Source organism: Phycodurus eques, chromosome 4, assembly GCF_024500275.1.
Source record: "Phycodurus eques isolate BA_2022a chromosome 4, UOR_Pequ_1.1, whole genome shotgun sequence".
NCBI classification, from domain to species: Eukaryota; Metazoa; Chordata; class Actinopteri; order Syngnathiformes; family Syngnathidae; genus Phycodurus; species Phycodurus eques.
Window position 1 is genome coordinate 17,326,321 of NC_084528.1, and position 144,179 is coordinate 17,470,499.

The 144,179-nt window shown below is 42.0% G+C and overlaps 2 protein-coding genes across 3 annotated transcripts; one reads left to right on the top strand and one right to left on the bottom strand.

The window, feature by feature from the left end:
• Positions 1–1,593: 1,593 nt before the first annotated feature.
• LOC133401932 (carcinoembryonic antigen-related cell adhesion molecule 5) lies at positions 1,594–11,806 on the top strand. The gene is given in 9 exon segments (XM_061675462.1): positions 1,594–1,645; positions 1,721–1,906; positions 2,962–3,189; positions 5,457–5,789; positions 9,099–9,359; positions 9,751–9,987; positions 10,168–10,443; positions 10,508–10,762; positions 11,733–11,806. Coding segments are annotated over 9 exon segments (1,830 nt in total). The 3' UTR covers positions 11,735–11,806.
• Positions 11,807–32,024: 20,218 nt separating this feature from the next.
• grik5 (glutamate receptor, ionotropic, kainate 5) lies at positions 32,025–110,788 on the bottom strand. 2 transcript variants are annotated; one of them, XM_061674328.1, is made up of 19 exons: positions 110,630–110,788; positions 106,094–106,258; positions 98,445–98,542; positions 93,444–93,609; positions 83,605–83,783; positions 82,213–82,266; positions 77,943–78,101; positions 76,817–76,969; positions 71,223–71,327; positions 66,545–66,652; positions 57,192–57,395; positions 53,904–54,017; positions 51,590–51,699; positions 51,307–51,480; positions 49,161–49,326; positions 46,196–46,421; positions 41,120–41,248; positions 39,254–39,375; positions 32,025–33,073 (listed from the first exon to the last, which is right to left on the bottom strand). In XM_061674328.1, exons 1-19 carry the CDS (start codon positions 110,742–110,744, stop codon positions 32,453–32,455), a joined length of 3,168 nt encoding a protein of 1,055 aa, XP_061530312.1. In that variant the 5' UTR covers positions 110,745–110,788; the 3' UTR covers positions 32,025–32,452. The 2 variants fall into 2 exon arrangements, with proteins under 2 accessions (XP_061530312.1, XP_061530311.1); XM_061674327.1 differs by having other exon boundaries at positions 39,209–39,375.
• Positions 110,789–144,179: the final 33,391 nt, after the last annotated feature.

A 144,179-nucleotide genomic window follows, 5' to 3' on the forward strand; every position in this document is an offset into this window, starting at 1 on the left:
GAAGAGAGTCCAACCCCTCTCGAGAGGACTAGTACCAGAGCTCAAGCTGTGTGTGGAGGCGAGTCCGACTATATCTAGTCGGAACTTCTCGACCTCACACACCAGCTCAGGCTCCTTCCCTGCCACAGAGGTGACATTACACGTCCCTAGAGCCAGCTTCTGTAGCCGGGGATCGGATCGCCAAGGTCCCCACCTTCGGCCACCGCCCAGCTCACACTGCACCCGACCCCTATGGCCCTTCCCACAGGTGGTGAGCCCATGGGAAGGGGGACCCACGTTACCCTTTCGGGCTGTGGCCGGCCGGGCCCCATGGGTGCAGGCCCGGCCACCAGGCGCTCGCCTTCGTGCCCCACCACCAGGCCTGGCTCCAGTGGGGGGCCCCGGTGACCCGCGTCCGGGCAAGGGAAAACGAAATCCATTGTTTGTCGTCATCATTAGGGGTCTTTGAGCCGTGCTTTGTCTGGTCCCTCACCTAGGACCTGTTTGTCATGGGTGACCCTGCCAGGGGCATAAAGCCCCAGACAACTTAGCTCCTCGGATCACTGGGACACACAAACCCCTCCACCACGACAAGGTGACTGCTCAAGGAGGGGTATGTATATATATGTATATATATATATATATATATATATATATATATATATATAATTTTTTTTAATGAAGCTTTTTTTTTTTAAAGCATCCCCTGAATATCCTCTTCGCAATTGCAGCCCACTTGCATTACGTCCAAGTGGGACAGCGAGCCACCAGATCCAGAAGATGGAGCTGTGTTGAAAAAAAGCTTTCTGTATGTGGCTGTTGGCACACACTTTGTCATACCAACAAATGTCTATTAAAAATCAACCTGGATCAATACTTTCGCAACATAATTTCCATCCATCAAAACTACGCACCAAAATTTTCAGAAATTATATTAATTGTCCAAAATTAATAAAGGACCAGGTTTTGGATCTAGAGCAGATAAAAGGTGGATTTTGGTGACACAGATAATAGACACAACATTTTATTGAAATGTTAAAGTTAACTTTTGAATTGTAATTATTAGGAGTGGAAAGGAACAGCACACATGGCATGATTCTTTTTTTCTTCTTCTTCAGAATTACATGTTAAGGATCCTTGTAGTTTATTTTGTTTCATATTCTGAAGTACAACATGTGTTTTTAAAGGAGACATCAAAATGTAAATAAAATGGTAGAATTTTAGCATGTTCGACATTGGAGGTTCCACGATAATGTATTGTAATTGCAGTGAATTGCTTTCGGTAAAAATACCACCAAATTCTTGACAAACTACCTGTGAATTGTCTGTGGAAACTAGAGATAATGCCAATGGTTCTTTAACATTTTATACACAGTGCATCTATTAAATAATATTCTATTCTAGTCAGACATTGGGCTACACTATTAATCATATTTTACCTTATGTAACTTTGATGGTGTTAGTGGAGGTAATAATTAAGCATGCTGAGTATCGAACTTCCTGATAGCGTGTCTTCTTTATTGCAGATAATCTGCAAGGCACTCTTTCCATTGCAGCTCAAACAGAGCAGACTCCAAAGATGCAATAGAAGAGGAGCAGAAAGAGTAATACACGATGACGTTCAATATGTTTTGCCGGCTAACCATCTTTGTGCTGCTGTCTTCAGGTATAAGTGACGGTTTAAAACTAATTCGACAGGTTGTGACGTGCGGGTGCGGTAACTGTGCTGATATTTTTGCAGGTCTTTGTCACGGTGCTGGGGTAATCCCGGTCGACTCACTGCGTGGGACACCTGGACAGAGCGTGACCTTCGCCACGTCTCTGACGCCGACATCCGAACCCTTTCTGGCACTAACTTGGAGCTTTAACACGACCACCAGTGTGATAACCTCGAGCAGCGTGGACGTAGTGGGAGAAGGCTACGAGGGCAGGATCACCCACCCTGGATAAAAGCACGGGATCTCTGGTACTCGGAAATTTGACAGAGGAAGACAGCGGAGAATATGAGCTAATCATCATCCCACATGCTGCCCAGCCGATTCAAGGATATGTTAAATTGGAGGTGCTAAGTGAGTAAAATGAGCTGACATAACTGGAATCGTTAAACATGGGGCATTTGACTAAATGAATACATTTTTTAAATCATATTTGTAATCGTATGGTATCTAGATGCTCTGAACTTCTGTTTTTGATAGCAGTGTTGTATTGCCCAGGATAATGTAGCCTGGAAAAGTTGTGCATTTTGTCTCAATTTCTTCAAAACACAATTACTAATCGTCAGTCAATTCCATAGAAACAAATTGCTAACAGTCAGATAACCGTTTCTAGAGCGCATCCACATTAATTACCTCCACCAAGCAGGGATTATAGTATGTGAAGGCGAGTTGGTATTTGGTTGCACATAGACCCAGAAACAAGCAACTTGATTTTGGTGTGACGCAAGGAAATGGTTATCACTCTTCACGTTGAAGTCGGCTGAAAAGGGCACGCAAGTCCCCGCAAAGACAGCGTAGACGGTACTTTCACTTGTAGTGGGAACACGTAGACTTGTCAATGAGTGTGCAAATTTGTGTATGTGGCGCATGCAGCGGACAGATGACCATAGAAAAATACTCCCCGCCGTGAGCACGTCGACAACAATGACGCATGTAACACAGAAATTAAGAAAGACTGTTAGTTAACATTAGTCAGCTCTGCTTATATTGGAAATGTGCCACAATTCGCCCAGCTCAGCTGCCAAGTGATGGGCGCAGAAACTTGTTGTAGGGGCGGTAAGATGTAAATGTTTCCAAATGTGACCTCCCAGTTAGACAAAATTCAAAACAATGTGCTTATAGACACGGGTTGTTTAATTTCACACTGGATGGATCTGCAGGAACGCCAAAGACCAAACTTTACGTATAAAAGCAATTTTCAAAGTCAATTTTCCATTATTTTCCCTTGAAAGTATCCCATCGTTGTTTTATTCCTTTTTGTGCACAGGTGTAGTATCCATACCTGTTATGGCCTGTCCCGCAGAAAACCTGATTGAAGGCAAAACCTCCCTCAACTTGACCTGCGACGCTGACGGTGTCGTGACGAACAGGGCGTGGATGAGGAAAGGCAAACCGCGGCTCCCCGGGGACAGATTCGTGTTTTCCGACGGCGGGCGAGTGTTGTCCGTCAGCCCCGTACACAGGCAGGACACTGGAGTGTTTCTCTGTAACGTCAGTAACGCCATCAGCTTTGATACAGCCAAATGCAAGCTGAAAATCTTTTCTAAGCGCTCCCCTCTACCTTAAATTACAGTACAGCCATACAGTCACCTATAGCTATGTTTCCAGTATGCAGTTGTAAAAGTTATTGTTCTGTATATGGAGTTCGTGATTACAGGTAATGTCTTTTAGGTAATTTAACAAGTGACCAACAACCAAAACAAATATCGTGAGTGGTCAGTCTGCCTTCTTTGGGGGAATGGCTTAGTGAAAGGTGAATGGGTAATATGAATATGTGCAAATGGAAACAGAGTAACTTGTTTCTCTTCCTATCCAGACTCCTGCGTTCCCTTCGGTGCGTCTGTGGTGGTTTGCACTGTCTTGACGTCTCTGGGACTCATGTTGACCTGAAAGACTGCGCTTTACTGTGATGTGTTCATTGTCAACGTATCTTCATATAAGGCTCGTCTTTTCGCCCTTGCTGCTCCTACAGTGTTACACGCACATTAGCTAAAGTGCTGTTCGACATTGTAATACAGACGACATCAGGAGCTGTGACATTCTGCGTAATATTTAATGACTTACAGCTTTTAATTTCACTTAATTTCAACAGCGGTTAATGCTAATTTAGACCAGTGTCCCTTTCTTATTCACCGCCTTTAAACGCATCAATCGCAAACTCCTTTGACCTTTCTGGTGTCCTATAATACTTCACTTTGTTCTTTTAGTGTCCATCATCTATTCAAAGTGTTATGATACGATCCCTATTCTGATGGGTTTTTGATAACGTCTTATCGGGATGGTCACATTCATAAACATTTATCTAGACTCATATAGCGTATCAAGATTTGTTGTTGTTGCATGTGTTAATCACTAAGCACTAATACAGCACAGGTTCTGTATGCCTCAACGTTCCTTGCATGAATAATTAACAGCTGGGACATTAAATAAGGAATACATTAAAATAAATGGCAATGACAGTGGGATATGAATACTTTGTACTGTTTACGAAGCACTAAAAACAAATAAATACATAAATAAATGTTACTGGTTACAGACCACTGTATTTTTTTATTGAGCACACAAATATTTGTATTATATTTAATAATAAATATAGTGTATCGCAATAAATTTTAATATTGTGGAAAACTTCAGTATTTCAATTCAAATAAGAAACTCATGCATTATATACTCACCAGATTCACCACACCCAGAGAATGAAATACTGTTTGTCGTGTTTTCATTTTTTCCCCCAAATAATAATTGTAATAATAATTACAGTTAAACGACAGCCTCAAATTCCCCATCTTAATAAATGTATTCAATATAATAAAAAATAATCTTTAATATAGAAATTAGACATAGACATTTTTACTACACATAGGAAGTAAAAAAATTACACATAAGAAGTAAAAAAAAAAATATATATATAATAATAATAATAATGAAATGTGTAAAACACCAATATTGTATGTATAGTATATATATGTATATAATATTGTGTGTGCTATACCTCACGTTTTATGTTAATCTAAAATTTTATTTCATAAACTTGAACTCATTACAATATTTAAATACTATTAATACATTACATAATTTCTTAGTAAAAAATAAATAAAATTGTGGTATCGAGATGAATAATGTATCATCTACTGTATATCAAGTATCAATTTAAAATGTCAATTATTCGTATGAAATTATTACATATTCTAATACTGTTAATACACATTTGTGTTGTTTATGTTCATTTAAAAAAAAAAGTAATATATTTGTGTTGTCATGAGATGAATTTTCTGTCGGTGACTGTATTGTGCTTTTTAATCAAATGTAAAATGTTAATTCAATAATACATTTCAATAAAATATTATAGTCTAATATTTTCAAGCATTATTATTTTGTTCTTTTTATATGATCTGCAATAACATTATTAATGGACTGTGTTTCACATTTGTGATATCACTTTAACATATGAATAAAATATTAAATGATGAATATATTTGAATGTTTTTAGGCCACATTTTTAAATAGATTGTAATCATTATATTTATTAGGATTTTACATATTGGTTGTAATTGGTATTCCACATGAAAATCAACAGATCATGAGAATTATTATTATGATAAGTTATTAGTGCATTTTACAGCATTATATGGTTAGAAAAATATCTTTATATATTTTATTTGAATTAAAATGTAAAAAGGCTTTTGTTGGAATTCATGTATTCCCATATTGATGAAAAATATGAATATTCTATGAATCAATTCCATGCCTTCAACTCTTCAGGCTTAAGCCGTGGAATTGGGGTGCTGCCCGACAGCCTGGTCGCAATACCTGGAGAAACGGTGACATTCGCCACAACAGTGACTCCACCAACCGCACCGTTCCTGGTTATCACCTGGAGTGTTATGGATATCCACGGCGCCATCACGCATATAATAACCTCCAGTAGTTTGAATGTGACGCTGCCCGAGTACCAAGACAGGATCACCCTCTTCCGCAACACAGGATCTCTGGAGCCGAGGAACGTGACAATGAGAGACGCTGGAGATTACAGAGTCACCATCATACCTGCTGGTGGATCTCAGCAGAGAGGGAACTGTAAACCCGACGTACAGGGTATGTTTAAGTCATTTTATTACCATTTATCGATACAATTCGAGTTAGTGTTTCGTTTTGTTCAGTGAAACTAATGTAGATTTCGTCCCATGAATGAATGCCGCCTATCTGCAAGGCGCTAACTCCTGTAAGAATGTTTCTAATAAATAATATGTTAAAAAAGAATCCCAAATATTAACACAACATTTTGATATCAGATGAAGCACATATTGTCTTCTCGCTGTGCATATATTTAACAGCTGAGACGTTAAGATTTGTACAACCAGGCCAGGGTGTACCCTGTCTCTCGCCCAAAGTCAGCCGGGAAAGAAAATAAACAGTAGACAATGTGGTTGCACAAGTGTGCACACCCCCTTATGCCTGGGGATGTGGCTTTGTTCCGAATTAACTGATAAATTCACATTCAAACTCATGTTAAACGGGAGTCAGCACACAACTACGGCCTAATGTATGATTAACCCCAAATAAGCTTGGAAGTACAACAATTAGTCGACAACCAATCGATTATCAAATTAATTGATAATTAATCCTCTAGAGACCTTGTTTAATTTCAAATTGTCCAAATCCTCAGAATTTCAGCCGCTCAACAGTAAATCTTCTCAGATTTCTGTAGTCGTCCATGAAAGCAGACTGATTATTATGTTTGATGAGAATAACACATTTCCAAACATCTGCTTTTATTGTGAACAACAAAGATTTCACGATTTGCCAGAGATCACAGTCTGCCAGAACTGATTAGTCTGCAATCACAGTTTGCAATGACAGCCAGTCTCTCAGCCAAAGTCAGCCGTCAACATCGCTCAAGGAATCCCAGTCTGCCAGCCACATTGAGCTCGACCCCCCTACTTAAGGTTTTATTTATGACTTAATCATTGTCAGATTGTTTGATCAGCCATCCGTGCAAGACGCTGTCAAGCCTACAACAACAAAACACTGAAAGCTAAAACTCAGCGCTCAGCTATAACTATCATGGGTATGTATACGATAAAAAAGTATAGTGTAGTATAGTGATGACCAGAGGTGGGAGTAAGTTACGTATGTGCAAGTCTTAAGTAAGCTTCAATGAAACCATTGAGAAGTAACTCAATTTTTGCCATTTTTAAGTTAAGTGCAGAAATGAATGGAGAAGATCCATCTCTTTCAGTCAAGGATTAGTTCCACATTTGAGTCTATGTTTGCACTCAACACTTCTCCTGATTCATCAGTGCAACACGAGGCCAAATTCTATTTCCAAAATGGCCCATGAAAACAGGCTTCACCTCTCACAAAAACGTCCCAGAAAGTGAAGTTCCGTGTTTTATGGAAGACTCAGTGTCGGAGAGTATGTTGTGCTTTAGCTTGGGTGCCAGTCAACTGCATGTTACTCGAAGTAAACTTAATCTATCTTTCAGAATCAGAATCATCTTTATTTGCCAAGTATGTCCAAAGCACACAAGGAATTTGTCTCCGGTAGTTGGAGCCGCTCTAGTACAACAGACAGTCAATTTACAGAACACTTTGGGGACATCAAGACATTGACAAAAAACAATTGACATTGATGACATTGACAAAAAACAAAAAGATGCAGTGTCCTCAGCGCTCAGCTGAGGACACTGAAAAAGAAAAAAAAAAAAAAAAAAAGATGCAGTGTCCTCTAGCACTTAGAGCAGTTCGAATGACTAATATTGCAATAGTCCGGTGCAATGACCATTGTGCAAAGGGCGCTGAGACTTCAAGGAGTGTATGCGGTTTAAAGTGACGAGTAGTGCGATCATCTGGGACAATGTCGGTTGTGCAAATGTTACAGATACTCCTCAATCAGTGTGCAAATGGAGCAGATGCTACTCTGGCATGAGTGGCCAGTATATGCAAATAGTGCAGCCTGGCGAGACAACTACAGTGAGTGCACGAGTAATACATAATTGGCCCCACAGAAATGTGACAACGAACTCAAGTCAAAAAATTGCCAGCTTATTGAAATGGAATTATAGGTTAGGTGTTTAAGAAGTTGATGGCAAGAGGGAAGAAGCTGTTGGAATGTCTACTAGTTCTAGTTTGCATTGATCGGTAGCGCCTACCTGAGGGAAGGAGCTGGAAGAGCTGGTGACCGGGGTGCGGAGGGTCCGATAGGATTTTGCACGCCCTTGTCTTAGTTCTGGCAGCGGGCAAAGTCCTCAATGGTGGGTAGGGGGGTACCGACAATCCTTTCAGCAGTTTTGATTGTCCGTTGCAGTCGGAGTTTGTCCTTTTTTGTAGCAGCACCAAACCAGACTGTGATGGAAGAACACAGGACCGATTCGATGACCGCCGCTGTGTAGAACTGTCTCAGCAGCTCCGGTGGCAGGTCGCGCTTTCTCAGAAGCCGCAGGAAGTACATCCTCTGCTGGGCCTTTTTGAGGGCGGAGTTGATGTTGTTCGCCCACTTCAGGTCCTGAGAGATTGTAATTCCCAGGAATTTGAAGGTCTCGACGGTTGAAACATGAAATATTGAGATTTGATGAATGTTTGGACTTGGACTATTTCCCAAACCTTTTTTAATCAATCTAGTTATTAAACATATATATTCAAATATTATGATGTATAAATATTGTTACATTTATAGTAATTGATTATTTATTTAATTTTATCAAACTAATTAAATATTTTTTTTATTTGGCAAAATCTGAGGAAAAGCACGTAATCGTTGCCATATAAATCACCAAGCTATAAATCACCCAGTTTTAATTGTAACCATAAAACTGACAAAAATTACGTTGAGTCGGCTCAAATCAAATCAATCAAATTACGGTGGCAAAGGTCAATCCAATTATGTAGAGTCCCTAAAAATTTCAAGCAAGTGGAGTCAAGACGTAGCATGGAGCATTAACATATCTGTACTTGCTTTAGTTAGCTGTACTAACTAAAGAGGCTACAGTGAACTCCCACAATTCATGTGGATAAGGACCGAGCCCTGCCACGAATAGTGAAAAAGTAATTGCCACTCTTCCTAAAAGCTTTTTTACTCCACTGTAATTGCCTATAGATACCACAAGATGCTGACAAAGGACTACTTTTATCCAAATGAAGCTTCTCAACTCACTTCACCAGTTCCTTGATACCAAGATTCCACCAGATGCCGGAGCAATACTGTTATCGCCTGTTGTCGCCGAAGCACAAAAACAGCAAATTTGTGAATGCCAGATAGCGAATATGTGGGGGTTCACTATATTTGCATCGATGCATATTGTCGTCACCGTCGTCATCTAGAAAAGCTTATTTTTGTAGTTTTTCGGATTTAAAAAAAAAACCTCTTCGAATTATAATCTCTTTTGTTACTGTTTTTGTTCACAGCACCAGTTTCCAGAGTGGAGGTCAGGACTAACACCACAGACATTTTTGAATTCAGTGGTCCTGTCAGTCTGTCCTGCTCCTCCACTGGGTCCTCACCATCCTTCCGCTGGACGAACGGCAGCTCTGAGGTTCAGATCACCAACGGAGGCTCCATGCTCACCGTCGTCAACGTGACCCGCTACGATCTGGGACCCTTTCGGTGTCACGTCTTCAACCTGATCAGCAATGGCACCAGCGATCCGGTGGTCTTGTCTGTTCACTGTGAGTCACAAACTTTGCTGTCATCATTGGACTTTTACGGATGTTGTTGTGGCCGTTGTTCTCTCGTTCTTCCCTCAGTCGCTCAACCGCTCGGCCCCGTTTTCTCTCTCGATCTACCCTGTCCGTCTGTCACTCCATCTTAACACAACTGTGATAGATGGTTGGGTTCAAGATTGCTTCCTGAAAGGCAGTTTTTCCCTTGCCTCCATCGCCAAGTGCTAGCTTAGCTCATGTGGGATTCAGTTGATTTTCCTATAGAAATATATGTAATGTTTGAGGATTGTGCTTGACCTTCTCGAAGTGTAAAGTGCCTTGAAATAACAAATTGGTGCTATATAAATAAAATTAACTTGACTGCTCTATAACATTGCTCATCAGTGATGATCTTTTCCGTCCCAAGAATACTACGACGAAGGTTCGGACGTCGGCCTCACGTGCTCGGTGGCCTCGGGCCCTCCACCGCAATTCCGGTGGCTCCGAAACAGAGACCTTTTGTCACACGCTGGACCGGAGCTCAGGCTGATGAACATGCAGTTGCATCAGAGCGGAAACTACAGCTGTCAGGCCTTTAATAACAAAACGCTGAGGAATCAAACATCAGAGCTTGTCGCTATTTCAGTGACAAGATGTAAGTTTGATCAAATTACGCCATTATTCATGTCTTTATTTATTTATTTTTGGGCCAACCGCCTGCCACAATCCGAAGTGTGGAATAGTGAGTAGAGCTCACAGAAAAGGTTACTAGTTCCCAAAGTAATGACGCTGATTTCCTTCCTCACGTGCTTTTTTTTTTTTACATTTTTAGCAGAAATTTCCAACGTGGTGATCATTCCCAGCAGCACGGACGTGGTAGAGCTCACCACATCGGTCAGTCTCTCCTGCTCCTCCGCCGGATCGTTCCCCACGTTTGTCTGGCGGAACGGCAGCTCCGAGTTGGCGGCCGGCGGCCGAGTCGAGATCGACAGCAAAGGCGCTGTCGTCACCATCCTTAACGTGACCCGCTACGACGAGGGGCCCTTCACGTGTCACGTCTCCAACAACTTCAGCAACGCATCCAGCATCCCGGTGAAACTCTCCATCAGCTGTGAGTCACCTAAAGTTTTTGACACAGTGATTGACATGTTTAATGTTTTTGTATTTTTCCACAGATGGACCAGAGAGCGTTGATTTACAACTATTTCCATCATGGGAATACTTTGAGAGAGGATCCAACATCAGCCTGTCTTGCTCAGCTGCATCCGGACCTCCTGCCCTGTTTCAATGGTTCCTCAACGGAGACATGATGTCCCATACTGGACCGGCGCTCAAAGTGGTGAACGTTCAGGAGAACTGCAGCTGCCGGGCCTTTAACAACAAAACTGTGAAATCTCAAACAACAAAGGCATCAGCCAGCTTCATACAGTGTAAGTCAGGATATACTGTACATCAGGCGGGCGTGCTCAACTGGGCTCAACCTGGATGAATGAAGTGTTGTTTTATCATTACAGGGTGCAAAACTCCCTTTTTTAATTATGTAGCCTTGGCGCTCTTCTACAAAATTACAAGCACCCAGTGCAACCTGGCTGCTCGCAGATTTACGCCAAGCGCAGCGCTGGATATGCGCTAGTCCCGAAAATAGAGCCCTGAGAGTTGGCAGGGGCTTGTCATGGTTCTGCCTTAATACACAGAATGCTTACACAGAATCGTGTCCTAGAGTATCACGATTTTTTAAGAAAAGTATAGTTCAAAAACTTGAGATCAGTTTTGGGTTACGCACCCAAAAATGTGTTCCAAACAGCTGTCAGACTTAACTCAACAAAAATTGTGTTCCCCAGTGTTATAGTTTACAGCTAAAGAAACCCCAATAATTCGCCATCTCAAGAAATGTGAATGTTACAAAAACATCCAAATTATTATAAAAATATAAATTATGTAAGAATTGGCCTGTTTTTAATGAATCTTCATATTTGACTTTTTTAATTGAACGACTGAAGTAAACGAACTTTCTTGCAGTGCTGTGGCCCCACCTTGCACGCCACTGCCTTTGCACGTTCTTATTCAGTGATTCCCAAAGTGTCGTAGAAGTACTACAAGTGCTAAGTGTGCTCCCTCTAGTGGTATGCAAAAGAATCAATACATTAAATGTTCCAACTTTTTTTTTTTTTTTTTTTTTAAATCAATTACAGTGCATTTGTTTAGTACATTTCAACTATATTAAACATTTAAGTACAATATATTTGCATTTGCTGGTGGTACTGGAGAGTCAATTATTTACTTGGTTGGTACAGTTCTAATTCATTCCGATACACCTATTTGTTATGTTGGGTTAAAGAGAAAATTCTCCTTTTGAAAAATGCGATTAATTGTGAAGAACAAACATTCCTATTTTTCCAGAAATCCCCGACTGCGACGACTCGAAGGCCGTTGCAATTGCTGCCGCCATCACAGGCGGGTGCTGTATTCTCATCGCCGTAGTGATCGGATTGATTGCATGCGTTCTCAGAAGAAGGAAAAGGTGACTCTTCTCATATTAAAAGGAGAGGACTAGATACAGGCAACAATGTGGGCAGTGACCTTACTTATTGCTATGTTGAAGTTATTTTAAAAGCATTTTAACCTAATTTTACCTCAGACTCAGCAGCGGATATCCAACGCTCAAAAGAGGTTAGTATTCATGACTTATTTTGGAAAATGTTGTTTTGTTTTTTTTTGTTTTTAAATGGACACGCCATCAATTAATTAACTTGTCTGCTTTCCTAGAGAGAAAGAGTGTGAGGGTGAAGCACTCGGACATGTATAAGATCTCAGGTAGAACTCACAGTGACCATTAGGCTGCTTCGTTCACGGTGAGAGTGAGAACTTTGTCGGCATCTGATTGCAAATAATTAATGTACATTTCTTTTATGACATTTTTTTTTCCTGCAGAGGAAAAGGAATGATCAAGCACAACTAAGAAGTCCTCCACATCAAAACTTCAGTCTTGTTTTTATTTATTAATACACAACAACTCAATTCCTTTTATTTGATTTTTTTACTGTGATTTTAGTTGTATTGTTCTAGTGGCACCACGGTGGACGAGTGTCACAGTTCAGTTCTGAGGTTCTGGGTTCTATTCCCATCGATGGCGTAGCTGCTGTCAAGCGTAAAAACGAGCGTATCTTGATTTTTGCGCAACCGCAAGATCGTTGCACGTTTTTACCAATTTGGCAGACCGGTCTGCACCAAGCTGAGCGTGTCGGTGCAGCGAGGGTGTGCCCTTGGAGATGCGCTTAGCGGAGTGAGATTTTGTTGTCAGAAAGCCCGTCTACACTTACGCCTGCCGGGACCACGTCTAAGTTTTGGCACAGGTGATCGAACGTGATTTTGGTCTGTCTTATATTGCCCACAGGTGGCCAAGGCGCACACACCAGAATGAGCAGCACAATGTGCAACAGGCTCGTTTATTCAATAATGTCCGTGTGTGAAAAATAGCGATAATTACACGAAAGTGTAATGGAAATAGGCATTTATTTACTCATTTACTAAGTGAGGGGTGGCCACTATTTTGAGGGATGTGATCAAATAAAATTATTTTTGCAAGAGTGTGTACCTCTGTTTTGTACTTACTGTATTTGTGAATATATTAAACACGTATTACCTGCATGTTATTTTATTTTGGTAATCTTATCCATCATGACCAGCTGACAATAAAATGATAATCAATGCAATGGGTCTTCATGTTGAGATGTGGGTGCATGTTGTGTGTGTCTGCTTGAATGTGTTTACATAGTGCATTATAGTTGGGACAGGTTATTACTTAGACTTTAGCTTCATCACAATTGTCCTACCTGATTCAAGGTAATTGCAGTACGTGACTCACGTTTTAATCAATCAGTTGTCTTCAATCTAAGAAAAGCGGAGCATAAAAGCTTTATATTTCACATTAAATCTGTTCTTATCTTCACAGTGCATATATCAGGTGAGAAGAGTGCGATATAAAAGAGATGATCATTTTTCCATGGAAAATTCTGTTAGTTTGCAATTTTTTTTAGTTAGGATTAAAAAGTAGCGGAAAATTCTCATTTTGCTTTTATCAATACAATTTTACAGCATAAACTATTCACAGGTTTTTCAGATGAATAATATGCACAGCGGTGTCACTGAGGTCAGAATTTCAAATATTTTTATGAGGCCTCTTGTGTGGAAATAAATGGTCTTTGTCTGTGATTACAGACAGCCATCCTGCAACTCTTCTTATCTTGCTACCGCATCAGTCGACGATATTAACCAAAGGATACTCGGACCTGTAGTCAGGTGAGACCTTATCTCCTATTTTATCAATATTAAACTGAAATTGCAACATGAATCAATAATTAAACCGCAGACAACACCAAGGCCAAGGTAAATGTGTATTTTCGCCAAGGCAGGAGTTGTAATCCTTCCAAATTACATATATTCATTGTACCATGGAATTGAGGAGCTCTTCGAAGTATTCTCCCCACCGACTCACAACGTCCCGAGTCGAGGTCAGCAGCGCCCCATCCCCACTATACACAGTGTTGGCGGTGCACTGCTTTTCTCTCCTGAGACGTCGGATGGTGGACCAGAATTTCCTCGAAGCCGTCCGGAAGTCTTTCTCCGTGGCCTCAGCGAACTCCTCCCATACCCGAGTATTTTCTTCAGCGACCACCAGAGCTGCATTCCGCTTGGCCAGCCGGTACCCATCAGCTGCCTCAGGAGTCCCACAGGCCAAAAAGGCCCAATAGGACTCCTTGTTCAGCTTGACGGCATCCCTCACCGTCGGTGTCCACCAACGGGTTTGGGGATTGCCGCCACGACAGGCACCGACCACCTTACGGCCACAGCTCCGGTCGTTCGCCTCAGCAGTGGAGGCGCGGAACATGGTCCGCTCGGACTCGATGTCCCCCGCCTCCCCCGGAACATGAGCAAAGTTCTGTCGGAGGTGGGAGTTGAAACTCCTTCTGACAGGGGATTCTGCCAGACGTTCCCAGCAGACCCTCACAATACGTTTGCGCCAGCCACGTCGGACCGGCATCTTCCCCCACCATCGGAGCCAACTCACCACCAGGTGGTGATCAGTTGACAGCTACGCCCCTCTCTTCACCCGAGTGTCCAAGACATGCGGCCGCAAGTCCGATGACACGACCACAAAGTCGATCATCGAACTGCGACCTAGGGTGTCCTGGTGCCAAGTGCACGTGTGGACACCCTTATGCTTGAACATGGTGTTCGTTATGGACAAGCCGTGATGAGCACAGAAGTCCAATAACAGAATAACAGCTCGGGTTTTGATCAGGGGCCGTTCCTCCCAATCACGCCAATCCAGGTCTCACTGTCATTGCCCACGTGGGCATTGAAGTCCCCCAACAGAACGATGGAGTCCCCAGCAGGAGCGCTCTCCAGCACCCCCTCCAAGGACTCCAAAAAGGGTGGGTACTCTGAACTGCTGTTTGGTGCAATGCACAAACAACAGTCAGGACCCGTCGCCCCACCTGAAGGCGGAGGGAGGGTACCCTCTCGTCCACCAGCCGGGGGGCAATAAGTATACCCACACCTGCTCGCCGACTCTCACCGTGGGCAACTCCATAGTGGAAGAGAGTCCAAGCCCTCTCGAGAGGACTGGTACCAGAGCACAAGCTGTGTGTGGAGGCGAGTCCGACTATATCTAGTCGGGAACTTCTCGACCTCACACACCAGCTCGGGCTCCTTCCCTGCCAGAGAGGTGGCATTCCACGTCCCTAGAGCCAGCTTCTGTAGCCGGGGATCGGATCGCCAAGGTCCCCCGCCTTCGGCCACCGCCCAGCTCGCACTGCACCCGACCCCTATGGCCCCTCCCACAGGTGGTGAGCCCATGGGAAGGGGGACCCACGTTACCCTTTCGGGTTGTACCCGGCCACCAGGCGCTCGCCTTCGAGCCCCACCACCAGGCCTGGCTCCAGTGGGGGGCCCCGGTGACCCGCGTCCGGGCAAGGGAAAACGAAGTCCATTGTTTGTTGCCATCATTAGGGGTCTTTGAGCCGTGCTTTGTCTGGTCCCTCACCTAGGACCCGTTTGTCATGGGTGACCCTGCCAGGGACATAAAGCCCTAGACAACTTAGCTCCTAGGATCACTGGGACACACAAACCCTCCACCACGACAAGGTGACGGCTCAAGGAGGGGTACATATATTCAGTCAAATAATTGCAAATAATTTCCAGTATGCCTGGCAAGAACAACAGCCACCGTAAAGGTGTGAATACATCTGCATTCATTTTAAATATGAACCAAAAAGAAAAAGCAAACATTGTACCTAAATATACGTTGGAAAACAAACCGTTCTAAAACATTAAATGTGACGCATATTGTACTTAAAAATTCAATACAACTGAACTTTACTTAACTGAACTGTACTTTGAACAACATTATGCACAGTTTAAGCATTTAATCCAGTGATTCTTTATCTTACCAGTAGAGGGATCCTGTGGACCACTAGTAGTACACATACCACATTTGGAGAATCTCTGTCCTAGTAGGAAGTCCTGGAATCTGCCCAAAATGGCTGAGTTTCTGTTCAATTTTGGGCATGGGTCCTTGAGATGTTTTTTGTGCATCCCGCCATGATAGAGATGCCCACTGACTTTCCTGTTGAAAATGGTGCCACGAGGCACGATTATACTGAGTGAGTTTTGGGGGTCGGCACCAATAAAACGCGTACATTTCGACCAAGATACAAGCACCTGCCAAAATTGCTGAGTTTACAGCCATGATTAGAGCCCTATGTTTTCCATGTTTTCAACTATGTTTTCCATCCCTGCTGTACTCCTCGTGTCAATTATTGGGTTTCTCCAAGATAACAGGTTGAATCACTTCCTATTTGCGCTCGTGTGTCACTCAAAGAGGCACATTGTTACCAAGAGTCCACCTGTTGTAAAAAGCCTTCGTGTCAGGTCTGACCGCAGTCCCCCCCCCACACACACACATTCACGTGGCTCCATTTACGACACTCGGTGCGTCATCATTTCATGCGATGACCCCAAATTACATCCATTAAACAAACAAAGACTCGGGAATTTGACCAAATGAGCTGTGATTGAGGCGATTCAAACCAACTTTGCACTTTCGATCAATCTAGAAACTTTTCTCTCACAATACACCAGCTCCAAAAGTGCATTATGAGTAGCTAGTCATTTTTCATTTTGTTTTTGTTAAGCAGACATTTTGGGCACAATCCACGGCTTGTAGTCGAATGGCAATATCTAATTAGAAAATCCGGCTAAATTGGAAGCGGTTATCCTATCACGAACTTGCCGAGCTTTTTTTGCCTAGTCTAATGTGTTGCATTCATGTTTTTGCTATGAAAAAGAGGGTGTGAGGGGCTTGTGTTCATGGAGGAAGGTTGCGTGTCTCCGTCGGGTCTTTGATCGTCCTCCTCGTCAAGGAACGAAACGGCTGACTGCTGCTGCTCAAACACTACTCCCCGAAAGCACTCACTTAAGAGCTTGTAAAAGGGGACGAGCAAACACTCGCAAACCCCCGTAACGTGACTCCGTCTTCGTCCTCACGTATTCATTGACTAATATAGTTGGAAAAACAACGCGACTCGTGGGTCAGGCACACGTGCTTTCCTTGCATGCCCGCATGGTCAAAATCGTCGGTACAAGCAAAGAAAAAGAACTTGAAACTCCATCCATTTTCTAAGCCACTTTGTCCTCATTAGAGTCGCTACGTCTTTAGACGAGAGACGGGGTACACCCTGGACTGGTTGGCGGTCAATCGCAGGGCACATATAGATGATCAACATCCATTCACACTTTTCATGTGTGGAGTCTATCCCAGGTGTCTTTTTTGGCGAGAGAAGCGGGCACACATACACAAACAATGTATGTGCGGGCACACATACACAAACAAGAATTCACATTCACATATTCAGAATATTAATGAACCTAACGTGCACGTTTTTGCAACGTGAGAGCAACGTTAACTCCACACCGGAATGCCGAGACTTGAATCGGACCCTCAAAACTGTGAGGCAGTTGTGCTAACCACCAGTTTCGCCTGTACTTCAACATTTTACAATTTCATGTGGGTTTTTATTCCGTTTTCTGGATGATCCGTTTGACCAATCAAATGAGTCGGTCAAGCAGAACCTTTTAACTCGAGGCGTGCTGGTGAACGTATCCAATGGTGTGTGTGAGTAAGTCGGGTTGGGTGGAAGATGTTTGACATGGAGCACGTTTACACTCCCCCTAAATTCTGCAAGATGTCATTTGCAGAGGTTTTGGGAGAAGGGGGGAGCTTGTTGACCATAAAAGAGCAGGATGAAACTGGACTCTCCTTGTTTCTTGACTTGACGACGAGTCACCATGGACACCAGGCTGCTCAGGATCGCAATCGTGTTGCTTCTACCAGGTAAGCTTCAGTCGTTGCTCTCGTTCAGCTGCTCCTTACATCTTCCTACTTTTTTGCACTTTTGGAAGTAACAAATTATGAATGTTTTATTACTGTACTTACGTACTTTTTATTACTGTGCTTATGTACTTTTTTTTTTAGATATTTGTAATTGAGTATTTATTTTCAGATGAGTTTTTACATTTAGTCTCTATATTTGAAAACAGATATCTATTCTGTCAACATCTTACTTTGTCAAAATAGGCTTGTGACTTGTTTCAATTTCCGCAGATGACGCCACAACATGGAGACGTAAATAGAGAGATGTAAAGTCAACAACAGCTGAGATTTGGATTGATTGATTGAGATCTTAGAGATTTAAAAGGCTGCAGGGGGGCAGGGGGAGGTGGATGAAAACAAACGGCATGGGGGAACGTGAACCAGAGAGAATTACTTACGAATTAATTGTGTCTCATGGCATCCTAAAAACCGACCAATCCGGCATTCAACAATTCTCCGTCTAATCTGGGATCAATAGGGACCGAGTCCTGCTGCGAATAGCCAGAAAAAATAACAGGACTTATTGATACCCCTCACAAAATGCCGCAAATATGGCACCAAAGCACTTTACCTTCTCTGTGTGGCGTGCACAGTACTCACGACCGACAACAAGGCGCTCTAAAGTGGCCACGCCAGCCCGACGTACCGTTCCACATGCTGGCTTTCAGGTCAGACTAATCTTTTTTTTTTTTTTTTTCTCCCTCGCTCTTCCGCCTTCTCTGCATGATGTGCGCACACTCGTGGTCAACAACGAGGTGCTCTAAAGTGGCCACGCCAGCAGACTATCTGAAAAGAAGATGCATTTTCAGGGTGTGGGCATTCCTAGCGAGTGAGCTGCACATCGCAATTGCGCCACATAACCGAGTTTTCATATAGTGGGGGAGGGGCCACTCAGGCCCACAAAGTGCATCAAGACCAAAAAAATCTGGAAAACAGTTTAACGCTATAGCTCCACAATTGAGTACTACATAGTTTGCGGTCTTTGGACAAGTTTGTAGCAACTATCTTCAAACGTGTAATGTACAGTATTTGCTTTTTTTCTGCTTGTCTGGTTCTGTCAGGCACGTGCACGTCCCAGAATGCGCTCCCCCCGGGCCCCTTGAGCGGCGCCGTGTCCGGCAGCGTCACCTTCACCACCACCCTGCCACCTACCGAGCGTCCCTTCTCCTCTGTTAGTTGGACCTTCAAAGGCGCCAACGTCGTCACCTCTATCGACGAAGACCTGCCCGGGGAGGGTTACGGCAACAGGATCACCCTGGACCGATCCACCGGGAGTCTGGAGCTCAGGAGGCTGACCACGGCCGACAGCGGGGAGTACGTGGTCACCATAATACCGCAGGGGGAGGGTCAGAAACAGGCGAAGATCACTCTCAATGTTTATGGTAGGTTTGATGCCGAAAGAAAATTTAAGATCACTTTATTGTCCAAATGCTGAGGAAAAGGTCGGAAAAGGGCGGAGGGCCCTCTCCAGGTCAGGGAGGAGATCCTGCCCCAAGTGGACGAGTTCAAGAATCTCAGGGTCTTGTTCGCGAGACAGGAAAGAATGGAGGAGGAGATCGATGGGCGGATCGGTGCAGCGTCTACACTGATGCGGACTCTGTATTGGTCTATCGTGGTGAAGAAGGAGCTGAGCTGGAAGGCAAAGCTCCGGATTTACCGATCAATCTTCGTTCCTCACGAGTTGTGGGTGACGGGAGGGCCGTCCCGAGCCAATGTGGCACACTAGGCAAGATTTTATATGGCACCCCCCTCCTTCGGCGATTTACTACTTAATTTTATTTTAGCATTCAGTAGTTTGACAGTTCAAGGAGTTTCAATCCTTAAATTTGTCTCGCAATGAGGTGCTTTAAGTGCAATTGCATTTGAATTGGATTTGGGATTTTCATAAAGAATTACGAAAATAATACGAGAAAATATGTTAGTGTAAGTAGGAAGAGAGAAACATAATACCCAAATTTCAAGCTCTAGCCTTAGTCTTAGTCTGAGTCTTCTCCATCAGCGTGGGCCAGACAGGCAAACAACAAAGAGATCCCAAGTCCATAAAGAGATCCTTGTGCCATTTGCTTAACTCAGTGCTCAAAAAGAGGCGAGAGTTGTGGCAGCTTCACCATGTCAACGCGCCTGCGCACAAAATCCTGAGCGTCTGACACTTCCTGCCGTGCTGCAGCAACCTCCCTCCTGACTGCATCAGATTTTTTCTTCCTACCCAAGCTCAAGGCGGTCATCGAGGGGACCCGTTTTGAAGACGTGGACGACGTCAAGATGGCGGTGACGACCAAGCTGTGGAGGATCCAGGAAGAATCCTTCATGTAGTGCATAAAGGGACGGGAAAGTGCGTTCAACTCCAAGGGGATTACTTTCAAGGAGAAAACCAGTAGTCTGTAGCAGAGGTTAGTTGACGAGTTGATGATCAATGACGTCATCGATGAATCGACTTGACTCGACTTTCAGGCTATTGTAGTCGGCTACAAAGAAGCTTTAGTCGTTCAACCCCTAGTTTGTGGTCTGGGTTTGAAATAGATCTCTTGTGACACCAATTCTGGAACTTTTCCGAGACACCTAATCATAATATGACTTTGTCTTGGAAAAATATAACTTTATTCTCACGAGATTACGAGTTTTTTTCTCAACAAAATAAATTGTGGCTCTTGTAAAGATGACAACTTTGTCACAACATTACACATTTTCTTTCACTTTAAATATGAATCTGTTATCGCAACATTATGACTTTTGTTTAAAATATAGTCTATGACATTTTGGAGTAGACATGCTAGTTATATTTGATTAGCTTTTGGATTATCAAGTGGTTCTCCTTGGTAAAGTTTCTCTGGGCCCAAAAGGTTAAAAAAAAAAACCACCTTGCGTGTCAGCCACCCCTTTAACAGGACCATTTTCTGTGTTGCGACAGTGCCGGTCTCCAGAGTCACCATCCAAGGGCCCACTACCCCCCTGATCGAAGACCAAAGCTCGGCCACCATCACATGCGAGGCCTCCGGCTCCGTCAGCAGCCGAGTGTGGACCAAGGACGGCCACCCTCTCCTTCCCGGTCCCGCCGTCAGCTTCTCTTCGGACAACGCGATTGTGTCCATTCGATCCGTTCGCAGCTCCGATCATGGCGTCTACCGCTGTCGGGTCAGCAACCCCGTCAGCGCCGAGACCATGGCCTTTAACCTCACCGTAAACTGTGAGTACTGCAGACCTCCTCCGAGGTCTCTACAAAATTAAATCCTGGTTCACCCACATTAACCAACTGACTATTCAGTAACCCATCGCTACTACTGCAAACATCCACCTAGCATGTCTTAATTTTACTACGCTACAGCTTTTTTTTCTTCCGACTCGGGGCTGTTTGAGAAAAAAGTATCTGCTTGCCTAGTCGCAACGCCCTGACTCCAGTCCCAGTCGTCATGGTAACAAAATCCCTTCGGCCCTGTAGGAATTTTTAAAGCCTTTTTTTGTTTTGCTACGTGCACGTCACTGGCATAGCTACAGTAGATGTACAAAATACATGTTTTTCCCTTTTTAAAATTTCTTGCAGTATTCTTCTTCGGTCTCGGATCATTTAAAAAAAAAAAATTCTCATAACATTTCGACTTGATTCCCGTCAACCGAGCTGTTGTTTTTTGTCATAATATCACAACTTTGTAAAAATAATTTCTCGTAATATTATGACGACTTCCTTTTATGTATAATTAAGTCACATGAAATTTTGACGACATTCCAACTTTCGGAATACAACTGGTCTTATTTTTGATAAATATTTAGGCCTAGTATGTGCCTGTATTTTAATGTTGGCCATTATGGTGGTACTTGGAGAGCCAATTATCTTTTGGGTGGCACTTGGTATAAAATGTTTGAGGACCACTGGTATCGACCGTTTAGGCTGAGTCCTCTTTAGGGTCGACGTTGTGATGGTTCAGACAGCTGCCTTACAACAACTTGACAGAAAATGAATGTCTGTTCTGACTTTGCGCAGTCGGACCGCATAACGTATCAATCGCGGGACCCTCGGCGGCGCCGCCCGGCCGCAGGGTGATGCTACAGTGCTCGGCGCGATCTTTCCCGCCGGCCAAGTTCACCTGGGAGCTCAACGGCAACGGTACCGGCGTCAACGGCTCCTCGTACGTTGTCGAGCGCCTGGATGAGGAAAGCGAGGGCAACTACACGTGCACGGCCAGAAATGCAATAACCCAGCGGGAAAATTCCACCGTTCTTTACCTTGGAGGTACCAATTCATTTGTAGCAACTCTTCATTTAGAATTCCGGTACCTGATGTTTCGAATTGTCTCGCTGTCTTTCTGATGTGGCGAAGCGTCCGGCGGCGCTCCCCGCTGGTCGATTTCAGCCTTGGTGATTAGTGCAACGGGCCTGACGTGGGTCCTGTAGCGTAATAGAAGACAACCGGGTGAGTTGTGACACTGGATTTTAATACCAACACTATCATACTATAATAATAATCTATTATACAGTGCAGTGGGACTTTGACTTACGAGTTGAATTTGTTTCTGCGACCACGCTCAAGTCTCAAATCGTCTTTTCCAGTTGAAATGAATGGAAACTCCAGTATTCTGTTCCAGCCCCGCATAAAACAATAATGAACATTTTTGGAACATGATTTAAAAAAAAATAAAAACCACTAGCGAAAAACCACTGTGTTAAATCAGCGGACAGGGAGTCAATGTGTTCTTTTTTTGCTTGTAGCTAAGGTTGATTGACTAATGTAAGGCGCTGCAAACTGTATATAATTATTGCCACATTCATATCTTAAAATATAGTAATATAATATTGAGCCCAGATTGAACCGGTGTGTAATTTTCCCTCAAATTGCTCTTCAATTTGGCTTCCTTAAACTTGCACAGAATCGCAGTAAAGACCTGTATGTCTGAAAATAATGAATAATGATTAATAAAAAAGAAATAATGTTTGTTGCTTTTTGTTTTTTTTCTCCCCACTCCTAGAATCACAGAGTACTATGTAAATGTCGAAATTCTCTTCCTTGATGTGCTGGCTTCTGACGAGGACCCCTAATTAAAAAGGGTCACCATGGAGGCGCAATTAAAGGAACTGCATTCGATGAATATAGAAACATTGCATTTGACTCGAGGATTCATATCCCCCATTATGAATATCAGTTGCAATAGCTGTGCTTATGAACCCTATTTCTTACTTTCTCAACTTTCACAGAAATAAATGTGGTTATTATACACTTTAAAAGACATATGTTCTCGGAATCTTTGTGAAAGTAATTCCCTTACATTTTGCCATTATTAAATGCCTGTAACTAGTTTTGTGCCCGAGATCACACTATCCGAGACCAACACTTGCCCAAGACCAGAACTCACTGAGACCAAGAGTTTTGGGAGATGAGATCGAGTCAAGACCAAGACCGAGACAAGCTGAGACTGTGACAAGACCAAGATCATCAAAAATGTATTTGAAAAAACATGACAGGATTGAACCGTTGAAGAGCATTCTCTTATTCTGATTTCCTTCTCAATACATTTGAAAGCCCAAAAAAAAAAATATATATATATATATATATATATATATATTTTTTTTTTCTTTATGCCCTTTATCAACTCCGAGGCAGGGACTGTTAATACTTTGAAGTTTCGATTTTTTATTGAAGGACATTCTTATTTTTTTGGGGTTGTTTTGTTGTTGGCCTTTGAAAAAAGATTTACATCCAAATATTTCAATACAAAACAACAAACAAATACCACCGATGTCTTTTATCGCAAATTTGATTTCTCCTGTTTAGAATATTAAAGTTGGTTTCTTCCAGATTCCGTGTTTACGCAAAGTTTGTTGTCATATGATAAACTTTAACGCTACATTTCTGGAGAGAAGGGAAAGATGCACGTCACAGTGATTTTTCATTCAATATTGAGTTTGGCCCGCGACGTTGTCCCAATGTTTTATTTTGGCCCGCCGTGAATTTGAGTTTGACACCCCCTGTCCTCAGGGAAGACAACCATTACTGTATCCCATTTGCATAAAGTCAGGTTCAAATGTGCTTTTAAAACACATTACTTATTTAGTGCCCCCCTCCCACTGTGCCAAATGCCCCATGAGTTTGTTATTCACGTCATGCCTTTTTACACCAGCGATTTACATGCGGGGCAACAAGCTGATTGGAAGCAAATGAAAAGCTTTGCATCACTGACCTGATTAGCTCACTCGACACCTGCGGCTCATTTTGCCAGGCAGATAATTATTTAGCAGTGCTTTTCCCTCAGGGGGAAGGAAGCTTAACGGCAGGCCACTGGTGAGAAGAGGCTTTAAATAAAAGTGCAGCACTACTACTTTAGCAGCTGTCTTCAGAGAACTCCGAATAGCTGGCCATCAAAGTGGGGGAATAATGCAATTGGATGTTTGGTGTCATGAAATTGACATCTCCTTCTGTTATCAACAGGGGCAGTCTTATTCAGAAAAGCGGCAACTGTCGAAGTCGCTGAGATTTCCACAGGCCCCCCCAAATGTCTTATGAAAACGGATTAAATAACGTTTTCTTTGGTTCAAAGCAAATCGTATCTTCATTCACGCACTTAAAAAAACACACCACAACGATTTATCGATCATGATCGATCTAAGTGCTCTTCCGTTCCTTCCCGTGCAATGGACTAATCCATTTTACCGTGCACGACGTCATTCGGGAAGAGGGTAGCAAAACAACCGATCTAAGCAAAATGAAGCAGTGGAGCGGAAAAGAGGAGAAAGCCAGAGAAAACAAAGACTTTTTTTTTTTTTTTAACTAAAACGACTGAAGGTTTCAAGCTTTCCACGGTGATTGTGCGTAACTGACAACTGCAGCAGTGAGACACTCTTGCATGTTGCAGTAGCACTGCTGTCAGCGTCAGCAGAGATGAGGTGGAGTGCGACAAGTGACACTGTTCATCACGAAGACGTGAGTGTCAAACTATGCTTCAATGTTGATTCTTGTTCTTATCAATAACAGCAAAAGCGTTATTAACTTGTTAATGATCCTCAAGAAAGATTTTAAGGACTCCATCTTTCTCAAGAAATAGGACAATGTTCTCAAATTCGAACTTTTTAGATGATGATAAACATTCATATTCTAAATCTATGCAGTACACTGATGTGGGAGGGGCGCGCCATGACAGACTTTGCTTTAAGCCCCCAAATGACGACATACGCCCCTGGTTATTGATTGGTTGTGCAGTACAAAAATATTCAAAAGGAGGATATGATATTTTACTTTTGATTTTTTTTTTTTTTTTACAAATACGGAGGTATCTTGGTTTACCAGTTCAATTTGTTCCCTGACCAAGCTCGAATTTACTCATACTGTATATCAAATCAATTTCCCACGTTGAAGTGAATACAAATGCCATTCATCCAAAAGCCACCACAATTGTTTTATTACACATAAAAACTTGCACTGCTGTATAGCGTATAAGCATTCTATAAAATAGGAAAATAATGTCGAGAAATACACGACCTATCCATCCATCCTAATAGAATCTAATCTGGCCGTGCAAGTGTACCTAATGAAATGTCCCGTAAACGGCTCCCTCGCCACCAGTGTGCGTGACTCGCGGCCATCGAGTTCTCCTGTTGACCGCACGGCGTCGCTGTTGCACAATTGCAAATTGCCAGCACGCGTGCGCCTCGACGTCACTCAACACGTGTGTGACTTCCAGTTTTTCATTTGAATTTTGTTGCTCTAACCCCAAGAAAACACCCCACTCAAAAGTCAAAACATATCACAAAGAATGATTTCTTGACGTTATTATTAAATACATATATAAAGTATATCACTTTTTTCTGTTGCCTTTACTGGACGTCACCGTAATTTCATTCCACCTGCACCCTCTGCAACAACGAGGGGCAAGTCCAGCCCCGCAATTCTGTGGCTCCTTTGCATCGTCACCCGAGGTGTTTTTTTGTTTGTTTTTGTTTTGTTTCAAGCTGTCCAAAGTTTCAACTCCACAAAAACCTTGTGACCGGGTCATTTAAGGTCACTTCCTGTTATGTCTTTTATACTCAAATGTCGTCGTGTTCAAGCGTGTGTCAATGCGGAATCATGTCCCCGACAGCCCATCTTCCAGTATATTTCAGTGAATTTGTCTCCGCCACCCCCCGTTTGTCGGCAAGCTTGTACGTGGGCCAAGACGTGGCCCCGGCTTGCTCTGTACCCTCACCGCCCAGACCTGGCGCCCGTCGTTAGGCTCCGAAAGGCAGACAGAGTAGAATCTCCCGTTGTTTTAGCACACGGAGACTTTCGGCTGTGTTGCTCTGAGCGGGCGGTCGGAGTTGACCGTGAAAGGATGGGTCACCAAGGGAGCGAGAATGTCTGATGACATCTGCGCCGCAACTGGACCGATCGCCAAAAGACGTTTGAGGAGAACCGCCGAGCTTGTTGTCCGCGGTGAGTACTCATGGTTGCGGCTGAGCTGGTGGCAATCCTTGCTGACTTTTAGTTGAGAGGCGGGGTACACCCTGGACTGGTTGCCGGTCGATTACAGGACATATCCGGACAAACAACCATCAATCTCATCATTTTCTATAGCACTTATCCTGATTACGACTCGGGGTGGACTAGAGCATATTCCTGCTGAATTTGGGGTGAGAGGCAGTCTTTAATGGACCGAACGCTCATGACTTCGGGAAGTGGGAGAGTCCAGAGTCAACTTTGACTTAAATGTCCAATCGGGACTCCTTTCTCAATGAAACCAATCCCGTAATGCCTCGGATTATTGCTCCGGGGGGGTCTTCCCGCTCATCATCGCGGTCACGGTGGCCACCTCAGAAGAAGGTCGCATGTTAAAAAGCGTAATGTTTGCAGGGCCCAACAAGTCGCAATATGGAGAGTTAAAGGAGCAGAAGCGACAAGTGTCTTTTGTTCCCCCTTTTTCTCAGGCACGGCACATTCAAGGTCAAATGCAGCGTCGGCACAAGTGGCAACTCACACATTTGCTCCTGCTTCCGCTATTTCGCCAAATGCGAATTGAAAAAGAATTGGCCTTCTTCCACTGACAGACGTTGCGGTGTACGTGAACGCTGATTGACAGTTGAGTCGGAAGAGCGACGAGGCGGCCGCATCTTGTATTCGGTCGTCGAGTGCGAATCAAAAATACAGTGCGAGGAAAAAAGTATGTGAACCCTTTGGAATTGGTGATAGCAAGTTGCCAAGGCCCTCGGGGAAGGATGCACGCCCCTACCATGATGCGCCCTCCGCCATGCTTCATAGTTGGGCTAAGATTTTGATGTTGATGTGCTGTGCCATTTTTCCTCCACACACGGCGTTGTGTGTTCCTCTCAAGCAATTCAACTTTGGTTTCATCTGTCCACAGACTATATTGCCAGTAGCGGTGTTGAACATCCAAGTGCTTTTTAGCAAACAACAAATATGCAGCAATGTGGTTTTTTTTTTAGAAAGCAACTGCTTCCTCCTCGGAGTTCTCCCAGGAACCCTATTTATTTTTTATTTTTTTGTATGTTGGATTTATGAACAGAGATGTTGGCATGTGCCAGTGATTTTTGTAAGTTCATTTTTTCTTTTTTTTTTACCTCAGTGAGCATTCTGTGCTGTGCTCTGGCAGTCATATTCACCGGACGGCCACTCCTTGGAAGCGAAGCAACGATGCTGAACTTTCCATTCAAACACAATTTGTCTAACCGTTGACTGATGAACATCAAGACATTTTAGAGACACTTTTGTAACCTTTTCCAGCTTTATACATAAAGTCACGACCTCAACCCAATTGAGATGCTATTGCATGACTTAAAGAGAGCTATTCACACATCCCAACGATCTTGCTGAACATGCATGTGCTACAAAAACCATAAAATGTCACAAGTGCAAAAATGTACGACGGTGGCTTCTGTTTTAATGATTTTATTCCAAAACAAGTTTTATCTGTCTATGAGTTTTGCACAACAGGGTGAATGTGGTCCCTCCTGGCCCCATCACCACACTCAACAATAAAGATCCTCTAGTTCAGCAACAGGAATATCAACAATGCAATCAGAATATTCGTGACTCTGTTTCAATAATCCATTTAGCACTAATATAGAAATACGAAAAATTATAAATCCAAAAGAACATAATCAAAAGAGCCCCCCCCCCTTTTTTTTTTTTTTTTTTGCATGAGACATCCTATTTGTTTTGTGACCCTCCCTTCCCCTTGATTTTTATACTGAGTTGACATATGTTTGCTTTTCTTCTTGCCAGTCTCATAATTGTGTTGATTTGAAGCTGGCATAGAAAATGGAAAGCGGAAAAAAAATATTTATCAAACATACACAAAGAAGACATTTTGTACAAAATGCTTTTGGACAACAGGCTTGATTGCAGACGGCTGTGAGTTCCAGTAATGGTTTGTTTTGTTGCTTTTTTTTAACATCACCTCTGCGCTTGAAATGGAAGCGTAATGAAGCTCGGATGGAGTCTACTGTTAAAGCCGGGGGTACACACATACAGATTGTTAACCTCTTGATGATTTTTAAAATGTGAGAGACCCCACACATCCGACCCCACACATTTCTGTCCGCTTAAAACGGTTTTGTTGTGTGGTGTACTCACACAAATAGTGATGGTTGTCGTAGTACCAAGACTGACCTGCAATAGGCAGCCCGGTGTCATAGGGGAACCAAAATGACAGAAAATATATGGAAGAGTCGTTCTTGAAAAGTAGCAGCAATAGTAAAAGAAGAAGAACAGAAGAAGCTCGGCTCACTATTACCATAGCACAATCACAGAGTCGGTGGCTAGGCCCAACAACGTTTTGATTGTACTCATAAGGATCTGAGATCGTAAATATTGAACAAGTTTAACAATTACGACCGTCACGTGTGACCACTTTCCCAGCAGACTGGAGAGGAAAAAAATCCCTCTGAACAAACCCCACACCGCAGAATAATCAAACTGTCAGAATAATTGCAAAGAGGAAAAAAGCTCAAATTTGACCCGATTATCTGTATGCGTTTAGAACACTTTACAATTGTCTGCCTCAACTGTTTTCCGAGCAGACCAGGGAGCAAAAATCACTCCTGCGCACACCTTTCAGAGGTATCCCATAATGGGGCTTTTACTGAGTCTGATCGGAAGGGGGGGGGGGGGGGTGTTTAATATGACCTGGTTGTTGCTATGTGTGACAATGGTTTACTGTCTAATTGGGGAGGAAAACAATATTCTTAAAACACCACAGGATAATCATTAAGGATAATCTTTCAGAGACATCTGTGAATTGTGCCTTTACTGACTTGGATCGCGAAGGAGGGGAAAAAAGGCTCAAGGCTCCTATTATCGGTATGTGTATACTCCGTTACAGCCATTGTCTAGATCTGGGAGAAAACAAACATCACTCTTACACACACTACACCACAGGATAATCTGCTGTGATCGCAAGGGAGGGGAAAATGCTGAAATTTGGTCCGATTGACAGTAAGGTGGACGCCACTTTCAAGAAATCATGATGGTGATATCCTACAAAAGTGCTCCGCCCAAAGGCGGGGAAAAAAACCAACAAAAAGCATGGAAACTGGTGGCTGTCAGAAGGACACAAATAAACACGAACGGAGAACAAGTGAGCTGGGAATTTTACAACATTCAACAATTCCCTTCATTTAGTTTCCTCTGGGCAATGTGCTGGGAACATCTCAGCAGCTAAATAGGGACCGAATTGAAGGACGGAACAGACACCGTTGTTGTTTCAACCAACTTCAACATGACCGGACTTAAACGTTCTTGTCATATTGCTGACTGCTATACGATTCCAAGCAGAGGGGCACGCGTCCTGTATTCCGGCTAAATTTCGATGGAACCCTTGTTGTCACAGTCACTGAAGGGATGGGGGAAGGGGTGTTAAGGCTCTGAGTTGAAATGAGGAGGCTTCAAGAACAGTTTTAAGGGGTTTGGGTGGTGGTGGTCAGGTTGTTAATGAGGCACTAACTTTTAGCCTTTAGTGCGTGGGCGGGTTAGGGTTCAGATTATGGGTTTAGTAGCTGAGGGGTTCATGGTCAAGGGGATTCATGGTTAAGGGTTTCGACCAAGGGGTATGGGGTTTACCTTTGTTATGGTCAAGGCTTAGGAAGACAGGGACGTTAGTGGTTATGGGGTTTGGTGACTTGGGTTTAAAGGTAACGAGTATGGATAAAGGTTTAGGGGCTACATTTCAAGGTTGTCATGCTGGTGCTCAGAGGGCCTAGGTTTATTGTAAAGGTCAAGGTGTTTGGTGACCAGGGTTAGAGGTTTAGGGTTTAAGAGGGTTGATGGTCGAGGTTTAGGCTGTTAGGGAGTTAAAGGGCTAGTGGTGTTTTGGAGGTTAGGGTTATGGGTTTAGAGTGAAGATGTAAGTGATATGGATTAGGGTTTATGGTTTGGCAGGGGATAGCGTTACATTTTCAGGGATGTCACGCTGATGCTCAGTTTAGGAAAGGTTTAAGAGGGTTTGGGGACCATTGTTTAGGGTTAATGGTAAGGGGTTTATGGTTTCACGACAATGTTTAGGAAGATCATTGGTGGTAGTGGTGGTTTTGGGGAAGATAGTGTTAATGGTTCAGGGTGAAGGCTAAGAGATATGGATTAGGTTTTCTAAATAATGTTAAGATGTTAGATGGTTAGGGTTTAGGCACGGAGGGCTTTACAATCAAGTTGTAAGAGTTAGGTGTTTAGGGGGGGATAAACAGCTAAGGGTTCAAGATAAGTGACATAGGATAAGGTTAGGGAACTTTATGACTTGTGTCGTGGTTTAGGGCTGAAGAGTAAGAGACATAGATTGGGTTTATTGTTCATGTTAATAGGTTTGTGGTTCGGCGACAAGGTTTAAAGGGTGTCCTTGCTGGTGGTTTAGGAAGTTGAGGGATACAGTTAAGGGGTTTGGGTTAAAGGGTAAGGGATATGGATTATGGTTTAAGATGTGTGCTGGGACAAGGTTTACGGGGGGATGGTGATCAGGTATATAAGGTTTATATAAGCTAGTGGTACCGTTGAGGGATTTTATAAAAACAGTTAGTGCTTTAGGGGTTAAATGGTGAGGGGTATCGATCAGGGTTGGTGGTGAGGTGGTTTGGGTGTAAGTTTTAGGTGATTGGCAGTTAAGATTTTCAGGGTTAAGGGAGAACGTTAAAGTGGTTTGTTGGTTAGTGCTTTTATTTTACGGTTATCAGGGTTGGCGCTGACAGTCAGGTGTTTCAGGGGTCAGTTAAGAGTTAATGGTTTAGGTTTAAAGGGTAAACGTTTTGGGTTATGTTTAGAGGTGTGAGGGAGCTAGGGTTCCGTTGGAGGGTTAAGACCATTAGGGGTTCCAGTGTATTGTCAGTTTAGCTGTGGCTCAGTAGGTAGAGCGGGTCGTCCAGTGGCCGAAGCGTAGCTGGTTCGAATCCTGGGTCCGGCTCTCCGCTTGTAGAAGTGTCCTTGAGCAAGACAGTGAACTCGAATTTGCTCCCAGTGGGCCTGGCAGCAGCCACCCATTGGTGGGTGAATGCGAGTCTTTGTAAAGCGCTTTGGGCACTGTGATGGTGTGGATAAAGCGCCATACAAATACAGTCCATTCACCACAGTTTTTAACCAGTCCTGGTCCCGTTTTAGCATTTTTCTCTAAACTACAGGGCCTCGTAACATTAACAACTTGCAATTAAAAAAGAGAGTCGTTTTACCCAACCGAAAAACATATTTCTTCTCAATCCAGTCATCAGTATGCCATCAACGTGCTCAATTCCCAAGAACTTCCCCCGGCCAGGCGAGAGGAGTAATTAGGCAATCAAAAGCTTGAGACAGTATTGACGAGGCTGTGTTGAGTCTATCATTCTGGCAGAAGGCCTTCGCGCCCGACAGCCAAGTCTGTAGCTGCAGTCACAGCTTGCTGGCGCATTAACAACTGCCTTTAAAAACATTCCCAGAATTAAAGGATCAGGACCCGTCTAATCACAGAGGATGAAGACCCTGCTGCTTTTTTAGTTTCCTTCTGTCTTACCTTATATCTCCCGAGCAAAGGGAACTGCTTAACGAGGGACATTCATTCCCCATTTTAAACCCTCCCGCGAGACTTTAATAGAAGGGTGCTGTGCTGCTCGCCACAGGTTCTGCTCATTTTAAATCCTCTCACACACACACACACCAGTAAGAATGAACTACAAACCAGACTCTTGCAACTCCACAATGTTGAATTCCATCCTTCCAATCGCGGCGGCGACAAAGGGCGGGACACAAAACTCTCAAACACAATTAGCCGCAGTCATGTTTCTTGCTGTCATTGTCGTAATCCACTGCAATTGTCACATTGAAGGCTTTTTATTGAACTTCCACTTAGAACAAATGGTAACAAAACAAGACAAAGAATGAATAAAACATGTAATAATCCTTAGGAAGTTTTTCTGTTCGATTTAAAACAGCAAACGGGTACAACACGTCCTCCAGCGAGTGTATCGTTAGCTTCCGGAATGTGTCTTCGGAAGAAAAAAGGAGAAAGAAAATGCGTCACTCGAATGGAGAAAGGTAAAAAAATCAAAAGCACGGTCTTGCCACGAACACTTCCATCAGTTTTTGTCCAAACGGGAGTGTTAAAAAGCGCATGCGAGCAAGCCACTGCTGTTTCGGTAGGCTTCAAGGTCAAGTTTCCGTGTTTTTGTATCCACTGGTTAATTTTTCTTCATTCCTTCATCTTCCCATCTTTTTTTTTCCCACTGTTTCGGGATTAAGCAGTACCTTGCCTCCCCCCTCTCAGGCCTGGTCTACTAATAGGTCCGCTTTGTTCAGGTTCTGTTGAAGAGGAATGGGCCGGGTGGTGTGATGCGGGGGACTGTGCAGCCGCCCGGGGCTGGGACCCCCTCCGCCCTCGCTGTCCGTGTTGGACGAGGACGGGGGAGGCGGTGGGGGCAGCCGGGGCAGGGGCGCCGACGACGGTGGTATCCTCGAGATCGTCGAACCCAAATTGCTGTCCGATCTCAGGCTCTGGATGCGACGGCACTCCTGGCAGATCCTCACGTGGGTGCAACTGCGACTGGGCAGCGGCATCGGGGTGGGCGCCGGCGGAGGGGGGGTGGCGTTAGCTCCGAGGGGATCTTCGAGGAGCCGCTGGGGACCTGGGCCCAGGTCAGGTGGCCCCGCGCCTCCTCCACCGGCCCCGCCGGTGAGGGGGCCGGCACCGCTGTAGAGTTTGCCGTTGCTCAGGCGCATCTCTCGGACCAATCGCAGAGGCCGCGGGGCCCCTAGGGCAATGCGGTTCGGGTGGCGCAGGGCCGCTGCCGAGCTACTGAATGGGCGGCGGCGGCGCAAGCGAGCGCTCTTCTTACAGGAGACGGCGTTTCGGAACTCGGTGATCATCTCCTGACAGACAGACACCTAAAAGGACGACCAGGAAGGGGAGCAAGGAGTAGGAGGGGAAGGCGGGAAAGTAAAGACGAAAGGGAAGGAAAAGAAAGACAAAGAGTAGGCAGGCAGCGGAACGAGACGGCACAAGAATAGAAAAAACAACAGAAATGGTGGAAACAAGGCCCAAAGGAATGGACACAATGCAAAAAATAAATTAATTAATAATTTTTAAAAAAAGGATGCAGGAGCAGCGGAGTTGGTGGAGTTTGAAAGACAGAAATGAGTGGGAAATGGATTTCGGGATGGGAAGAGTTTCCAAAGAGCAGAGAGTTATTACAATCCAAAGACACGGCAACACCCAATGTCGTTTAGTTCAGCAGTCCCCAACAGTTTGTGCACCAAGGACCGGCTTCACTTAAAGCAATATTTTGACGGACTGCCAGAAACAAATCAAATTACAGAACCACTCGCAGAAGGTGAAAATCTGCGATATAGAGAGACCATAGAAAAAAATGTTTTTTGTAGATTTGGCTCTCCTTTCTCACATGTGAGGGACACCGCATTCCAAAATCCCTTTAAAAAAATTACACTGAATGTAGTTATAATTATTGGGAGGCCTGCATTTGTTTCTCTTCCATGACCTGGTCCCATCTTTGGGTAATGGGACACAATGACACCCTAAGTGTGTTACATAGGTCCAGTCTATTACGCCATTTTGTTTTGGTCACCGTTATAGCAGAAACTTCTGCTTCACAAAGATAGGATACTGGAAATGGAAGCAAGGTATTCAGTTTTTGTTTTATTTTGGGTGGTGGGGGTCAGCTTTTAAGGGATCGTTGCCTCATTTGCGAGCCTGTGGCCACATTACGCAGAGCAGTTTTGGTGCGTCAGAATCACCTGTAGTGATATACCCATAAGTAGGACCGGTTTCAGTGTGCCTTGCGAGTTTAATTCTTTCTGTAACTGAGCTTGTAACTCAGTTTAGTGGAGGATGCAGGGGGATTTTGTTGCATTCGCTGCCACCATCTTGTGGCAGTGTATCTGAATCTCGATCATCAGTCAAATTTTGGCTCGTAACACAAAGCAAAAAATAAATACAAATAAAAAAATATTCGACCGAGCAACAGCTTGTAACTTGGAAAACTTGTAAGGGAAGGTATCACTGAAATGTCTGTTAAATGCACCTTTTTTCCTTGGAAGTTGTAGACTTCTTTTTTTGGTCTTTTCCCCTTTCCAAATAAGCTCTCTAAGGACATTCGTTTAAGCTTGTGGCCTTCCTTTTTTATATATTGTATCACATGACCGAGTTTGACGTGTCCAGAGGGAAAGGCGGATGGACCTGATTTTTTAAATAAAACTTCTTTTCGATTGTAATGCTCAACTACATTTTATTTGTTCAGTCGCTCTGTGCGGCCTGGTACCAAATGGCACCGGTCCGTGGCTCAGTGGTTGGGGACCGCTGGTTTAGTTCATGGACACTTCATCATGGCAACATGGAGGCTCAAGCAGGCCAGCAACACACACTTTTCACTACTACACTACAAACAGCGTTCAAAAGAAAAAGTCACAGACTCACATAAACAGAAACAGTACTCTTTGTCAGAGAACACAGACTGATGGACAGATGACAGATAGAGCGAAAGAGAGACAGCAACGGTGAGATGGGGGGAAAGAAGAAGAAGAGGAAGAAGTAATCCAAAAGATGGAAGACGAAGAATACCAGAATAACAAGTGAGGCAGGGGTTCTCAAACTTTTTTTTTGGGTGCCGGGACTTCTTATAGGGGAGAATTTCTTTTTCAAGGAAACCTAATAATCGTCACGGCACTTAAACATAACTACCATGTGCAATTTTTTTCTGGAAAGGACACCTTTTGTTCTTGGAAAAAAAATAGCAGGACATTATTCTTGAAATAATGCACCTGGCCCAAAGCTAAGGGGTAATTGCTTTAGTACTTTTGTTAGTTTCAGTCCCCAAAAGTACTGTAGGTGAAGGTATGCATTTAAAAAAAAAATGATACGACATAATTTATTGCCAATTATTTTGCAGACTCAAAAGCTACGGCTAGCGGACCTCTGGGGTCCTCCGTCCCCAGTTTGAGAACCCTTGATGTGAGACGTGTAAAAGGAGATACATCATGACATTTAATGTCGGATCACGACGCTGCATTAAGCAAGCAAATATTGGCATTTTACAATATTGCTTCTCCGTACCGTCGCATTTAGCCCACAAACACCACATCACTGACATTGACGCTCAACATACAGAGGTGCACACTGACCTTAGAAGCAGGCAAGACATGCAAAATGGATTCAAATTGTGTTTGGGTTGTGGCAGTGGAGTAGATGGTTTTGTTAGCGTGTTGGTCTTTTATCCAGTCTTATCAGCATTTTGAAATAGTATGTTTTGAAACGTAAAATCTATCAATCTTCCCGACTTGTTGTCAATTAAAGTTGCTATATGTGGGATATATCTTAACAATTGGTAGCATGTTAGAATTTTATCCAGTCAAATTAGGATTTCAAAATAGTGCCTTATTACACGCCATGATGTAAAATCCTTATTAATCTGCCCAATTTATTGTGGATTAAAGTTCCTATCTGGAATGGTTTGAGCATTTTATCCAGTTTAAACTTTTGAAATAGTACCCGCCTACTGGGCACGATGATCATTGTGTAATGAGGTTGTATCTTGCTATATGTTAGCATTCAATCGATTAGCATGATGGCATTCTATCAATTCTCATTGGAAATCAAATCTGACTACTCAGGACATAATGTAAAATCCTTCTCAATTGGTCCATGCGTGTTCTGTATTAAATTTGTAATCTTGCTACATGCTAGCATTTTATCCAGTCTCATTAGCCTTTCCAAGTAGAACCAGACTACTGGGAAAGCTGTAAAATTCTTATCAATCTGCCCAAGTATATGTTTGCATACCAATTGTTAGTATGTCAGCATTTTATACAGTATCGTTAGCCTTTTGAACTAAAACCGACTACAGCACATCGTGTAAAATCCTTTGTCGATGTGAACATTTTTGATCTATGTTAACAATCCATTTCATTTGTCCGTGTGTTCGCATTTATCAAATATTATTACAAATAAAACCTGACGACAGTAAGATTATTATATATCTGCCTTAAAATTGCAATCTGGATGTTCGTTAAAACACCAATTGGTAGCATGTTAGCATTTTATCCAGTTTTGTTAGGCTTTCAAAATATTGTAATACCAGACTACAGGGCAATATGTAAAATCCTTATCAATCTGCCCAAGTGTACTTGTTGTTAGCATACAAGTTGTCAGCATGTTAGCGTCTTGTAAACTCTTAACTGATCTGCCTCAGCATTTTTTTTGGTAGTATGTTTTGAATTCCTATCACTTTAGATTTTAGTCCTTTATCCCACACTACACCACTGGGTTGTGCTGTTTGAATAGCTCGTCTCAGTCCGTGTACTTTGTGCCCATTCGTTTTTCCTTCTGAAGTAGGGAAACAAAAAACGGGAAAAGACCCTATTTTCGTTTTTGTTTTGATGTATGCACCGTATTTTCACGCCCATAAGGCGCACTTAAAAGTCCAAGTTTTCTCCAAAATGGACGCCGGGGCGCCTTATAATACGGCGCGCCTTATGTGTGCACCGAGTTCCAACATCTATAAATGTTGTTGTGTGATGAGCGCTCCGCTTGACTTATTTATTTATTTATTTTTAGCATTTCCTGCCGACACGCTGCTTACACAGAGGAAAAGCGGACGTAGCTGAGGACAGGGGAAGGACGCTAATGCCACGCACCCAGTAGGAATATAGCGCGGGGTGTTTTTTAAATGTATTTATTTATTTTAAAAAAAATATTTTTTTACCGCTTTACTGACTGGGATAATTTCCGGGGTGTGCATTGTGCAAAACAACATCGGCTTGGCTAAGGACCCCCGAGCAGCCGCGAGAGAATTCAAGATCAACGAATCCATGGTTCGCAAGTGGAGGAAGCAGGAAAACGAGCTTCGCCAAGTCAAGAAGACGAAGCTGAGTTTTCGCGGAAAAAAAAGAAAAACAAAACGGGGAAACAAGGCGAGGTGCCAGAGTTGGAAGACCAACTCGAGCAATGGATTAATGAGCAAAGAATAACTCGAGGCTTGCCATCATTCCGGGAGGCTTGACGAACCGCTGGACATCCGTTTAAACGGGGCCTTGAAAGTGAAGTTGCGAGCGGCGTGGAAGCAATGGATGACAAATGTCGAACACAGCTTTACTAAGACTAGGAGGCAACGCTGGGCGAGTTGCGCCACCATAAACTTGGATTGTGGATGCTAGGCTAACGTGTCTGCTTGCACTGTTGTTCGAGCTTTCGCACGGCAACGAGACTGACTCGAACCTGGCGTGTTTGATTGAGAACTTGCCCAGCTGTTCATTTTGGATACAGACGATGAGGACTTTGATGGATTTGTGGATGAGGATTGATCAAAAAATAACGTGAGTACATTGTTAAATACTTCAATAAAGTACAACCGAACTCAGTTTTGCTCCCGCTGCATTTTTAAAAACATTGTTTTAGCGTGCATGCATGCTACCGTATGTTGTAAGATTATGTTGTATTTTTTACCATGCCTGCGCCCAACAAGACGGTGCGCCGTGGCCCAATGTTTAAGATCATCGCCTGCCACCATGGGGGACCTAGGTTCAAGACCCCGACTGGACGATCCGCCAACATCCCCCGGACTCATGACTGTGGTGTCCTTGAGCAAGACACTGATACCCCAAAATGCTCCCCAGGCGCTTCAGCTGCCGTCCTGCTCCAGTGTGTTCCACTAACATGTGTATGTGTTCACTGTGATGGGTTAAATGCAGAGAACAAATTTCGTGTACATGCATGCATGTTCATGACAATAAAAGATGATTCTAATTATGTATGTGTTAAATACAGAAAAAGACCCCGTAACTGAGACTGCGCCTTTCAATACGGTGCGCCCTATGGTCGTGAAAATACGGTAAACAGGAAACGAGTCGTCTCCCATTTCTTGTTTGAAAATTGGAAATTGAACAACAGAAAACAAGCTCTTATCTAATGTTTCTGGTTCAAAAATTGGAAACTGAAAAACGGAAAACGAGCCTTTAACTGATGTTCTATTATGTGTTTATTTAACACAAGTCGGGAAATAAGATACGACCATAATTATTATCCTCAAACTTCCTTTATACGGCTTTGCCTTGACCCGGAAAAGAGGTGTTGCTCCGTGCCGACGACAACACTAAGCTAGGGAGGTCAAGGTTGTCAGCGTATTCCATGTGCCTTCTAAAGGCCTCTTTATACTCCCGCGGCCGACAATGCCCGAATTGCATCACGTGACCAACTTGACACGCACACGGCAAAAATTGTTGCTGCGTGCAGAACGCCGTGGAGAACATCACTCGTGATTGGTCCGTTTTAGTCTCATGTTGTGATAACGTACTCGGCCAGGTAGGCACATCGGTTAGCCAGGCTCTGACGTATCTAGTGTTCATTTCTATGGCTGCCCTCTGTTGATATTAATTAGCTTGGGCTTTTCATTTCATTTCGAAGCCTCCGTTCTCCGGGACTTCTCAACATGGCTGGCTTTTAGCTATGCCAACTTGATAGCCTAGATAAAAATCAACAGCATAACTATTGGTGAAATCACTACAGAGAGAACTTTCCGAAGGTGGATCTCAGAGCAAGAAGCAGCAGAAGAAAGAACGTCTCCCGGGTCAAGCCAAAGCCACAGAGAAAGCCTGAGAAAAAGAATTACGGTCATATTTTATTTCCCGACTCGTGCTAAAGAAACACATACTAGAACATCAGATAAAGGCTCCTTTTCCGTTTTTCAGTTTCCAATTTTCAAGCAAGAAATGGTCGACGACTTGTTTCCCGCTTTTTGTTTACATACATCAAAACAAAACAAAAATAGGGTAGTTTCCCGTTTTTTGTTTTGTTTTCCTACATCAGAAGGAAAAACGAATGGCTGCAAAGTACACAAACCCATCTCACATGCACGTAACAAAACGGAACCCCAAATAAACACAGCAGGCACAAATGGAGACAAATCCGGAAAATAATCAAATCGCTCTCACATACAAGCACACACATACAAGCACACACATACACGGAAGGAAAAATTGAAAAAGATTTGGCAGGGCGCCATGGGAACCTACTGGGGTGTGTCTGTGGGTTCGGCGAGGGCAGGTATGGGGGCATACCTCATCGGTCTCTGCCGAGCGGCGTGTTGACCATACAAATTCCATGATGGCCACAAACACAGCAATGATGAGGCCGCAGATGAGTACCACAAAGATGCCCCCAATGTTCTCCATGCCCAGACCTGCGTGAGAGAAGGGCCACAAAATGGCTCGAAGTGAAAACAATTGCAAGGTTTCCTAATAATTTATGCAGATGATTTATTTAAAGTCGAAAACAAAAGTATAATGACAAAAGTTAAAAATACAGTCAGAATATTAAGAGAAAAAGTTGTGAAATAAGAATACTTTTGTCATATTATCCTAAGTCATCATGTGTATGAACAGTTGATATTTAGACGGATATGAAATTTAGAAAATAAATTAAAAAAGAGTTGTCATTTTTCAGAAAAAGGCCTCATTTTACACAGAATATAAAATTTTGAACAAAAAAATATGTTAATTGCAGAAAAATGCCAGATTAATTCTAAAAAATATATATATCTACAAAGAAAAGGTCAAATGTTTAAGAGCAAAAGTCTTAATTTTACAAGAAAAAAGTTATAGTTTTACAAAAATAAAGTTTTATTATAAGAAAAAGAAATCACAATTGTGGAAAAAAAATCTACTGTATTTATGAGGAAAACCATTCTTCCCTTTACAAGAATAAAGTTGAAATTTTACAAGAAAAATATTCCGAAAGAGGATAAAGTAGAAGAATAAAGTAGCAATATTATGAGAAGGAAATTTGTGATTTTTCTAGAAAAAGATTAATGCAATAAAAAAGTCAATTTTATGAGGGATAAAAGTAAAAATTCTACTAGAAAAAGGTTTATTATAAATTGTATAATTTTACAAGAATGCAATGTTAATATTCCAACAAAAACATGTTACATTTGTTCTAGAAAAAAAATACATTTAAGGAATGGCAGCAATTTTACGACAAAAAGTCTGTATTTTGCAAGAATAATGTAATTTTACAAGGAAAAAAAAGTCATGATTTTACAAAAATAGTTTTATGATAAGAAAAGAATGTCATAATTGTTCTAAAAATAATATACTGCGGTTTCCTCCCACATCCCAAAAACATGCATGGTAGGTTGATTGAGGACTCTAAATTGCCCGTAGGTGTGAATGTGAGTGCGGATGGTTGTTTGTTTCTATGTGCCCTGTGATTGGCTAGCGACCGGTTCAGGGTGTCCCCCGCCTCCCACCTGGAGATAGCTGGGATAGGATCCAGCAGCCCGCGACCCTCGTGAGGATAAGCGGTAAAGAAAATGGATGAATGGATGTATGAATAAAGTATTCACTTCATAAGAATAATGTAAAAAGTTGTAATTTTACAACAGAAAGATTCATAATTTTACATAAATAAGGCTTTAATATGTAAAAATAATGTAAAATATACATAATTTCATGAGGGAAAACGCTATCATTTGAAGAGAATAAAGTAATAATATTATAAAAAAGGAAAGTTGTAAATTTCTAGAAAGAAATGTAGTTAAAAAGTTGTGATTTTATGAAGAACAAGGGTCAGAATTGTATGAAAAAAAGTGTAATTTTTACGAGAAAATAGTAGTCATCTCAGTAGAAAAATGTCACATCTTACAAGAAAAAAGATAGTATTTTAACAAAAAATGATTTTCATTGGGTGAGAAAAAAGTCAAAACCTTATGAGAAAAAAATTTCATGAAAAAATGTGATTTTACAACAACAACAAAAAACTAATACAAAGAGAAAAGAGCAGCAAATTATAAAAATGAAGTCCTTAATTTTACGAGAATAAAGTTTACTATTGGGTATTTATTATCAAACATACACAGAGATTTAAAAAATATATATTCTGACTTCTTAAATCAAAGGGAAGACAGTCATCATCAGTGGACTGACCTTTGGCACGATGGTCCTCCTCTTTGGGACACTGTCCTCCCTCCCACCACCTCCTCTTCAGGATCTCCAGTCTGTTGTTCTCCTGTAGCTGGAGGATGGCCAGCGTGATCTCATCTCGAAATGGCGAACCTGGAGGACGAGAAGAAGAGTGATGAGTGAAGAGAAGAGGAAGGAGGAGTGTTTATCTTTGTCATATGGTGAAAATAAAAAAGGATTGATGGCAGATTAAGAAGAAGATTACAGCAAGAATCAAGCAGTTTACACAGAAGTGAACAACTGAATTAAATATAAAATGGCTGAGGCTTTTACTCAGCTTGGGCGAGGTGTTTATTAGTGGAAGCTGTTTTCAATTTCAGTTTTTTTTTTTTTTTTTTTAACAATTGAAACGAAGGTCTAAAATCTATATTTCTTGCCTCAACTTTTGGCACCGTATTTCTGTCTCTCTCTCTCTCATATATATATATATATATATATATATATATATATACACACATTTTGCAACCACAAACTGAAATTTTATGAGGGAAAAAAAATGCATTGTTTCACGAGAAATTAAACAATTTTACAAGAAAAACATGCCAATATTGCCAGTATGTAGAAGTAATGATTTTGAATTTTCTATATTCGATGAGAAAAAAGTTATTAAAGTTTTTTTTTATTTTTATTTTTTTAAATGCACTCCTCATGAAAACAGTCTTGATTTCATCACAAAAAAAGTAGTAATATGAGAACATTTGATGGCTTTTTTGAAGAAATAAATCTTGATTCATGAGAAAAACGGTGTAATTTTATGAAAACGTTTCTAATTTGAGGAGAATTTTACTTTTATGAGAACATTTTTATTTTATGGGGGAAAGGTTGTAATATTGTGAGCAATACAATAAATTCAATACATTCAAAATTTTAGAGAAAAAAGACAATTTTCTGACAAAATAATTGCAATTCTGTGAAAAAGTCTTAATTTTCTGACAAAAAGTTTTACAATTGATGAAAAAAAAAATACATTTATAATACGTTGTGATGTCATGAGAATTTGTTATTTCTTATTTTCAGAAATAAAATATAATTTTATGGGAAAGACGGCTCTAATTTCATGAAGAATAAATATATAATTATCATTATGAATGTTATTATTAATATTTTGATGAAATCGACAAAAAAAGAGAAAAAATAACTTTAGGAGAAAACGTTTCAGTACAAAAATTCTTAATTTTATAATAAGTTTAAATTTTATGAGAATAAATAATTTTATTCATTTTTAGAGAAAAAAATACCAGAGCTCTTTTAACAGGCTGCCAACTTAAAGGCGCCATCTTTGAGATAAGTACTGGTCAAAATCAAGGTTAAGTTCCAATTTTGACATATAGGGGGCAGTCCTTTATTTCACTCAGCATCAGTGCAACAACTTCCATTTCCAAGATGGTTGCACCCATGAAACTAGACTTCACCTCCCACAAAAACATCCCAGAAAGTGATGCTCAGAGATTGAAAGAAGACTCAGAAAGTTAGTGGTGCATCTGCATGTTAGTACAGTGGAGTTTTTCGAGATACGAGCTGTTGTTCGGCGATTTCTTTTGCTCACTTAACAACAAGCAGCCGTTTGACACAGATTGAACAATTCTTCAAAAAAGAGGCTTCTAGCTGTTCATTGCCACTCCTGGTTGACGTTTACTGTCATAGTAAACAAAAGAAAGATAATTACACATTGTGTATTTAAAACAACCACATCACTTTGCCTTAAGGTCCACTAGTTTAATGCTAACACAGAATGAAAAACGCCATAGACGGGGTAACAAATTGTAGTGCCGTGGTATGTAACCCTGTAGGAAATGCATATTTGAACACACACAGTGGAGCAACACATGTAGACATAATATAACAATACTTACAGGCATATATTATTTATCGTCTGTGAAAAACGACTCATATTACTCGGGCTTACTGAGGAGCTGAGACCGTGTACAGTATATCCGCATGTCTGTATTACAGTAATCCTCCTCCATCGCTGGGGTTACGATCCAGACCACCCTCACAATAAGTGAAGTCAGATATACAGTAGAAATACTCTATTTACTTACACCATAGGCATGTTTTTATAGCATTTATGACATTACATATTTTTAAGGTCTTTAAACACACTTTTAAAACAATACGAACACATTTAGACACATCATACAGTGGACTGCCACTATTCGCAGGGGATAGGACCAGGCCTGACCACAAATCACAAAAAGCTGCTAATATGTGACGCCCATAGTAATTGTAATGAAATAAGAATAAGTGGGGATATACCACCAATAAGCATTTTCCACAAAAAAACAGTTGTTGTCCCCTCACCCACCAAAAATACAAAAATTTGGAAAAAAAATGTGAATAGGTGAATCTGTGGGTGCTGAACTGCAAGTACGCAGGGGTGCTCTTTTTTGAGCGAGAGCAGAAAAAATGGTTAACACAAAGATATTTTTCAAACAGTATTAAAAAAAACCCTGTAATAACTCTTAAAAGCAAAGCATGAAATGCCATATAGCAATGGATCACTGTAAAGCGCCCCCAGGTGGCCAAAGCGGCAACACCAGAAGGAGCAGAACAATGTCCCTTGAATTGAAGCAAAAAATGTGGGAAAAATGGTTTAAGTTCTTTACTATTTACTTATGGGCATTCCTCTGTTTTTATAAAGTACAATATGATCAAATGCAATTTTGTTGTTAAAATACACATTACAAGCAGTATTTTTTTTGGGGGGGGGTAAGGCTGGAACGGATTAATGGCATTTTCATCCATTTCAATGAAGAAAGATGATTTTAAATGAGTATTTTGAGTGACGAGCGTGATATAAATGACAGGATAGAAATTAAATTAAATTGTATCACAAGGCACCACTGTATAAGTGAATGTTATTTATTATCCTTCATAAAATAATGATAGATTTGACATACAGTGGGTACGGAAAGTATTCAGACCCCCTTAAACTTTTCACTCTTTTTAATATTCCAGACGATTGTAAAAATCATTTACGTTATTTTTTTCCTCTCTAGTATACACACAGCATCCCATTTTGACAGAAAAAAATGGAATTGTTTCAATTTTTGCAGATTTATTAAAAAAGAAAAACTGAAATATCACACAGCCATAAGTATTCAGACCCTTTATCTCAGCATTTAGTAGAAGCACCCTTTTGAGCTAATACAGCCATGAGTCTTTTTGGGAATGATGCGACAAGTTTTTCAGACCAGGATTTGGGGATCATCTGCCATTCCTCCTTGCAGATCATTTCCAGTTCTCTCAGGTTGGATGATGAATGTTGGTGGACAGCCATTTTCAGGTATCTCCAGAGATGCTCAATTGGGTTTAAGTCAGGGCCATTCAAGAACAGTCAGAGTTGTTCTGAAGATACTCCTTCGTTATTTTAGCTGTGTGCTTAGAGTCATTGTCTTATTTGAAGGTGAACCTTTAGCCCAGTCTAAGTTCCTGGGCACTTTGGAGGAGGTTTTCGTCCAGGATATCCCTGTACTTGGCCGCATTCATCTTTCCTTTGATTGCAACTTGTCGTCCTGCAGCTGAAAACACCCCCAAATCATGATGTATTGGACAGGTGATGAGAAGTGCCTGGTTTTCTCCACACATGCCACTTAGAATTAAGGCCAACAATTTCTATCTTGGTCTCATCAGACCAGAGAATCTTATTTCCCACCATCTTGGTGTCCTTCAGGTGTTTTTTTTAGCAAACTCCATGTGGGCTTTCATGTGTCTTGCACTGAGGAGAGGATTCCGTCGGGCCACTCTGCCAAAAAGCCCCGACTGGTGGAGGGCTGCAGTGATGGTTGACTTTCAAGAAATTTCGCCAATCTCCCGATTGCATCTCTGGAGCTCAGCCACAGTGATCTATGGGTTCTTCTTTACTTCTCTCAACTAGGCTCTTCTCCCTCAATTGCTCAGTTTGGCCGGACGGCCAGCTCTAAGGAAGGATTCTGGTCGTCCCAAACGTCTTCCATTTAAGAATTATGGAGGCCACTGTGCTCTGAGGAACCTCAGGTGCAACATAATATTTTTTATAACCTTGGCCAGATTTGTGCCTTGCCACAATTCTGTCTCTGAGCTCTTCAGGCAGTTCCTTTGACCTCATGATTCTCATTTGCTCTGACATGCACTGTGAGCTGTAAGGTCTTCTATAGACAGGTGTGTGGCTTTCCTAATCAAGTCCAATCAGTATGATCAAACACAGCTGGACTCCAATCAAGGTGTAGAACCATCTCAAGGATGAACAGAAGAAATGGACAGCACCCGAGTTACATATGAGTGTCACAGCAAAGGGTCTGAATACTTATGGTTGTGTGATATTGCAGTTTTTCTTTTTTAATAAATCAGCAAAAAATTCAACAATTCCGTTTTTTTCTGTCAATATGGGGTGCTGTGTGTACATTATTGAGGAAAAAAATGTATTTAAATTATTTTAACAAATAGCTGCAATATAACAAATATTGAAAAATTTAAGTGGGTCTGAAAACTTTCCGTACCCACTGTACGTTTGGACTTAGACCACTACTGCACTTTTGTGTTTTTCTTCTAATCCCAGTTAGTGCTTTTTATTATTTTTTTAAGGCAACCTAGACGATACTTACCAAGTTCCAACATATAAAACTGAAGATGAGCCAACATGAATAACTAATATGATCCAAGTCCAAAAGAAAACAAAATCTGTGGAAAACTACAATTATCCAGAAGACGTAATCATTGCCATATAAATCACCAAGATATAAATCCCCCAGTTTTTATTGCAGCCACAAAACTTTCGATCACTCTCCTGCAAAATTAAAAAAATAGATCAACCCACTCTAATTCTTAGTGGCTCAATTAACTATGTTCAAACACAAGATGGAAAAAATAAATTGGCGGTGCGGTATTAATTAAAAACACAAGTGTCTATTCTGGATATTGGAATACTTGAAGATTCTTTTTGTTGATTAAGATTCCAGAGTGTAGATAAACGGATCTCGAGCGCACAGGCGATAAGCTGCCCTACTTTCCTCACTACGCTGTAACAAGTGCAGCACTAAGGAGAGAGTCAGTAGCACGTACCCAGCGGCATGCCGATGCCGTATCCCTTGGTGTCCAGCAGGCCCCCGATCTGCGTGAGGTTGCAGTTGAGGCCGCGGTGGTACTCGTTCATGGTGCTCTCCATCAGGAAAGCGTACTTGGAATTGACCACCCGGGCGATGCCCTCCTCGGTGCTTTTGACGAACACGCTGGGCTGCTTGGAGTTCATGTAGTTCCACATGCGCTGGTACGTCTGGTAGCGAGAGTTCTGCACAGTGAACAAGGGCAGATTGTAAGGGGGGGAGAGGGGAACAGGAACAAATGGGAACATGTGCAGGGTAGCGAGAGTAGACCGTGATTACAGAAAGTGAACATGGACCCTGTTGAAATAACAGCTTTTTCTGATGTAAAAAAAAAAAAAAAACTACATCAAAATAAGTCATTTCCAAATGGTGTTTAAAGAACTACGTATATTACAAAATGCACAATTGAACTGAAAAAATACATTATCCTGCTAAGGAAGAAATATTTAGAAATGTACAGTACTGTATGAGCTGGTTGTATACAGTCTTTTTGGGTGGGAGTCAATTATATAAAAAGCATATTAAAAGTCTACACACCCCTATCCAAATGCCATGTTTTTGTGACAGATGTGATAAATTATTTTAAAATTCTTTTCCACCATTAAATTGGCCTATAACCTGTACAACTCAATTGAAACTTTATTTTAATCTTTTTGAGAAAGGAAGTAAAAATAAACAACCAAAATAATTTGGTTGCACAAGTGTGCACACCCTCTTATAACTGGGATGTGGCTGTGTTCAGAATTAACTGATAACATTCAAACTCATGTTAAATAGGCATGTTTATGACATACAGTACCAAGGCATTATTAAAGTATGTAGTTGGAAAATAACGATGCGTGTTATAAAAAAAGCATGGTTATTCTTGAAAAGGGGTAAAAGACATCCGGGTGATAGGGAATGTGGAAAAAGATGCATGGCGGATAAACAGGGAGAGGATACAATGCATGTATGTGTGTGTGTGAAGATGAAAATCCGGTGTGAATAATGACGAGGAGACATCAGCGCCAAAGAGATGGGAGGAGGCAAGAAAAAGCGAGATGACCCGAGGGAACGCATTATTCGCCGGTGGTGTCGAGCTGCTGCATCATCATCCCCGCTGTGGGCGGGGCTCGGCGACTACGCGGGAGGTGGCTCAGCATTTAGGAAAAACACGGCAACAGGATAAAGTGTCTGGAGCGCGCCATTACATATTTTATCTCGTTGTGTTCTGAAGAAGAGGAAATGGTCTGTATTGTGCAGCAATAGCAAACACTATTGCTTGTACAGTTGTTTTAGGAATAATAGGTTGCTGTGTCCGTAAAAAATACATAAACAAATTTTAAAAAAGCAAGTTAAGCTCGGAATCCTTAGAACAGCTTTGATTTACGTTCACGCAAATGTATGGAGAACACTGCACGTTCTATTCTAAATCACAACATGAAAGAAACAAAAAAAGCGTTATTCTTGTGATTGTGGTGGACTCCAGCCAAATACAGATGTGAAGCAGTTCTCTATTCCCAAATGAAAGCATGAAAGAAAAGGTGATACATTTTGTTATTGGTGTGAATTTCATGGATTCCATGCTACACAGATGTGAAGTAGTTGTCTATTTAAAATCAAAATGTGGAAGAAAGACTGATGAAATATGTTATTCCTGTGAAGTTGTCAGCTATGAAGGTCTCTGTTCCAAATCACAACATGAAATAAAAAAAAAAAAAAAAGATCAGATTCGTCATTCCTGTCAAGTCCGTGAACTCCATGCGACACAGATGTTAAGCCGTTGTCGCTATCATATCAAAACATCAAAGAAAAATATCAACATTTTTAATGCTGTGAAGTTGCTGGACTCCATGCAACCGATATGTGAAGCAGGTCTCTAGTCCAAATGGAAACACAAAATTCCAAGATACTGTACCTCACATCTCTATTACATGGAGTCCACCAACTTCAGAGGAGTAACTTATCTGTTAATTTTTTTCTTTTATGGTCTGATTTGGAACATCGTGTGCAGTTTTCCCAATGCGTTTGTGTGTATGGAATAGGTAACTTCTTTGCACCTGTGTTGCATGGAAATCACCAACTTATAGAATAACATTTGATGGATTGTTCTCCTATGTAATTAGACTAACCAAACTAACTAACTAGTTAGTTAAAACTGCCTCACATCTGTGGTTCAGGAGTCCACTAAAGTCACAGGAATAACACATTTTGTTGTGTTATTCTCATTTTGTTGTGTAACACACATTGTTTTTTCACGGTTTGATTTGTAATACTCAACTGCTTCACCTCTGTGTTACATAGAGTCCACAAATTTCCCAGGAATTATACATTAAAACAACTGCTTCAAATCTGTGTTGCATGACATCTACCATATTCACAAAAACAACATTTTATTTTTTTTCATGTTTTAATTTTTAATAGAATGAGCAGTGTTCCCATTGTACTGTATCTCTGTGTATGGAATAGCAAACTGCTTCACATCCGTGTTGCATATCCTCCCAAAAAAAGGTTTTGAGCTTTACTCTTCTTTTTAAACACACCGCTGTTACTTGTATTCTCAATGCAACTGTATGATCAAAAACACCAAAGGAATACAAACACTCACAAACTGGCATGTGGCCATATACTCACAAATAAACAAAAACACTCACCTACTCACATTCCCATATGTAAACACACCTACACGGAAAAACACAACATAAACACACACACACATACAAACAGACACACACACACTTGTAGTGCAAACACAGATGCCAGCACAGATGCCCCGAGGTAGTCTTGTAAGCAAACAAAAGCAGTCATCCCACTACCTAAATGTACGCCACAGCTAGTGGAGGTAAAGTGGCAAATGTGAGGACAAACATTAAGACAAATTCGTCACAGCGCATTACACAAACTGTCAAGAGTACAACAACACAAGAAATGGAAAAAGGCAGTACCATGAAGAAAGTCATGGTGCTGCCTCCGTGGATGGTCCCGTATTCGATGTTGGTCTGGTCGGCCAAGTCATCCGGGGACTCGATGGGGGCCTCCATCCTCTGCACGGTCAGGAAAGCGGCCAGGTTGGCCGTGTATGACGAGATGATTATGAGGGTGAATGCCCACCTGTACCATGCAGGAGGAACAGTTGTCAGTTTATGAAATATGACTGTTACTAAATATGCATCTCATGTCTTTGCCTTAAGTATCTGTTTAGCTCCTAGCATTGATTAGCTCAGCACATAACTTCCAGTCTTTCTACAGCCTCAGGAATGCCCACAGATGAGTGTTTCTGTGAGCATTTATTCAACTGCTAGCCTTGAATCTTGTGGCAAGGGAAAGGAAGAGAGCTGCATGTCTGCTAAATGCCTAAATCTATATGATCTGCGCTTACAAACTAATCCAGGTCCTCGAGTTTCTTCGAAGGATTTGTGGATTAATAATTCATGTTACGGGAAGAGGAACAATCCTATAACATCCCACAAGGGGAAATTTGATTTTACACTTGGTTTGTAATTTACATGCAATCAAAATGCAGGTTTAATTTGAGAGCTAATGATATGCACTGTAGTAGAACGAGGAGCTGTGCTAGTTAGTTAGTCAGTCAGTTAGTTAGTTAGTTGGTCTGACCTGCTCTGGACCAAACCAACCAACAAACTAACTTGTTATCCAGCAAACATGCATTTTGCATGAGGCTTCTAGCTAGCGAGTTAAGTCTTAAACTAGACTTCTTCTGAACCAGAAACATCCCTGACAACAAGTCCTTAAAGACTAAGCTAATGTCACTCCTTTTTTAAGTCAAAGCGTGGGATGAGGTCTAGCTAGTTAACTGACACCAAGCCCTTAAAGTGTGAGGTTAGACTTAGTTAAGTAATAAAAAAAAGTCTGTTATTTAGATGGTCAGTTTTGGTCTAAAAATGGTTTACACACCAATTTCTTAAAGGCCATGATAATCTTGTCCCAATATCAACTCTGCCTATTGTGGAAAGCATGAGGTGTGAATTAGCTAAGGTTGACATGTAATGTAGCTAGCTAACCAGCTTGTTGGTTAGTTTGTTGGTTCACAGTACATCTTGAACATACCTTGCCACATTTGACCCCAAAACATCAATTACACCTAGCTATCTATTTTTTACAAATCTGGCTTCTTGCTTCTTATCAATTTGTTAGTTCTGGTCCAGCTTGAACTTACTTACCACATACTAAAAGCATCCATGACCCCTAACTAGCTAACTCACGCTCGCCTTACATTTTTCACACCAGGCTTGGAGCTACCAAGTTAGTTAGTTTATTTGTTAGTTTTGGTCCATCTTGAGCTTACTTGCCACCTACTCAAAGCATCCATGACCCCTAATAGCCTACCTCGCCTTAAACTTGACAAACCAGGTTTGAGACAACTTTAGTTAGTTAGTTAGTTAGCAGTATAACACAAGACCTACAATATTGACTCACACAAAACTTTGTAGATGGCCTGGACCAAGAAGTAACCCTTTTCATTTTGGTGCAGAACCAGATGAATGTACAAGTGGAGGATGTTTTTAATTCACTTCAGGCTTCACAGTAACTACTATCAAAAGCTCACAACAACAAGGCAGCCAACAAATAATCTATGCTTACCACATATATCATAATACAATCTAACAAAACATCCATATAACGTCAATATTAAATTCAGCATCATTAGCTCACAGCTCATAGAGATAAAGCTCTTCATTTGACTGCATCCCAGTCCAAACCCCCGTTGTGAACTTCCGTTTGTGTTGTGCTTAGTGCAGTGATTTCCAACCTTTTTGGAGCCAAGGCACATATTTTATTATTGAAAAATCTCACGGCACACCAACAAACAAAAATGTCACAAAAAGTGGATACATTAATTACTGCGTGTACTTCCTGCCATCTAATAGAATAGCATTTATTTGTTCTGTCTGTCACTATGCTTCATTGGCATAAATACAGTAGATGGACAAAGATACATTATTTCTTGCAAATAAATAATTTTTTGAGCAATTACATAACATTTTATAATTTCTCACGGCACACCTGAAGAGCGCTCATGGCACACTAATGTTCCCCAGCACACTGGTTGACAATCACTGGTTTACTCACCACACACCACTGACACATCTGGTGGACAAGGCCCTGGGCATTATTTCGGATCCCTGCTGCATGAAGCCGCCGACGGGGAACCATAAACTGTTGCCCAGCGTGTACTGGTTCTCCAGCATGTCCCGTCGTTCTCGCAGACACGGGTGAGGGTTGTACCACTCGTAGGGGCTCAGCCTAGGAGGGTGCACACAAGTCACTATAGAAGACTGGCATTTGATCGATAGACGCAATGAGGCCAAATGCACAAGCAAGTGACCCGCGCTAATGTAATGCAGTCGGCGACCTTGCAGCCAGGAAGAGCACGCAGCTCACAGCCAGGTAGGCGAGCAGCATGAAGAGCCAGACGGCCGGCGAGAAAGGGTCCAGGAAGGAGAAGTAACCCGGCTTACGACCCTGAAGAGGAAATGGCGTTGGACAGACAGACGGCAAGGTACAAAAAGAGGTCACGTCTCAGCAGTTTGAGAGAAATCTCCCAGCATGCAACACAGCGGGGCGCTACCACATCCTACGCTTCCATCCATACTTGCTCTGTTTCACAGTGTCTATTGCCCAAAAGCTCATTAGCGATGTAAAGATGCAAAGTCAGAGCGTTACATAGCATGTGGCTTTTTTAGGACCAATTTCATTAGCAATAGTGATAGCTCAACACCCATATTATGAAGCATAAATTATAAAAAAATATATATATTATGTACTGCCCTGGAAGGAGTATAGGGGCCTCACTGAAAAGACAAAAATAAAACACTACAAGAATAAATTCAAAGGATGACAAAAAAGAGAGTAATAATGATAATAAAGCTGAAATATTACCAAATTCATAATATTATTGGAATTAGTCACTTGAAAATCAAAGCAATACGACAATAAAGTGAAATATTCCAAGAAAAATAATCAGAATATTAAAGGATATTAGACAATGAGAGTCAATAAAAGTCAATGAGAAAACAGTCATAATTATGGTAAAGGGTAAATGGACTGCACTTATATAGATAGCACTTTATCTATACCATCACAGTGCTCAAAGCGCTTTAACAAAGATATAAGATATGAGATAAAAGTCAACAATAGTTGTAATTATGAGAATGAAGTCCAAATATTTGTTCAGAGTTCAAGAACATTTTTTTAACTAGAAAAAAGTCTTAATTTCACAATCCATCCATTTTCTAGAAAAAGTATTTTTAAAAAAACTGAGAATACAATAAAAAGTTAGATTTAATAGAATTACAAAAAAAGAGTAATCATTAAGAGATTAAAAGAAAAAAAATTAATATTACAACACACTATGAGAATAAAACAATGAAAACAAAGCTGTAATTATGAGAATAAAGTCACATTACAATAAAGTCATAGATTTAATAGAATTATAAAAAATACTAATGAGAATAAAATTTAAAATATTACAATTAAAAAAAATCTGAATAGACACTTTGAGCAAAAAGTCATAGAATAACGAGAGAAGGTCTTAATTATGAGAATAAAGTCCAAATATTTGTCTAAACATTTCAAGAAAAAATATATTGTCATTATTACAAGAGCAAAATCAAAATCTTTCAATAAAAAGTAAGAAAATTTATAGAATAAAATTGTAAAATCATAACAATGCCAGAAAAATTCTCAATAATATGACAAGTCAAAGAATGACGAAAAGTTACAAAAAATAAAGAAATAAGTGACTACAGTCACTTCAGTTCAAATATTTAAGGAACAAAGTTCCAAATTACAAGAAAAAAAGACTTAATATTTGCCAGAAAAATTCTCAATAATATGACAAGTCAAAGAATGACGAAAAGTTACAAAAAATAAATAAATAAGTGACTACAGTCACTTCAGTTCAAATATTTAAGGAACAACGTTCTAAATTACAAGAAAAAAGACTTAATATTATAAGAAAAAGTCATAACTTTGCAAGAATAAAGTCGTAAATTGAAAGAACTTAGTGTATGAGAATTAATTTGTAAAATGAAAATAAATTACAATTATTACCATCATAAGGTCGTAAAATACTACTAAAATCCTACTATTACAAGAATGAACGTCAATTCAACGAGAATAAAGTCAGAATGTCTTCGAGACAATCTACTATACAAAAATATGCTTTTACTAGAATATAGTCATATACTGTGAAGAAAAGCTGTAAATTATGATTTTTTTTCTTCCTAATATTGCAACTTTATACTTGTATGCCTTTTTTCCCCCTGTGTGGTTACTACTTGTTTGTCATTGTCATAACATCGACATTTAACGATAAAGAACACAACAGCGATACAATGGAATTCTTCACCCAATTGCCAGGTATGCATGGTAGAAAACGTTTCTCACGGGGTGTCGCTCCAATAATTTATGATGAAAAAATGTCATGACGTAGTTCAAACCGACTGAAGCGACACCTTTTTTGGCCCATGTTGAAATTTCAAGTAATGTTTCCCAAACAGGAAATCTGAACCTGAACGTGATCCATATAAAACCGTGATCTGTTTTCTGCGTACTGTTTCCAAGCAATGCCGTTTATTCTGTCATGGCCAGTAATCTTTCAAAAGGCGTAAAAGTTTGTCAAAAAGACAAAATGAAATCCAGGATGCCCTTGAAAACATCCTTACCAGATGAACCCTATATAGGATGCTGATCCCCAGGGTCATAAAGGGCTTTGAGAAGTCGATCACTTTCTCCCGCTCCGACGTGATGGTGAAGCCCGCCACGGCCAGGTCGGCTTTCTGCGGGGACGGATGAAAATAGATCAAATACGGAGGATGGTGAGCAGCAGAGAGAGGAGAAGAAAAGAAGAAAAAAAATAAAAGCAACACAAGTGGTCAGGTGGGTTCGAAAAAATAGAGCAGTACGCACTCGATTGCAGCGGCATAGTGGCACTACGAGAGAGAATGCACTTGAAGAGACATTTGGAAAAAAAGTAAAACATACAAATGCTTCCTTCTCTCCATTCTATCCATTAACTAAATGAGGCTAATTGTGGGGAGGACAGGCTTGGCAGGTCGTTCCACCTGTGTAACCCTCCTCGCATGCCTGCTCCCCCCTCCTCCATTATAAGCTAATTGATGAACATTCTAATTAGAGCCGAGTGATCAGGCAATAGTGGTGGTGGTTGGCGGAAGGGGGAGTTGGGAGGTAGAGTGTGGAGAGTGGCAGACTCCACAAGGGGACCAGTCTGGTAATTGAAGTGTAGCATGTGAAGATTAAGCAGAGCAAGGCGGGAGGTGGTGTTGGGGGGCTCTCATTAGCCCGCTTAGCCCCCCCCCCCAAAAAAACATGGCTGTCACATGCACCCAAGGCATGGACGGGATGACGCGGGCAATTTTGGGTCATGTAAGCGCTCACTTAGAAGGAACTATCAAGTCAGTGTCTGCCCCAGATAAGCCCCCCACCCCCCACTGAGGAAATGAGAAGGAACAGCAGAGTTGGGCTTCAGTTAGTGTGTGTGTGTGCATGGATGTGTGTATTCAACTCCTTGTGCAAATAGTGTGGGGGGGGGGGGGGGGGGGGTGAACGGGGATGGGCAAACTCCGGCCCCCAGACGGCCCACTCTGTTCTTTAATGCGGCCAATTGACAATGTACCTGATTAAGAATCCTGCCATATTTGTTGCATTCATTAAACATTTTGACCTAGAAATGGATAAGTAAAATGTATTGATTCATTTTTATTTATTTTTTTAGAAATTTATTTCATTTAATAATACATTTAATAATTTCTTAATATATTGTGAACTATTTTAATTAAATAATTGTTCAATTCAGTGAAATTGCAATAATAAAAAATGAGCATGGATTATTGAAATAATAGTAAAACATATTTTACATATGAATTTAACATTATTAATTTTATTAAATAATTGGTTATCCATCCATCCATTTTCTGAGCCGCTTCTCCTCACTAGGGTCGCGGGCGTGCTGGAGCCTATCCCAGCTGTCATCGGGCAGGAGGCGGGGTACACCCTAAACTGGTTGCCAGCCAATCGCAGGGCACATACAAACAAACAACCAGTCGCACTCACATGCACACCTATGGGCAATTTAGAGTCTCCAATTAATGCATGTTTTTGGGATGTGGGAGGAAACCGGAGTGCCCGGAGAAAACCCACGCAGACACAGGGAGAACATGCAAACTCTGCACAGGCAAGGCCGGATTTAAACCCGGGACCTCAGAACTGTGAGGCAGATGTGCGAACCAGTCGTTCACTGTGACGCCATCATCAGATTACAATATATACTAACATCATATTAAATGGATTAAGAATGGGATATCCCATTCCTAATCCATAGGGATTAATATGCCATTGGTCCACCCTCTGCAGTTATAACAAAATATCAAATTAAACCTCGCAAATTTTCGTGCAATTCGAAATGAAATGTCAACTGAAGCCGCAAAAATTTACTTTTATTCAATGATTCTTAGTCACTTTAACTATTGCAGAACCAGTTGGTCCCAGGCTGGTCAGAGTGCAAAAAAACCATTGGAAGTTTTGTACAAACAAGTAATTAAAGTGATGGATAAAAAACCAAGCCACTATCATCACTGTGCAATTTAAAAAAAATACAGTCTTTTAAACTGGGACAACTTTTACATATTTGCAGATTTAAATTTGATTTATAAAGTACTGCATGATTTGGCTCCAGCTCCTTTGGCTGAGTTCATCAGCCAAAGAAACAGCTCTGAGCGTGTCACTCGAGGCTCTGTCAGAGGTGACTGTCTCATTCCTCTGCGCAGGAGCACGTGCAGTAAGTCAGCCTGGTCAGTGAGGGGCACTGGTGAGTGGAACTCAGTACTGAGGAGGTTAAACTGCTCACAACATACAAGGCCTTCACAAAAAAACTGAAAATGTGGTTAGTTAACACCTATAGCTGCCAACACTAAAAGACAAGTATGTTATGATGTTTTTTTTTTTTTTTGTTATGATCAAATGATTTGTGGTTTTATTCTCTCTTAATAGTAAAGTAAGTCTTTGATTATGTATCCTGTATTATATTGTCTTGTAGATGTATTTTACTGCTTTTTTACATCGTGGCCAGGGGACTACAGATGAAAACTAGCCTTCTGGCCAATTCTGGCTTTTTTAACCATGTGTATTTCATGTGTTTTATGAAATTGCATTGTCCCCTTTCAAATAAACTGATTAAAAAAAACCAAAAAAAACATCTTAAACTCTTCTTGGAAGGTTCTCCACAAGCTTTCGGAGTGCGTTTATGGGAATTTATGACCATTCTTCCAGAAGCGAATTTGTGCGGTTACACGCTGATGTTGGACGAGAAGGCCTAGCTCAGTCCCCGCTCTAATTCATCCAAAAGTGTTCGATAGGGTTGAAATCAGGATTGTGCAGGCCAGTCAAGTTCATCCACATCAAACTCTCTCATCTATGTCTTTATGAACCTTGATTTGTGCACTGATGGTACACGCGCGCACACACACACACACACACACACACAAAGGATTAGACAAAACCAGACAAGACACTAGACAGATGGGCGATACTAAATTATGAGTTTTTATCATCTTGTGTGGACAGAGTTTGGCAGTAAAGTCTGATGATGCACCATGGAACACAAAACACTCCTAACTCAAAGAAAGAAGGAAGTCTCAGTATGAGGAAATCCATCCATTGTGTTCCACAATATGTCACTGCGCCGCCTAGTTATTGTTTTACATGTATTTCAAAATCTTGCTTGACAGTCCAAGCACAAACACGTCTGTGTTTGTTAGCCAGTTTCCTGCAAGTCTCCACTAGCTGCACTGCATAACAATGAAGCTGTTCCTAAAACTTATAGCTAGTTGTATTGCATTATTTATAGCTAGACAGTGGCTGGGCATTGTAAAAATTGTTTTGAAATCCAAATCGAAGCTGACCATTGTGTTTAGAGGTTTCTTTGGAGGACTCACCCTGTTGATAAGCTCTCCGACCATGCCCGTCCAGGAGCCGTTGGGCTCGGGGGCACCGTACAGCCCGTCGTCCACCAGCTTGATCTTGAATGAGAACTTGAGGATGTCCGCCAGCTCCCTCAGCATGTCCACGCAGAAGCCCTCGTACTGGTCGTTGCCTTGGAAGTCCTGGTAGTTGTCCTTGCGCATCACATACGGGTTTTCCTGAATATAATAGACAGGTTCTTTTTTCTAGATACAAGCAATTTAGACAATTTTGTGCTTTGACTTGCAAGCTTAATTTTGAGATAAAAGCACTGTATGGTAGCACTGACTGATTTTACTTCACAAGAAGCAGGAGTTTGTCGGATATAATTAGTACATATTCTTCAAAAACGAGGCTTCAAACTGTTTATTGCCACTCCCATTTGAAGTTTACTCTCAAACTAAACAAAACATCCATCCATCCATCCATTCTCTGAGCCGCTTCTCCTCACGAGGGTCGTGGGCGTGCTGGAGCCTATCCCAGCTATCATCGGGCAGGAGGCGGGGTACACCCTGAACTAGTCACCAGCCAAGCGCAGGGCACATAGAAACAAACAACGGTCAATTTAGAGTCTTCAATTAACCTACCACGCATAGTTAGTAGGGAACCAGAGTGCCCGGAGAAAACCCACGCAGACACGGGGATAACATGTAAACTCCACACAGGCGGGGCCGGGGATTGAACCCCAGATTAGCAATTAGGTTGCGCTGTTATTAAGGATATTTAAACGCAAATGGTACAGCAACACATGCAGACAGACAATATAACAGTACTGTCAACATTAATGGCGGCTGAATTGGTTGCCAAATATGAGGTTTAAACGTACGGTACAGTACAGTAGGTACGGAAAGTATTCAGACCCCCTTAAATTGTTAACTCTGTTATATTCCAGCCTTTTACTAAAATAATTTAAGATAATTTTTTCCCTCATTAATGTACACACAGCACCCCATATTGACAGGAAAAAAAACTGAATTGTTTAAAGTTTTTGTAGATTTATTAAAAAAAAAAAACTGAAATATCACACAGCCATAAGTATTCAGACCCTTTACTGTGACACTCATATTTAACTTGGGTGCTGCTCTTCTCATCATCCTTGAGACGGTTCTACACCTTCACTGGAGTCCAGCTGTGTTCCATTATACTGATTGGACTTGATTAGGAAAGCCACACCCCTGTCTATATAAGACGGAACTCTCGGTATGAGGAAGAGCAAATGAGAATCATGAGGTCAAAGGAACTGCCTGAAGACCTCAGAGACAGAATTGTGGCAAGGCACAGATCTGGTGATCTGGAAGGTTACAAAAAAAAAATTCTGCTGCACTTAAGAGCACAGTGGCCTCCATGATCCTTAAACGAAAGACGTTTGGGACGACCAGAACCCTTCCGAGAGCTGGCCGTCCGGCCAAACTGGGTAATTGGGGGAGAAGAGCCTTGGTGACAGAGGTAAAGAAGAACCCAAAGATCACTGTGGCTGAGCTCCAGAGATGCAGTCGGGAGATGGGGGAAAGTTCTAGAAAGTCAACCATCACTACAGCCCTCCACCAGTCGGGGCTTTATGGCAGAGTGGCCCGGGGGACAGGGACAGAATGACTGGTTGCAATCGAAGGAAAGATGAATGCGGCCAAGTACAGGGATATCCTGGACCAAAACCTTCTCCAGACTTCAGACTGGGCCGAAGGTTCACCTTCCAACAAGACAATGACCCTAAGCACACAGCTAAAATAACGATGGAGTGGCTTCAGAACAACTCCATGACTGTTCTTGAATGGCCCAGCCAGAGCCCTGACATAAACCCAATTGAGCATCTCTGGAGAGACCTGAAAATGGCTGTCCACCAACATTCACCATCTAACCTGACATAACTGGAGAGGATCTGCAGGGAGGATTGGCAGAGGATCCCCAAATCCAGGTGTGAAAAACTTGTTGCGTCATTCCCAAAAAGAATCATGGCTGTATTAGCTCATAGGGTGCTTCTACTAAATACTGAGCAAAGGGTCTGAATACTTATGGCTGTGAAATTTTAGTTTTTCTGTTTTAATAAATCTGCAAAAATTTCAACAATTCCATTTTTTTTCTGTCAATATGGGGTGCTCTGTGTACATTGAGGGAAAGAAATGAACTTAATTGCTTTTAACAAATGGCTGCAATATAACAAAGAGTAAGAACTTTAAGGGGGTCTGAATACTTTCTGTACCCACTGTATACGTAGTGTGTTCAACTGGGTTTTCTCCTGGACGTTCCTCACCAAACCTGGCACACTTTAATGAAAATGTCGTTCAAAAACCTCTCACACACACCAGAATGAGTGTGTTCTTAACAACATTCATCAGGCAGGAATAAACTAAGTTCAGTTCGCATTCGCCCAAAATATGGACAAGTTCATGAACTTTTGTTCTTTGCACTCGTTCAGGTACAACACTGTCTACTGGAACGCTATCACCATATAACGTGAGATAATCTTTAATAAGACACATGCTGCTTCACCAAAACTTAATATCTGATTACTTGGAGCAGATTTCCATTAACTCATTCACTGCTTAAATGATCTATGAACTGAGGTAATTACACTTAAAACCATTCTGCCATGAAAAAGGGGGTGCCTGCTTGAATACAGCTCTACTATTGGCTCTCAGAATTTGTAGGTATACCTAATGACCGTTTAGTACTGTTGCTTTCCAGTTATTGATATTGCGTTGTATCTCAAACGCCCTCACAACTGCAGTTTCTGTAAACGTTATCACCTGTACCGTGTCTGACAGGTCTTACACTTGTGCAACCTTTCTGTTTATATGCAATATAAAGTCAAATCAATGTTAGTTCGTGTATATTTGACTCCCATACTAAAATAAGATGGAGTTTATTTAAAGGGAATAGCTGCAACCTTTACAGTCGCACACAAATGCTCTTTGTTGAGTGGCGTCTGTGTCTCATCACGTCAAACTCCTTTGGGCTTTTTTTTTCTTTTCCTCTCTTGTTTTGAATGACTGCAGGTTCCTTGGCATCTTCTTTCTCTGTTAAACTTACACTTGGGAACAGTTTTGTGTAATCCTCCAGAGAGACAGAAGAGAGCGTGTGGAAGCTCATATATCGCATTACTGTCTCTGCCAAATACAAAAATCACACCTTTTTTAAAAAAAAATATATATTAGACCCAAAAAAAGTTACTTTCTAGGCTTGTGTTGCTTGTGGTACTATCAGACTGGGCGTAATTAATAAGTCATTCACAATCAAGTATTCTTGAAGGCTAGTTCACTGCAAAAGACATTTTCCTCCTAGTATGAATTTATTCTTTTAATAGTTCAATTTTATTCTCGAAATTCTTTGAATATACTTATGTATTTTTATTTCATAATATTACTAATTTATTCCTGCAAAAATAGAACTTTTTGTAATTTTACTATTGGATTAAAGTGGTGCCGTGAGCTATGAGTTATAAAAATAGCACTCTATAATATTCTTCCAGAAAAACATACAGTAACGAGATAATTAAATTAAATGTAAATAATTAGAAAGTCACTGATGGTGTAGTGGTACACTCGCCAGACTTTGGTGCGGGCAGCGTGGATTCAGTTCCCACTCAGTGACGGTGTGAATGTGAGTGCGAATGGTTGTCCATGCCTATATGTGCCCTGCGAATGACTGGTGACCAGTTCAGGCTGTAGTCCGCCTTTCGCCGAAGTCAGCTGGGATAAGCTCCAGCGCCCCGTGACCCTAACCAGGATAAGCGGTGTTGGAAATGGATGAATTAGAAACAGTTTTTGCAATATTTTTTACTTCAGTTCAATGGACATTGTGCTGTTCCTTCTGGTATGTGCACCTTGGCCATCTGGGGGAAGTATAATACTGTAAATAAATAAGGATATACATGAGACGTCTCAGCTCCTCAGTAAGCCACAGTAATTTTAGTCGCTATTTGCAGAGAATAAAGTATATATACACGTGAGTATTTTTTATCTATCTACTTGTGTTGTGGATATAACACAAAAAGTGGTGTTTGTGTTCAAATAGCCGTTGCTTAAAGAGTTATAACACCGTAACACTGATGCTATAGGATAGCCTGTCGATGGCGTTTTGCATTGTCAGCATTAAGCAAAAAGGACATACCAAAAGCGAAGTTATGTTGTTTTAAATACACAACGCGTATTTCTCTTTGTTTTATGTTTAATTTGACAGGAAACTTTAACTGGGAGTCCCAAGAAATAGCTTGAAGCTTCTTTTTGTGAATGAATGATCACGGCTTGTTGTGAAGTGAGTTAGGTTCACTGCCACCATTGCAAGTTCGTATCTCTAGTTTTGTAAAGGCAGAATTTTTTATACAGCTTTTGTGTACCTGTCCCTATTGTTGTGCTACATATTGCTGTGTAGTCCTCCGGTGACTCACAACAAATGTTGTTAAGATATAGGGCCAATTAATCTGATGATGCGTTGTGCATTTGTACGTTATGTCTGGTGCATGTTGGGCCTCTGCATGGCACGTTTGCATCTCTTTCCCATGAGATCCTCCCAGCGCGACTCAACTCCAATAGCCAATTAGCCTTGTGCTTTGTTTTTTTTTTTACAGGAAAGAAAATGAAAGGGCAGATTCATTCTGGCTGCAGATACAATTCGGAACATAAAAACATTTGCATTCCAAATAGGTAGAAGGCAGTATTCAAAAGCTGTGTGAGAACACGTAGCATAGCAAGGACAAAATGCTAGCATCAACATTCTAATTAAATTAGTTTAAGTGTGTGTTTTTTTCGTACAGCAATCTCAGCATGAGTGGCACGGTGGACGACTGGTTAGCATATCTGCCCCCCAGAGGCAGCTGGGATAGGCTCCAGCACGCCCGCGACCCTAGTGAGGATAAGCGGTACAGAAAATGGATGGATGGATTCTCAGCACGCAGCCTACTTCGCACTCAAAATTGGGGGCAAGAGGTACCACTGGGAACGCTTGGAACTCATCTGAACGAGCGCTGCCGGAGAAATTGTAGCGCGGACCGTAAAGGACGCACACTGCAGTGGCAAACGGCACAGAGGTAGCTGCACCCTGTCAAAAGCGAAGCTCCCCGGCTGTTGAAAGCACGGTTACAGTGATCACAGTGCTTTGTGTGCACCTTACAAAACACCCTATCAGAGCACTATGTCTGCTTCACATCACAAGTCAAAGATTTCCAGGGAGTATTTTATTTAATGAAACAACAAGACATTTTATGCTTTAATGCGTCGCCACTTCAAATTATGGAAGATTATTTCTCTTCTCCGCAGCGCAACGCGCCATTTGTAAGTAACATGCATTGGCACAACTGAGCATGTGCTTGTGTAAATTTGTTCCACAATTCTTGTTTGTTGGATTGCATGAATGGAGTTTTAACAGCCACATTGAAGGAGTAATTTTACATTGTATTCTCTAAACAGTCATTAGCCTTAAAAGGGAGCGGAAGAACCACACACAGCTTGGTCTCACACAGTTGTGGGATGGCATTGCACTCCTCAACGTGGTTGTATTGGACTAAAAAGAAAGCCTAAAAGTGTTCAGTTGCATTTAGGTAAGAACTTTTAATTCCATTCTTCAAATTATGGAGGTACTCTCTGATAAACACAACACTGTCGGACGAATATTGTCATGCTGGAGGTCCTTGACCACAGACAGAATCTGGGCTCATCGCTGAACATAAAGTTCCTCCATAAGTTCAGGTGGAAGAGCCATACAGAGCTACAACATAGAGGTCCGTCAAGGTCACATAATGCTGTGGGATGGCATTCCACTACTCAACAAAGGAGTCGTCGTAAATCAACCAATGTGGTTGTGTTTGTAATCTTTGAATAAGCAGGTCTCGCTCGACTCATTGCTGAAGATACAACCCCACATTTCAGCCACACAGCCACAACATACAGGTCACCAGTCTAGTCACACACTGGTGTGGGATGGAATTTCACTACTCAACCAGGAGTCCTCACAAGTCAGCCAATGTGGTTGTGTTGGGCACGCTAAAGCAAATTCCAAGTTTGGTTGGGGTTGGCCCTTTGTATTCCATCCTTACACATTTTGGAGATTTTGTGACAAAACACAACACTATGGGACAAGCATTGTCATCATGGAGAATTAAGTTAGTTCCCAGATCATAGGTAGAATCTTACTTCATCGATGAACAGCGCTAGTGACCAACACAATCATGTTGGTCGACTTGTGACCACTGCACGAGTGGAATGACACCCCATGTCTGTGTTTTACCATGCTTTTGAATCGTAACCTATGATACGACCGTGTGTGGTTCTTCCACATGTTACTGAAGCTCCTGACCAGAAAATTGCCATTATGTCTTGTTTCTTCCTTGTCAAATAATAATCATTTAATCATCCAGTCTTCCAAGGTTCCAAGACACTCAATCCCACAGAGTTGTGTGAGAAACTTCTAGATTTGGGAGTAGACCAAATGACGTCCTGAATCCAACAGACCTGAACACTTGTGGGATTGGCTTTTGTGTGCTGTGTGTGCTAGAGTGCCCAACACAAGCGTTTCAGAGAGTGGAATGCCATCCCACAGCACTCTGTGACCAGGCTCTTGTGGCTGTTTATGCTTCTTACACACGCTACTCCAGGCTCATGACTGTTAATTGTAAAACAGTTTATTTCTTGTTACTCACAAGACTTTAAGCATCCAAGAACACCAAATGAAAGTCGATAGCAACAGCAGAATAAGATGGCAAAGACAGCAAAGATTTGGCACGTTTACAGTTGTGCTGCTCATCAAACAAATACATGTTCCTTACGAATGGGCCATCATTTCTGAGGAAAATAAACAGGCTTTCCAGTTGTATGCAAATTAATAGCAAGAAGATTTGTTACAACAGAGAACAAAGATACTAAACACATTTCCACACTCTCTTTACATGGGGACACCTGCTTGGCCAATGATAGCTAGTAGGCTACATTTAGTTTAAGAAAGCACATACTATGCGTTTGTGTGCATGTGTGTGGGTGCTCTTGACTTTTCATATCCGTTCTACTTGACACTAGGTGGGTGTCTTGCTATGTGGGTGTACTGTGGTGCTGAACGTAGCATCATTCCATTCTATTCTATTCCTGTGTAAACATTTCTTAGTATTTCGAATTGGCTGAACTGGCATTTCTTAGGCTTTCATTCCATACAAAGTGAACGGAGTTGGTGAGGGGGGGGGGGGGTGGCCAATTCTGATGGACAATGAAGATACAGTAGTTGTTATGAAAATGATAATCAACAAAACAAAATGCACTAATGTGTTTTTTTGGACAATGACCAGATTACCACTAGATCTGATTAGATCAGAAAATGTACTTTTAAATTGTTTGTATATACTGTAAATAGTTTGGTCAGTGGAGTTTTTTTTTCACAACCAAGTCAATCTCAAGAATGTTCCTGTGAGAAAGCTGTTGTGAATTTTGATGCATTGTGATGTAACAGTGGGGTTAATTTACATAATATAAAACAGAGCTTCTCCAGCCAGGAAATGGCAGCCAGGCCTGTGAAGATCCAGAGCCACTTTCAAGTGACGTCCGGACCCTAGCTGTAGGGCTCCGTGAAAGCACTATCATGTCTAAGCTAAAAGGCAAGCAGAGCTACTGTTTTAGCTTTTTAGATTAGCACTCGCAAACAGCGTTATAAGCATTACATACTCAAATATTGTTGTCGGCGATGTGGGGGGCAGTGAGTATTTGTGTTTTGTGTATCCCCTGCCACATGCACAGAGCCGCACTAATTGACAAGTGTAATTCAGCAGCTCGCTCATGCAGTGCTGCCTCCACGAGTGAAAAAACAATCAATGCTTTTCATATATATATATGGGGACTCGTGTCTTTCTTCACACTCCAAGCTAGTGGTAACTTCCCCGCAACCCCCTAGCTGTCACTGTAATGAAAGCTGAATTCGGCATGGGCCCAGCGGTGAAGAGTGGCTCATTTGCATGAGATAGGACCGCCGCCTCAATTCAGGTTGATTTTAGAGAGGCAAATTTTCTAGTTCAGGGGTGTCAAACTCATTTTTGTCACGTGAGACAATGTTGTGGTTTCCCTCAGAAGGCTGTTATGTCTTTGAAAATCACGTTATTGTACAACCCCAATTCCAATGAAGTTGGGACGTTGTGTTAAACATAAATAAAAACAGAATACAATGATTTAGAAATCATGTTCAACCTATATTTAATTGAATACACTACCAAGACAAGATTCAATGTTTAAACTGATAAACTTTATTGTTATAAGGTATATACAGGTTTTGGAGAAACATATGCTGCCATCCAAGCAGCGTCTTTTTCATGGACCCCCCTGCTTATTTCAGCAAGACAATGCCAAACCACATTCTGCATGTTACAACAGCAAAAGAGTGGGGGTACTAGACTGGCCTGCCTGCAGTCCAGACCTGTCTCCCATTGAAAATGTGTGGTCCATTATGGAGCGTAAAATACGACAATGGAGACCCCGGACTGTTGAACAGCTGAAGCTGTACATGAAGCAAGAATGGGAAAGAATTCCACATACAAAGCATCAACAATTAGTGTTCTCAGTTGCCAAACGTTTATTGAATGTTGTGATGTAACACAGTGGTAAACATGTGTAAAAGGTGATGTAACACAGTGGTAAACATGACCCTGTCCCAGTTTTTTTGTAATGTGTTGCAGCCATAAAATTCTAAGTTAATGATTATTTGCTAAGAACAATTCGAGTTTCTCAGTTTGAACATTAAATATCTTGTCTTTGTAGTGTATTCAATCAAATATAGGTCGAACATGATTTGCAAATCATTCTATTTTGTTTTTATTTACATTTAACACAACATCCCAACTTCATTGGAATTGGGGTTGTATAATACCTCATCATATTGTTACTAACTGTATAAACAATTGGCCTTTCATTTGGTTGTTTTAAAAACATATTGAATTAGAAATGTAGATTTAATTGAAATTAGTGACAACAATATATTGGTAAACAACATTTGTTCAATACTACCAGTCAAAATGTCTGGTAAAATTGAATAAAACTAGCACATTTAGTACAGATTTTCGGCCAAAATTAAAGGAACAAATCCATTTGACAAGAAACATGAAATAGACTATTTGCTTTCGTCGGCGATATAAAATGGTGACGTCCTGTACTCGAATTTGACACCAGTGAAATTTGTTCCCTACCCCCAGTAAACAATCACAGTAATGGAAATATGGCCAATAAGGTCACTGCTGTCAATATTGTCACACCAACTCAAGCAATAAGTGAAAGAAAGCAGGACCCAAAAGACACACACGCACACACGCATGCACATACTGTGACCTCCATTGTGCTGCTGCCCCCGAAGGAAGGTGTGACATTACCAGAATGGTGGTGACAATGAGGGTCTTGTTGGCAAGCGTCTCCGACACATTAATATCCAGGCTGGTGGAGTTCATCGCCAAGGTGTTGTTGGAGTACCAGATCCCAATCTAATCAGAGGAGATGGGGGGTGGGGGGGGAGGAGAAAATGTCCGTAAGCTTCCGTAACAAACACAATGCTACCCCGGGAGAAATATGATCCAATTTTAGAAGGTTACATCCACCGTCCCAATGTGACACAAAGAATGCAAAACAAATAGAGGGGCGCAAACACAAATAGATCGCAGACAGAGGATAATGATAATTAAGGTGCAGCATTGTTACTGTAAAGCTGCCTGGTGCTCTTGGAACACTAACATTTTGGAAATAGGCCTATCCAAAAATTGCAGTGTTGTGAATAGTACAAATAGTGAGTTACTGTACTGTACTTGAAAATATGTGGCGCATTATGAAGCGTAAAATACGACAACGGAGACCCCGGACTGTTGAACAGCTGAAGCTGTACATCAAGCAAGAATGGGAAAGAATTCCACCTACAAAGCTTCAACAATTAGTGTCCTCAGTTCCCAAACGTTTATTGAATGTTGTTAAAAGAAAAGGTGACGTAACACAGTGGTAAACATGACCCTGTCCCAGATTTTTTGGAACGTGTTGCAGCCATAAAATTCAGTTAATGATTATTCGCTAAAAAAAATAAAGTTTATCAGTTTGAACATTAAATATATTGTCTTTGTAGTGTATTCAATTAAATATAGGTCGAACATGATTTGCAAATCATTGTATTCTGTTTTTATTTATGTTTAACACAACGTCCCAACTTCATTGGAATTGGGGTTGTACATTTCAAAGTCTGTACGTCGCAATTATAGAAACCATCAAAGTGGACAAAAACGCTATTGACCAGCATAAAACTATGTAACAAACAACATCTGGAGCAGTTCAGATTCAGTATTTATCTAATAACATCGAAAAACACACATTTAAATAAAATACTATTATAAAATATAATACTTATAAGATGTCACCGATGGTGTAGTGGTGCACTCGCCTGACTTTGGTGCGGGCAGCGTGGGATCAGTTCCCACTCAGTGACGGTGTGAATGTGAGTGCGAATGGTTGTCCGTGTCTATATGTGCCCTGCGACTGACTGGCGACCAGTTCAGGGTGTAGTCCGCCTTTCGGCCGAAGTCAGCTGGGTTAGGCTCCAGCGCCCCGCGACCCTAACCAGGATAAGCGGTGTTGACAATGGATGGATGGATGGATACTTATAAGATGTGCTGATTATTAAATGTATTAATTTGTACAGATCAGTACAGACACATTTTGCTAGTCAAAATTGGCTGTAACAAGTTGACTCTGATCAGCCAATCAGAGGACATAAAAAAGCTGACATCATTGAGAGCCAGTTTGCTGGCCCCGTGAGGACAAATTTGAAATCTGATTAAAGAAACAGTCCCATTGCTGATATAGTGTCAATTACATCAGGCAGCACTACTGATTCTGAAGGCCTGGGCAGATTAGTATGATTGGCAACACACAGAAGGTTAAATCTGATTCGACAAAAATCTAACATACGGAAGCACTGCAGCCTATAGAAGGGCTCCAAAAAGAAAATAGACTGTTTGCAATAAATTAATACCATTTTAATTTAACCAATATTAAAATTTAGGTTATGAATGTAGGCCAGTGTTTCTGATAGTGTTTGGAGCCAGCAGAGAAGGCCTTGTTGGCCCTGACGTTCCACCATTGTACGATGCATAACAACAGCATTTTTGTAAACAAGGTAACAGTCTGCATTTCGTGGGCATGATTTGTGACAAAAGGTCAACTATGGTGTAAATCTTGTAGAATGTTAAACGTCATTTGTAGTCGCACACAACTCTGTTGGGCTTTTAAACAGAGGACCTTGGCAATGCTTGGTATTTCTGTGCTTTGCTAACCACTTTATTAGCCGTCATACACAGTACACACGCGTTGCCTTAATTGACCCCAATGGGGATCTCCGCCAAGCATGCGCCACATTGTTTCATTATAAACAAATCAATTCGTGGGTGGGAATCTATTTTTCTTCACTAGCGTCTTTCTTCATATTTCACTTTTATGTGACACTAAAGTCACTTAAGTACATAAGTGTGCCATTACGATCTAACAGGCTTTACAGCGGCACAACGGCGGCGGACAAACCTGTTTCGTTTTGCAATATATCAAATGGTCGTGCAAAAAAAAAAAAAAAAAGGGAAAAAAAATTAATTTTTTCCTTTTCTCCATCCCACTCTGACATTTTATCCCGGCGCTGAGCTTAAACGTTAATTATAACAAGTGAGACGCCGAATTAAAGAACAGCACGGTTTTTATCGGCTGGCATTTGGCGCTAAACGCGGGGGCGCCTTGTAAATGAGCGGCTCTATCGACGGGGAGAGAGAGTGGCCTCATCCAGTCAATGAGCCGCGCACCCGCGTGTGCGCTACGGGTTCATTTAATCCCGCCTTTGAAAGGACACGGCTGGTCAGTTCGCTGCACAGTGCCTTGACAAATACATTTTTGGCTCCTGACCAGCATATCAAGCATAAAAAAAAAATGAATCTTTCACTGAAGGTCGTGGGGATTATCCATAAAGAAAACACACACACACACACACACAAAATTCAAAAATAAACATTAACACAAGTAGGAGAGGGGATGATAATGATTAATCTGATTTATTACCCAGCCCTGAATGCACCTCAAGCTCATCCTCAGCTCCCTGAAGTCATTAGTGAAATGAAGAAACTGCAGGGATTTGTTACAAAAGAGTTTCATGATAAAAATCCCCTCGATGTAACAAAATAGTCTTTGCAATGGCCCTTTGTCCTGACAGAAGTGAGCTGGTTCAAAGGGAAACCTAAAATTGCTTCTTTTACTCGCCGTTATTATTCTTCGTCCAAATATATCGGCAATTTTTACAGGCGCGATCATCCTGGTAGATATTTTTGTCTGGTAGGAGCCGCATGCAAAATTTTGGAAAACTCTAGCCCTGAAGCCAGTTTCACTTACTAACATGACATTTAGGAGACTATCACGAGTAGAAAAGTCTCAAGAAGCCATGACCGAACAGACTCGGGAATTCTGACATTTTGGTATTTTAGGGTCATTATGGCTATTTGGAAGTGTCCTTCAGATTTTGTTTGACTGTTAACAAATTACAGAGGTGTCTTAAGATATGAGTGACCAAACTTGTGATTTTTTTTTTTAGGTATGAGTTTTTCTTGCTTTGACTTACGAGCAAAAATCAGAGATTCAAGCGCTGCATGGTGGCAGTAAATTAAACTCAACTCACTTCACAACAGGCAGCAGTTTGGCAGAAAGTGAACAATTCTTCAAAAAGAAGCTTCAAGCTGTTTATTCACTCCCAGTTAAATTTTACAGTCAAACTAAACAATACAAACACAATTGGACATTTTGTATTTCAAACAACCACATAACTTTGCCTTAAAATGGGAAACACCATAGATGGGCTAATTATTATCCTTGGTGTCGCACTGTTATAACGTTAAAGGAAGGAATATTTGAACACAAATGGTGAACACATATAGACCGATAATATAACAATACTCTGAGGCATCTATTCTTCAACCTCTGCAAGGAACAAATAATACGGTGGATTCCTGAGGAGCTGAGATGGCTCCATGTATATCCGTATGTCTGTATTATACTGCACCCAGTTGGCCAAGGCGCACAAACCAGAAAAAGCAGGACAATGTCCATTGAATTGAAAAAAGGAAGCAAAAACAGGTTTCATTTCTTTACATTTTAGTGTGTAGAGTACTGTATTTCTTTCATTATCTTATTTTTTTTTGGGGGGGGGTGGGCAGGAGTGGATTAATGGCATTTCCAGTGACTATAATGGGGAAAGATAATTTAAGATATGAGTGTTTTGAATCACGAGCACGGGCACGAGACAAATTAAACTCGTGTTTCAAGGCACCACTGAACACTGGATTTACTAGAAAGAGGGCGATGCTAAATTAAAAAAAAATGTTCAAAAGAGTTTTTGTCATTGTGTGTTGTGGGCGTTACATGGCAGCAAAGCACACAATCCCTATATATGGTAGGTTGGCCTGGTGTCCTCAGACACACAAGAGTCTCACAAAGCCATGTTAGCTGTTAGCTAAATTGACATTTAGTCATGAGCGTGATTTTGTTTATTGCCACACCTCATAACTGCCACACTGATATAGCTGAAATGTTAATGTTTCATTATGCTGTTGTTATGCCAGCTCAGTGTTGCTTACTTGACCTGTGCGCTAACTAGCAGCAAAGTTAACTGAAAGCGCACAGCTGACAGTGACATTTTGTGGATTATACAGCAAAGGGTTTGCTAATTGGCTAAACGATCATACCAAGGCCTTTTTCTTTGGCCTTTTGTCGCTTTTTTTTTTGGGGTGAAACTTTTTTCAAAAGAGCCTGGGACAAATTATTTAAGGTTATTTCTTCGAGAGTACATTGAGATATATTACCAGTTCATTTACTTTTTCTACATGTATTTTAAGTCTACATGTTTACCAGCTGAATTCATCTTTCCATAAAATCTACATAAAGCAACTCCCGCATAATTTTGTAATGTACACAATTAATCTGCAAATCCCTCCAAAAACCCAGCGGGGCACAGTGACCTGACAAAAAAAGCAGCCGACTGCTGACCTCTTTGTGGCCTCCTCTGTGTTTCTCCAGGATCCGCAGGGTGTAGTTGGTCCTCTGACCTTTGCTGTTGAACTCCACGTGCCCCGTTAGGCCGTCGTACTCCACCTGGCAGAGACAAGCCCATGATGTAACGAATGAAACGAAAACCAAGATAATGTAGTCATTTATTCAGCCAGTGAAGACGCTGCATTATGGGAATAGGGTGTTGTTTTCCTCTCTTTTTCAATTTTATATTTAATACAGAGCAGTGATTTTATTGCAAAATGAATGGAAATCAAAGATGGGAGGCCGCAGCTACTGAACAACATTTCCCCCCGTTATTGTTTCATGTATCAATGTAGCATGAATGATTGCACTCTTCAAATTCTGCCTAGCAAGTTAAGCAAGTGGCTAAACAGCTAATGCAACCAGGAAAAACTGTTTTGAGCAATTCTTTAATTTCCTTTGAATTTATATTTAATACATACATATACAGTGGGTACGGAAAGTATTCAGACCCGCTTAAATTTTTCACTCTTAGTTATATTGCAGCCATTTGCTAAACTCATTTAAGTTATTTTGTTCTTCTTCATTAATTGTCAGAGAAGTTTCTTCAAAACAACTGAGACAAGCCCGAGGACGGTATCGAAATGAACTCACACCAACCAAGATTGTCTTTTCTGCTCGCGAGGGACAGCAGAGCAACTCACTGGCTGAGTGTGCTCACCAAGACTGACAAAGAAGTGCTGCCCTCGCCCGCTATTTATTTCAAGCAAAGCAGCATGCAACACAGCGGAACTTTACCGAAATGCGCAGGTGCACCGGGAAAATGCTTAGATCGTTTCCTTTTCTATAGCAGTCAGCATAGTTACACATCTTTTCTGAGGAAGTGTGAACCAGACAGGTTAAATAAGGGTGAACCGGACAGCTTCCTTGTCTCGTCCACACATCTGCGTGGGCGAATTTCTACAAAATATGAACATGCTTTAAACATGATAACTATAATTCTTTCACATTAATGTACACACAGCACCCCATATTGACAGAAAACATTGAATTGTTGAAATTTTTGCAGATTTACGAAAGAAAAACTGAAATATCACATAGCCATAAGTACTCAGACTCAGTATTTAGTAGAATCACCCTTTTGAGCTAATACAGCCATGAGTCTTTTTATGAATGATGCAACAAGATTTACACACCTGGATTTGGGGATCCCCTGCTATTCCTCCTTGCATATCCTCTCCAGTTCTGTCAGGTTGGATGGTGAACGGTGGTGGACAGCCATTTTCAGGTCTCTCCAGAGATGCTCAATTGGGCTTAAGTCAGTGGTCTGGCTGGGCTATTCAAGAACAGTCATGGAGTTGTTCTGAAGGCACTCCTTCGTTATTTTAGCTGTGTGCTTAGGGTCATTGTCTTGTTGGAAGGTGAACCTTCGGCCCAGTCTGAGGTCTGGAGAAGGTTTTTGTGCAGGATATCCCTGTACTTGGCCGCATTCATCCTTCCTTTGATTGCAACCAGTTGTCCTGTCCCTGCAGCTGAAAAACACCCCCACAGCATGATGCTGCCACCACCATGCTTCACTGTTGGGACTGTATTGGACAGGTGATGAGCAGTGCCTGGTTTTCACCTCACATTACCGCTCAGTACCACTTAGAATTAAGGCCAAAAAGTTCTACCTTTGTCTCATCAGACCAGAGACTCTTATTTCTCACTATCTTGGAGTCCTTCAGAGGTTTTTTTTTTAGCAAACTCCACGCGGGCTTGGACTGAGGAGAGGCTTCCGTCGGGGCATTCTGCCATAAAGCCCCGACTGGTGGAGGGCTGCAGTGATGGTTGACTTTCTAGAACTTTCTCCAATCTCCCGACTGCATCTCTGGAGCTCAGCCACAGTGATCTTTGGGTTCTTCTTTACCTCTCTCACCAAGGCTCTTCTCCCTCGATTGCTCAGCTTGGCCGGACGGCCAGCTCTAAGGAAGGATTCTGGTCGTCCAAAATGTCTTCCATTTAAGGATTATGGAGGCCAATGTGCTCTTAGGAACCTTAAGTGTGGCAGAATTTTTTTTGTAAGCTTGGCCAGATCTTTGCCTTGCCACAATTTTGTCTCTGAGCTCTTGAGGCAGTTCCTTTGACTTCATGATTCTCATTTTCTCTGACATCCACTATGAGCTGTAAAGTCTTACGTAGACAGGTGTGTGGCATTCCTAATCAAGTCCAATCAGAATAATCAAACACAGGTGGACTCCAATGAAGGTGTAGAACCATTTTAAGGATGAACTTATGGCTGTGTGATATTTCAGTTTTTCTTTTTTAATAAATCTGGAAGAATTTCAAAAATTACATTTGTTTCTGTCAATATGGGGTGCTGTGTGTACATTAATGAGGAAAAAAATGAACTTAAATGATTTTAGCAAATGGCTGCAATGCAACAAAGAGTGAAAGTTTTAAGGGTGTCTGAATACTGTCCGTACCCACTGTGTGTGTGTGTGTGTGTGTGTGTGTGTGTGTGTGTGTGTTTGGGTTTGTTTATATATGTATAGACCGATGGTTGTACTCCCGGAATTCTTCTGAGCAAAATATGGCTAACTTTGTGATGTGACCAGAAAAAAAAAAACCTTTGAGTAATCCTGCATTTTATTCTTTGTGATTTATGTCTAATAAAGAGCAGCAATGTTTGTACAAAATGAAAGTTAATACGTCATTTGTAATTTTTTGTCAAATATTTTTCATTGACCAGCATAGTAGAAATGATTGTAGGCCCCAAATTCCGCCTATTAACATATATTAGGTTTTTCAAATTTCTTTCCTCTTGACTTTCATTTAATTCAGGACAGTAATGTTACTGCAAGATTACTGGTATTTTTGGTTTGCTTGTTCATTGACCACCGTATGCGAGAACTTTTTGTACAGAATATATACATAAGTGCTCTTAAAAATCAAAGGAAATTCAATAAATAAAACAAAAAAGTAAAGAAAACCAATATAAATGAATTAAAATTGGAATTTAAAAAAAGTGATTTTTTTATTAATATAAACTAAAATATTAAACATACAAAATAAAGAGAAATTTAATTGATTAAATTGAGGTAAATTAGAAATGTAAATAATTTTACATGGTTTATGCACTCCTTGCCCCCGCACAAATGAAATGTAACAAGGTCAAATGTGACTTGACTTGATCTACAACAGGTTGCTGTGTTGGCTAGATAGCTACAATTGTATTTCAGTTGTTATACTGTATGTGAAAAATTTATATATTTTTTTATTTCCTGGTATGATTTCTTACTTTCTCCATACAGGAAAAACACCATAAATGGCTGCAAATGCAGACATCACCCTGACAATCAGTGTTGAATTCACTCGGGTAAACAAGGCAATGTGTTTGTAATGCCATCTTAATACAAGAATCAATATTTGGCTCCAGTACATCAATAGCTTATCAAGGGAAGAATTATCATGATGGAGTATCGATATTTTGTCCCGTCCTTTGAGAGTGAAAAAGAAAGAGTGAACAGAGGGAGAGGGGAATAGGCATGGATCGGCAGCTTCAAATCAACGAGGAGAGACTGCGAGATTAGATAGAGCGGTGCACCTCCTGTGTATGAACTCCAATGTACAGTAATTGTATGAGGAACGTCGAAGATGGAGCTCACCGTGATGTTGACTAACACGGACAGATGTCTGGCCGGTGGGGAGGAGGCAATGAGGGATGGCACCCCGGATGCTTTGGCAGCACGGCGCCGATCTCACACACACACACACACACACACACACACACATACGCACGCACGCACGCACACACACACACACACACACACAAGCACACACGAGGCCGAGGCCACATGCAACGTGAGATGAAGGTGATAATGAAGCTGCCATTCATTCTCATTAATCAGCCAGTAAGAGACAAGTGGTCACAAATCATCCTAATCATGACAGCATGCAACACGTGCTCACCAGGATTTAGTGTAAAAAGTACAAAAAAGTAAGGCAATGCGTTACTATTTTCCAACTTGAACACTCTACACAAATGTGGCAGATCAGCTGTGTACGAAATGCTTTTGCCCTATCTCCAAAAAAACAAAAACAACCACATAAAATACATATTTTTACATTAACATTACCACGGGACACACACATTGTGAAGCGACCACCTATCTGAGTCCACTAGAATGCTACTCATCCAAAACATGTAGTGAGATTCCACATTGTAATTTGTTTGAGAGACTGTTTACGTGCTGCTTTTTTGGTTAGCAACAGTATTTTAGCCTGCTATGAACGTTTTATTCAATCATTATTATCACAACTCTTCTTTTTTTGATAAAATTGTTTATCATCTTGAAATAAAATTTTACAGGTAATGTGAGACGAGAGTTTTTTTCTGGGGGTGCGATGCATGAGAAAGGTTGGGAACCAGTGAAATAAACATTTTGGGAAACGTGAAGAACCACTTGAATAGACTGACAGGGTAATGCTGGTAAGGGTTGAAAACGAATTAAATATGCAGACAAGGTCATTTTGGGCAAGGTTGGGAACAATTGAAATAGACAGATGGTGTCATTTTAGATAAGGCTGGGAACTACTAAAATAGACCAGGTGATTTTCGGGAAGGGTTGAAAACCAATGAAATAGACACACAACGTCCTTTTGGGAAAGTTTAGGAACCACTGAAATAAGACACACAGGGTCAATTTAGCTACGTTGGGAACCAGTCAAGTATTCAGACAGGCTCATTTGGGGACGGGTTGAAAAACAATGAAACAGACAGACAGTGCGATATTGGGAAAGGTTGAGACGTAGTGAATTGAACAGATTGGGCCATTTTAGGAAAGGTTGTGAACCACTGAAAGAGGCAGACGGGGTCATTTGGGAAAGGTTGGGAACCACTAAAACAGGCAGACAGGGTTATTTTGGTAAGGTTAGGAACCAATGAAACAGACAGATGGGGGTCATTTTGGAAAAGGTTGGGAACGGACAGACAAGTGATTTTGGGAAAAATGTGGGTGCAGTAAAAAAGACAGATTAGGTACTTTTGAGAACGATTGTGAACCACTGAAATAGACAGATGGTTACATTTTGTTAAGGTTAAGGACCAATGAAACGGGGTCATTTTGCGAAAGGATGGGGGAACGACAGTTGGGGTCATTTTGGGAAAGGTTGGGATGAAGTGAGCTGTGTTAGGATAGGGTCATTTTAGGAAAAGTCAGAAACCAGTGAAATAGACTGATGGGCCCATTTTGTTAACACTAAAACAAACCAACTTGGGTCAATTCACTTTGGTCACTGTGACTAAAAGTGTCAAGTACAAAACAATTCCTCAGAAATTGGATGGGTCATGTGTTTTTTTCCCCCCCATTTTTTTTTAACCTTTGTTTATCCAGGTAGGTCAGTTGAGAACGAGTTCTCATTTACAATGACGACAATGACGATGTTATGCTGCTGATACCCCAAAGATTATTTTTAAGTTCTATGATGAACAATGCACTGATTTTCATATCAAATTCTTCTACTGGTAAATTCCCAGGAGAACATGCTCTTTGGTGTGATCCACATGAACCAACTTCGACGTGTATAGTATGAGAATGCTTGTTCGCACAGCACACCGGTGAGCGTACCATGCGCAGGTAGTTCATAAGACTGGTCCCATGTTGCCATATCTGAGGCGAGGTGCAGCTGAGCGGCTTCACTCCAATTTCTTGACTGCGGTTCAGTTCCCTCACCGCCCCCACCACCACGTGCACCGCATCAAACATCAGCGCTGACGACAGCTGCAGAAGCAAGAGTGGGAGTACGGGAAAGGGAAAAGGGAAAAAAGGGGGAGGGGAATTGGAGCATGGGGAGGAAAAGGATGGATGGGGGCAATACAGATGGCCATTACATACAAGGCGTTACGTTGCATGTTTGCATCATCGTGAAACGCAATGACCTTAATGGTTAATATTGGGTTTGTTTTTATTGTTTTTCCGGGTGTGTGCTACGGAGAGGGGGTGTGCCAACTCTGTCAGAATGTTGAAAAGGGTGCCATCCTGGCAAGGTTCAGTAATGGCAGGTCTATCTGTTAGTAAAAGGCTTTTTTTGCCTGGCTTCTGTTCCAAATAAACCAGGGAAGAACGAGCAAGATAACACTTTGGGGCAGGTGGGGTGGTGTTAATGTGTAAAAATCAACTTTTGAAAAGTTTTTAAAGGTGTGTTAGGGGTGCACCAACTCTGTCGACGATGTATGGCTTGAAAATGTTGGGAAAGACTGGTCTATCTGTGAGTTAAAGGGCTAATTCCTTGATTTGGCAAATTGATCAGGGATTCCCAAGCATGTGTGATAGTTCAGCGATGTGAAAATGTTGAATTTAGCACGAATCTATATTTTTATGCAACTTAGTGGAAATACACTTTTTTCACCTTTAAACAAAATGCCTTTGTTGATTATAGATGGACTTTGTATTGTCTTTAAAGATAATCTGTAGAAGGTAGGACATTTAGTATGAATTCACTTTTTTCATTTTCAAACAAGATGCCTTTTATGGTTACAAATTGATTTTTGTTTTAATACTTGGTGTGTGAGGGGTGCACCAACCAGTGTTTAAGGTGTGTGAAATTAGAGATTAATCTGTCAGTTAAATGGCTCGTTCCTTGATTTTCAAAATTGTCCAGGGGTACCCAAGTAGGTCTGAGAGTAACAAAAGTTGGAATTTAGTCATGAATCCATTTTTTTTCCTTTCAAAAACTTTGTATAAATCCACTGACCGCTGGGCCCGGGTAGGACAGGTCGCAGCCCTCGTTCCATGACAGGTTGAGGCTGCGGATGAACTCTAGGTAGAAGGGATGGGTGGTGTTGAACATGGAGAAGCCCACTACGTTCGACTGCTCATCCACGATGTCATCCAGCCTCATGAGTGGGAAGTCCTACGAGAAGACAGTTTAAGTGATGGTGTTGACAGCGCATGCTGTCGTAGCAGAGGAGAAAAATACAGTCTAGAGTGAAGTGTGGTGAGGAAGTGAGGGTCTGACAACATTTCATCTTTGAAGAGGATTGACAACAAGGAGAGGAGTAGAGTAGCAATAGTGAGACAACTGCTCCAGTAGCTTACTCCACTTTCTTAGCACTGTGTTGTTATAGGTTAGACCACCACCACATTTGTTATTGGAATGACCTTTTTCAGAGTAGTCAGAATCAGAATGCTCTTTATTTGGCGAGTATGTCCAAAAAACACACAAGGAATTTGTCTCCGGTAGTTGGAGCCGCTCTAGTACGACAACAGACAGTCAATTGACAGAGAACACTTTTGAGACATAAAGACATTGAGAAAAACAGTCACTGAGCAATAAAGGGTTGCTAGTTATCTGGTCATGTCTGGTAATTTTTTTTCTGCTATTAGTCAGGAAAATGCCCTTTTGTTTCGTTAAAAATAAGGTGTTAAAGTAAAAATTAGTATTAGGGTGGATTTAGGAGTAGCTGTTGGGTTTAGAGCTAGAGGTAGGAGTTAGGTTCAAGATTGGGGTTAAGGTTGAGAAGTTACATTTAGGGGGTTAGGATTCGGTGATTAGGGATTAGAGGTAAGGTTTACTGGAAAGGAATTAGTTAGTTGTGAGGTTCATGGGTTAGCAGTAAGGTCCGTCGCACACCAAGCGAAGGGGCCGAATGTGATTGAAGTGGATCATCGTGAAAAAAATTGCAGTTGGAGACTCGCACCCATAAACAAAGCAATTGAGAATCTACCGGTCCAGTGGTAAAACTGCGACTGTATCAAGTTCTGAAGCTCCAGATGCAGTGTAGTATTACTTTTTGTTGAACCACAAAAACACGGCGTGATTGTCAAGTAAGAAGTCGATTGACACAATAAGAGGGAAGAGGCCTGAATAAATGAAAGAATGTGAGTATTCTGAGAGGCTGTCGATCACCCTCTTCACTGACTGCACCCGTGCATTCTGGCAACAGCCTCTCCATGCTTTGCTTTCTAGCCATAGGTGCGCATGAAATTATAAATATAGTTAAATATTATTGTAAATTGCTGCCGTTGACGCTGAGCTTTCCTGCTAAAGCTGCTGCCTCCGTGACCCGACTCTGGAGAAGCGAAATAAAATGAATGAATGAATTATTATAAAATTAGGCTCCAGCACTCTGCGAAGATGAACGGGACAAGCGGTATTGAAAATGGATGGATGGATTGATGATCGTCGAACACAATATTCATATACTGTACAGAATGTATTTGTATAGCTCGGTTATAGCTTAGTACCTGAAACATATTATTTATTTATTTGATTTTTTTGTGAAAGCTTATGTACATTTTTGATCGACTGTTACAGCTCCGAGATTGTGATGCCACGACAGTCCAGTCGTGTTCAGACGTAACGCTCGTTGTGCAGCAGGTTTCAGGATTCGGTTTAGGGTTAGAGATAGTATTAAGTGTCAGGTGATACGTTTAATGATTAAGGTTAGGGATATGTATGGGCTAGGTTTTCAAAATACTTGTTCTTTTACCCAAGTATCGTATTCATGTACTTTATACAAGACTGGTTCGACCCCATAAAGAGTTGCTGAGGATCTGGATAAAGACGCGCATCCTGGAATTGAATTTCACAATTTGAGTTGCTGTTACATCAATGGAACAGTCCAACTCTTCAGAATCACAATATTGGTTAAGATGTGACTTGAAACATTGCTTATACATTTTCATGACATCAACCTTAGATCAGATCTTAATATGAATAAACTGGAGGTTGACCAGCATCTGTAACAGCTCTGCCTTTTGAAGTTCATCTTTATAGGCTTCATGGCGTATTGTCATCATAGCTTTGCATCTTAATGTTGACTTTTGCACAGCCCCGCATGTAAACATCTAAATAGCATGTGAGGCACGTACAGAGGGGGGATGAGGGAACGAATAAAAACAGGCAGCGGAGCGAAGGCTGTGACACATTAATCGAAATGCTAAAAAGGGGGCGAGGCGTCACCATCACTTCGCCCGTCCTCTGCACTTTTCCGCATCTCACCCTTTTCCGCTTCGCGTGCTTTGCATTACTTTCTCTCTTTAGTACGTTCGTAAAGCGTCATAGTTCGAATAGAATAGCCTTTTTTGTGATTGTAGTGAAATTGGAATGCTACTCCATGGTGTGAAAACAAAATCAAGTTATTGCACTTGAATTTAAAGTCTCTGTAAAGTAAAAATCAAGGTCTTTTGAGTTTGACACATCATGGAAGAGAGTGTTGCAAACAACCCTGCCAAATTTGAATGCTTAAAAAAAAATCAGCGAGTACATAATATGAGGATTCAAAATCTTTCCACTCTCAAACGCTGTGGCCATGTATCCAGCCGGGTCATCGCAGGGCAATTCCAAGCCACAATAACGAGGGGCTTTACAGCCGCCATGCCAGCTTGAAGTCCCTTTCCACACACTGGCTGTCAAGTCAGACTTTTTTTAAATTTTACCCCCCTACTCTCTGTTTTGGCTTTCTCTGCGTGACGTGCACACACTCATGAAGAGAAGATGTTTTTTCTGGGTGTAGCTAGCTAACTTCACATTGCAATTGCGCCAGTTCCTATATCGTGGAGGAGATGCGACTCATACCAGACTCCAAAGTACGTCACGTGGCACCATTTTATTTAATTCTTTTTTACACCCAAAAATCAGGAAAACTGATATGAAACAGTTTAATGCTACATACAGTATAGCGCCAGAACTGAGTACTACAAAGGTCTCAGTCTTTGCATGCTTTCAGCAATTACCTTCAAATATGTATAATTTATATACAAACAAATCTTTGAATTCATCTTACAGGCTCTTTTTAAATTTTAGCCAGCAAAACAAGTCACTCCAGCTGGTTGCTTAGATTTTTTTTTTTTTCCTTCTTCGTAGTTCTACTCCCTATTCCAGCCTCGTGGTGGGTGACATTATGGTGTGACATTATGCCACGATGGCTAGCGGGACACGCCCGTCCCCCATTACGATCATGGTGAAGCACGATTCACCAAGTGTTGGATTGTTGGCCCAGTAATAGGGAACGTGAGCTGAAAGGAGATGCGGGGGGGGATTACAAGAGAGGGGGATATATTGAGTTTATGCTTGTCATCCGCTCCCATTCATTTGAATTGAACCTGCTGTGATGATCTTCGCTGGCGACAACAAATGCAAGCTTTGCTATTTCATCCATTGTTATGTCATACATTATGTTTGTAGTTAAATATTCTTGTAAAACATGCTGTGTGTGTACTTTATAGGCTGTATTTGTATGACTTGGCAGCGGCTGAGACTCATTTGCTTGAAACTCGGAAATGCCCTGTTGTGTGAGTTGAGGGGGTGGGTACCAAACATGAAATGGGCAAGTACTCTAATATCCTCAGTAGGGTTGCGGGCGTGCTGGAGCCTACCCCAGCTATCTTTGGGCGAGAGGCGGGGTACACCCTGAACTGGTCGTCAGCCAATCACGGGGCACATATAAACAAACAACCATTCGCAAGGTCACACCTACGGACAATTTAGAGACTTCGTTCATGACAATAAATGATTCTTCTTCTTCTTCTTAACCTATCATGCATGTTTTGGGGATGTGGGGGGAAACCAGAGTACCCGGAGAAAACCCATGCAGGCACAGGGAGGACATGCAAACTCTGCACAGACGAGGCCAGATTTGAACCCGGGTCCTCAGAACTGTGAGGCAGATGTGCTAACAAGTCGGTCACCGTGCCGCAGTACTTGAATATTAACTGACAAAACTGCGTCACACTGTCAGCGATTTCATACCCACCTGTTTTGAAAGCCTTATGCCGTTTATTGCCTTTTACATTCAATTGACAAACCGCTGAGATGTCAAGCTTAAACCATGTCACAGACTCATTTTGACCTGTGTTATGCATAAAATAGTAGAAAAAATGGATTATGATGGAAAGCGACCTTTTTTTAAGGTTAGGTTTAGGCTGGGACAGGCTCCAGCTCACCCAAAAGGGAGCCACATAAGGACAGGCGCTATAGAAAATAGACTGATGCATGAGCGCGACAAAGGCTGCACTCTTACCATGGTAGTGAGGATGTACTTGTAGAATGGTGATGTCATCCCCAACTCGGATGCCTGCAAGACAAATGGGAAAAAAGACAATAACAAAGACACAGGTGGGTGAGAAGAGGCGAAAGCGGAGACTGGGGCAAAAGGAATTGATGTTGGGGGACACGACAGGAGATATGAGGAGTATGGAGTGTACGTTAATCATTATTTTACATCATGGGAAACATCCGGCCCCCCGAGGGCGAAACGGCTCTCCCGTGCACCCGGAGTGAGTCATCACAGAGATCCCGAACAATGCCCCCTAAGAAACTTTGTGCGACCATGCGAGGATGTCCCGTTGTCATTATTGTCCCTCACATGGGCCCCGCGGGGGGCCTGGGAAGGTAAAAAGAGACATCCGTCGGCTTACTGGAGCAAGCCTGTAGCCCGTGGAACTTTGCGGGGAATTATAAAGTTTGACTATTCTATGGATAATAAGCTCACTTTAGAATCTGGCATTCCTACTGGGGAAACACACACACACAAGGAGACGTAAAGCTATTTCCACAGTTTTTTTGTGTATACCAGATTAGCTTTCCTCACTATATGGAGCCCAACAAGAGCTTTAATGATATCCCATTCGTGCTTACACCATACGCACAAAAGTATGTGAAAACCTACAGAGAGTGAAAAGAGAAGAAATTAGCACGAATTCAATGTCCTCAATTTATGTTAACATAGTTCCTTGGCATCATGATGCCTCAAGATAGCAGCAAAGCATTACATGAAGCTCCTCAATTCACTTCAACATAGTTCCTTGGCACCAAGATTGGGTCAAAGCACTACATGAAGCTCCTCAACTCACTTCAACATCGTTCCTTGGCACTAAAATTCCACGAGATAGCGACAAAGCAAAACATGAAGCTCCTCGACTCACTCAAACATCATTACTTGGCACCAAGATGCTGCAAGATGGTGGCAAACCCCCATATGAAGCTCCTCAACCGACATTAACATAGTTCCTTGGCACTAAAATGTCACATGATGGCGGCAAAACACTACATGAAGCTCCTCAACTAAATTCAACATAGTTCCTTGCCACCGAGCTGCAAGATGCTGCCAAAGCAATACTTTGGTTTTGAAAAGTATTTAGCGAACAACCAAACAAAAAGCAATTGGGCAAATTTGCAAATGCCAAACCAGAGGACACACGGCTAAAAAAAATAGCAAAGGCACTGCACTATCATACTGTGCAATCTCAACTTTCCTCCAGCAGCCCTTATTCTCCTCTTGAATAGTGTAGTGTCGTTACAACTGATGTGTTTAATGTGGCGTGTTTTTTTTCCCTGTTTGTATATTGAAGTTCAAAACCAAGCATGCCCAAAAGCGTGCACTGAAAAGCACAGTATATGTGTGATCTCTGACCTTCTTCAGGATGAGGTAGGAGACAGAGGCGTTGGCGTCGATGATGATGGTGGCGACTTTGTCGTCGCGGATCTCCTTGAGCAGCGGGGTTGGGTCCAGGTTGTCGTCCAGCATCCTGACTGACAGCGTCTCGCGGGAGATGAGGAAGCGGCGCACCAGTTCCTCCAATCTCAGCAGGCCTGAGGCAGAGCGACATGGCATGTCAGGCTGCATATCAATGTCTCTATCAGCGCAGCGCAGACTTGTGGCTGCCTCGCAGGGACTGTTCAGACGGTTATATATCACTGGGCTGAGGGTTTATGTGTGTTCAAACCTCTGCTGAGTTATGCTTCGAGTAAAAGTAATTGTTTTTGTCGGCTCAAGAAACTTATTTGTGAGCTGCTGTGAAGAATAGTCACTCTTTTATTCCTCTTGAAGTATTTATTTGAAACCATGAGCTACGAATCATCGTTTTATTTTTTTGCTGCTTGTTGTCACAACGTGCAACAGGATTGATCTGGGGTCGCCATGGCGACGACAGGGATGCTAGTAGTTGGTTGTCCTTGACTTACAAGTGTCCCGACTTACGAGTTCTTCGAGTTGATTTTTTGCTTTGGAAAAATGGAGCAATTACTAGTGAACTTGCGGTACTGTGACGCCCGAGCACGCGGTTAAGGAGAGCCACAGTCGCCAATGCTTTTTCAGCTGTTTTTTTTAACAGGACAAATAGTCAGACACACAAACACAAAATGAGAACCCTCGCTGCTGTAGGCCACAACTCATGTCCAAACGCTCACACGCAGAGTATGTGGACAACGTGACTCCAGCTCCTAAGCCTCACCCCTTAAAGGCACACATCCAACACAGGAAAATCTACAGTATGTACAGTAATTAGTTTCTTAAAACCAGTTTATATCTTTATATTGCCCTGTGTTTTCTGTCTTTATACAATACAGTTCTAATTTTCTAAATGGAAGTTAAGGTACCACTGTACAATTATTGCATATAGTATTGTTACTTTAAATACAAAAGAATAAATACATTTTATTTTAATAACTTTTTGGAAGAATGAAAAAAGCGGCTAATGCAACATCTGTTGCAAAAGTCTTGACTTTTAAAATAAAAATCAAGAGACTTGTATTACTGCGAGACTCTTAAAATTTCCATCTATTTTCAAAACTAATTCCCAAGGGTCCTTTTTTTAAATCAAGAGTCCTACAACATTTGTTGCATTTATTTAGCAATTTACCCCCCTCCAAATTGGTTAATTAAAATGTAAAAATATTTTTTGTGATGTTGTATAGCCAAAAGTCACTTGTACTCTTTCGTATTATAAAATATTTTGTTAATTGCTTTACTATCAATTTTTTGTTAATTGCTTGACTGTAAATAATAACAGAACTGGTGTCAGGCGGAATCCCTGCATCTCCAAAACCATTAACATTGTATCAGCAAATGTTAATGGTTTTGGAGATGCATCAACGCTTGATAGTTGGTAAAAAATATCAGACCCATGTGGGGACTGACCAAGAGTATAGATTTGTGAAAAAATATTAACTTTGGACATAGCAGGTTTAGGCCTGACACGAGCGATACACATTTAACGTGGTTTAATAATTGGTTAATAAATTATAATTAAATTAATAAGAAATTACATTTTAAAAATAGCAGAAATATCCATCCATTTTCTGTACCGCTTAACCTCACTATTTTTCATTAAAACAGGAGTGACCCAGCCCATCTGTCCAGATTAAACATCAAAGGTGGTACTTGAGCCCACCTCCTGATCTAATGGATTAACTCCACAAGCGGGTTTAGCTTCTTCTTTAGCATTTGTTTGTCACGCTGCCACAGAAGGTATCCATGAAGAGGTTAAATGTTTTCTAAATGTAATAGGAGTTGAATTGTTTTTTTGTTTTTTTGATGATTTGTTCTCTATCTGCTAAACCGCTGCTTGTTGTGAAGGGAGTCGAGTTGAATTCACTGCCGCCTTAAGGCGCTTGTATCTCAATGTTTACTCGCAAGTCAAAGCAAAAGAATCTACAACAGACTTTATTTATTACATATTTATAACATACTGTATCTCAACAAATCCTTTTGAGTCAACCAAGCATAAATGAGAATTTTAGTCTTTTAAGCACTGACTTGAATATTGCCTGTATAGTTAACAAAGGTTATATGCTGGCCATAGTTCCCATTTCCACTATTTCCAATGGGAGAAAAAAAAAATTTAATCTTGGAGGAGGTTTGACTTCAGGCCTACTTCAATTCACTCTGTTTGTGTCAAAGCTCAATAATTGTTTTTCAGTCCTCTGAGCGCCACTGTGATTAGTATGTTTGAAAGCCGAATGGTAAAATGAAAGTCGTGTAAAAGAAAGGAGGTGAAAGACCAAAATTCGTGCGCTGGAGCTTATTACCTCTCTCGCTTCACGGGAACTTCTTCGTTTGGGTAATGAGCATAACCAGTGGCAGTCAAGACTCACTCGACACTGTGCGTGGAGTGAGCCTCGACTGGAAAATCTACTCTCCCGTTGCCTAATTGTAACGCTAATGTAAAGCACCCCCCGGCTATCTAAATAAATGGGAGGGAGTCTAAAAGGAAGGCGAGCAGGCCGCGTCATCATGCATCGGGATAGAGAGGTAGCGGATAGAGCCCTTCAGCGGGAGAAAGCTTCTGTAAGCAGAGGGGTAATCACTGAAGCAGGCCAAAACTTTAATTAGTTTGAGCAGGGAGGGGAGGAAAATCAATGCATTTTACAGCTTCCTCTCTTCCCTCAGCCTGGTTGTCACACATTTTTCTCTGCTCTCTTTTAGCCTCTCCGTCCTATTAGTTTCCCTTTTTTTGTTGTTTGCATGAAACACCTCGCCCTCACGCCATCCTCCACCTCATCCATCCTGTGACGACTGCTTAATGGAATTAGTCTCACGATAGCGCGTTGTTACCCGGCCACGGCGAGAGAAAAGGATGCGTCGGAAATGACCCAAAACGTCTTCGCAGCTCTCGCTCACGTTTGACGAAGCGACCAGGGATTAATTTACCGTCGGCCGCGGGCGCGCTAAAAAAGAGGACAATAGCTCAAATGACTGTCATGGCGGATAATGAGATGATAACCATAGAGCGGGAAATGGACACTGGTGATGGCCAAGAGGAAAAATATGATGATAACCACAGAATGTACGTATGTGTACATTCTTAGTCATGCCGGTCATGGTAATCCAAAAGGTATCTTCAATTTGAACATCTTCAACAAACAAGAATAAATAGACTTGAGTCAACGTTCGCGGATAACCGCAGAATATAAAAACGGGCATCAGTGATGGCCAGGAGGGAAAATGTCATGGTACCCATAGAACATGAAATAGGAGGAGGGAAGGGGTGATGAAAACCATACGACAAGAAAATGGCACCGGTTCCAATGTGATGATAACCATAGAACACAAAATGGGCAGCAGTGATAATGAAAAGGAAACTGTGATGATAACATAGAACGGGAAATTGCAACATGGAAAATGCGATGATAACCATAGAGCGGGAAGTGTCAAAGAAAATGTGATGATAACCACACAGCAGGAAATTGTCAGAGGAAAAATGCGATGAAAACCAGAGAACAGGAACTGGCAAAGAGGAAAATGTGATAAAAATAGAACAGAAAATAGGCAACAGTGATGGTAAAGAGGGAACATTTGATAACTATTGAATACGGAATGGTGAAGGATAAAAATGATAACCATGCAACAGAAAATAGGAAAACGGATCAAAGGGAAAATGTGGGGAGTACCAAAAAACAGCAACTCAACAACTAAACTGCGACCTATGAATGTCTCTCTGTCCAGGCTGCTCAGCGGAATAAGTCACCTTGAATTCAGCTGTCTTTTTGTCCTAATGTGAAGACGTTTGCTCTCATTTGTCAGAGTGAGAGCGGACGAATGGTCTCCGTCTGCATTGATAGGAAAAATAAATTGGACGCTGTCATCCTAACAAACGGGCAAAGCGACTCGAATTAAAAGTGCGACTGCAGTGGATGTAAACAACACGAAGTAGTGGTCTGCTTGACATGCACACACACACACACACACACACACACACACACACTAAAACACCCACAGGCACTAAAACACACACACTAAAATGCACGCATTAAAATATACACACATACGCAGTACAACATAGGCACTAAAACACACACAAACTAAAACACAGATTAAAACGCAAACTAAAACACACACATGCACTAAATTGCACATAGTAAAATTTATATACACACACGCAGTACAACACAGGCACTACAATACACACACAAACTAAAACGCACACTAAACACATACATTAAAACTCACATGCACTAAAACACAAAGTAAAATATACACACAAATGCAATACAACACAAGCACTACAATACACACACACACAAACTAAAACACACACACACATTAAAACACACACACTAAAACACATGCATTAAAACTCACAAGCACTAAAACACACACACACACGAAACAAAAGAAAATGAAAGACACCAGTAGAACTTGGTCGAAAGGTGGACGACACCCTGGACTGGTTGGCAGCCAATCACAGGGCGCATATAGACAAACAACCAATCACATTCAAATTCAGACCTATGGTAGATGTTGAGTCTTCAATGTATTTAAAACGCATGTTTTTCTAATGTTGGAGGTAGGTACGAAAAAAACAAAAAAACAACAACAAAAAAACCTTCGGCAAACAGAATTTGAAACCAGAACATTTGAGCGTAAGGCAGCGATTGTAACCTTTTTACACTGTGCCATCCTATCTTTAATCCTTTCATTTTCTCGAGTGCTTGTCCTCATTAGGGTGGCAGGTGAGCTAGAACCTATCCCAGCTGACTTGGGGGGAGAGGCAGTGTTCACCCTGGACTGGTCACCAGCCAACCACAAGGCACATGCAGAGCAGGAGAAAACCCTTTGAAACACCACACAATCCGCGAATCAAACCCAGAACATTTGACAGCAAGGCAGAAGTGTTAACCACGAACACATCATGCCACATTTTTATTCAATTCCTTTTCTATAGCACTTATCCTCATTAGAGTGAACTGGAGCCTAACCCAAATGACAACAGGATGAAGTTTGGTTGTCTGGCTCAAACACACACACACACACACACACACAGAAAACTGTGTGTCCCAATGCATGCTGGGCAAAGTGAGCAACAAATACACACAAACACACACAAAAAAAAGAGTGCAGCATGTAGCAGGACAATCAAACGCGCGAGCGGCAGCTACACGTACGCCCACACCGTCATTGCGAAAGTGTGGAACAAGCTGGCTGAGTGGCAGTTAGCACCTTTCCCGCAGCCATGGCAACCGGCTCCATGGCGATAAGATAGCACATCCAAGTGGGTCAGAGTCTTCCAGTGTGATAACCTTGTTTAAAAAAATAAATAAATAAAAGAAATTTAAGAAAAGAAACCTGCGGTACAAATCAATTAGGGCGATCACAGTACAGCAATTACATGGTATTCGAGGCGGGTAAAAAACATGCGGGATACATCACCATATCTATGTTACAGAAGAAGGGAAAGAGCTCTCAGTTCAGCAAGCAGCTAAGGAAGGGGTGGGCAAAGTATGGCCCGTTAGTCATATTAGGCCGGTTTTGTTTTTTAATCTAAGCATTTGCATTATCAAGTCATACTTTTGCAAACTTGTCCCAGAGGTTTCATCCGACGGACTTCAAAGTTGCTCTGTACCATCTCAATACCTGTGATATTAAAAGTTGTGAAAAGCTTTTTATTTAGCCATACTATGATGTGGGTGGGGCATAAATTTTTGCATTTCAAATGTCATTCGCCACAAAATGCACGTGTGGACACCCTTATGCTTGAACATGGTGTTCGTTATGGACAAGCCGTGATGAGCAGAGAAATCCAATAACAGAACACCGCTCGGGTTCTGATCGTGGGGGCCGTTCCGCCCAATCACGCCCTTGCAGATCTCACTGTCATTGCCCATGTGAGCACTGAAGTCCCCCAGCAGAACGATGGAGGCCCCAGCGGGAGCGCTCTCCAGCACCCCCTCTTAGGACTACAAAAAGGGTGGGTACTCTGAACTGCTGTTTGGTGCATAGGCACAAACAACAGTCAGGACCCGTCCCCCCCCATCCGAAGGCGGAGGGAGGCAACCCTCTCGTCCACTGGGGTGAACGCTAACGTACAGGTGCCGAGCTGGGGAGCAGTAAGTATACCCACACCTGCTCGGCGCCTCTCACTGTGGGCAACTCCAGAGTGGAAGAGAGTCCAACCCCTGGTACCAGAGCCCAAGCCATGTGTGGAGGCGAGCCTGACTATATCTAGTCGGAACCTCTCGACCTCACACACCAGCTCGGGCTCCTTCCCTGCCAGAAAGGTGAAATTCCACGTCCCTAGAGCCAGCTTCTCTAGCTGGGGATCGGATCGCCAAGGTCCCTGCCTTCCAGCTCACACTGCACCTGACCCCTATGCCTGCCCCCCACCGCCACAGGTGGTTAGCCCATGGGAAGGGGGACCCATGTTACACTTTCAGGCAGTGCCCGGCCAGGCCCCATCACCTTCAAGCCCCACCTCCAGGCCTGGCTCCAGAGGGTGACCCCGCATCCGGGCAAGGGAAACCTCAATCCATTAATATTTTTCATCGTATGGGTCTTTTTGCCGTGCTTTGTCAGGTCCCTCACCTAGGACCTGTTTGCCACGGGCAAACAGCACAGCACTACCTACTGGCAAAAGGAAATGACGTTTCATACTTTGATGTTCTCCCACTACCAGATTAATCACCTCTACCTTGTATTTGCTCAGAAGCGTCTTAAGGCTGGCGAAAACGCAAAGCTTTTGAGTTTTCGTCAACGATGCACTGTTCATACAGCAAACAATGGGCTAAACATGCATGCAAACATCCATCCATCCATCCATTTTCTGTGCCGCTTACCCTCACAAGGGTCGCGGGTGTGCTGGAGCCTATCCCAGCTATCTTCAGGCAGGAGGCGGGGTACACCCTGAACTGGTTGCCAGCCAATCGCAGGGCACACATAAACAAACAACCATTTGCACTCACATTCACACCTAAGGGCAAATTAGAGTCCTCAATTAACCTACCATGCATGTTTTTGGGATGTGGGAGGAAACCGGAGTGCCCGGAGCAAACTCACACAGGCACGGGGAGAGCATGCAAACATATTAAACTTTGAACACACATCAGTGCTGGCAAAAAAAAAATACATCTTACAGAAGAGGTTTATTGTTCCCTTTTACAAAAATGTCACGGTAGCGCACGGTACAAAATTTTAACCAAGGAGGCCCAGGTTATGATCCCCAATGTGGCAGCACCCCAACGTGCCAGTAACATGTACAAGGGTGCGAGGGCACGTTCATAGCTATTTGCAGCTTAACTTGCGTTTTTATTAATTGGCTAATTTATTGTATTTAGATTATTTATAAATTATAAAATTAAAAAAAACCAGCATCAATTATAATTTTATGAGAAAAATAACTATTTTACATAAAATGCAAAAATATCACTAACATAGAATTTCCCATTTTTCTCATGTTATTTAATTGGCAAGCTTCATATTTTTGAGAGAAAGGCAGGATACCCGAAGAAAACCCTGGCAAGCATGGGGAGAACATGCAAACTGAGATTCAACCCAAGAACTTCAAAACTAGAGAGGCAGACATGCTAACCACAACACCAACATGCTGCACGAGTTTTATTTTACATGGCTTTTATCACACAATGGTTAACTTGTCCTCACACCCCCTTTCGGTTCAGAACCCACAAGGCTGCACGGATCAGCCTCTCTTATCATCAGCATTCATTTAAAAAGATCTGACGTGTAAAAGACGTCACAAGAAAAGCTTTTTGGAAGTCAATGAAACGACGGGTCATTCAGGAATCGGGCTCCAAAAAAAGCCATGGGGAGCCCTTCTATTCAAGCCATAGGATAATGACCGGATCTTAGTGACTCTTTTGTTTGTGCCTTTTCAAAGGCCTCCATAGACTTCAGTGGACCCCAGGTTTTCGCACCACAGCATGCGCCATCCACCCGTCATCCATCTAACAACGAAATAATGAATGAATTGTGTGCTCTTTAAAAAAAAAAAAAAATAAAACAATAAAAAAAAAAGTAACTCCCTATTTTAAAATACTTATAATTTATTCATGTTGTAATATTTTTCTAAATTTCTTTGTGTATGTTCCATGAAGTAAGGAGCAAGTCTATTCTACCAAACCAACGACTTTGGAAGAACTTGAAGGGCAAATACGAGAAGTTATGTCTTCCATCCCACAAAACCTCCTTGTGAAATCAGTTAATGCGGTTCCCAGGCGGCTTGAGAAACTGGTGGCTAATGCTGGCACCCATATTGAATTTTAAATAAAACTCCATGCAATATACTTTCTTCTCATGTTCATTTCTTGTAAGAATTATAGCTCAGAAATAAATTACAAGTACTTAAAAATAGGGAGTTACTTTTTAATCACCTTGTGTGTGTGTGTGTGTATATATATATATATATATATATATATATATATATATATATATATATATATATATATATATATATATATATATATATATATATATATATATATATATATAAAATTCCCCCACGACTACCCTGACGCTCCCGTGCTGTCTGAGTGCCTCATAATTTTCTTCCTCAGAAAAACTGGAAAACGTTCCAAAATAATTTTTATTGTTAGCTGAGCACAGTCTGACAAGTCTCCGAGGACAATATGCACACGAGTATAATAAAAGAAAAATAAGCCTTCAGCGTGAGTGCAACTTTATGATCGCCTTCCAAACCATGATAAGCAGTCGAAACACGCATGCTTTTAAAGATCACACAATAATACATCAACACAACAACTGCACGACATTACGGCAGCCATTTCAACAGCTCGAGTGAGAATGAATTTTAATCCCTCCACAGGTGGTAAAGGATGTGCACAGCCACCAGTGCACTTTCAATCACTTTATTGAGCAAACAGTAACAAAATAAACATACTAACTAACAAGCACATTCATACACTAGCTGTACTGCCACAACTGACGTCCAGGCACTCAAGACGCAGATTGGCAAACGTGTTAGCCAGTTAACAGTCAGCCAACTCTACACTCTCATTTGCTGAATCCCACGTCACTCAACAGGCCAGGCCCCTCCTTTTAAAGCCACAAACATTCAGAGTCACGGATAATACAGTGTAGAACGTGAGGACGGTGACTCCATGAAGGAAAAAAATAATACCTGCAGTGCAGGGGCATATGTCATGTTGGTATTATGCAAAATCTTTATGTGATTACAAGAATAATCGGCGGGATGATCAGTAGAATAATCAATTCTAAAAATATTCGATAGGCCCAGCCCTAATTTGAAGTGTTTATGAGTATGGGAATGCGTCTTAAAGACATCCATCCATTCATCCATTTTCTGTACCGCTTCTCCAGTCATTCTTTAAATATTTTAACCTCTCATACAAATAAATTAATCTGAGAGATTGTTTATGCACTTTGGTGAGTGCTGCTTTTTGGTTAGCAACAGAGTTCAAATGGGCTCAGTAGTTAGCTCTATAATGTCCCGTGTGACGATAGTGAAGTGAGATAATTACAGTTACACCACGTTTATTTCCCCAGATAGGTAAATGTAGGCATCTATTTGAGGAGAGGCATTTTTTTCTCCAAATGGAGCTCCCTACAGTATGAGTGGACTTCTATTTGAAGAAAGCTTTTTGTAGATCTCAAAAGGTGGGGCCAAAAGGGCAGCCTGGGATTCTATGGTTTGTTAATTTGATTGTTACTAGTTACGTGTTACTTTTCAGTGGATGACTCCAACGTCTCACTTTACTCACATTCGGCCTTGGCACAAACCAGGCTGGCCGATGGGTAGCTGAAGGAGCGCAGGATGGCCCCGATAGCCAGGCTCAGGTCCTCATTGCTGGGATACAAGGTGACGGTGGCAAACCGGAGGTACGGCAGGCGGGGTGTCTCCTCCGGGCCGATCTTCACATGCGGTATCTGCGAGGACGAGGAAGAGCGTACAGTGGGTACGAAAAGTATTCAGACCCCCTTAAAATTATTGCATCCATTTGCTAAAATCATTTAAGTTAATTTTTCCCCACAATTTTCGTCAAGGATATCTCTGTACTTGGCCGCATTCATCTTTTCTTTTTATTGCAACCAGTCTCCCTGTCCCTGCAGCTGAAAAACACACCCACAGCATGATGCTGCCACCACCATGCTTCACTGTCGGGACTGTATTTGAAAAGTTGATGAGCAGTGCCTGGTTTTTCTCCATACATAATGGTGACTCTGCCATAAAGCCCAGACTGGTGGAGGGCTGCATCTCTGGAGCTCAGCCACAGTGATCTTTGGGTTCTTCTTTACCTCTCTCATCAAGGCTCTTCTCCCCCGATTGCTCAGTTTGGCCGGACGGCCAGCTCAAGGAAGGGTTCTGATCGTCCCAAACGTCTTCCATTTCAGGATTATGGAAGCCTCTGTGGTCTTAGGAACCTTAAGTGCAGTAGAAATGTTTTTGTAAACTTGGCCAGATCTGTGCCTTGCCACAATTCTGTCTCTGAGCTCTTCAGTCAGTTCCTTTGACCTCATGATTCTCATTTGCTCTGACATGCACTGTGAGCTGTAAGGTCTTATATAGACAGGGGTGTGGCTTTCCTAATCAAGTCCAATCAGAATAATCAAACACAGCTGGACTCCAATGAAGGTGTACAACAATCTCAAAGATGAGCAGAAGAAATGGACAGCGCCCGAGTTAAATATATGAGCGTCACAGCAAAGGATCTGAATACTTATGGCTGTGTGATATTTCAGTTTTTCTTTTTTTTTTTGTCAATATGGGGTGCTGTGTACATTAATGAAGAAAAAAAATAAGTTAAAAATTTAAAGGGGTCTGAAAACTTTCTATACCTACTGTACAGTAATATTGATGCCATTCATGATGAAGACCCATTCACGAGGCAATACAATCAAAGGAGACTTTATGAAGTAGAACCCCAATTCCAATGAAGTTTGGATGTTGTGTTAAACATAAATAAAAACAGAATACTCTGATTTGCAAATCATGTTCAACCAATATTTAATTGAATACACTACAAAGGCAAAATATTAAATGTTCAAACTGATAAACTTGATTGTTTTTAGCAAATAATCATTAACTTAGAATTTTATGGCTGCAACACGTTCCAGAAAAGATGGGACAGGTGGCAAAAAAGACTGAGAAAGTTGAGGAATGCTCATCAAACACCTGTTTGGAACATCCCACAGGTGAACAGGCTAATTGGAAACAGGTGGGTGCCATGATTGGGTATAAAAGGAGCTTTCCCTAAATTGCTCAGTCATTCACAAGCAAAGATGGGGCGAGGTTCACCTCTTTGTGAACAAGTGTGTGAGAAAATAGTCGAACAGTTTAAGGACAATCTTCCTCAACGTACAATTGCAAGAAATTTAGGGATTTCATAATCTACAGTCCATAATATCAAAAGGTTCAGAGAATCTGGAGAAATCACTCCATGTAAGCGGCAAGGCCGAAAACCAACACTGAATGCCCGTGACCTTCGATCCCTCAGGCGGCACTGCATCAAACCAGAAAACCAAGGTCAGTAAATACAGTTCGGCGCTACATCTGTAAGTGCAACTTGGAACTCTAGTATGCAAAGCAAAAGCCATTTACCAACAACACCCAGAAACGCCGCCGGCTTCACTGGGCCCGAGCTCATCCAAGATGGACTGATGCAAAGTGGAAAAGTGTTCTGTGGTCTGACGAGTCCACATTTCAAATTGTTTTTGGAAATTGTGGACATCGGGTCCTCTGGGCCAAAGAGGAAAAGAACCATCCGGACTGTTATGGACGCAAAGTTCAAAAGCCAGCATCTGTAGTTTTATGGGGCTGTGTTAGTGCCAATGGCATGGGTAACTTACACATCTGCGAAGGCACCATTAATGCTGAAAGGTGCATATAGGTTTTGGAGAAACATATGCTGCCATCCAAGCAACGTCTTTTTCATGGACGCCCCTGCTTATTTCAACAAGACAATGCCAAACCTCATTCTGCACGTGTTACAACTGCGTGGCTTCGTAGAAAAAGAGTGCGGGTACGAGACTGCCCTGCCTGCAGTCCAGACCTGTCTCCCATTGAAAACGTTTGGCGCATTATGAAGCGTAAAATATGACAACGGAGATCCCGTCTGTTGAAGAGCTGAAGCTGTACATCAAGCAAGAATGGGAAAGAATTCCACCTACAAAGCTTCAACAATTAGTTGACTAAATGTTGTTAAAAGAAAAGGTGATTTAACACAGTGGTGACTCTGTCCCAGCTTTTTTGGAATGTGTTGCAGCCGTAAAATTCTAAGTTAATGATTATTTGCTAAAAACAATAAAATTGATCAGTTTGAACATTAAATATCTTGTCTTTGTAGTGTATTCAATTAAATATAGGTTGAATATGATTTGCAAATCATTGTATTCTGTTTTTATTTATGTTTAACAACGTCCAAACTTCATTGGAATTGGGGTTGTAAAGGGGATGATCTTGAAAATACACTACTCGCAAAAAGTGAGGGATATTGGGCTATTTGATGGAATTTCTGAATAAACCTAAATTCTACTACATTCCTTACAGGTGAACTTCACTCCAATTTGGCATTCACATGACTAGCTGTTCAATGTTTCAGTACGTTTTACGCAACTTGTTGATCGATCCATCAATCTACCAATACATTTCCTGGGTCGCGGGCGTGCTGGCGCCTATCCCAGCTATCATCGGGCAGGAGGCGGGGTACACCCGGAACTGGTTGCCAGCCAATCGCAGGGCACATATAAACAAACAACCATTCGCGCTCACATTCACACCTACGGGCAATTTAGAGTTGTCAATTAACCTACCATGCATGTTTTGTGCAAGGAAACCGGAGTGCCCGGAGAAAACCAACGCAGGCACGGGGAGAACATGCAAGCACCTCACAGGCGGGGCCGGGGATTGAACCCCGGTCCTCTGAACTGTGAGGCAGACGCTCTCGACAGTCGCCCACCGTGCCGCCTGCTGGGAAACTGTTATAATAAATCTCCACATCAGAGAGACATGAACAATTCATTTGTCAACCAGTATATTTAATGAATCACTGATATTTGTGAGGACACCTATCAATTGATCAAAGGCGATCATTTATGCCACCTATTGCCCTCAATATTGCAATCTCTTCTTGTGACTTCAGCACATGCACTGTAAAAAAATAGTCCTTTGAATTGACTTAATTTGAACATGTACATCGGTTGGGCATGCCGGAGGAGACGCCAGGAACGGTGGACGAATCCTCCGCGTCTGTGACACCAGAGACACCGGGGACAGTGGACAAATGCCCCGAACATGTAGCGCGTAGCTGCGACTGCGTGTCCTCTTGTGTGTATTAAAATAATAAATTGTGTACTCAAACAGGAATCAAAGTTTTTTATATCCTCTTTAATATGCTCACATGCTTCCATTTGAATTCAAAAGATTTATGACAAATACCATACATACAACATTTACGCATGAACCTGTATCTCACAGGGCTGAGCGTAGGTTACTGTATGAACACATTTGTTATGAGTTATAAAAATGCTTGGTATTAACCTTGTGGGGTGATCAGAGTCAGCCACCACAAACGGGCTGTGGCCCTCCGTGCCGGTTCCGCCGCCTGTTTTGACCACACTTTGGCGGCGGGCAGCTTTCCTCTGCTGCACATCCACCTTAATGGACTACTTTTTTAGTTTAGCGTGTGTGCGGTGTTCCGACTCCACAACATTGCACACACGCTGTCCCATTCACTCCTCTGTCGGTTGTTGTTAACGCTGGAGGACAGCGTGCCAAAGAGGATTTTTTTGCACGCCTCCACATCATTTTTTTTCTTCATTACCTTGCTCATTTTCATTTTTTCTGATCATGCAGAGATCGGGATCACAGGTGCAGGGTTCATTTAAATATGATTTGCATATTTAAATGTGGGCGTGGACAGGGAGGAGTCAGCTACTCAAACATGTGCGAACAAACCTACATTGATTGGGATGTACGAAGGAATTGTGCTTGGATTCATGCGGACGCACAGATTCATACATATGGATAGTTTTGTGCTTACGACTTTTTCTGGATTTGAGAGTACACCATGTTTCAGTAGGAAATCCACGCAAGTCTTTGCACATGAGGCCCCAGATCACTAACACCAATCTCAATGACGAGTTTCATGACATCATCTCTCTTTGACTGTTTCATGCAAGTTATCAGAGGCAATACAGTTGAAAGACATAATATTTTACACTAATTTTTAAGCACAATCAAAGCTATATTTGCAGCGAGTTAATGAGAACTCATTGGCGCAGACATGTTTGAGGATGTTCTTGACAAGTGACAAGTACGTGATGATGTAAACATATATGGGCTTGTGTTTGGCTTCAAACAAGACGATTTTTAGTTGCAGTAAAATGCGTATGGTGTTTGTCGGTTTCTGGAATAAAACCTTTATTTCTAAGTTTTACGTGGGAGTTGTTTGGTTTTGCAGGGTTAGGAAACGCAACATCAATCGATGTGATCGAGAGAGACTGGAAGAGTCACAGAAAGGCAAAGAAGAGGGTGCTCGTAAATTTTCATGGCTCAAACACCTGCTGTGAATTCTGCTATTCAGCTCCTTTTTAGAGAAGTTGTGCAAAAAGTACTGCGACTGCAACAGTTGTGCTTTCAAAAATGTTAAGGTCAAATTTAAGTTTACCTGTAAAGCTTACAGTACATTTTAGGATCATCATGAAATTTCACCTCAAAGCCCAAAACTGCAAAGTTTTTGTGAGTAGGAAAGAAGGACGCTCACCTCCTTCTCGCCGCATATGTGACTGACAGTGGAGCCAGAGGCGGGGCTGGACGCAGGACCTATCACCGACACGACACCTTTGGGTAGAATCTGACACACTGAGGAGAGAAAATCGAGAAGGAAAAAACCCAGTAAGAGACGTACATATGCAGATGCTGCATTCAGATGGAGTGCATGTTTTTAAGTTCATCCCTTGATCCCACTGTAGCAACGAAATCCGACTTGCTGTAATCTGATTTATTTGAGGGGAGGATCGCTCCTGAGGACAACAGCATCCAGCTAAAGTGTTGCCTGCTGTTTGAAATGATTTGCACTATTAGAAATCTGACAACAGAAGAAAAATACACTGACTGAGCACACCCGTAATGACATCCGACACCAGAGCTGTATCAAAAAGCCTGTTTTTTTACAGAGAAGTATTTCATTAATAATGTAACTATTTATGTCAATATATAATATCTGAAACCTCTCAGTATGAAGCCAAATATCTGTCAAATAGGCATCTTGGGGAGAAATCAAAACTGCTTTCAATTGACATCTTGCCTCACTTCATTATATATTTTTGCAATATATTGTAGTATTATTTATTATTATTAAATTATTTATTTTTAAATATACAATATTATTGTAAATGTAGATTTATAGGACAAACCTCTTATCGCTATTAGAGCCCTGGTACTCTTTGCAGTATAATAAATACAAGCTCCCTTGGATACAACATGAGGTACTGACATGTCTTGCTTCAAATGAAGAGTTTAAAGCCTCCTCCCAAATGTCTGCGACCCTCCATTTTCCCAGGATGAAGGGTGGAAGAATTGCCAGTGAAAAAATGTGCATTTACCAGCATGTGGTGTGTGTGTCCATTGATCAATAGCAGTAACACACTTACTCACACGTCCACCTGACAAATGCAATTAAAAGAAACACGGAAATGCGTAAAAAGCCCAACATCTGCTGCTGGCTGGTAGCCTTAACAAGCAGATGTTGGACAACACACACACACACACACACACACACATGGATGCACACACACGCAAGTCAGTTCAGCATCCGGTTTACAGTTGAAAACAGTCTCCCCATCCAAAACAGATTATCTTCTTATTTGGAGATCACTTTCTGACCTGCCTCGTCTAACCCCGGGCGGGAAGAGAGAATAAAGAGCAAAAAAATAATAATAATAATAATAATTAAAATAAATAAATTCGAGACAAATTGTCCTGTCCAGTTTCTTGAGAAGAAGAGTTGAGGTGGCGGGGAACAACAATAAGCTCACAAGTTTCTTAGAGGCACAAATAGCGCACACGCTTGAATTTGATCACTGACACAAGCCTGTGGGTCAACAAGTGAGCTTATCTCATATGAGGAGGCAAAGAACGCTGTAATTAGAGTCAAAAGAGCAGGGGGAAAACTTAAGTAAAGCTTAAATCGAGGACCCTTTCTCTGTGTGAATGGACACGGCTCGGATCTTAATCTAAGCCACAATAGACAAACACAGTCTGCTTAATCAAAAACAATAGCAGTATATATTTCTATGTCTTTGCTGAACTAACTAAATTCACAGTGCGGGGTGGGAAAAGTATGTGAGTTCCAGCCTCGGCAAATTACTTCTTCAGGAGCTTGTTGGAGGCAGGTGACAGACAATTTAGAGTGCAATGTGATGAGATTGGCGGTCTAGGTTAAAGATACCTTGCCCTGAAAAATAAATAGACACACCAGTTTTGAGTTTCCTATTCTCAAGAAGCATTTCCCGAACTATGGCACGTATAAAAGAGCTCTCAGAGACCTACAGTACAAGTTCAATTTGTTACTAACTTACATGAAGCTGGAAAGGGTTACAAAAGTACTGTTTGTCGAAAAGCCTTGACGTTCATCAGTCCATGGCAAGAAAGATTGTCTATAAATAAAGAAGGTTTAGCACTGTTGTTACTCTCCTTAGGTGTGGCAGTCCTGTAAAGATGACTGTAAGAGCACGGCACAGAACAGTTACTGGTTGACTTTCCTTTGGCAGCAATAACCTCAACCAAATGATACCTGTTTTTGCAGAGAAGACCTCCATAATAGTCAGGAGGAATTTAGAACTGCTCCCGTTAAAAGCGTTTCAGTTTAAGAATATTCTTTGGGCATCTAGGGTGAATCTCTCTTGGGGTCAAGGCACAACATCTCAATGAGACTGAGGTAAGGACTCTGACTGGTCCACTCAAGAAGGCGTATTTTCTTCTGTTGAAGCCATTCTGCCGTTGATATATTTCTGTCCTTCCGGTTGTTGTTCTTTTGCATCACCCATCCTTTATTTAGCTTCAGTTGTCAGACAGATGGTCTTAAGTTCTCCTGCAAAAGGTCTTGATAAAATTGGGAACTCATTTTTCCGTCAATGATAGCGCTGTGTCCAGGCCCTGAAGGAACAAGCAGTCTGAAACCATGATGGTCCCTCAACCAAAAATGTACAGCAGTTTGTCAATCGCGCTGTGGAACGTTTTGGCACACTTTTGGACACTTCAAACCTGTAGCAATGCTTTTTTTTGGGCAGCATTGGCTTTCTCCTTGTTTGTTTTACTCATCGTAGATTTGTCAACAGAGCACTTAGCATGTGCAAGAGATCTCTGTAGGTCTTTGGCCGAAACTCTAGGATTCTTCTTCATTTCATTCAGCAGTCTTGCAGTCATTTTTATAGGATGGCCACTCCTAGGGAGAGTAGCAACTGTGCTGAACTTTCTCCATTTATAGACATAATCTGTTTTACCATGGATCGATGAACATAAAGGCTTTAAGAGATACTTTTTTTTTTAACCCTTTCCAGCTTTATGCAAGTTAACAAATCTAAATTGCAGGTCTTCAGAAATATTTTGTGTTTGGCATGGTTCACATCGGGGAATACGTTTTCTTTCATCTACAGTGGTGTGGTGTGTGTGGTTGCGCATGCATGCGTGTGTGTGTGTGTGTGTGTGTGTGCGTCTGTCTGTGTCTGTCAAGTAGTGACGCAAGTGAACGCTTTTGTCTGCGCGTTTCAGGTCCCACCTGTTGTCACACTGGGACCCGCATTTACCTTTTGTGGCAAAATCGCACCCCATTTTTGTAGGCTTTATAAGTTAAGAACATTGAAGAAGAGGTTTTGTTTAAAAATAGCCTCTGAAAACACATGCATAGTGTACTACATTATCAAAAGATGTTTGAAAAGAGTTTGATGCACTGCCAAAAGCTTGCCATAACATTCGCTAGCCAGAGGCTGGGCTGCACTATTTGTTTACAAAGTAAAATAGTGGGTGAAGTGCGAGGTGACTACACTTCCTGTCGATTAGCCAATATGTTTCATGTGCGAACTTGGTACGCCTCTGTGGTGGGAAAATCAGTACGATTACATGTAATTTTTTTACTAGCTGTCTGCGACCCACCCAGAATAGGCCTGTCATGGGTGTGTGTTCTGGTTGTTGTTTTCCCGCTGTCTCGTACACACCTTCTCCTGAGAGTATCTTCCCCACCTGTGCCTTCTTTACCCTAATTACCTCATGCATTTAACCTCCTATCTCATTCTTTCTGGTCGCCAGTTCGTTGTACCTTGTCGTCGCGTACCAGCATTCCTCGTTTCCACGTCACCGACTCACAGTAAGACTAGACCCTGCTCCGATTATCGACCTTGCCTTTTTGCCTCACGTTTTTGGATACTGTTGCCTTTTCGGATTGCCTGCCTGTTTACCGACTCCTGCCCGTATATTAAACCTCTCTTTTTGAAACTGTCCATTTGTAGTGGAGTCGTGTATTTTTGGGTCCTATCCTCTGTTCCGTTCATGACAAGGCCCACTTTTGTTTCCTGACTCACCAGTTGAGAATCACTGTTTTAGTGTGTTCAGATAAGTGCCGATCGGAATGTCAGTTACCACACAACATGAAAACGTATATTCTGTCCTGAATTTGTGTGCATGCGATTGAGCATTTGTGTGTGCGCACATGACAGACAGCCGTAGGTGTGAGATGACGACCTCTCTGATCCAAAGACCCCACCAAAAATGTAAAAAAAAAAAAAAAAAAAAACTAAAAGAAATTGCTTTGAGCAAACAGGCTTGTCAAAGTCCCCTGCCCATCGGTCAAGGACACACAAACACTCACACACAAATACAAACACACACACACACACACGCGCACACACACAGACGCATGCACATATGTAAACAAGCCTTCTCATGCTCAACTAGATATTTTGCCAGTAGCTGTTGGCAGGGTCAGAGACCTACAGTAACAGAATCGGAGCAAGAGACTCTCAGGCTTGCACAGATTCTTTTGTTTTTATCTGGTGTATCAAAAAGCATTTTATTGAGCCACCCTGGGCACAGTAGTAGACTGGAGCAGCTGTTTCTGGGGGGCACTGGTACGCTGCTTTTAATGAGACCAGCTCGGCTGAACATTGGTGATCTCAACTGATCATGTAAACTCATCAGGATAAGCTCATAAATTAAAAAAAGTGGTGCGCTTTTACTGCTCCAAGTGTCGTTTTCAGCCTTTTTTTGTTTTTGTTTTTTTTAAAAAGAGAAACTGAAGTAAAAGAGCCAGTACTCACAAGGATTCTGTTGTTTTCTACCACTTCCCAAAGCTTTAGCTGCCTTATTGGCTTTACAATTCACAATTCATCACGTATAATTGTATAAAAGAGTGACCGTTATACATCTAAGTGGGACACTATTTATTTGGGATGATATACGACACCGAATGACTGAGCGAGCCAAATTCACAGGTCAAATCACGAGACTCTCTCTTATGGCACTTGAGTGGCCACAAATCTTATTCTTGATTTTCCTTCCCAAACTTGCCTGGTGTGTGTGTATATACACTGTGTGTATGTGTGTGTGTGTGTGTGTCGGCTGAAGATGGTGGGAGGCAGTTTGGTGGTGTCCAGAGTGACGCCATGTTCTTCCCGCTGGGTCCTGTTCTGGTCGGTTCATTCTTTCAAGTTTGGGGTTTGGTCTAAGGCGAGGAAGGCAAGGCAAAAACATGGAGGACCCAAGTGCAGGGAAGCAGGAAGGCAACGCAGTAGTGCAGGAGTATATAAAAAAAATTATATTTAATTCCAAAAACAACGGAAAACAAGGATCATGAAAAAGTCTAAATTAACAGAGTCCAAAATCTAAACACAAAGTAACAAAGAAACACTTGAGTAAACCCAAAACAAGAAACAAGACATGACTGATGAAATAACTGAGCGACAACTGGCGACTATGACATGGCACAAACAGAGACAATGACACCTGACAATGACAACGACAAACATGGAACAAAACTAAACACAACCCAAACCAAAATACAGACCTTGACATTCCTAGAGCTGGCTGCCTGGCCAAACTGAGCAATTGGGTGAGCAGAGCCTTGAGAGAGGTAACGAAGAACTCAAAGATCACTGTGGCTGAGCTCCAGTGATGCAGTCGGGAAATGGGAGAAAGTTCTAGAAAGTCAACCATCACTGCAGCCCTCCACCCTCCTCTCCTCAGTGCAAGACACATGAAAGCCCGCATGCAGTTTGCTAAAAAAAAAAAAAAAAAAAAAAAAAAAAAAAAAAAACACCTGAAGGACTCCAAGATGGTGAGAAATAAGATTCTCTGGTCTGATGAGACCAAGATAGAAATTATTGGCCTTACCAGGCACTGTTCATCACCTGTCCCATACAGTCCCAACAGCGAAGCATGGTGGTGGCAGCATCATGCTGTGGGTGTATTTTCCAACTGCAGGGATAGGGAGACTGGTTGCAATCGAAGAAAAGATGAATGCGGCCAACTACAGGTATATCCTGGACGAAAAACCTTCTCCAGAGTGCTCAAAACCTCAGACTGGGCCGAAGGTTCACATTCAAAAAAGACAATGACCCTAAGCACACAGCTAAAATACCGAAGGAGTGGCTTGAGAACACTTTTTGACTTTTTTTGAATGGCCCAGCCAGCGCCCTGATTTAAACCCATTTGAGCATCTCTGGAAAGACCTGAAAATGGCTGCTCACTAACGTTCACCATCCCAACCTGACAGAAACTGGAGAGGATCTGCAACGAGGAATGGCAGAAGATCCCCAAATCCAGGTGTGAAAAACTTGTTGCATCATTCCCAAAAAGACTAATGGCTGTATTAGCTCAAAAGGTTGCTTCTACTAAATACTTATGGCTGTGTGATAATTCAGTTTTTCTTTTTTAATAAATCTGCAAAAATGTCAACAATTCCGTTTTCTTTCTGTCAATATGGGTGCTGGGTGTATATTAATGTGGGGGAAATGAATTTAAATGATTCTAGCAAATGGCTGCAATATAAAAAAAAAAAGTGAAAATTTTAAGGGGGTCTGAAGTCTGAATACTTTCTGTACCCATTGTGTGTGTGTATATATATATATATGTGTGTGTGTGTGTATATATATATATATACACACACACACACACACACACTTTTAGCTCAAGGTAATTAACAGGTAATAATAAGGTAATTATATAACAAAGCAAAAACTAATTTTAAATGAATTCGCAAGATGATGTAAATGCTTACATGCCCTTTTACGGCGCTCGAGCAGCCACAAATTCTTTTCTCAACGCTCCATGGTAAGCGGATTTGAAGTTTGACTATGCGGAACTAACATTGTAGATATCAACTATTTGAACTAATTTTTATTAAACATATCCGTAACTTAGTGACTAGTTGAAACGACAGAGGGATATCTGTAATTCACTTTCGCCGAGTCGAAACTACTGTGGCTCAGTTGTTTAGGATAGGTCTTCCGCTGACCGAAGTGTCGGTGGTTGAAATGCTGGCTCAGACAGTCCGCTGTAGAAATGTCCTTGGGCAAGACACTGAACAGTAAATTGCTTCGAGGTCACTAAAGTAAATGAGAAACTGTTCTCAGTTGCCTTACCAGGTTGAAGGGGAAACAATTTACAAAATTTACTGCAACACATTTCCAGTGTAGCTGTAAAATGTTATGGTGGATTGCCATCGCGTTCAACCGTTCCAAATTTCATTATCATCCTTTACCACAAAAAGAAACTTACTAATTTAAAATAATGACACACAATAATGTACTGTTACGCCCCTTTACGTCCCTACAAGTTTATTCTCCATTTTCCCCAAAATTTACAGTTACAGTTTTAGCAGAAGTTAATTTTAGGGATTATTGTCCTTTTAAAAAGCAAGAAAAGTACTGATTTCAAATAAACACACAAGATGTTGTAAATACTGACATTCCCCTTTGTGACCCTCGAGCTGCCACAAATCTTAATAATTTTCCTCGCAAAACTTGTGGAGTATTGTTTTAGCTCAAGCCAATTAAAAACCATTTTTCACAGTGAGCGTAAAATGTGGTTGAAGGTGAAATTATCTCTCTTGCTCGAGCAGCCGCAATTTTTTAAATTACAGCATGAGATTAACTGCACTGTCAAGTCCTCACATGCCTCTCTTTGCAGCGCTCGAGTAGCCACAAAATTGTATTGTTGCCGCTCTGTCAGGGCCCAATTTCCGACCTTAGGAATTTAATGTAAACCGTACTGATTTTAAATATCGGAGCAAGATGACGTAAGTGTGGCCAAATGTCCCTTGTCGGCGCTCGAGCTGCCCAAAATAATCTTTTTAGGGATGCTACCAGCCCATTTTGTGTATTTTTAGTGTTTCTTTAGCTGAATGAGGGATTGACTCACTGGTGTCAGTGGTGTCATACTGGGAGTCTTTCTGCAGCTCGAAGATGTCCACCTCCACTCGAGCTCGGGCCGGGTCGTCCATCAGGCTGTTGATGTTTTCCCTAGCCAACGACAGAGCCAGACGCTCGCCGCGCCCACACACCGACTGGTCGTCCAAAATGGCCGCTAGAGCCAGGGGGGGGGAGAGAGAGAGAGAGAGAGAGAGAGACAGTGAACGACAGCTTCACTTAAAAATGCGTCAAATATAGAATAAATAAAATATAAAATAACCAATTACAATATAATACCAATAATTGATGTAAAGTTTAAATAATGTAAAAAAAATAATAATCATATACATATGTAATGATAAAATATAAATATATCAATATATCAAATATCCTAATTATTAAATATTAAGTAATATATAAAATCTGCAGCTGTCTCTTAATATTTTAAGACTGTTTTGACAAATGCTATTACAGCGGTACCTTGACTTACAAGTCCTCCAAATCAATTTTCCTCATTAAAATTAATTTAAATGCCATTAAGCCATTAAAGCTCCCTAAAAAAAAATCTGTTTTTGTTACATGCTTTTAATGAAGAAAAAGTGCACTGTATTGTATTAAAACTAAATGCACACAAAAATAGAATGTAATGAAATAAACTGCTTCCATAAAGTGTAACTACTGTATGTACAGTGGACCCAAATTCCTTGTGTGCTTTTTGGACATACTTGGCAAATAAAGATGATTCTGATTCTATTCCCATTTAGCATTGTTTCCCCTATTTTTTTCTAATTTTCTTTTTACTTTTAAATGTGGCGGTGGCAACCAATCCCAAAAACGCTTATTGGCAGTTTATCTCCACTTATTCAAGAATTGTTAGGGTTTAAAATAAAAGTCATGTTTTTTTTTTCTCTCAAAGCAATTATAATGGGTGTTAATTAGCCGCAGATTTTTGCAACTCGCGGTCTAGCCTGGTCACTAAACCCCAGGAATAGCGGGGGCCGACCGCACTGTAGTATTTGTGTGTTGTACATGTGGCTTTCAGGGGCATTGCCTAGCAAGTAAGTCGCATTGGCCAGGTTAGTGTCCAGGCATGAGTTGTGGCCTACAGCGGCTTCTTGTGAGTGTTTTATATTTGTGTGTATTACCAGTTCAATAAATGGCTGAAAAAGCATCGGCAACGGCGGTGCTCCTGGCCCACGTGTGGGCATCACAGTACCTTAATAATTTCTACATTTTTTTTCACTTGACTCATGCAATGCCGTATCGGAACCTTGCTTGTACCTCAAATTTTGGCTCACAACTCAAAGTGAAAAAACGACCATGCGACGGCTCGTAATTAAAAAAACCTCGTATGGTGGGGGATTCGCAAGTGAATGTGGCGTGCAAGGGAGGTGCAGGGCAGACAGTGCGGTGGTCACGAGCAGCCACGGGATCACAGGCAACCCTCTATAACTTTTACTGCACAAAACCTCGATTCCCTCCCCATCCACTCCCCATTGAGGATTGATAGTCAAGGTTGGAATTCTTCCATCCGCAACTAGGCTTTACACGATCAGGATTTTTGGGGCCGATCACTGAGCAGCGAGTTTAAAAAAACGATAACCGATCACAAGATGGGGGACTGTGTCTATTTAAATGACCTGTTCATTTACTGTATATACTTGTGTACTTAATTGTTCAAAAAAATATATTTACAATAAATAATGTATCTTTGTTCCTCTATTTATGCCAGTGAGGCATAGTGACAGACAGAACAAATGAATGGTCTCCTATTAGATGGCAGGAAGTAAATGCAGTAATTAATCCACTTTTATGAAATTTTTTTAGTTGGTGTGCTGTGAGATTTTTCAATTGTAAAATATGTTCCTTGGCTCCATAAAGGTTGGAAATCACTGCTCTAGTCAGGTCATGTATTCTAATCAGTCAGGTCAAACCAACATTACAAGGTGACAGAAATAATGGGTGCTAACTTACCATAATTAGCCTTGACCCACCCCGAAACTTTAGAGCATGATTCGACAGAACGGCGGCATGCTTACGTACACCCATTTTCGTTGCCTGCTTGCAAGCCGTATTGTGTTAAAAGTATGTGAACATACCTCAAGCAAGCCTTAAACGAACGTCCTCTCCTGTCCTGAGCACCGGTGACCACCAACACACGTTTTCCCCATTTTGTCCTTATAATACCGTCGCCTCGCTCCGCTGTATCCGGTCGCATTTGAGTTGACAAGATAAAGCCCAATGATCGTAAAAAACGGGATGCGGTGGTATCGGAATACAAGATTTTATTGCAGTAGTCTGACATAGTGCGAGTGTGAAAGACCAAATTTGTCTTGTAGTCTGATCCGGGCATTATGTGTTGCCTGTCTCCAACGTGATGTATTTTTAATAACTTCTTTGGCTGTCAGATATACAGTGCGATGCCAAAAGACACGCGACAAGGCTAAAAACAAACTAGCTTTTGGATGCAAATCTACTGTGCACCCGGCGACACGGAGTAAATGTCTTTTGCGGAGCTAAATATCGGCCGATACCGATCAGCCCGATCAAATCGGTGTAAAGTCTATCCGCAACCCCACCTCCCGGGGGATGATCAGTTGTAAACTTCCATCCTCCATAACAGAGTAAGAGTGGAGTTCCTTCTTCATAAAAATACTCAAGCATAAGTAAAAATCACATTGCAGTGAAACCTCTATGACAAAGACAAATTTTTCCAAAAGTTGCTTGAGTAAATGTAACGCCGTGAATGTAGCACATGACTACCCACTTCTAAGTACCAATGTATACTGCATTTGTTTTGACCACTTTTGTGTCATGCTTGTAATTAATCCTGATGTTTTACTTCCCTTTCTTTCTGAACTCTTGTTTTATTTATATTTCATGCTCAGTCTTGCCTCCTGCTTGAACTTTGTTTTTATTTTTTTGCAACCAATGTTGCTTGCCTCTTTTCTGTCGAGTTGCTTCAGGCACTGACCCTTTCCCCAACCAGATTTAAGAATGATACTGATCGCCTGAAATAGCGCTGAGGGCCTGAAGTAACTCTCCTCTCCCCTCCTGTGTGCACTGACATTTTGCAAGGGTGATTAAACAAGGGTAGTTTAAACACCAGCAGCTCTGTTATTCATGCTGAGTCAGATATAGAACCTGTCACATTCTCTCTCACGAACAAATCTATAATCTCAAAAGTGACCATTACACTTGCAGGGTGCTAGTAGATATTTTGGACCTTGTGAAACCTATTTTAGACCCCCCTACGCAGTAGGTTCGTTACTAAGGACCCTTAATGAGGCTAAGTATACAATGAACCAGTTTGCCAGTCCAACCATTTACTTGTTTTTATTTTACGGTGCTCAAACAACCACAAATTTATTTCTTCGCACTTTGCCAGGGCCCAATTTTCAACTTTCCAAATGTATTTATTGTCCTTTATCAAAACAGAAGATGATAAATCATTAGACTCCCCTTCACAAGCAGCCACGAATTTTATTCTCAGTGTTTCTCCAAAAGATTTGTGGATGATTGTTTTATCGCAAGGAAAGTTAAGTGATGATTGTACTTGCTTAACAGCAGAAACCTTGCTGATTTTAAATTATGACACAAAATGATGGATTGTAGATTGAGTCAAAGGTGAAATAATTTCTTGCCCCTTTATGGTCGCTCGAGCAGTCACATAGTTTATTCTGAGAGCTCTGCCAGGGATTAATTTTCAACCTTCCAATTTTCATTATTGTCCTTTATCAAAGCTTAAAAGTTCCTGAATTTAAATAATGACAAGATGATGCATTGTACTTTAAGTCAAAGGTAAAATCATTACATGCCTTTTTTAGCATTCTCGCAGCAGCAAATTTTATTCCAAGTGCTCCGCGAGGGCCCAAATTTCAACTTGCCGAATTTCAATCTGGTCCTGAATCAAAATAAGAACGTTACGGATTTATTAAAAAAGATAAAGATTCCTAATGCTACATACAGGTTGTGGGGACACATGGGAACCTCTAAAGTTGAACACTTTGCTCATCAATTAAAGACCCTGTAATGTGAATTCAGAGATTTGTTACTAACTACATTATGCATGTTTGAAGATAAATGCTGAAAATGTGCAAAGACTGAGAACCATTTCGTACTCAGTTGTGTACCTTCCGTTCGGATAGATGGCTGGTGTGGCTGCTTTAGAGCGCCTAGTTGTCGGTCATGAGTGCATGCAGCGGAATAGCAAGGAGGGGCGAAAAAGTTTGACTTGGCAGTCAGCGTTTGGACTGGGGCTACGGACTAGCGTGGCTACTCTACAACGCCTTGTCGTCACGGTGTGGAAAAGCCCCGCAACAACCCGGTGGGACATACTGCAGCCACCGGAGAATAGCACACTTCTTTCTGTCCTGGCTAGTCGGTACAAGATGGCTTCGTCAACAATAAATACAAAAAACAGGGAAGTTGGGAAATTTCCTCTGACTTGAAAAAAAGAAATGTACTCTGATTTCACTGAGAGGACACAGCAATGGTGACATTCGTCATTAAAACATAAGTTAAAAGATTCTAGGCGGAAACTCACCCATGCGAATAGCGGAAAGTACAGGGGTCTGACAGAGCGAGCGTGGCGGCATGCTGGCTAGCAGGAGCAAGAACAGGAAGTGTATTGACAGCAACAGTGCTGGCAGAGCCGGCATCTTCTACTGCTCCTCATGGAGAATGGTCTGCTGGCTGCCTGTACCACCACCTGCAGGAAAGGAGGACACACACTGGCTGGTGTTTTCTTTCATCAATCATCATCATTCATTTCTGTATGGCTTATTCTCACTGGGGTCGCAGGTGGAAAAAAGAATATTCCGATTTTGAGCATTTTAACCCTTCATATTGAATTAGTTCATAACACAGGCTTATAAGAGAAAACACACTCTTATCAGTTCAGCAATAAACCAAGAAAACAGAGAAAGGTGTGAACTTTTTCTGCATGTTTTGAATGCAGGGAACCCTCGTTCATGGCTGTTCATTACAGAAACATCTGCAATTGGTGAAAATCCACAATAGGGAGACCATATACAAATGTTTTTGACCACGTTTCGTTTGCATGTTCTCCCCATGCCTGCGTGGGTTTTCTCCGGGTACTCCGGTTTCCTCCCACATCCCAAAAACATGAGTGGTATGTTGATTGAAGACTCAAAATTGTCCGTAGGTGTGAATGTGAGTGCAAATGGTTGTTTGTTTATATGTGCCTTGCGATTGGCTGGCGACCAGTTCTGGGTGTACCCTGCCTCTCATCCGAAGATAGCTGGGATAAGTTCCAGCACGCCGCGACCATACTAAGGATAAGCGGTACAAAAAAACGGATGGATGGATGGCTATTCTATTGATTATTCAATCGATAAATCAAATAATTGCCCTGCGATTGGCTGGCGACCAGTTCAGGGTGTACCCTGCCTCTCGCCCGAAGATAGCTGGGATAGGCTCCAGCACGCCTGCAGGATAAAGCACTACAGAAAATGGATGGATGGATAAATCAAAGAATTGGCAAAAAAAATAATAATTTTGCATGAGTTTATTGTGGAATCATTTTGTTTCCAATTTTAGTTTATAAACTGATTGTGTTTTGTTTGGTATTGTTCAACAATTTCCAAAAACAATTCAGCAATATCGTGGCACGGTGGACGACTGGTTAGAGCGTCAGCCTCACAGTTCTGAGGACCCGGGTTCAATCCCCGGCCCCGCCTGTGTGGAGTTTGCATGTTCTCCCCGTGCCTGCGTGGGTTTTCTCCGGGCACTCCGGTTTCCTCCCACATTTAAATTGCCCGTAGGTGTGACTGTGAGTGCGAATGTTTGTTGTTTGTTTGTTTGTATGTGCCCTGCGATTGGCTAGCAACCAGTTCAGGGTGTACCCCGCCTCCTGCCCGATGATAGCTGGGATAGGCTCCAGCACGCCCGCGACCCTTGTGAGGAGAAGTGGCTCAGAAAATGGATGGTGAATTAAGCAATATCACACAAGAGGGAGTGATGTTGTACTCACCAATGTTTTTTAAACTGAGAGCTACTGCAATTCTCATGTATAAGATAATCAGTCTGTTTTCATAAAAGAAACCATAGTGTCTTTACTGTTGAGAAGCTGAAATCAGACGATTTGGATAATTTTACATTACATTTATCAAAAAATGTGTTGATTAATTTGATAATCCTTTAGTTGCCAATTCATCGATTAATTGCTGCACCTCTAAATTCAGCCAATATTCATTCAACACAGCCAAAACAGAAAATAAACAAAATGCCGCAAAATGTCGATAGTTTCTCATATGAATAAAATAATGACTACTTGAAATATCAGTTGCAAAAAATATGAACAATGTGAGTCGTTTTGCCTTTAAAGCAAGGAGATACATAAATTGAAATCTAATTGTTACTTTTCTATTCATAAGTTGTTGTGGTATGGCCCTCGGAGGTAACACAAATGGCCTCTACGGAGAAAACGGCTACCCATCGCTGATTTCAATCGTGTGCCGTAACAAGTAGTGCCTCGCTCTCACTGCACTTGACTTTCATTGTGGCGCCATGAAGGTGAGATTTACTGTGGTGCCGGTGAGGCAAACGAGTTGCATGCGTGCCGGCTGTCTCGCGGTGAAATATGCTACGCGCGTTCCCTTGCCGGGTCTCCTGCGGAGAGTCAGTCTTTTGGAAGTGACAGGCCTCAGCCTTGAAGAGCTCTCCCGAGGCAGTTCAAAGACAACACCGCATAGGAGTGCACATATATGCACGCACGGGAAAAGGCTCTCGAAGACAAGCTTTCTCAGTCGTCCCAGCCTGCATTTTCTGCGGGCCTACAGTTAAATCCTCAGTTCATCTCCAACACCAATTACAATACAAGAGCACCTAAGCAGCCTTCAGACAATGTGACATAGTCTGGCCCTGACTGACGACATGAGGAGAAAGGAGGAAGGGAGCAGGTGGATTGACCCCAGAAGAGTGGTACGGGGGCAGTGCGGGTACCTGACAAATTCATGTGGGGGCGGTGATAGAATGAAAGCTACCGATCACTGCCTGTGCATCCATTTTCGACGCACAGCTCATTTTTATTTATGGGTCGATTAATAATGGCAAAGAAGTAAACAGAAAAAAAAAAAGGTTTTCTAATTTAGCAATTTTTTCATGCCACCTTGGTTTTATATGTGTAAATGTCTCTCATGCTGAAAGAGGCCTGCTCGAAATCCTATTTTCAAAAAGTTCTTGATTAAAAATATAAGGCCAATCAAGAGATGCATACTTGTTTCATGGCAGTCAAATGCAAATGTAATCTAAACAAGTTTTCTTAAAACGTGTATGGGAACAACTAATTGTGTAACGTAGCTACAGAAATGAGAAATGCATCGATTAAAGCACACCCGTCCTTTAGAATGCATGACATTTTGCATCAATCTTATTCAGACTTAAATTCTGCCACGGCTTTGTTGATAGAACCCATTGACAGAGCAAATGGTGGTGGCCCACTGAAATACACTTCTTGCATAATGGTAAAGAAAAAAGTGCATAACGGTAAAGACATAAACAGCATCATAGGAACAATGTGAGTTGCACAATTTACGTGTTTCCTTTCAAACACTGCAGATACACGTGCATAAATGATCTTATCTATTCATTAAACCCATTTTTTTCTTAGAAGCAATTATTACCTTTTGAATGATAACTTTTTATCAAATTCATCCCATCCTTCCCCATGTGTGTTGTGTCAAAGAGTGAGGGAAAAAAAGCACAAAACAAAAAAGCACACACACACACACAAGAAAAACACATGTGCACAAACACAACGGTAATACTAATAGCTGCGCACCATACCGTGCAGATGGCCGCAGTGGCCTCATTACGCTTAGCCCTGCTCAAAGTGAACGAAGGCCGAGCTAACGCGCCATCTGCACGCGCACGTGACACGTCTTCAAATAATGGCCACGCCGTGGGAGTCGTTGTTTTGAATCGATGCAGTGTGTGAGTGTGTAAACATACACACGTAATGACTGTGAAGCCTAAGTGCAATGTCGGAGTCACATTTGTGGGGGGAAACATGCGGGAAAACAATAGGAGTTACACAACCGCTGATTAGCTTGACGACACAGCAAGATCGATACGTGTACGTGCATGTCACTCGACCAGTAATTCCCTTTAGTGTGCTGTGACAGATCTGTGACAAATTATCCAATTTCACCAAAACACCCCGTTAGGTGAATTCAGAAATTAGTTTCTAAATACATTATATATGTTTGATATTAATGGATGATAACATGCAAAGACAGAGAACAATGTAGTCCTGAATTGTTGAGCTATAGTGTTAAACCTGTTTTTAAAAATTTCAGTTGTCAATATTTTTTAGGTGTGGCGAATGCCTAGATCAGACTACAAGATTTTAGCCCCGTTATTAGCCCGATTTGCTCTCGGGGGCCGATTTCTAAGATCGTGCCAGACACATTTTGTCAGGAATAACAAAACTTCTTGTAGTGTAACATAATCCACAACCAACCATTTGGCCCGACGATAGCCCTACGACGCCAAAATGAAAAGTCTAGGCATGTTTGATTTTTTGGGGAAATCTTCCATGTAGTGTGACATACGAATGACAGCTCTCCGAAAGCGCACATTGACGTCGACCAATAGGATTGCATACTGGCGCATAGCTTCAATTGCTCGCCGTTGTCAACATTTATTCATGCACACAAACCAATGTTTACCAAAGCTTTAGAGCATAATTCAACACAACACCGGCATGTTTAGTGTGCAAATGTCACTGCTAGCATTAGCTGGCTACATGAAGTTATGCTGCTTGCTTGTGAGCCATATTAAAACTACGCGAACATATCTCAACCGCTCCTTGAATGGACAGCCCAAAAGTTATCTCCCGAGCACCCGGTGACAACACCACGTTTTTTTCTCCTTCTTTTTATTCTTTTTTTAAATACATTGCACATTGCCGCAATGCATTGTTGTTGTGGTCGCCATGGTAATGGGTATATCCGGTCGTTGTGTTTTCTGCTCCCCGACAGTGTTTGATTTGACAAGATAAAGCCCAGTGATCGTAAAAGGAGGGATATGGTGATATCGTAATATATGTCATGAAGTGTTGCCACTGTCTGACTGAGATATAGCAAGATTTTATGGCAGTACTCTGACATAGTGCCATCGTGACTGACCGAATTTGTCTTGTAGTCTGATCAAGGCATTAAGCGAACCTTAGGTATGCACTTGGGCTTCTGGCATGAGTCCGCATTCCCCCACTTTATACTGTAACTGAGCGCCTTCATTCCATCAGTGGCTATCCGTCTATCCAATTGTGAGTTACTTATTAATTAACAACTTGGCCTACTTCTATCACTACAGCGTACAGTTAACTGGCAAGCAATGCCTCCAACCCAAAAAGGGCATCTTCCCTGGATGCCACAATTTACAGAACTGCTTGGTGTCGTTTCTTAAATTCACAACTGTTATATATTTTGTGCTATCCGGCCTACCGTAATATTTTTAAATGTAAAGCATTGGAGGGTTTATAACTAGCAGGAAGTATTATGCCACAAGCCTGTAGTGTGAGCCACAGGCTGAATTACATGTGCCGCTGTGTTTAATAAAGGGTTAACTTTCCCTGAAATGTCACTGTTAAGTGGAACCACACACGTCACAAGAGGCGAGGGAGTGACAAATGTGTGACAAAGACACCGCCTCCACCGATCTGCTGCGTCCGGGTGCCTGTTAGCTTGCGGGCTAGGCCGTGAACTAACCTGCGGCTAGCGCCTCTCATCGCGGCATGGAAAAGCGCCACAGAGGTTTTAAGCGGATATATTTTCACGGCTCAAATGTATGGGAACGTGTAGGTATATGCTAGACGTACGAACGTATTTGAGTGATAGGTAAAGGTCGAGCGGGGTGTGGTTTCACCACATTCAGCGGACACACCCACAGCATCTGACATCTGAGTGAATGTCTTGATTTTTCACCATTTTCAAGCCTAAACTCCTGTACTTGCCATTTTTTAATTCATTCAGTTTTCCACCGTGCCGCTTCCATACACAAGCAGACACACATAAATCACAAGTATACAAACACAAACACTCACTACATCAACAACCACAGATACCTCGCGAAATTTGCCAACTACATTCAAGCTAATTACAATATCCACACATGTAAATGTTCAAGCCTGTCGGAACATGTTGGATGTTTTATTTGGAATCTGTTGGATAAACGTGATTGCTCTATCCCTCTGCCTCCCCTTCCTTTCAACATCTTGTTTTCACCTTGCCTGGTTCCTGCATCCGTGCGCTGGCCGTACGCACCGGGTTGTGTTACAAGCCAAAATGTGAGTAACGAGTAAACATCAGATACGCTGCCACTGGGGTGAAGTGGAGAAAAAAAAAAAAAGTAATTAAGGTACTGTAATGCCCTGACATAGGGGCAAGGAGAGCCATAGTTGCCAATGCCCTTTCAGCCATTTTTTTTTAACAGGACAAACATACAAATACAAAATAAGAAAACTCGCAGGAAGCAGACACTGACACTGAACTAACCGCCCAAGTTGCTCGCGACATCACTCACCCTTAAACGCACACATCCAACACAGGAATACTACATTGCATACAGTAACTTATTTACATTTTCATTATATTTTTTTTATACAAATACAGTGCTACTTTTCTTCATTTAAAAAAAATTTAAATGGTGGTGGTTTTTGGGGACTGTATGGATTAATGGCATTTCTATTCATTTCAATAGGGAACATTGATTTTATATACTGTATAGTAAATTGAGTAACGAGCTTGATAAGTTTAGGTACCGCTGTATATACCTTTTGCTGCATTTTTGTTTGGTAATTTGTTGTGATATTTTTCTAATGTAAAACGTGCCTGTGCTCACAAAACATTGGGAAACACTGGAGGGTCACAAACAGGCCCCACATGTTCATTGCATGCACGCAACGAGTGTAAGCGTGACGGCGTATCGATCGGTGGCTCGCGGGGGCCGAAGTGGCCAACCCTCAGGTGCACTCAATCAAAATGACGAGGGGAATCAATCATGAAGGAGGGCTTGCGTTAGAGCCTGGGGCATCTTATTGGCCATTACCGAGGGGCAGATGACGAATAAGAGCCCTACGAGTGAGGCCTCTATGCCTTCATCAATAAAGGGGGATGGAAGCGGGACGCTATTTAATTGTTATTGAGGGCTATTGAAGGCATTAGATGGGGAAAATAACAGCATCCGTACTCTGAGGAGGAGCGGGAAGAATGAGGGAGGGGGATATAGAAGCAAGGAGGATGAATGAGGAAACCGAAGCCAGGGGAATTGACTGAGGACGGCCGGGGAATAGAAGAAGCAAAATTGAATGCGCTGGGTGAGATTGGAAAGTGTGGAAATGAGAGAGAGGATTGAGTCGGGGGAAGTGTACGAGAAAAAGCAAGTTTACAGACACCGTGGGTGCCGCCGTGTTTACATAATTTCCATTTACGCCGGGCAGAGATGTGATCAAGCGAGACGGCAGGATGCATTGTCGTAATTTAAGATCCCGGTAAGCTGCAGCTCCTCTTCTTCTACAGCTACAGGTTGCCGTATTGATTCAGCTAAACGCCCTTCTTCTGGTATTCACTCCAAAGATCCACGACACGTCCACATTGCCTAAAAGACTCACAAGCTAATAACAAGGAGACCTACCATTCATTTACACATTTTGAATTATGTTTTTACTTTGATACCCATCCATTTTCTATTGCGCTTGTCCTAAATTAGGTGCCTATCCCAGCTGACATGAAAGATCCTGTAAAAGGACCTTTTAAATTTGACACACCACAGAGAAGAGTGTTGCTACCAGGTCCGCAAAATTTGAATGGTTAAAAAGCGTGTGGTTCATACAGCCACAAGCTGACTGTAACTATGGCCATTAAACAGTTAACTTTCCCTGATGTGTCACAGTTTTGTGGACACACACACGACACAAAACCAAGTGAGTTGGTGACTTCTTAGACGAGCCGACGGCGTACTGGCAAGCTCGCTGGCTCGTGAGCTTGCTAGCCGGTTAGTCTTTAGCTTGTGAGCTAGCGCACGTAATAGACGGTTATCTTTCTCTGAAGTATCTCCGTTGTGAGGGCCCACGCAGGGCGCAGACTGCAGGTGACTACTAACAAGCGGAGCTGGCGTGGTAGCATGTGGCGGTGGAAACGTCAGGTTTACCTCTGCGTTGCTCTGAGCGATGCGTGTGGGGGCACACGGCAGAAACGCTGTAGCTCAAATAATAGGTTGTAGCCATAGCTTGATGGCCGACTGCACGCCACGCTGTAGTAGAAATGGGCAAAGTTAATATTAATAAGGAAGTGACAACAGCCACTGAAGGCACTCAATACATATATGGTGGGGGGAGGGCCGACTCATGCTGTTCCTTGGTTGAGTCAGCCTGACCCTTTTTTAGACCCGCCCAAGAAATCTGCACAACCGAGGTGAAACATTTTATACTATATCTCTGCATTTCAGTACCAAACTGTTCTCAGTCTTTGCACGTTTTCAATACTTATCTTCCAAAATATTTAATGTATTTAGAAATAAAAACATGGAAATGACTTTACAAGGTCTTTAAACGAGAGGTGGGGTGTTATTTGTCTGTTATTTTTATTGTATTGCTTGATTTCTTTTAACTATGTTTCTACGGTGATATTTAGTTCCCTGAAAGGCGCCTAGAAATTAAAAAAAATTTGACTACACTACATAAAAGCTTTGTACATAAAATACAAAATTATCCCATTAAAACCATAACAAATAATTTTTTATTTTTTTTTTAAAAAACCTCACATTCAACATTAATTGTCCATCCATATTCTATAGCATTTCATTAGGGTGAGAGCTGAACTAGAGTCTATGCCAGCTGACCTTTGGGAGAGAGGCGGGGTACACGCTGCACTGTTCGTCAGCCAATCGCAGGGCGCATATAGACAAACAAGTGTTCACACTCACATTTACACTTATGGGCAATTTATCGTCTTCAATGAACCAAACATGATTTTGGAAAGGGGGAGCCTGAGGAGGACCGTCTGAGCTGAGATTTGAACCCCGAATCTCAGAACTGTGTAACCATTAGGTCACCTCGCAGTCTGACTCTTATACAGTAACTAGCTGTAATTGATGCAAACATGAATGGATGTATCTGTCTCCACCCCCACTTCTTTTATCTTTTTATTATTCTAATGTATTCAAGACATCCAAATGAGACGAAGTGATTTTGGTGAGTTCATGTAGATAAAAGTAGATTAGGAATGAGACTAGATCTCGTATATTACTTCTCGTGTGAAGCCTCTCAGCCAAAGAGGAAATTATATTGCGGCAGTCTGGGACACTGATAAATACTCTTGTTATTGTACTCTTCATATATGCAGAAGGGAGGGGAGATTTGATGGATGGATGGATGGATGATGGACCAAGGGTTCACGCTGCTCGTTCTCCACCTCGCCAGTGGCTAATTGAGAGAGGATGTGGCGTAGCGAATATTGCACACATTCACCTTGCTGGCGAATCAAAACTGCCTGCGTCAAAACTCAAAAGCCCTTCCTCAATAAAAGTTGTGTGAACAATGTTCGTGGTTTAGTTTTCCCCCCGCTTTGTAAACTTCTTCAATCCACCATCCAGCCATTGCTGGCTAAGCAGTCAGGCTCACGGGCTTTCCCAGCTGAGGGGAGTGACGCATCAGGGAAAGAAAAGACCCGATGTCGCGTGGCGAGCGAACGGAAGCACGCATATTACAGCGACGTATGTTTGAAGTGTCGATGGTCCTGCAATTCACAATAGTTCTCGCAGCAAGCAAGCTGCCGTCTTCATCAATGCACGAGCCACCAGTCCCACTACGGTTGTCATGCCGACTGCCGAGCAGCGGTGGCTGGAAAAAAAGGCTGTAGTCATTTGAGGGCCCAAGGCAAACATAGTCATGCCACCGCCCCCACCACCCTCATGTCATTTAGACCACTTTCTCCTGCTTTTGAAATCTGTTAGAATTATCTCACAGCTAAAGTTAGCCTACTAATATTTACCTTCAACTAATATTTATCTTCAACTAAAAAAATTCGAATTTGAGAAAAATTCTATATAAAGTCCTTAAGATCCTTCTTGAGGATTATTAAATAAGTGAATCATCTCAACACTTATTTTAATTGATAAGAACATTAATTAACATTTACGATAGTTGACCATTTACAACTCGTACGTCAAGGTACCAATTACTGTATGACCCATCACCACCACAGGTACAGTATAATGCACCCATGTTTTTTTTTTTTTTTTTAGAAAAGTGTTAACATCACACTGTGGCTAAATTCAAACGTGTGTATTTGTGTTTGTGTGTGAGTCAGGTGTCACTCTGCGGGGAGTTGTAAGCCCCCGGAGCGTGACCACCACCCACACCTCACTGCGTGCCCCTTGTTCTACAGAGGACCACGCGCAGTCCTTTCATGGAGTAAGTCACTCTGCAACCCTCTGGCAACCACACAAAAGGCAAAAGCACATAAATATTCCCACTTCCTGCATGTCTGTGAATACAGCAGAGAATAAAGGAGAAAGCAGGGGGGCATTCATTTTAGTGTGTGTGTGTCGACTTGGCCGCCTGCATATTGCGTCTGCAGTGCCTGTTATGAAAGAGAGAAGTGTAAAATGAGAGATCCAAATTATCGAGAAAGACGGAGGAGAGGTGGGAGTGTGGTAGTCAAAGGACGGTGTAGAAAGAGGAGGATGAGAAGGATGGAAGAGGAGGTAGACGGCAGAGGGGTGGTGGCAGTCGTGGGGAAGGAGAAAATCAGAAGGCTATCTAGCCTTGTATCCGCAAGAGATGGGCAGAGGATGAATGAAGACTAAGACGAAGGATTGGACGAGGGAGGTGTGGAGGGCGAAGAGAAAAGACAAAAACAAGTCGGATGGAGGAGGGAAGCTTGCGGCGAGGAAGATGAGGAAGGTTGTCCGGGTGGGGGGGCTGGCGAATTATTTGTTTTCCCCTCCCTGCCTTATTGTGTGACACAACAAAATGTGACAGTCGTCATAATGGTGGGATGAATCATTCACGTAATTGAATCTGCAAGTGGAACGGATTCGGCGGCTGGCTGCGGGATTCAAAGAGAAGCCCGCGCTCCATTCATTATGTGACGACGCCGTGTGTGTCGCGCAATTAGTCAACTGCATTTCTGTGGCCTCGTCACAACATGGCTGAGTTTGGCCTTTTTTTCTTTTTGCTGGACTGATGACAATAAATCTTCCAAGTCCGTCACAGTGTGTTCTATGAGCCGAGTTAATTTTTTTCCCCTTGGGATCACTCGATAGAAGTCACTTGTAGTGTAGTGATTCACTCGCAGACGACGCAGTGACGATGCGATTGTGAGTGTGAATTGTTGTCTGTCTCGATATGTGCCCTGCGACTGATGGGCGACCAAACCAATCCAGGGTGTAATCCAGTGGAATAGATTCCAGCTCACCCGTGACCCTGAACAGCAGCATCTGTTGGATGGAAGGATGCTAGTCAAATGGAGGAGTGGATGATGTAAGCATAGAAGTATGGATAGACAGGTGGCACAATGGTTGGGTGGATGGTAGATGGGAGTGTTGGTGATGATGGAGGTATAGATGGCTGGATCAATGGATAGTGGGTGGATGAGTGGATGGCTAGATGAACAGATGGATGGATGGATGAATAGAGGGTAGAAGGATGAAAATATGCAGAGACAGGACGTTCGGCTGCACTGTGGATGGATGAATTGATAGTAAATAGAAGGGTTGTGAGGATGGAAGGATGGATGGATGTATGGGTAGATGGAAAAAGAGATGTGGATGAATAACGGAGGAATAGAAGGATGGCTGGTGAAGAGTTGGTGAGAGCTGAATGGAAAGACAGCCAATGATGGAAGGATAGCGGATACTTTGAGAGAACATGGATGGATGGATGATAGACGAAAGGATGAACCAGCAAAATTTCTCATAAGGATCAATTACAATTTACATCCGTTTTAGAGTCAAACTGACGTAAAAAGCCAAACTGCGCTGAGCAGCCAGGACGTAGACGTCACGTGTACCCCTTTCCTCTTCTCCGACTATCGGCATATTTTTCCCTTCTGTCATGTTGCTCACATGAATTTCCATCCCCTAATCCTCCAGCTCCCCTTTTGACACGCACTTTTCTAATCTCCCTATCGCCGCTTGTCTCGTGGCTCTGACATTTTGCGTCTCTTTGTTCCTTTTCATCCCTTTTTGTCTAACTTTGCGGCAGATTTGTATCCCCGATCTCTCCCCATGGTCGTGCCCCGCCTTGGAAGCCTTTTTGTCGCAGACTTGAAGGTGAGCGAGAACATTTGGCGCAGAAGTTGATTTATTCATTTGATGTGGATCTCTACCTGGAAGCTCGTACACGCAGAATGCCTTGAATTACATTTTTTTTTTTTTTTTTTTTTTTTTAGGCGATGTTTACTTGAGCGCAGTGGAGGTAAAATGTCATCTCAGCTCGGGCGCACAGAATAAATCACTATAACGTGAAAATGCAAAACCAGATTCAAATGGAGAGCGGACGCGGTAATAGCATGAACGGAGACGTTGATTATACGATTCAATGCAAATCGGATGAAATCTGGGCAGGAACAACGTCTGCCAACGTAGCTCTCGCCTGATATTTTATCATCTGACGCAGCAGCTGGAAAAATTTTTTATGTGAAATGATAACGTTGAATTGAGAAGCTCTTACATCATAAGACAACCGAACAGAAACTCGACTAGACTGCATTAAAAGAGATATGGTTAACATTTAATGTCACCATCTTTTCATCTTCCCTGAAGTGTGCTTCAGTCCACTCCAAGGAAACACAATACTGACTGTTGGATGGAGACGCTACATGAGGAAGACACGGTCTTTTCCATCCTTACATGAAGGTTATTCAACAGTAACAATGGGCCTCACTAACCGTGCGTACGCACAGATTTATGCTTAGATCGTACGTACGCACGTTTGATGTACAACTCTGTGATTAAGCAATACAGGAGTTTACATGGAGCCTTGTATTCTGATTAGAACCGGTTTAGAAGCCGAAACTGAATGAAAATGTCCCATTTAAATACCTCAAGCGGAATAAACAGGCCGAATCCGAATGGAATTTCATTCGGTTTTACAGGATTGGAATATTCCTTTTGCAAAACCAATCAGAAGTAAATTTTCATGTAAACTGCTCTGTCGTGGCATAAATACGCAGTGAGGTCATCGTTTACGCATGTAAATATGGCGGCCGCTTACCAGAGCTCGTATGGGACGGAGGTCTCCAACTACTGTGCTAAATAGACGACTGTCCTCCATCTTGATAAATGATGTGACGTTTCCGTCAATCACATGGCTGTATACACCCAATCAGAATAGACCACGTCACGTGTGACCAGTAGACCAGAGATTTTCGATAAAAATTAATTCAATCTGGTTTTTGTTCGTACTCTTCAGACAAATTTCGAACCTCCTCAAACCATGCGTACACACAAATAAGGCAGGATCAGCTTTTGAAAAAATGTCAAATGCATCTTTTACCCAAGATGAGGAACGTATTGGAACTACGGTCGTTTACAAAAACAATAACTTCAACGATAACTCACTTTTACCCTCGTTCCGTTCCCAAGTGCACGTACTGTATGTGTGTGTGTGTGTCTCCTGCTGCAGCTGTCTGCAGCAGGAGACATCGCTCAACGAGCAAGAAATGCAATCGGATCGTTTCCTAGTTTTTCCAAGGCCAATCTGATGATAATCTCAAAATAATATGATTTATATAGTTTTATGTGAGTGTGCATGTGCAGATGTGATGTAAATTGATCTATTCACAATTATTTTATTTTAAATGTGATGAATCACACTTTTGAATTTTGATTAATCGCAATCACAGGCACCAAATATACCACACAACCTTAATTTTAAACCCTAACACAGGCTAGGAACACAAACTTTGCCCTCTTTTGGTCTGCGAAGCGTTTATTTAAAATTAATACAGAATGTTTGTGTCGCAGTCTTGGAAGATACTTTCGAAGAAGAAGGGGAGGTGAAAAGCGGGTTCTTAGGCAGAAAGAGAAGAGGAAAGCACAGAGCCTAGAATTGAATGTTGGGACTATTACAGAAAAATCTTGGGAGTTGGTTGACATGATGATTAGGAGAAAAGTTGATATATTGTGTGTCCAGGAGACCAGGTGGAAAGGCAGTAAGGCTGCAACTTGAAATTGAGGGTGTTATGTATAATGTGATTAGTGGCTATGCCCCACAGGTAGGATGTGACCTAGAGGTGAAAGAGAAATTCTGGAAGGAGCTAGACGAAGTAGTTCTGAGCATCCCAGACAGCAAAAGAGTTATGATTAGTGCAGATTGTAATGGGCATGTTGGTGAAGGAAACGGGTGATGAAGAAGTGATGGGTAAGTACGGCATCCAGGAAAGGAACTTGGAGGGACAGATGGTGGTAGAATTTTCAAAAAGGATGCAAATGGGTGTAGTGAACACTTTTTTCCAGAAGAGGCAGGAACATAGGGTGACCTACAAGAGCGGAGGTAGAAGCACGCAGGTGGATTACATCTTGTGCAGACGATGTAAACTGAAGGAGGTTACTGACTGTAAGGTAGTGGTCGGGGAGAGTGTGGCTAGACAGCATTGAATGGTGGTCTGTAAGATGACTCTGGTGGTGGGGAGGAAGATTACGAAGAGGAAGGCAGAGAACCATGTGGTGGAAGCTGACAAAGGAAAAGTGTTGTGTGGCTTTTCGGGAAGAGGTCAGACAGGCTCTTAGTGGACAGGAGTAGCTTCCAAAAGACTGGACCACTACAGCCAAGGTGATCAGAGAGTACTTGGTGTATCTTCTGGCAGGACAGGAGAGAAGGAGACTTGGTGGTGGAACCTCACAGTACAGGAAATCATACAAGGGAAGGGGTTAGCGAAGAAGAAGTGGGACACAGAGGACCAGAGAGGCGAAAGGAATACATTGAGATGGGACGTAGGGCAAAGGCCAAACAAGAGGCATGTATGCCAGGTTGTACACTAAGGAAGGAGAAAAGGATCTATACAGGATGGCCAGACAGAGGGATAGAGATGGGAAGGATGTGCAGCAGGTTAGGGCGATTAAGGCTTGAGATGGAAATGTGTTGACTGGTGCCAGTAGTCTGCTGGACAGATGGAAATAATACTTTGAAGAGTTGATGAATGAGGAAAACAAGAAAGAGTAGTGTGGTTGGCCAGGAAGTAGCAATGATTAGTAAGGGGGAAGTTAGAAAGGCATCAAAGAGGATGAAAAATGGAAAGGCAGTTGGTCCTGATGACATTCCTGTGGAGGTATGGAAGCATCTAGGAGAGGTGGCTGTGGAGTTTTTGACCAGCTTTTTCAACAAAATTCTAGCGCGTGAGAAGATGCCTGAAGAATGGAGGAAAAGTGTGCTGGTGCCCATTTTTAAGAACAAGGGTGATGTGCAGAGCTGTGGGAACTATAGCGGAATAAAGATGATTATCCACACAATTAAGTTATGAGAAAGAGTAGTGGAGGCTAGACTCCGGACAGAAGTGAGGATTTGCAAGCAACAGTATGGTTTCATGCCTAGAAAGAGTACCACAGGCATTATTTGCCTTCAGGATGATGAAAAAGTACAGAGAAGGTCAGAAGGAGCCATATTGTGTCTTTGTCGATCTGTAGAATGCATATGACAGAGTAGCCAGAGAGGAACCGCATACAGAAGTGTGGAGTGGCAGAGAAGTATGTTAGAATAATACAGGACATGTATGAGAGCAGCAGAACAGTGGTGAGGTGTGATGTAGGTGTGACAGACGAATTTAAGGTGGTGGTGGGACTGCATCAGGGATCAGCCCTGAGCCCCTTCCTGTTTGCAGTGGTGATGGATAGTCTGACAGATGAGGTTAGACTGGAATCCCTGTGGACCATGATGTTTGCAGATGACTGTGATCTGCAGTGAAAGCAGGGAGCAGATAGAGGATCAGTTAGAAAGATGGAGGCATGCACTGGAAAGGAGAGGAATGAAGATTAGCCAAAGTAAGACAGAATATATGTGCATGAATGAGAAGGGTGGAGGGGAAAGAGTGAGACTACAGGGAGAAGAGAGAGCAAGGGTGGAGGACTTTAATAAATACTTGGGGTCAACAATCCAGAGCAATGGTGAGTGTGATAAGGAAGTGAAGAAACGGGTCCAAACAGGTTGGAACGGGTGGAGGAAGGTGTAAGGTGTGTTATGTGACAGAAGAGTCTCTGCGTGGATGAAATTTATAAAACAATGGTGAGGCCAGCCATGATGTACGGATTAGAGACAGTAGCACTGAAGAGACAGGAAGCAGAGCTGGAGGTGGCGGAAATGAAGATGTTCGCTTTAGGAGTGGCCAGGTTAGATAAAATTAGAAATGATCTCATCAGAGGGACAGCCAAGGTTCGATGTTTTGGAGACAAAGTAAGAGAGCAGACTTCGATGGTTTGGACACGTCCAGAGGAAAAATAGTGAGGATATTGGTAGAACGATGATGAGGATGGAGCTGCCAGGCAAGAGAGGTCGAGGAAGACCAAAGAAAAGGTTGATGGATGTCATGAGGGCAATTGGTGTTAGAGAGGAGGAGGCAGGAGATAGGCTCACATGGAAAAGGATGACATGCTGTGGCGACCCCTAATGGGACAAGCCGAAAGGAAAAGAAGAAGCGTTGGAGGATATTTTCCAGCATTTACAAGATTAAACTGTTTTGAATAAATGCGACTAAATGTGATCAACTGAAAAACACAGTGTATACATACAGTTGACGCAGCCTGTATAGGAATCACACTGTGGCTACAACACAAGTACGAGAGATGTTAACAGAATCCAAGCCTTCCTCCCACCCATTTCCTTTTTTCATCTTGCCCACGTCTGACCCTTTTGACCCCTCTGTCTCTCATCCTTCAGCTCTTCCGTCAGCTTCCGCTTTGTCTCCTTTTCAACCCCATGCCTGCCAATTCTCCTTGGTGACACCCCCACCCCCACCCCGGGTGCATTTTGGCTCTCACAGGTGATGTGGATGACAAAGCCAGGCCCTGAGTCAGTCCGTTTCGTGGGCAGTGGGACCGCTGTGACGCCGTCACATCCTACTTTGTCACACACGGCGATAGCAGAAGACACGCACGCACACACGCACGCAGACACACACACTGACTCTCGAAGAAGCTTTTATAAAACTGTGTTTACCTTTGTGCTCAGATATGCTGTTTTTTTTCCTTCTCAGTGTTCATGCCGGTGGTGACAGTATTATAGTAGCAATATTTTTACAGTATATAACACTGGGAAACACCAAGAGTTGTATTTTCTTGCAAAAAGAGAACAAATTGCACAAAGTAGACAGAGAATGCAGTATACACGGTCTTGCAGTAGCTGCCACACATTATTGTCATGAACGGAACAGAGGATAGGACCCAGAAATGCACAACTGCAAAACAAATGGACAGTTTCAAAAAAAGAAAGGTTTAATATACGGGCAGAGGTCAGCACACAGGCAGGCAATCCAAAAAAAGGCAACAGTATCCAAAAACACGAGGCAAAAAGGCAAGGTCGATAATCAGAACAGGGTCAAGTCTTACTGTGAGTCTTTGACGTGGAAACAAGGAATGCTGGAACGCGACGACAAGGTACAACGAACTGGCGACGAGAAAGAATGAGACACGAGGTTAAATGCAAGGCGTAATTAGGGTTAACGAGGCACAGGTGGTGAAGGTGCTCTCAGGAGCAGGTGTGTATAAAACTGGGGGAAGACAAAAACTGGAACAGACACCCATGACAATTATAAACATAAGTCGCCTCATCATCACAAATATATAGTTTCATACGTTGTTTTTATATCACTAAGAAACACTGGGAAACATGAGAAATTTCGCAGCGCAGACGAAGAATGAAGTATACAAGGTCTTTCAGATGCTGTCATGTCATAAAAACACTGAGCCGCCTACAGGTCACAAATATACCATTGTTTACATTTACTCGGAACAGAATGTTCAAAAACAACCTTGGGCAACGAGCCACATGCTGCTTCACCAAGACATTAGTAATGCTTCTGGAAACTGTTTTCAAAAAAGTTGCTATCCGCCACCAGTGTTAGGGAGTAACTACATTTGTAATTACATGTAACTGGATTGCATAATTTCAATACACGTTTTATGTCATTGTAATCCATTACATTACTTGGAGAAAATGTATGATTCAATTACAGTTGCTTTTGGAAACTTCCATGATTACGAATTTAGTTACATTTGGAAAATAGCTGCAAAGGTTCCGATTTTTTTTTTTCTTATCCCTTCCTCCTTCTAAAGCAGACACTTGTGATTGGCTCTCTCTGGTCACGCCATTCTGCTGTCGTCTCAAAAATGACATACCTTTCCAACTATTGCCTGCAAGCACCACCTTGTGGTACAATCTTTTAGTTTGTCAGAGATTTTGACAAGGTTGGACTCTTGGCTACACTTTTGAACAGTTTCACCTTTATAATTGTGACTTTTTTTTATTGAACATTCACTTATCTGGGTTACCATATCAAGCAATATTGTCTAAAGTGTGCACATTTGTCATGACGTCAAAATGGTATGGTATGATATGGTATGGTTCCATACGGTACGGTTGTGTCCCACATGCTGTACACTAGTGCTGGACAATTCATCTAATTTTAATTGTGAACGCGATTTTGGCTGCCACGATTAAATGAGCCTAATCGTTGGTGATTTTTTATATTTGAAATGTGTGCACTGCTGCTTACGAAATGTGCTTCATATGCAGCAGTGCACGCAACCTAGTCAGCCTGCCACCAGGGGGGAGAACGCGTGGTTAGGGCTTCATGAAGCTGCACTCCACTACCAACTTCAAAATAAAAGCCTGGAATGGCATTGATGTCCAATGGGGTAAAATATGAAGCTCTTATTTTGAAGTTGGCCCTCTCAGCACGTTGAAGGAGAAGCAGCATGTCACATTAAGACACTGTTGACAATCTTTGCTGCAGGTGCCTTGACTTCAACTATTCATCTAGCCTGACCACAGTTACAAAAACAACAAAAATACGCCAGAAGTAAATACAGAGGGAAATCACAACTGTCAAGTTCTTTGCAATTTGTGACCGTGGACGACTGACCAACAGCGGAGACGTACCGTCCTTGACAATTCACTACATTGACGACGGGGATTTTCAAATGAAAAGTCAGTGCTTGCAGCCTAATGTTATTGACTTCTATGCATTACTTGTATTGGCTTCCATTAAGGTTGGTAATAGCACATTTATTCAGTTAGCCCTTGCTAAAGCAGAATTTTTGGGTACATTTTTGTATTATTACTATCTATCATTTATTCTATTTAAAGATCAATTTTGAACTGAAAACTGTTGCATATTGTTTGTTAAACAGTAGTGCAATAAAAATAAAGATTAATAAAGCGGAATAATCATAATTAATAATTGTAATTACAATATTGATCAAAATAGTCGTGATTATTATTTTGGCCAAAATCGTACAGCCCTACTGTAGCTACACATATAGTGCAACAAACATGTTTTTATTATGTATATACAATTCATAATGTTTTGTCATCAGTCTGTAATTTGTGTAAAAGAACAAATATGTCATTAATTCCAAAATAATGATCTATGGTTTTAATCCACTTTTTTAGAGGAAATGTTCAAGGGTCATGTTGATGCATTCATTTAAAATTAAGAAAAGTAATCAAAATGTCATTGGTTGTATTACTTTGAGAAAGTAATTGAAAAAGATACACAACTATTACAGTTTGAACATAACCAACAACATTTGCAAAGTAATCTACCCACCACTATCTGCCACATGGCTTTTTGGAGCAACCTGCACAATCCTCTACTTGGGTTGTGTGCGAAAGGGGATAATAATTTTTTTTTTACAAAAGTGTATTTTGCCCTTGAAGTCAGTAGAGCAGGGGTGTCAAACTCATTTTTCCCGTGGGCCACATTGTTGGGACAGATTCCCTCAGAGGGCCGTTATGACTGTGAAAGGGTAAATGTTTCTTTCGCCTCATCATAGTATTCAGTGGCGGGTTGTCAATACAGGATGCAGGCCCACTGCTGCTAAATCACCGTGAAAAGGATGTCCATCCATCCATCCATCCATCCATCCATTTTCTGAGCCGCTTATCCTCACAAGGGTCGCGGGCGTGCTGGAGCCTATCCCAGCTGTCATCGGGCAGGAGGCGGGGTACACCCTGAACTGGTTGCCAGTTAATATGGCACATATAAACAAACAACCATTCACACTCACATTCACACCTACGGGCAATTTAGAGTCTCCAATTAATGCATATTTTTGGGATGTGGGAGGAAACCGGAGTGCCCGGAAGAAACCCACGCAGGCACGAGGAGAACATGCAAACTCCACACAGGCGGGGCCGGGGATTGAACCCCAGTCCACAGAACTGTGAGGCAAACGCTCAAATCAGTCGCCCACCGTGCCGCCTGAAAATGAACATATTATAATGAAAACATTATATGTATATCTATTTTCGCATCATCATCATTCAGTAGAATGAGTAGTAATGAGCATTTAGTGATGTATAACGTTGCTTTGTTTATCTCGTTTCATTTTATGACCCAACTTCCGATTTAGGGCGCATTGATGTTTACTCGTTAAATGTTTGACGTGCAATTGGTTCTCGTGAAATACAAAAGATGTTGTGAGACAGGGCACTGGATTCCATCGCCCTTTAACATTAAAGAGGCTTACTGTTAAATGCTCCCAACCCTATCAATTTACTCTGAAATGGGGTTTGGTAACGGAAAAAAATGCTTGGAATATCACAGACGTCATTATTTATGACATGACTTTCACATCTAAAATTTTGGTAGCGATTTTAGCAAGAATCATGGCAGTTGACGCAAATGATTTGTTTTCGCGGGCCACATAAAATGATGTAGCGGGTCGGATCTGGCCCCCGGGCCTTGAGTTTGACACCTGTGAAGTAGAGGATTAAAACCAATCAAAATGCTGATGATGCATTACAGGAAGTGATTGTTTTATTGTAAGCAGCAGTGTAAGCAGCAGAAGGGGGGCTCAGGTGGTTTAATCACAACTCTGAGGGTCTCCTCAAACCCCGCACTCACCCCTTGGCTTCTTTGCAGAGTGGAAATATGTGCATATGGAATTTTCTTTTTTTTTTTTAAATAGGGCAGCATCTATAAAATGTTATATTTACGTTGTGTTAGCAAAGAGCAGCGAATGCGACAGGAACAGAAAAACAAAAGGAAAGAAATGTGGCGGGAGGGATGAGAGCCCTGTCGCAGCAGATATTTTCTCTGTGGGAGTGAGTCTTGTTACAGGATATTACACGACAGTATTACTTTCTGCTTTCTTTGCACTTGTCTTAACCCCCACCGCCTGGGCCCCCGACACTGCTCATGGCAACCCCCCGCAAACCTGGCTACTGCCGCAAAAGTCGGCCATGCGGGAAGATTTTTTTCTTCTCCTCCTTTTGAATCGTCTCTCCTGAGGTTTCTGCTACTTTCTATTTCTCTTCGGAGAAACGGGCTTGCAGGGGTCTTCTTCGAGAGCCTCGTGCGTTTGTTGTAAGACAGTGAAGCCAATTAGGATCATCTGTATTTAATATAAGCCCATTTTCATGCATTGGGCTTAGTTGCAGCATTCCTATAGAAAACGGGGAGGGGGGTTTATACTCGATTGCAGATGAGGGCATCTATTAAGCATCTAGTAAGGGTGAGGCCTTTAGTTTTACATTTTGGTATCTGATTGAAGATTATATGTAGCGTTTTCATTTTTCACATATAAATAAAGAGCCTATTTTGGAGAAATGCGACGAAATGCCAAAAGAGATATAGACTGTTTGGAACAAGTACAGTATATTGCGGGTGAGACCTTTTGCATGTAAGTACCATATCAATGAAGACTAAATGAAATGATCCTTTTTCATGTTTAAGTAAAATGCCTTTTTGGGAAATGCGGGAAAATGCCCAAAAGGGATACAGACTGGTTGAGACAAGGATCTTGGGGGTGAGCCCTTTATTTTTGCATGTTATAACATTAAAGAAGACTAAATGTAGAATTTTTTTCCCCACATACTGTCGAAATAACGTAAGGACTATTATGTAAAAATGCAGAGAAATGGCATGAATGGAGGGAGACTGGTTGGATCAAGGATGTTCTGGATTAGACCTTTTATTCTTGTATTTTAGTACAAGAAGACTGAATGTAGTTTTCTTTTTTTTCCCATGATAGGCATTCTGCTAGATAGTAGGACTTTTTCTCTTGAAATCGTCGTACAGCGAGATAACCATGGGGAAGTGCAGACGTAAACTGTTCAGAATTGAGCCATAGTGAAAGACCGAGCTGTTTTAGAGTCCCTGTTGTCATGGTCACGGTCAACAAGGGCAGTTGTTAGGGGGCAAATTGTTTGACTCACAGGCACTTGCAACGCACACGAAGCTTTTGATTTCTGATCAAATTGCTTTATGTGACAAAATGCATGCACATTTCTTCACTTTGTTTACAATCTACGCCTTCAACTACCACCTCTATCTGTTTAAAGGACGCTGATTGGTCCAGTCAAGCCTGGAGAGATGTACCGGCACATCGCATATACTCATCCATTCATCTAGGAAGGCAAAATGAACCACTGGAGTGGGAGTGAACGGCAGGTGTCGAGGAAACTTTCGGAACTAGCAATCAATCGGCAGCCTTTCACCGCTTGCTCGCCTCTCTTCCGGCTAGTGATTGCTTTGGACGGGAAACAGACGCTCGTCATGACGAGTAGTCAGGATTCACAGTAGGGTCTACAGTATATGCAACGTGTGGGTCCCTTTAATGGACACAATGGCTACTGCTGGAGGTAATGTGTTTCGCTAGGTGGGTACGTCGACATCAACAAGTGCAGCATCCTGCTCATTTGGAGGTTTCGCTGTGGCCGGCGAAAACAAGCAAGACCTCCAGCGGGAGGTTTTTTTTTGTCATCTCACAGCCATGGACTGACGCCTACACACACACACACACACACACAAACACAGATACACACACAGATTGTGCACCCAATGACTCACATGACATTTGGTCCGACTCTCGTCATGTTTTCGCTGCCGTGGCAACAGAGTTGAGGATAACGGATAGATGTGGTGGCTGCGGTGGAGGGGATGGAGGGTTGTCGGGAGGCTGCTGGTACAGATAAATGAAAAATTGTGGTACCACAACAGAACATGGCGCGTTGGTTCAGTTTGTGCTTATAACACATCTTCAGCAAGGTGCACACTTGGGTCATTATCACGATAAACGTGCTTTCGGTTTTCTCATTTGAAACACTCAGTCATCATGAAAATGTAGTAGAACAATGAAACTTCCTAAGTCCTAATATAAGTGGCCAAATATGTTTACACATACAAGTAAAATGGTAAGCGTCTTAAAATATGTTTCCATCATTTGTAAAATATGTTTCCATCATTTGTTTTCATTGGCTGTACATGGTTTTGGCATGTCCCGCAAACCGCTTTGCTCATCTACAGTGTGTGTAATAGGTGGTTAAATGATTTACATGGTTTGATTGTTCATAACAAGTTATTTGATCAAATTAGTCATTTTGATCATGTCTATTCTATTTTCACAATAATATTCAAAATTTTCCATGTGTCCGTGAAATACCTGTCCACCCTGTCATTATGGCTTAACTGCCCCTTAAAGAGACCTTCTGATATTTTCGCTGACATCATGACCAGCATTTTTCTTTCTTCACTTGAAGCTGAAACAGGGGATAGTTTCAGAATAAATATTTACATAGCCTTATGTTTCATATTTTCATCATATTATGTGTCTCATGGGATGTTGATCAAGATTAACATGTCCACCCTGTCATGGTTAAATCTCAATGAATATAAAAACATTTCAGATTTCATGAATTCTATTTGTTAAACAGGACACAGTCTGCTTGCTAATTGACTCGTGTTGCGAAGTGAAGGCCCACCATGGGCTCATTAAATACTTACATGAGCAAAAAATGTCCACCCTGTCAGCAAGATCAAACATTTTGCTTTGTGCATGTACATGGCCTTCTTGCAGTTAATTTATTTAAAGGAAATAGGGAATAGCCCCCGAGGTGTGAACGTGAGTGCGAATAGTTAATAATTGATTATGTGTGCCCTGCGATTGGCTGGCAACCAGTTCAGGGTGTACCCCACCTCCTGCCCGATGATAGCTGGGATAGGCTCCGGCACTCACGCGATCCTTGTGAGGAGAAGCGGCTCAGAAAATGGATGGATGGAATTAACCTACCATGCATGGTTTTGGGATGTGGGAGGAAACCGGAGTGCCCGGAGAAAGCCCACGCAGGCACGGGGAGAACATGCAAACTCCACACAGGCGGGGCCGGGGATTGAACCCCGGTCCTCAGAACTGTGAGGCAGACGCTCTAACCAGTCGCCCACCGTGCCGTTCTTGAAACAGATAACATCCAAATATTCACATTAATAAGGCCATGAATTTTGCTTCTCAGAATCGGTTGCTGCAGTCGTGAATGCTCCCAGGTTCATGTTCCCCCACATCGCTGCTGTTCATGTTTTTCTTTCGCCTTATAAAGGCCTTTTCACACTGCATTTAATAGAGCACGGTGCGCCATCGACCGACATTCATTGTGTATATGCTGCCGGACTGCTGCATGACGATGGAGCCCTGTACACCTTTCGCTGACACCCATATTGAAAAATCTTCAATTCGTGCGGCAGCGCGCTGTGATGATAGAGTGAAGAGATACGGTGGCCGAGTGATTTCAGAGAGACGCCAGCAAGATATTTCAGGAGAGTTGAACAGGAAACGACATGGAGAAAATGGAGGATATAATAATTTTAGACACGACAAATGACGCACCGTGACATGATAAAGGAAAGCACAGCAATGGACAGAGATCTCCACTGTGTTGAATATAACAGGTTGGTTTAAAGGGGTAGAAACGTGTGATTTTTAGCATTTTTAACAATGAAAATGTTAGCTTAAAATCGAATATAGCACAGCACCCCATGCTTCATTTGTAGCACATCTCCTCCTGCTCATTATATGCAGAGTCAGTGATTTCCGTTGTAACTAATTTATGTCGAAACGAGTGGGAAAAGGCACCTGGCTCGTCCCTGTTTGGTAGCTTAGCAACCGGTGCCAAATATGGACATGCTAGCGTCAGGCCATCGCCCTACTTCAGAATCAGAATCATCTTTATTTGCCAAGTATGTCCAAAACACACAAGGAATTTGTCTCCGGTAGTTGGAGCCGCTCTAGTACAACAGACAGTCAATTTACAGAACACTTTGGGGACATAAAGACATTGACAAAAAACAATTGCAACGTTGCAACGTTCTTCGCCCTGGCCTGGGATGAAAACAACTAAAACTAAGTGGAGTGTGAAAAAACGCTTAATACCAAAGATTTCAATCAGTCAATCAGGATCTCAACATCTCCAATTTCGTATTTTGTACATCATGTTGCCATCCGTAGCAGTCGAAAAAAGTAACAAGCCTATTTTGACAAAGTAAGAAGTAGAAAGTACAGGTATTAGTTTTCAAATGTAGGGAATAAAGTAAAAAGAAAAAGAAATACTCAGATACAGATACCTGAAAAATCTACTTGAGTACAGCAAAAAAGTATTTTTACTTCATGACCTTTCCCCTCTGATGCATTTTCAGTGTTATTTCTGTACACACACCTTCCAAAAAACCCAAAGAATAAACTTGTTCATCATGACGAGATTGTGCTGACTGAGAGTGAGGCTTTCTGCATCGTGTTCTCATCGCCACTAATTTGCCCGCGCGGAGAGCAGCATGCTCATTTCGGGTTTGTTTTCAGCCCGCCGCAAGCGAGAGACAAATCCATCTCGAATGCGCTCACGAAAGACAAATCCATCGCGACTGCGGCGCGAAGTCGGCACAATAAGTAGGACGAGACGTTCTCTTGTCATGGAGCCGAGGCAGCGATGGCGCACCCTGATGTTAATTAGCCAAGTATTAATGTAGAGCGCAGGAACAGACGTTTTAACATGAACTTTTCCACGGTGTTGATTGGAAGAGGAAGCTGGTGGCTGACGTTGTCTCTCGATGGGGGAACGCAAGCATGCACAAGCAACAAATGAAGCCTTTAATCACGCCCGTGTTGGATTAAGTCGACTCTCCAGGTATTACGGAATGCTTTCAGCGCATTCCACTGAATGGCTTTCCACCATTACAACTTCAACAGCTTTAATTGAAATGATCAAATAGGAGGATTTGCATAAGCTCCCCGTTTTTATTTTGATTTTCTTTTCCTTCTGCAAATTGGTGCCCCCTACTTATCTCCTCAGCTGAAGCGACAAGTTTTTGGGCTTGGGAGAATGGTTTCATTTGTGGATAAAAGTGCTAAAACACATAATAAACAAAAACAATTTAGAGAAATCAAGGCAAATGTTGTAATTATCTCATTTAATTCATGTTTGGTTGGTCCCGGCATTATTGGAGGACTGTGCCTCGGGATAAAAGCAGAGTTTTTCTTTTGATGCTGCTGCAAAAATTGCCTAGAACTTCCAAGAATAAAAATTTGAGATTTTATGACTGTGCTCAGAATCACTCCCTAATCACTTTATAGTTAGTGCCTTATGTCGTGAGCATGACATTTTGTATTGCTGTTTGAATGTATAGTGAGTAAAGGCGCATTGATGGCATGCTTGTAGTTGCAGTTGCAGGCGTGCATAATTTTGCATCTGTTGACTGCGTGTATACCCTCAGCGCCGCACCCTAATTGTGTGTTTTTATCATTTGTATGAATAAGTGTTTCAAACATATTTAATGAATTTAACTTGGCTGGCCTGCACAATCCTGACCTCAACCCTATCGAACACTTTTGGATGAATTAGAGCGGAGAGTGAGAGCGAGGCCTTCTCGTCCAACATCAGTATGCAACCTCACAAATGGGCTTCTGGAAAAATATAAACACTCTCCTAAACCTTGTGGAAAGCCTTTCCAGAAGAGTTTAAGATGTTGTTCTCATAGCAGAAGGTGGACCTGATGCCATATTAAACACTATGGATTAGGAATGGGATGTCACTTAAATTCATGTCTGAGTCAAGGCAGGTCAGGTGTGTGTGTGTGTGTGTGTGTGTGTATGTATATGTGTATATATATATATATATATATATATATACACACACACACACACACACACACAGTGGGTACGTAAAATATTCAGACTCCCTTTACATTTCTCAGTCTTTTTTATATTGCAGCCATGTGCTAAAATCATTTTATTTCATTTTTTCCTCATTAATGTACACACAACACCCCATATTGACAGAAGAAAACGGAATTGATGATATTTTTGCAGATTTATTAAAAAATAAAAACGGAATGATCACACAGCCTTCAGAGCCTTTACTCTCACATTCATATTTAACTCGGTGCTGTCCATTTCTTCTGATCATCCTTGAGATGCTTCTACACCTTCATTGGAGTCCAGCTGTGTTTGATTATGCTAATTGGACTTGATTAGGAAAGGACACACCCGTCTATATAAAACGTTACAACTCCCAAAGCATGTCAGAGCAAATGAGAATCCTGCGGTCAAAGCAACTGCCTGAATAGCTCAGAGACAGAATTGTGGCAAGGCACAGATCTGGCCAAGGTTACAAAAACACTTCTGCTGCACATAAGGTTCCCAAGAGCACAGTGGCCTACGTAATCCTTAAATGGAAGACGCTTGGGACGATCAGAACCCTTCCTAGAGCTGGCTGTCCAGCCAAATTGAGCAATCGGGGGAGAAGAGCCTTGGTGAGACAGGTAAAGAAGAACCCAAAGATCACTGTGGCTGAGCTCCAGAGATGCAGTCAGGAGATGGGAGGAAGTTCTAGAAAGTCAACCATCACTGTAGCCCTCCACCAGTCAGGGCTTTAATGGCAGTGTAGCTCAACGGAAGCCTCTCCTCAGTGCAAGACACATGAAAGCTCACATGGAGTTTGTTAAACAACACCCGAAGGACTCCAAGATGGTGAGAAATAAGATTCTCCGGTCTGGTGAGACAAAGATAGAACCTTTTTGGCCTTAATTCTAAGCAGTATGTGTGGTGAAAACCAGGCACTGCTCATCACCTGTCCAATACACTCCCAACAGTGAAGCATGGTGGTGGCAGCATCATGCTGTGGGGGTGTTTTTCAGATGCAGGGACAGGGAGACTGGTTGCAATCGAAGAAAAGATGAATGTGGTGAAGTACAGGGATATCCTGGACGAAAACGTTCTTCAGAGTGCTCAGGATCTCAGACTGGGCCGAAGGTTCACCTTCCAACAAGACAATGACCCTAAGCACACGGCTAAAATAATGGAGTGGCTTCAGAACAACTCCTTGACTCTGCTTGAATGGCCCAGCCAGACCCTGACTTAAACCCAACTGAGCATCTCTGGAGAGAGTTAAAAATGGCTGCCCACCAACGTTCACCATCCAACCTGACAGAACTGGAGAGGATTTGCAAGGAGGAATAGCAGATGATCCCCAAATCCAGGTGTGAAAAACTTGTTGCATCATTCCCAAAAAGACTCATGGCTGTATTATAGCTCAAAAGCTTCTACTCAATACTGAGCAAAGGGTCTGAATACTTATGGCTGTGTGATATTTCAGTTTTTCTTTTTTAACAAATCGGCAAAATTTCAACAATTTCGTTTTTTTCTGTCAATATAGGGTGCTGTGTGTACATTAATGAGGAAAAAAAATGAAAAATGATTTTAGCAAATGGCTGCAATATAACAGAGTAAAATATTTAAAGGGGGTCTGAATACTTTCCGTACCCACTATGTGTGTGTGTGTGTGTGTGTGGGTGTGGGTGTGGGTGTGGGTGTGTAAAATACATTAAACTACATGAAGAAAATATTTCTAAAAACTACAAATATATTCCATCCATCCATTGTCTTCCGCTTATCCGAGGTCGGGTCGCGGGGGCAGCAGCCTCAGCAGTGAAGCCCAGGCTTCCCTCTCCCCAGCCACTTCCTCTAGGTCTTCCGAGGGGATCCCGAGGCGTTGCCAGGCAAGCCGAGAGACGTAGTCTCTCCAGCGTGTCCTGGGTTGTCCCCGGGGTCTCCTCCCGGTGGGACGTGCCCAGAACACCTCACCAGGGAGGCGTCCGGGAGGCAACCTAAACAGATCCCCGAGCCACCTCATCTGGCTCCTCTCAATGCGAAGGAGCAGCAGCTCTACTCTGAGCCCCTCCCAGATGACGGAGCTTCTCACCCTATCTCAAAAGGAGAGCCTGGACACCCTGCGGGAGGAAACTCATTTCGGCCACTTGTATCCGGGACAAATATGTTAAATGATATATATTTGTAATGCAATTAATATATAAGAAAAACATTAAGTAGTAAGTTTAAAAAACATATTCATACAAATGATAACAACACACAATTAGGGTCCGGCGCTGAGGGTATCCATGTACTCACAAGACACAAAATTTGGTACTCCTGCAACTGCAACTACAAATAATCTACCATATCGACTAGCAGGAAACCTATTGGTGCCTGTCTTGGTCTTAATGGATAAGATCTTGATGGATCGATTGATTGCGGGCGTTCAAAACAACATGCGGGTCATGACCTTGGCGCATTCCCGTCTTTTCTCCTGCGCACTTTATTTTTAGATGTGTAGTTTGTCACACTGCTTGAGGACGCCGCGCACAGGGAAATGACTTTTCTGCTTCTGCTAAGGCGAAATGATTTCATCAGTTTTAACTGTGCTTTTTCAATTTAACTGCCTACCCGCCATAACTCTATTACACTATAGCGAATGTTAAATGAAAAAAAAAGTGCTTCTATAAGACCGTATTTTATTATGCTAATCCCGAGGCGGTGTATATCTTCCGCTGCTTTATGGCCCTTGTAGATTGTAATTGTATATAATGGATTAAAAGTTAAACGCACAGCTATTTATGGGAATCAAATTCACTGGTGATAGTTTGTCCAATGCTGACTGACTATAATAATTCAAATAGCGGCGTATTAACCAAAATCAAATTGTTCTCATAATTACATTTTTTCACAAGGCGGGAGGAGGTAATGATCAATATTTGCGAGAATTTTAGAAGCCTGAGTGAAAATACTGCAAGATGTTGCTAAAATTGGTCGTGTGGTAACGCGAGGCTAATTAAGCTGAGAGAAGCTGATTGCAGAGGGCACAAGGAGGGCAGCGAAATGCAGAAAGGTTTGTTATTCAACGCTTTGGCATGGAGACAGGATTATTTTCCTTCCTTTGAACAATACCTGGCGGCACGGTGGGCGACTGGTTAGAGCGTCAGCCTCACAGTTCTGAGGACCCGGGTTCAATCCCCGGCCCCGCCTGTCTGGAGTTTGCATGTTCTCCCCGTGCCTGCGTGGGTTTTCTCCGGGCACTCAGGTTTCCTCCCACATCCCAAAAACATGGATTAATTGGAGACTCTAAATTGCCCGTAGGTGTGACTGTGAGTGCAAATGGTTGTTTGTTTGTAGGAGCCCTGCGATTGGCTGACAACCAGTTCAGGGTGTACCCCGCCTCCTGCCCGATGACAGCTGGGATAGGCTCCAGCACGCCCGCGACCCTCGTGAGGAGAAGCGGCTCGGAAAATGGATGGATGGATGAACAATACCTGACAAACACATCACAATGATTACCACTAAGTTGGGAGTGAGTACTGTGTACTGTACACGCATGTGCCTTTAAGAGGCAGGACCTGGTTTGGGTAGCACGTGACATTTGACTATCTGGGTGTGAGCTGTGGCTAACAGCAGCTTCTGTGTGAGTGCACGCGCTGTGTTTTACTGTTCTCGTGGCGTTCAATAAATGCCTGTAAGTGCATCGCCAACTGTGACTCCCCTTTTCCACATGCGAGGGCATTACATCTAGTTAGTATACTGTCAAAAGCTAGAAAAAAAAAATCACATGAAAAAACGCATCACAGCAGGGGTGCCAACAGTGAACCACCATTTAGAGGAGAACCCTGTAATGAGAACTTTAATACTATTTATGAACTTATAAAGTGTTTATAACATTATTATTATTAACTCATTTATAAAAACTTGTGAAGGGTTTGTAAATGGTTTATAGGTTAGTTATTAACTCGTTGTGTCCCTGGGCAAGACACTTAACCCACATTGCCCATGAATGGATGTGGTTTGATGTTTGGTGGTGGTCAGAGAGGCCGTAGGAGCAGAATGGCAGCCCCGCTTCTGTCAGACTGCCCCAGGGCAGCTGTGGCTACAGTAGTGATGTGAATGTGAATGTGGAGTGAATGGAGTGAATGGAGTGAATGGAGTGAATGGATAAAAGGTGCAATTGTAAAGCGTTGTTCGGTGCCTAGAAAAGCGCTATATATGTGTAATGCATTATTATTATAGAATATAAAGATAGCTGTTGGTCAACCAATGAATTGCAGGTGTTACTGTTTATAAACTTATTTCCAAGTGTTGATAACACCAGCATTGCTAACCAACTCATAAAACATTTATAAGCCCTAACTTTAAAGTGGTTCTGAAGTTAAAGTTTAACTGTATGCATTATAGCGGGCACTGAAGAAAATACCTGTGGGATGCATTTTGATCATAATGAACAAAACATGTCACTACATCAACAGTATTGTGCTTGGGTGTTCATTGATTTTTGAGGCCGTGACCTGTTAGCCCAAGTGTAATTTCTGCCGTGATGAGATGCAGCTCAAGGTCAGCATGCGATGGGTGGTCGTTGGCGGCGGATGTCTCAACATCATCATCAAAAGTGTCGCATCTGAAAAATTCTAAATTATTTTTGTGCCATCAGGGGCCGGATATATTTAATATTTTACTCTTACTACATTCATGTTTCATCTGGACCGCAGATCAGCTATTAAAATATCCATCCATTTTCTATAGCATTGTTTCCTCATTAGGTTCGCTTTTGGGTGATTAGGAGCCTATCCCGGCTGACTTTATGAGGCGAGAGGCGGGGTACACCCTGGACTGGTCACCTACCAATAGCAGGAGACCTACAGACAAACAACCATTAATACTCACACTACTATGACTGCGTTTGCTTCATCTTTGCAATATTGCTTGGATACAGCCCATTCTATGGCATAACAGTAACTTTTTCCCCCACTTCACTCAAGCGTTGGCGTATGTGAAACTCCAATTTTGGCTCGCAACACAAAGCAAAAAATCAGCCAAGCGAAGGCTTGTCACTCGAAAAACTCGTAAATTGGGGAACTCGTAAGTCAAGGTACCAGTGCACAGGCATTTACAGTACATCAAAAAATTAGTGGGGGCTTCAATTACTATCTCCTGTTCCCGCTCCCTATCCCCCGTGAACGGCGTGGATTTCTGTATGACATGTATGTATTTCCATGTGCAGGTGCACTTTTCAGGCCATGTATGTGCATCTATGTTAATGGTACGTGACCTTGACTGGGTCAATGGCGCTTCCTTCCAGCTTTCTCATGGTGAACCCACATGCTAACAGAAAACGTCTGTCTGAACATTAATGCGGCGGCGGCCGTATTTTAATGCGGGATTAGCATTTGTTTTGCTCCAGTGTTGGGTAAACGAGTTGCCCTGGCTGAACAAACGCATGCATAATGCGGCCGGTTAGTGCGCTTTACATGAGGCCTTGCACGACTTAATCCATAAAATTAGGAAAACAATCTTATCTTGCATTCGCATCGCTTGTTCATCTTTAGTTTAATTACTATTTGTAGGGCACGATCACCTTTATCCTGCTTGCGGGTCCTCTTATTTTCATTCCATAGTGAACAAATTAAGATGAATCGTCGTGAGCAAAACGGAACACACATTGTGACTTCATGCAAATTACGATGAAATTATGGGCTATATAGGCGACTGAATGCCTGCGGGCCGAATAGGAAGTGACACGATGGTATTTACAGTATGCGCCATTAATAAAACACATTGTGCACATACTGTGTGAAATAATTAAATTGTTGGCACACCGCCAATGAACTTAGACTGAGTTTTATACAGCATGGCTAATACATGGAGAGCATATGTTAATTATATAATATTATGATTAACTGTAATGTATTAAATTGGTTATTACTAGGAACATTTTAAAAGAAAAAACAATGTCAAAACAAACTACAGTATGAATGATACAAATGAAACATGGCACTTTTTACCATATTTATTCGCCCCAAAAAAATAGTACCAAGTGGTCTTTGTTGACTGAACTATAAACGGGGGATAGGTTTTCACCGACTCGCAAAGTTTTACCTATCCACCATGATTCACCGAAAAACACACCTATTTGCTGTTTTTGTGTTCAGGCGAAAGCCCTGGCTAATAAAAAGATAGATAGACAGATAGATAGATAGATAGATTGCGGCCGCATGTCCGCATGTCTTGGACACTCGGGTGAAGAGAGGGGCGGAGCTGTCAACTGATCACCACCTGCTGGTGAGTTGGCTCCGATGGTGGGGGAAGATGCCGGTCCGACGTGGCTGGCGCAAACGTATTGTGAGGGTCTGCTGGGAACGTCTGGCAGAATCCCCTGTCTGAAGGAGTTTCAACTCCCACCTCTGACAGAACTTTGCTCATGTTCCGGGAGAGGCGGGGGACATCGAGTCCGAGCGGACCATGTTCCGCGCCTCCATTGCTGAGGCGGCCGACCGGAGCTGTGGCTGTAAGGTGGTCGGTGCCTGTCGTGGCGGCAATCCCGAGCCCGTTGGTGAGAGATGCCGTCAAGCTGAAGAAGAAGTCCTATCGAGCCTTTTTGGATTTTGTGGGGCTGTCATGGTTAACGCGCCTCTGCAACATCGCGTGGGCATCGGGGACAGTGCCTCTGGATTGGCAGACTGGGGTGGTGGTCCCCCTTTTTAAGAAGGGGGACCGGAGGGTGTGTTCCAACTACAGGGGGATTCAGGGGTGCTGGAGAGGACGGTCCGTAGGGAAATCGAATCTCAGATCCAGGAGGAGCAGTGTGGTTTCCGTCCTGGCCGTGGAACAGTGGACCAGCTCTACACCCTCTGCAGGGTATTCGAGGGTGCACGGGAGTTCGCCCAACCAGTGTTTTGTGGACTTGGCGAAGGCGTTCGACCGTGTCCCTCGGGAGGTCCTGTGGGGGGTGCTTCGGGAGTATGGGGTACCGAACCCCCTGATACGGGCTG

Bases quoted from the DNA above. Each gene is read 5' to 3' on its own strand.
- grik5 (XM_061674327.1), bottom strand. From the start codon at position 110,744: ATGCCGGCTCTGCCAGCACTGTTGCTGTCAATACACTTCCTGTTCTTG. The intron at 78,102-82,212 runs GTAAGAGTGCAG...GTCTTCTCGTAG, and splicing joins AGTACATCCTCACTACCATG to GACTTCCCACTCATGAGGCT. The intron at 33,074-39,208 runs GTAGGTTCCCAT...TCGTCCTTTTAG, and splicing joins GAACCCACAGACACACCCCA to GTGTCTGTCTGTCAGGAGAT.